This window comes from Micrasema longulum, unplaced genomic scaffold (assembly GCF_059751315.1).
Source record: "Micrasema longulum isolate JH-2025_06_02 unplaced genomic scaffold, ASM5975131v1 h1tg000811l, whole genome shotgun sequence".
Lineage (NCBI taxonomy): Eukaryota > Metazoa > Arthropoda > Insecta > Trichoptera > Brachycentridae > Micrasema > Micrasema longulum.
In genome coordinates, this window is record NW_028278003.1 from 236871 (window position 1) to 377611 (window position 140741).

General features: G+C 31.8%; 7 protein-coding genes and 1 long non-coding RNA gene across 9 annotated transcripts; 3 read left to right on the forward strand and 5 right to left on the reverse strand.

Moving 5' to 3' along the window:
• Positions 1-1690: 1690 nt before the first annotated feature.
• Obp73a (Odorant-binding protein 73a) lies at positions 1691-21780 on the reverse strand. The gene is made up of 6 exons (XM_088230725.1): positions 21409-21780; positions 15024-15117; positions 7816-7916; positions 7275-7310; positions 3448-3598; positions 1691-1961 (listed from the first exon to the last, which is right to left on the reverse strand). Exons 1-6 carry the CDS (start codon positions 21496-21498, stop codon positions 1873-1875), a joined length of 561 nt encoding a protein of 186 aa, XP_088086851.1. The 5' UTR covers positions 21499-21780; the 3' UTR covers positions 1691-1872.
• A 14942-nt stretch (positions 21781-36722) lies between these two features.
• Positions 36723-57687, forward strand: LOC148278900 (1-acyl-sn-glycerol-3-phosphate acyltransferase gamma-like). Its single transcript, XM_088230726.1, has 9 exons — positions 36723-36941; positions 42613-42854; positions 43127-43299; positions 44335-44496; positions 45299-45499; positions 47283-47420; positions 47500-47719; positions 49770-49862; positions 57332-57687. The coding sequence occupies exons 2-8, from the start codon at positions 42677-42679 to the stop codon at positions 49850-49852; spliced, it is 1155 nt and encodes a 384-aa protein (XP_088086852.1). The 5' UTR covers positions 36723-36941; positions 42613-42676; the 3' UTR covers positions 49853-49862; positions 57332-57687.
• Positions 54009-61009, reverse strand: gdl (gonadal protein gdl). 2 transcript variants are annotated; one of them, XM_088230727.1, is made up of 5 exons: positions 60875-61009; positions 60523-60696; positions 59872-60032; positions 58903-59036; positions 54487-54711 (listed from the first exon to the last, which is right to left on the reverse strand). In XM_088230727.1, exons 2-5 carry the CDS (start codon positions 60609-60611, stop codon positions 54577-54579), a joined length of 519 nt encoding a protein of 172 aa, XP_088086853.1. In that variant the 5' UTR covers positions 60612-60696; positions 60875-61009; the 3' UTR covers positions 54487-54576. The 2 variants fall into 2 exon arrangements, with proteins under 2 accessions (XP_088086855.1, XP_088086853.1); XM_088230729.1 differs by lacking the exon at positions 60875-61009 and having other exon boundaries at positions 54009-54711; positions 60523-60872.
• A 4175-nt stretch (positions 61010-65184) lies between these two features.
• LOC148278902 (osteopetrosis-associated transmembrane protein 1) lies at positions 65185-75455 on the forward strand. The gene is made up of 5 exons (XM_088230720.1): positions 65185-65639; positions 65761-66062; positions 68472-68713; positions 71042-71213; positions 74423-75455. Exons 1-5 carry the CDS (start codon positions 65557-65559, stop codon positions 74479-74481), a joined length of 858 nt encoding a protein of 285 aa, XP_088086846.1. The 5' UTR covers positions 65185-65556; the 3' UTR covers positions 74482-75455.
• A 2285-nt stretch (positions 75456-77740) lies between these two features.
• On the reverse strand, positions 77741-81170 carry Eaf6 (chromatin modification-related protein EAF6/MEAF6). The gene is made up of 4 exons (XM_088230721.1): positions 80815-81170; positions 79052-79255; positions 78916-78952; positions 77741-78588 (listed from the first exon to the last, which is right to left on the reverse strand). The coding sequence occupies exons 1-4, from the start codon at positions 80956-80958 to the stop codon at positions 78116-78118; spliced, it is 858 nt and encodes a 285-aa protein (XP_088086847.1). The 5' UTR covers positions 80959-81170; the 3' UTR covers positions 77741-78115.
• Positions 81171-81723: 553 nt separating this feature from the next.
• Pex2 (peroxisomal biogenesis factor 2) lies at positions 81724-86721 on the forward strand. The gene is made up of 5 exons (XM_088230716.1): positions 81724-82027; positions 83582-83659; positions 84289-84714; positions 84795-85025; positions 85638-86721. The coding sequence occupies exons 1-5, from the start codon at positions 81929-81931 to the stop codon at positions 85719-85721; spliced, it is 918 nt and encodes a 305-aa protein (XP_088086842.1). The 5' UTR covers positions 81724-81928; the 3' UTR covers positions 85722-86721.
• A 2960-nt stretch (positions 86722-89681) lies between these two features.
• Positions 89682-97040, reverse strand: LOC148278905 (uncharacterized). Its single transcript, XM_088230713.1, has 4 exons — positions 96936-97040; positions 94995-95894; positions 94760-94859; positions 89682-91181 (listed from the first exon to the last, which is right to left on the reverse strand). Exons 1-4 carry the CDS (start codon positions 96948-96950, stop codon positions 91045-91047), a joined length of 1152 nt encoding a protein of 383 aa, XP_088086839.1. The 5' UTR covers positions 96951-97040; the 3' UTR covers positions 89682-91044.
• A 2228-nt stretch (positions 97041-99268) lies between these two features.
• On the reverse strand, positions 99269-102362 carry LOC148278906 (uncharacterized). Its single transcript, XR_015823045.1, has 2 exons — positions 101774-102362; positions 99269-99565 (listed from the first exon to the last, which is right to left on the reverse strand). It is a non-coding gene; the product is annotated as an uncharacterized LOC148278906 (long non-coding RNA).
• Between the last annotated feature and the right edge of the window lie 38379 nt (positions 102363-140741).

Genomic DNA, 140741 nt, shown 5'->3' on the forward strand with positions numbered 1-140741 from the left:
TGTAAAATGTTAATATTTGCTGCTCCCTTGGGGGTTGAGTCCAGTTCTCACCTACAAAAATTTGGACAAACTCAAAACATTGTTTTAATTTATATTTCAGTAAATCCGCATTGAAAAAAAAACTGTATCATTTAAAATGGTCATTATTTATTGAAATGTAACACTAAAATATTTAAGTTTGTGGATAAGGTTTAAGTCTTGAAATTGAATATCACAGATGGTTCCTTCCGCCATTTGACTACCGAATTAATAAATATTACATATTATATGTAAATAAAAATGTTAGGTTGTAAAATAATAAATTATCTAATAACCTGAAATAACGTGCATTTTGCATGTACATATAATTAATACACACAATAAATAAAAAAAACGCTTGGAAAATAATTAGAATTTTTACATTTATTTTTCAAATACAGTTTTTTACATTTATCATAACTCAACGACGCACTAAGTTTTACAATTAATTTCATTTCGTTACTAGAAAGCCTTTTATTCTCTGTCACATTATACGAAAACATAAAGCACCCATTTAGTAGGAGTTTAACTTTAAAAAGTACTTATTGTAATGATAGGCTTGTTAAAGACCTCTTTATTAGTTTTATTTCATAAAGTTTTAAAGATTACACAATACATTAGCAGTTACATTTCATTACCGATAGGTAAAAACATCTATAGGTACAATAAAATATAGAAGATTGATTAAAAAGACTTTGAGAAAAATAAAAAAAACTAGATTGCTAATTCATTTTTAATCCTCTTTAAATATAATTAATCTAATAAATAGTATGGATGTTTAACATTTAGGTTTGTAAGTGAAAATTCTTCGTGGAAGTTCATTATAATTTATTATAGAAATAAAAGGCGAGTGGATATTTAAATCCACAAATTTCTAATATCCAGTGACCGGTTTCATCGCTTTCGCCACATCTTCGAGACTGGTATCTTTATTATGGAGTTCAATGTATTTATACAAAACAGAGGTAAGGATAGAGAATTCAAAATTATATGAAAGTAAATTGAATCAAATTATTTTTATATGACAAAAAAAAAAATTGTTACTATTCTTAAAATAAAAATTATTTTATTTTATTTACTTTCATATAGTTTTTAATTCTCTATCCTTACCTCTGTTTTGTATAAATACATTGAACTCCTTATTAAAGATCCCAGTCTCGAAGATGTGGCGAAAGCGATGAAACCGGTCACTGGATATTCCAAATTTGTGGATTAAAGTATCACTCGTCTTTTATTTCTATAATAATTGGATATACATAACCGTTGATTGGATATTGTTAACGAAAAACGAATTTCATTCAGTTTTGTGAATTGGGAAATATTTGAGAAAGGAATAGGAACATGGAATGGATACCTACCTTTAATATGGTCTGAATGTTCTTCAATTTCTGGCACTGGATGACAAAATGAACTATAAAATGAGACAATGTTTTCCACGACGCGCGATGATTCCAACCACTTTTTATCCAATTTTATGTCAAGTCAAAAATGTTTGGTTTTTGTTCTAAATCCCAATCTTCTAATTTTGAATATCTTCTATCTTGATGTTAGGTAGGTACCATAAGGATGTGTCAAAGGAAGGATGGGAACGAAAGGTAATCGGCCAGGAATAGTATCGATAAATGCTGTTATTTACTTAACAGATATAGGTTCAATAATTTATAATTCATTAGGATACTTAATAACAATTTTATTTGTACAAAGGGTAACAATGTTGGAGGAAGCAGAATATTAGTAGGTTAATTCTTTTTTCCGGCTTTTGTTTTTTACATCCGGAAATCGGTTTCAGGGCCCTGCGGACGATCTCCGGGGTTTTGTGACCGTTCTGAGCCGGCTCCCGGTACCTGGTCTCGATTAGAGTCCAGAGTTGCCACAATAGTCTCCAATCCGATCAGAAATGCACTCGAATACGTCAAAAGACACATCGCAGTTTCGGCCGTTATCTATAAATAAATAAAATATTATTAGCGAATACATATTTATCTTTTTTATTTTTTATTTTTTATAGGTACTGCAGTGTAACAAGTCCTGTAAATTCCTAGATACATTAAATGTTATTATTTAATAACTCTTCATCTTTGTTGATGTAATTCATGGATTAACTTCATTTAATTAAATTGGGAGAAAGGGCGTTAATAACTTAAGTAAGTTAAGTAACAATGTATAGTTTAAAATATGTAATTGCTAGATGAAAGTTATTAAAGCTTTACATTAAAAGTACTCTACGGTCCATGTGGTGTAAATGGTAAGCCTTACGCACACAGTGTTCCTGGTTTACTTTCCGATGATATCACAAACAGGAAATATGATTTTCTCAGAGTAATATGAAAATTACAACACCTAAAATAATCATAGCACTGGTAATATGATTTTTTATTTCAATTTTTGTTTAGTTTTGTACTCAAATAATAAAAAAAATTAAAAACACCACTGAACTTCCTCATTAAAAGCTCTAATTTTTACCGCATCTAAGAAATAATTTTTATATCCAATTTCCCGTAGCACTGAACTTCCTCGTTGTTTTGGCCAAGGCATTATCAATCATTACCAAACTTCATAGAGATATATTATAATATAATATTGTACGTTGGCGTTGTATCAAATATCTATGTATATACTTATATCAATTAGAAATTTTTTAATCTAAAAAAATAAGAATCGGGTTGTGGTCCTGTGGCTAGTGTCTCCCTTCCACAACTCGATTCCATTTTCTAATATTGAGTTATTTACAACTCGTTGAAAATGGCCCTCAAAATTAAATATTTGGGTAAATCATAAAAACGCAAATATTTCTTTAACTTAAAAAAAAAATTTACTGAAAACTCAACAAAAAAATATCAGTCCATCTAAATCAAGATCATACATTTTTAAAATAAATTGTTTCTACTAGCAGGTTACATGCTAGTTAACGATTTAAACAAGTGATTAATGCGGTTTGCTGAACACTAATTATCCTATACAATGACAGTCATTAGAAGAGATGCCCTTCTTAGCTACTTTTTAAATGAAAAACTTTAATAGTGATTCCTGAAAGACAACACAACGTTTTCTATAACACATTTTTTGAAAATACGAAATATTATGTTAGACATAAGTGTTGTGCAACAGAAATCTGTCAGGGGGGTCACAAGTCTGACTACTTCAGTTTTATTAGCGAATTTACCATGGTTGGACTGCAAGAATAAAGAGGTCTCCCATTTATCCGACTCCCGTCTGAAATCTACGGATCCTGCATTTCATGAGACAATCGAAAGAAGGAACCTTAACATCCCGAAAAACTTATCTTGCACTGCAGTAGGTATCCGGAAATCCATCGATACGCGTTGTCATGATATACTGTCACAATATATCTTGACATTTGCCACATAAAATGCATCATATATCTCTCTTACAATAAAAAAGATAAATTTAAAACGCGACTGTTCTTACCGATGGGTAAGGATCTGGAGAAGCGTGCGTGTGACTGCATCAGACACTCCCGACTGGCTTCCACCACCGCCATGAAGTATCCCTTCTCGTTTACTCCGTCGGAGTAAAGCATTACAAGTCCCTCTAGAGTCGGGAACCCAAAACTGTCAACCTGAAAACACAAGACCGAAATTATAGAATGCTGCCGGACTTGTTGGCCTTATTTCGTCACGCGTTGATATCGGCGTCGGCGTCGGCGTCGTTGGAGGAAATGTCTTGACAATAACGATATCGTAATGCGAGGTGAAGTCGATCAATAAATCTTTTTTTTTTTATTTACTCTGTTATATGATTTTTTTATTTTTCTTAAACATTCTTCATCTTTCGAATTTGTTGCTATTTTGCTGTTATCACTGAAACTATGAATATTGAAGTGTGATCGACTTTACCACACCCATTTAGACTGTAACGGTTTAGTAGGGTGTAAAAATAAAAGGTATTTAGTTTAAAATGTTCAAAGTTATTTAATTTTGGAAAGATCATTAAAAAATACACATTGGTCTCTCCTGACAGGTCCAAATGATATTTCATTAATTTCTGACATCTGAATGAATAAAACAGACGTATTTGACGCTTTATTCTTTCAGAAGAACGGTATTTTATATTGTTGTTTAATTTTTTTAAATTTGTTTTATTTTATTATTATTTAATTTTACAATACGCCTAAGGGGCATTTACAAAAATTATACAGGTGAGTACAAACATTGTAAGTAATAATTTTAAAAATAAACAGCACTTTCTTTTTGTATACATGTAGAAACAAAAAAACATACTGCAATGCAAAATAAAAGGTGAAAAATGGTATTAACAAATTAATGTTAAAACAAATAATAAAAATTAGTTTACAGTTAGTATATATGAGATATTAATATAATATATGGTACACAAAAGTATTTGATAAATTAATTTCAGAAAGAGATAAAATAATAATAATACACATCAAAAACAGAGAAAAAATTGCATGAAAAAGAAAGTTTTATTACGACTTTCATAATAAGTTTTAAACGATGCATTTAAGAACGTTTTAAAATTAATAATGTTTGTATTAAAAATGTCTACATCACAAGGAAATTTGTTGGCTAAGGAATGTAAACGCGGAATCGGAGAGTTTCGTGCATAGTTAGTACCTACGTATGTAGTTGCAAACAACTCCGTACTTCAAATGACTCGATTCAAATCGGCTGACAAATATTATATAAATGTAGAATTTAAAACACGGAATGAAATCAAATAAGTTTAACTTGTTGTAAAGATCGTTACGTGTAATTACACACATATAGTAAATCTTCAAACATGAATTATGTTTTGGGTAAAGGTTAATAAGAAGTATTGAACCACAATCATATTTTAGTGCAGTATGGTTACGAATCACGACCGACCGCAGGAGAAGTGTTAGCATCACTCAACTTGGTTACCATAATACCATTTACCTATGGGACGACCTCGAGTTCCACCTACTTTGAAATTTCTTTATTTATCCATGCTTCGTTGCTTCGGTGATTTATTCATATCAATGAGTTACATCTTTAATTATTTTCTAATTTAAAATTGAATATTAAATTTATTATGTAAGTTTATGTATTAAGAAACTTTGAAAAACTTAAATGTAGACACTTATCTATTGATTCTTTAAATGTGTACCAAAATTTTGTTGTTACGAAAATTTCAAACCCTCATTTACTTCATTTATACGTATTTCAAATTATGTAGGTATGTTTTTGTAGGATTCAATAAAATCACGATCACGATCATTTCTAGCGTCTTAACAAAAATAATATTTCTTAAATCTAAAACTCGAGACGATTTTTTTATAACCAATATTGTAGTTCGTTAATTGATAGTAAAAAATAACTATATAACTAGGCATAAAAATGCATTATTTTTCTTTCATGTTGTGGTCTCTTTGAGCCTCCTCTTAGCATAGGTCAAAAAAAGAAAAACGACGAAGACGTAAGACAATTTTTTGAAATTCCGGTCAAAGCGCATTGCATAGAGAACTTTCGCGTTCACTTTCCAACCAAATCACCAATATAGCAAACATCAGACAACCAGTTTACCATGCAAGGTCCAGTGAAAGGATTTCCAGAATTACTCTAGAATTCTACAGACGCAGACCAGTCGCCAGCGACCAACGGAACCGGTAACCACAAGAGTTGTACAAAAACTACATGCCAACAAAATATCAATTAGAAATAGAACTAAAATTATTCTTGTCATTGACTTATTCAATTCCAATCCCACCTTATTTGAACGACAGCAACGCCGATATCTCCAATAACATTTTTTTAATCTACCATAGATAGTCATAAATATGTCTCACGTGAAGAAATAATTACAATATAATAATTATTGAAAATATTTGAATCAGTTATTGTATACACTAAAAGAAAAAAACTTGCTACAATGTATGTAGGTATGAATATAATATATATATATATATATATATTAGTACAATTAATAATATTTTATCACAACATATATTTTTTTATTATATTTTTTCATTATTTAGGGGATAAACCATAAAATATAATAACATAAATGGATAATATATATTTTTTAATAAATTGCTTTATAACTGTATTTATACTAGACTCTAAGTATCACAACAATTAGGGACCGAACGAAACAAGATTTTCAGCCAAAACCAATCATATTTAAATATGTTTTTAGTCACTTCAAAACGCCAAAAATTAGGCGTTTTTATTGTTAAACCTTATGGGCTCATTAATATGTGTTAAAGAAAATACACACTGAAATAAGAGGTTTACATTTAATGAGAAAATTTGTATATTTTTAGCGCTTTTTGGTTCGTTGTTATTTTCGACTTATAATTTATATGTAACAGATCTTCAACGCCAGCCTTAAGCCGAAACAAACTAAAGGTCACAGGTCACGCGGCCGGGTCACGAGTCACGAGCCATAAGATGCACCTGAGTACTAGCGAACATAATCCGACCGCTGATTTCGGCTGAGCCGATGTTTTGGCTAATTTTTAGCCGAATCCGAATTTTGTTTTACCGAAACTGTCCGAAACCGAAACTTCGGTCGATCACTAACAATAATACTTATAAATATAATACAAATAAATAATGTATATAAGTATAATATTTAAATATATGTGCGTGTATATGTGCGTGTATATATTACATACGTTTATTTTATTTATTATTTATTTTTCAAATATATTTAAACAATTATCTTAAAATCAAAGTCCTGCTGAAATGTAAGCATACAATTTCTTCGATTGTTTCATACTTAAACTACATTAATGATAATTTTATTTGAATAACATTTCATATTATACCATTTTTCATATTTTATATATAAACATATAATAACTATCATTAATAAATATTTAATTTATATTATACCTAAATAAAAAATATAGTCAATCTGTTTTAAGTAAGAATTTCAGTTTTCACACCTTCAGAAAAATATTTAAAAATAATTTTGTAAATTTTGGATTTTATTGTACTTGTTTATATTTTTAATACTGTATGTTATTTTTATTTTTTTTACAATCGCTTCCGACCCTGTTCTTAATTTATTTGAGAATAAAATGTTTACTTATTGTTTTTATATAAAACGTGTTAAGTTGTTATTACTATTCATACGTATATATATTTTTATGAAGGTCATAAAATTACAACATGTAAATGTATAAACTTAAGATTGTTGTCTTATGAGATCTTATCTTATTTGTAATTCTTTTTGATAACTTGTCAAATCATTTGAAATATATATATTTAAAGGTCTAGATAAAATTTGATGTGTGACAAAACACTTACCGCCTTAACTTTTCTGTATACACACTGCAGTAGACACTGAAAAATAAAAATTAAACATTTCAATTCAGCTTTTTGGCACTAGCCTAAATACAGGCAAGAGTACATATTTCGAGACATCGTTTCTTGTATTATTTTATCAAATTTATATAAAGCCTCACCGGAAAAATTGTATTCAGTTATCTGCGATAAGAGAAAGCAAAATAATGAATGACCCAGATAAAATAATGATCTTACTAAGTACTCGTAATTGGGACAAGATAAATTAAGATATTAATATATCTTAATAGATATTCAAAAGATAGAATAAACGGAAACTGTAGTTTGATTTTTAAAGAAACTAGATATATATCTCGTTGATAAAATATAATAATTATCTTACATCTTCATCTAGGTATAATATTATTATCTACATACAAGAATTAATTGGTTCAGTTCATAAGTACCCTTTCGAGGAGGATGTCTAATTATTGTTAATTAGATAAATATTGATTGATTGGATACCGATAACTAAGTATTTTCAATCGCTTGTTGGAATACTTACACCGGCAATTCGTTTTTCATCTCGAGTAAATGGAACTTGTCTTTTATTTCTGGTTCTTTGTTCTGGCATCATTTGCTCCTGGTGAATAACATCAAGAGCCTCTGAAATCAATGAATGATGTATCATTTTTAATGCTTACGTTAAAATTTGAATCGAGTTGTGGTCCCGTGGCTCGTGTCTCGGACTTATGGCTCAAAGGTTCGTGGTTCGGATCCCACTCTACCCCAATTCGATTCCCATTTTCTAATAGTGAGTTATTTACAACTCGTTAAAAATGACTCTCAAAATTGAATATTTGGGAAAATCATAAGAACGCAATTATTTATTTTTTAATAAAAATAAATATATTAGGCGTAGGTGGTATTTTGGAAGGAGCAAAGAATTATTATTTATGTTTACATATATTTATTAACATACACGGCAAGCAGTATCTTTTACCTTACAAAAATACATATTCAATAAAATATACATGTTACACTTCAATATAATGTGAAAAAAGTACTATCATCATCACCATCATTTCCTTTCCGTACCTAATGGTGCATAGGGTACTGCATTGGTTTACCAATCGCAGCGTATCTTGATCGTTTTTTTTTTGTTTTATGAAGGTAAGATGATGTCTCACGCTTCAGGTGCCAGTCCAGGGACTATGAGATATTCTAGTGTGAAAACACCTTTTTAAATAAATATCAATCATGTCGGGAATCGAACCCGAGGCCTCTTGCATGGTAGACAAATGCACTGACCACTACACCACTAGGCCTACATAAAAATATTTTATTACATAAATACTATAACGCAGCAGTTTTATATAAATAACATGCTTTAGGTATAGACTTGAAAAAATATAAAAATTAAAACAATGTGTGCATATAATTTTTAATTTTTGAAAAAAAGACAATTTTTTTAATTGTAAGAGGTGCAAAATATAAGTATGTTAATAAGAAAAAAATAAAAAAACAGTAAAAATAATAACAATCAAAATAATAAAAAAAAACAAAGCATACACGTAAATATGGTACACAATAGTACCCATACAAAAGTAAATATAGAAAGCACTATAATCTAAGAAGCAATAAATTAATCCATTCCAAAAACAATCATCGTGATTGGTTCATCATACAAACGTGACAAAGAAAAGGTGCAAAAGAAACGTAATTAAACTTATTTGCAAAAAATGTGTTCTTTACTTTTTTGTTAAGCCAGTAACGGTATTCAATAATTCATAATCGGGGTTTACACAAGACATTTTAATACATAATAGGTAGGTTTATAACATAAACTAAGCCTACATTTTTTTACTAGATGTTCAGAAGAGGTAACATTTTTTTGACAAAAACGTAAAATACAATAGTTTTTCGTTCCGATAACGCGCTGAATAAACAGTCAGTAGAGTACAATGAAAGCGCCCACCCTTTTCGATAAACTGTTTATAAACCCCAGTGTCTTTATTATTTTTGTTTAGAATTCATTTTGCAGTTAAACATTTTAACTAATGTTGGTAAATATTAGTATATAACCACTAACTAGTGTCTTTCTTCAGTTTCACATATTTACTCTCAATAGTATTTATTAAACTTTAGCGTAAACGTAATATTCGTATTTCTTCACAATCAAGCTTAAAAAGCTTCCTTTGTACTCCTCACTGCAGTATTATCAATTTGTGATCAAACGATGTATGCAAGAAAAGCGATTTGCTTATGAATGTTGATAAATCGAAAGTGATGGTTTTTGAAAGGGATGAAAATATAACTAAATGTGAAATCAGCGTGAACGGAGATATTCTGAATCAGGTAGAAGAATTTGTGTACCTGGGAAGTATGTTTACTAGGGACGGAAAGGCCGAGAAAGATATTGAAAGGAGGGTGAGTGCCGGGAACAGGGTGAACGGTGCACTAAAATCTAAAATCGTTTACAACGGAGTTCTAGTGCCAACTCTAATGTATGGGAGCGAAGTATGGAATTGGAATAATAATGATGAAAGTAGGTTGAATGCTGTCAAAATACGATCCCTCAGGTGAATGTGTGGTAAAACGATGTATGATAGGTACACAAATGTCGAGATCCATGAAGTGTGTAAGGCTGAGACATGCATTATTGACAGAATCAAGAAAGGGGTGCTGCGTTGGTTTGGACATGTAGAGCAAATGGACAGCGAAAGAACAGCTAAAAGGATCTACGATGCAAATGTTGATGGATGCAGAAAACGAGGAAGACCGAGAAAGACATGGCACGATCAAGTCCATCCAGAAGTCCATCCAGAAGATGTATGAATGTAGAGGAAGCGAGGTCTGTATGCCAAGATAGAGTGTTATGGCGTTCTATCCTCTCTGCCTACCCCTACAGAAAACAAACACACGTGGTCCGTACATTTACGTTATTCTGGTTTCCTTGCATTACAGTGAAGGAACACGGTGTTATTTCCTAATTGACCGCGGCCATACTAGCCGGATCCGGCTTCGAAAGAAAGAAGAACTCAGTAATACGAACAAACTAAGCAACTGTATGAAACACCGATACATCTAGAAAACATTTTTTACAGATTTCGCTCAATACAACATGCACTCAAACAACGAAAGAAAAACTAAAAAATGAAATCAAAGCACATAAATACATAAAATTATCAAGACGATACTGGGTAAGTTCTAACACCGATCATAACATGACCCGATCGAACTCACGCGAAATTCCCATTCGTCATAACACCATTGATCCCTCACTGAACCGTACTTGTCCTAATATCAACAGTAGGTATAATATTTTGGAAAAATCCACTCGCCCTAACCTCCCAGACCTAACAGCGAACGAAGCGGGTTCCAAAGCACAATCAGTGCACGGTAATCTTCTTTCTTTCCTCGCGTTTTATTTTATATAAAAAAATATTTTTAAGTATTATACTGAGGAATGTATTCAGTATACAACCCCTTAAGAAAACTATTTTAATTGCTGCTCTGTGCAAAAAATGTGTTAGGAATCAATGTAACCGATAGGCCTAATTTTTCTTATAATAACTACCGAAATCATGCAAATTAGTTTATATCGTACGAATGTTAAATACGATATAATTTGAATGATTATTCGTATTTGTACCTGCATATTTAAAAAATCTGTTTTACGAAAATATCATATTAAACATTGTGAGTCTATCGTGAAACACATTATATATATATTTAATTATATTTTTCCATATATTTTTATAGTATACATAAGAGGTAAAACAGAGTATTAAAAAATAAAGGATAATTACATAGAAATGAAATACATATTAACAATAAAAATAGTTTTTAAAAAAATACGCTCTGATTTATTTATTTAATCTTAAACTAGCACATACCTACATACTTTTACGAATGTTACAATATTAACTTAAATTCAACTATCAGTTAACCATATATAAATTATTAATACACTATACAAAATATATTTCAAATTTTTAAAGAAACAACGCATTTTTACACGTGTTTTTAAACTTAAGATTTAATTATAATAATAATCACGGTTTTTGGACAAAAAATACAATTTCTTTATCTGCTAGATTTCTCTGGATTATATCTAGTCTGCCTAACTAGGTACAACCTTTTTTTAAGGCAGGCATTTTTTGTGAAAAATTAACAAAAGCATGACTATCTACTAGTTGATAGTTATTAGTTAATAATCTAATAGTTATATGGCAATAATATTTAATTCGACTATTTAATTAAACTTTTTTTAAATTGTAAATTTTCCGATTTTTCTCTACCTAAACCCAGTAACCAATTTTTACAAATTCATTTAATTGAATCCGGGTCATGGCTTTGCAATATTTGAGTAACGTATTGAATATTTTGGGGGCCAGAAACGTGAAATTTCTTTGCCCAAATTCAGAGTTTGTGGTAGACCCAGTGACCCATCCTCTAGTTTGAAGATTGGTAGCGTGGGACTGTTCCTTTTGGGATTTGATAGAACAATTTGCTTTCACAAACATTATTATTCTTAAGACATATAATATATTAGCTTTATATCTAAGATCCTGAATACTTTAAACAACTTGACTTTTAAAAAAATATTTTAATGATCGATTTTTGAACAGATTTTAATATAGATTTATTAGTGCCTCCCCATCCTATTATGCCACAAGTAATAATTAAATTACATAAAATATAATATTGGAGTTTAATTAGGGGTAAGATGTTACGTATCGATTTGAAGATATGGGAATTTTTTTAATTTTTCGTCCTATATATTCAATGTGTTCATCTATCTAAAATATTTATAAAAAAATATTCCTAAATAATTTGTATGGTTTATTGATTCAAGTATTTCAGAGCATCTTTTTAATTGAAGGTTTTGTTTAGGCTGTCCCGCTGTGGTTTTGATAAATGTCATGTATTTGGTTTTGTCAATAATTATTGTTAAGATATTGTTATCCAGTCACATTTTTATAATATTGACACCGTTTTGAGCCGCAAAATAAGTTTCATCCCATTTGTCACACGTAAAAATTAGAGCAGCGTCATCTGCAAATGCAATTATGTTAATTTTTTTTAGGTATGTCAGACATAGATCATTAACATATAAAATGAACAAAATTGGTCTCAAAATACTAGCTTGCCGTACACTAAAATCAATGTTTTTTTCTTCGCTAGTAATATTATCTATTTTAACTTGGTTCTACCACATAAATAGATTTTAAACCAATCTAGTAAATTACCTTGTAAACCTATATTTGACATATGTTTTATGATAATTTTATGTAATATCGTGTTGAAAGCCTTTGCCAAGTCTAAAATAAATTATAAACATTTCTTGCCGAAGTTTATATACTTAGAAATAAGATCTGTTATATCAGCGATGACGGTATCTGTACCTATTGTACGATTAATTTATATGTATTCTGAAATTCTTTTTTTTAAACTATCTTTTCTATGATATTAGAGATAGTGTTAAGTAATGATGTTGGTAAAAAATTGGCAACATCTATTATGTCTCCTGTTTTATGTATGGGAATTACAATAACTTTTTTTTAAAGAAGAAAATAATGTACCAGAACTAAAGCTTAGGTTAAAAATGTAAAAGAGAGACTGTGCTATAGTTCATTTTAAATGTTTAAGCAGAGCAAAACCATTACTATCAGGACCTGATGGATTCAATGTTTTTAGTAGATTAATAGTTTCAATGATTTCATTTAGGCAAGTAGTTATATTAAATAAGCTAAATGTAGTGTTTTATGGTTTTACATTTTCTGCCAACAATTATTAAGTTTCTTTTCTGTTTTGGAGAATATTTGTAGCCAATTTAGCGCCAATCGTAGAGAAATAGTCACTAGCATGGTTTGCAATTTCTTTACAATCTGTGAACGTTTTTTAAGAATCCCTATCTTTCATCTATTGCCAAAAACAAAATACTACTACAGCCATTTCTGTGGGACGTACAGCAATAGTATTTTATATTATTTTGCAGTAATCAGCATTTACAGGGTGCGTTTTATGTTCCAGGGCCGCGATAACAAACGCTATAATCATCAATACACGTCGAGACACTATAAAGCGAAATCAATATTTATGTACGAAAATGTTTAGATTTGTATGAAAATTTTAAGTATCCTCGTTGGAACCTGTAATTGAACACTTTTCAAATATTGTATGCGTATTTAATTTTTCATACAGAAAACTTAATTTTTTAAATGCTAACATCCCATTGTAATACGGGCCCAGGCCGGTGTTGTCTGGCCGCCATTTTGGTTTGGCTGTCATTTGCCGGCCCATATTCGACAGTTGTGGTCGTTGTGGAGAGTGGTCGATAACAATTTATAGAAGACCCATAGGCTTAAAACAAGTTAAATATTTAAAAATTATAATGAGATAGCAATATATGCACAAACATAAAAATAATGCAGATCGATCATTAGAATAAATGATCTAACGAAATTAATTTGTGTATGTTTTACTCGCACCTTATTACATTTAGTATTTATAATAAACTTTTGGGGTTTTGATGGTTTTTCTGTACTTAGATACCTAAAAAAATAAACAATGAAAATTGAAGAATTTATTTTCAGAGGTTGATACCGACATCGGTTATTAAAGAAATGGTGGAAGAGAACAATGAAAATAGGTATTTTATGATTACACTCACACGGCATATTATAATTCAGATGGGAATTACTTTCCATCAAATGAAATGGAAACCAATTTTCATTACACACCATCCAGTTACCAGTCAGATTAAAATGCCTATAAAATTAATTTCCGTAATAATGTACTATTATCAAAACACATGTTCTCGTAGTCTTCTGAATACATTAATAATGTGAATAGTGAAATAATAATAAAATTAACATACTTAATGCCAAGAAGATTATGCAAGCGAAACTTTAGTCAATATTCCGAAGGCTCAAAAAACAGATATTTTTCGCCATTAATACTATCAAAACAAATACATTGTATTAGAAACTCATTGGACAAATACACATTTTAGGGTATTAAAATTTAGCTCTCGAATATAAAAATGGCTGGCCTTGTGTATTATATTATAGAAAAGTAGTCCGGCAAACGAATTCATATGGAAATTTACCAAGGTTTAAGTTTCTTCATATGCCATCCGCCTTTGATGATATCCGAAGAAGCGGTAATAAATAGTACAATTTCGGACAAACTGATATGGTAGAAGAAACCTGATTATTTACCAACTTAAAACCAACAACAATCTTATACATTTTAATTCAGCTGAAATTCACGAGCAAAATGATGATAAATAAACACAATTCTATAAATAAACATTTAATTGGTACATACCAACATCAAGTAATAATTATAAAGCTAATATCGTCTTCTTTCTCATAACTCACAACTGGAAATTCTCTCGGGTAAAAATAAAATAGTATGTATGGTCGACATTTAAATAACACACTTTTTTTAGGAATAAGCCGCTAAGCCTCTATTTAGGGGCTTGTCAGCAAGTAGGAAAGAGGGGATATGGAAGAAGGAAATTAAATATACACTACAACACCCAGACCAATTGAGAAAAAAAAATGGATTTTTTTCTTGCAACAGGCGGGAATCGAACCCGCGACGCCTGTTTCACGGTTGGCCGTCGAACCAAATGCGCCACGGCGCCTTTCGTGTTTTTTTTGTTAGTGATCAGTGATCCTGTTTTGCTATTAAACGTTCTATATTTATGTTAAGTTTTAAAAGCATTGTATGAAATTTTACGCAAGAATAAAATATTACCTTTAAGAATTGAGAGTTTAATTTCTTCTTGACATTGTGTTATAACTCGTTCGATTTTCTGTGGAGCGGTGGGTGGATTTTGGCATCTTTTTTCCTGTAAGAAAAGTATTTTTTTAAATTATTATCAATTGATTTTATTAATTAAATAGTATTCCACCAGGCCTCTTACAATAAAGTTAAAAAATATCAAATGACTAAATTGCAATGTCATTTTATCATTCGTGGTTATAAACTACGTGTGTACTGATTTCTGTGTAAAAAGAATTAGAATGTAAGTACCTACAGATTAGATTTACGAAATATTTATAAAACATGGTAAAAAGTGTAAAACAACTAAAAATCGTGTGTCCTCATTTGAATGATTTTAACGATCAAATTTGGCCAACTTCGTTTACCTACAATACGAATACACAATAGACTTAGTAATATTTCGCTACCCGCTTATAGAGGTGCCCTTTTTCTTTATTACAAAGAACAAAAGGGTTCCGAAATTTTGGTTTGGTTTTTGGATTAACAACAAATGTGTAACGGACGGTTTCGGTTTGCGCTTGCAATTCTCGATCTGAGTACCGACGGCTCGTTGTATTGCTATAAACTGTTGCTAACTTTGTGATTGATAATTATATAATGATTTTTGTCCATATGGGCGACTCTATAAGTGGGTGGTGTATTATTACTCACAGCGTTTGGGCATACCGTGTCACTATGTGATTTGGAACGCAGACGCAGACGGCAGTAACTCGGACATTTGTATTTGTACAGACAATAATAATAATCGTTTGTCGGACACAATGGTTACTTTATAAATTCAATCATTTTGCATAATCTAAAGGCAGAGATCGTATATCGTCGGTTTTGGGTCGCTAAAATTTTTTGCAAATGGACAAAATCAAATTACCTGTCGAAATCTTCGAAGATGTCGTGAAAGCAATGAAACTGGTAAATTACAATGAACTTCCACCGAGAATGTTTGCTTACAAACTTGATTGTTTTACCTACAGATGTTTCATAAAACTTTTGTATATACATCACATATATTTTTCTAATTTTTCAGCGGTTTTTTCATAACCGAGGATCTTTACCGTCACCAAGTCCTTTGTTTCTTAACTCGATTAAATGGATTGCTACAATACTTAATTTATTAAAATCTGCTATTTGCATATCCAAAGAAATACACGAAAACCGTTTGGTAAAAAAGTCTACTTACTTCACTACATAGCGTAGACTTCATTAAAAGTTTAATTCCTTCTCTACAAACTGTAAATATTGACGAAAATTTTCTCCATAATTCGAACGAATTATAAAGTTAAAATATTTACAAATATAAGCATAAATCTGTTGGAAACAACCACCGGCTATACAAAATGACATTTTAATATTAACTTCAGCTTCCTGACCTTTACAATACTTTAAAGTCTTGTTTTCAGTCATTGATTTACATCAATATTATGTAGTTAATTAGAAAAAAAATGCCTATTGACAATATTGATAACACGATGAAAATTTATCAACGCACTTACATTTAGTACTACGAATTGACACGGATTTTTTTCAAAAGAAATCATGAAGTTAGCTACAGATTACAGCAATACAACGGGCATGCACCGTCCAACCATCTTCCAGTAACTATGGTACCTACAATCTACAAAAGTTACCCATCGGATATCTTTCTTATTGATATAATTTTAAGTTGCTGGAATTCCACCCGTACATGCGATTTGTAGCTGCAAGACGATTGGTAATTTTGCTTCAATATGTAAATATTATCAACCATAAAATAATTAAATTTTGTTAATGGGGTCTACCATGCGCTCAGTAACTGCAAGACTTGATATAATCTAACTCCTATTTGGAAAAATGAGTTTAAAAAAAAAAAAAAAATTGTTATCATATAAATACTAAACTTCATTGCCAAATTAAAACATTATGTAAATTGGGGCTAGATTACTAATCGTCAATGCGCTCTGTAGCTGCAAGACGTGATGTAATCTAGCTCCTATCAGTTACAATTGGAATATATCATAATTGGAAACGAGGATCTAGATTCTCAATCGTCCATGCTCTCTGTAGCTCTAAAACGTGCTGGCATATTTATTTATTTTACAGCGCCCTTGAAGTGATTTTCACAAAAATTGCTCTACGTAAATTATCCAACTATAATAAAAACGGGCCGTAGATACTTTGGCTGATAATTGCAAGCGTAAACCGAAACCGTCCATTACACGTTTGCTGTTAAACTAAAAACCAAACCAAAAATTTGGAACACTATTGTTCTATGCAATAGAGCTTAAGGGCTTTTTTAGAATACTCCGAGGTTTTACTTATACATATAAGCTATAAATTAACTATAAAGTAAACTTAAAACAGCTAAATACATATCGGTATCAGTCTTTAATTTTAAAGTAACAAACGTACCGGGGAGTGGGGAGGAGTATTTATTTTATAATATTATGATCAATTCATTCAATCGCACACGTTCCACCAATTGCAAACAGCAAGGCGCATTTGATATCATTGTAATTTACGTAGGTATGTAGTACGTAGGATATAAGTACCGCTTGTTTCAATTAGACCTTTCAGTTAGGTAATTCACAGTCGAAACGAGGTTTTTATTTTCTCCGGAGACTACCCAAATCTGCAATTTGTTTTCAAACAAATTGCTGTGAAAAATAAAACCTTGTTACGACTGAGAAATTACCTAACTAAAGAATCATAAGATAATTACTTTACTAAGGCCCGGTTGTTTGATCATTAGTAAAATTAAAGTTTTACTTTAGTTAAATTTACCAACGATTTAGGTTTTACTATCGTTCTACTATCGGTGCGTTGTTTCACCTGCTTTTTAAATGTAAACACTGGCTTTTTAATTCCATGGCTCGAAGATTGAATATTACACTTTATTCATTTTTTACACATGGTTAAACTGTGGAATGTGACTTTGCAAACGTTAAAAAAGCAAACAAATTAAACTGCGTAACAACATGGCATGGGTAAACGCAACAAAATAACATCAGTAAACAGAATCATAATTAAAATAAAACATTTGAAATTAAACCGAGTTACAATAACAATATTATAATATCTTATTTGAAAACTAAAATGGTAAGAAAAATTAAATAACAGCTAAAATACTGTCAATCCAACAAGTAAGCAAACGTCATGTGGGTAAATAATACTTTAATGTTTATTATATTCTTGTTTGTGCCATTATCTATAGTTTATAAAAATATTCAAAACATTATTTAAAACTTTGACCGATTTTTTTTAAAAAAGAAAACAAGATTTGTCTGCCACAAAATTGTCCCCCCAAAATTTGGTGGAATAATACGGCAAAATCATTTTCAAAATGTTTTCGTTTTCTTGACAATAAGTAAAAAAATTATCATTGAAAGAACCTTCCGATTTTTATTGATCATAATAAGCGTAACCTATTCCGTATTCGTAAATAAAAGCAATACCTTGAGAGACGTGAGCAAATAACGACACCCGATAAAAGTAAAAAAATGACACCATCTTGATTATTCTACCATAGTAGAACGTTTTACTCGCCAACATTGGCGGGTTAAATTTTTAACTAATTATTAAAGACTTTTACTATCCACCGTTAGTTTTTTTATTTTTTTTAAATATGTATTTGGACTTCTGTATTTAATAACCTTACGTGTCACGTACAAGGCTAAGGTACTCGGAAATAATCGTTTTTGTTTGTCTTGGAAATGGGATGTTCGATCACTGATGTTGGTTTATTACCTTTATGAGTCCAATCACCACTGTCGCAAAGTTCAAGAACAATGGCGCGTGATAACTACTTTTGACTACAGTGTGAATATCTGTTAAGGATCTATCATCTTTCTTGCATTCTGATTCAAGATTATGGCGTTGTAAACTAAAAAATGGGCACTAAAATAACAGATGTTCGATACTCTGTGAAGAAATATCATCGCATGGACAATAGTCCTCATTCCTTAATTTAAACCTATTTAGATAACTTCTCATAGCTCCATGAAAGTACTTTGGTGATGATGAAGGAAGTTTGCTGCATCATCCAGCGTTGGAAAAAACATTCTAGTGATTTTACCTGCAAAAGAAGCGCGGTAATGATCTTCCTAACGCTGCTGCGTATTTTGTTTTACACAGCGTTTAGCAAAGCCAAGGGGAAATTCTGAGAAGAATGGTGCCTTTCTTTTACAAGTTCTCTTGCTCGTTCATCCGCTCTCTCATTTCCCACGATACCAGCATGTCCTTTTATCCAGCATATTTTAATGATCATCCCTCTTATTTTTAGATGCTTAATTTTACTCTGAATATCTACAATTAATGGATTTACCGACCGAGTATCAGTTATAGCTTGAACGCCCAAACGACCACCGTTAGTTACTATATATGAAACAACCCATTTTGTCCATTTTTACTATTACTAACGATCAAACAACCGGGCCTCAAAGGTCTAATTCAAACCAATAGTACTTACATCCCACGTTATATACCTACGTAAATTACGATGGTGTCAAATGCGCCTTGTTGTTAGCAATTGGTGGAACGTGTGCGACTGACTGAATGGATAATACAAAATAAAAACTCCACTCTCCCGGTACATTCGTTGCTTTAAAATAAAGACTATACATTCATCATACCAATACGTAATTCACAAAATGAAACATATAGCATCCAAATTTATTGAAAACTCGTTGAATTAAAATACCCTGTTTTGGTATAGTTGATAATTTGAATGTTTAGGCTGTGTTTTCTTTTTTTATACATAATACATGCAGGTAAATGTGACAAATTGATTTTATTTGTAATATTAGTTATTTCAATACAAAAGTAAATTTTAAAACATTTTGAAATTGTGTAAATAGTTATTTAATTAAAGTGAATAATAATCAGTACATGCATTTGATCATAACGAACTTAGTAATTACCAATGAAAAGACAATTAAATCTATGGGTATCTTGTCCAAAATAACCAGTTAAAAATTAAGGGTTCGGTTTTTAATGTTGAGTTTTTAAATGTTTAAAATGTAGGCACACAAAAGTTTTATCTATAATGAGTTCTAGTACTTAACTAATAATAAGTTCTAGTTCTTAAAATAGAGACTATTGATTGCTGAAATGATTCACTTTTTAAAATTAAGTTACGCATCCAAATCCTTATTATACATTAGTTCGTATTCTGACACATCAAGGTGTGTTTACATACAACATTGTTAGATTCAATGACAAGCAAAATAATAATCGTTGTAGCCGTTTTTTTAAAACTATTTGAGTGTATACTATTTTTTTTAAATTACCATAAAAAATATTTTCTAAAACGGAAATTTTTTACTATGGAAACGAAGATTAAAAGTATTCATTTATGTTTGTTGATCAAGAATATACAAGTAAAACTAATTTACCAGTTATCCTTAAACAATATTTCTTAGTAGAAACTTATGTATTTTCATCGGGGTAATATTTATCGACTATCATAACATTTTAACCTAGTAAGTACCTAATACCTCACGATAAGGCTCAAACGCTTGACAGAATAAAAATGAATGTATTGTAGTCAACCTTGCTCATTTCTCGGTTCATTTATTTAGTATAGTAAATACCTGACTACGTTAGTATACTAAATAACGATTAGTCAGTTGTCCTTCAACGTTTTAGAAACAACGGATAAGTCATTTGTGACAAATATTTAATTAGTGACACTTAAAACATATTCCGCATATAAGATGGCATATGTTAAGGTACGAATAATGTACATAGATACAAGGCACCTACGTAAAACTGTTCATTATGCAAATTATTAACATTCAATTTTGATGAAATATATATCACTAATGTTCCTTTCCGGCAGAAACACTTTGCGTCGTATAATATTATATATTATAACTTCTTTTAACCCTCCCACACGCTCGACTGATTCATCACTCGCTTGTTGTGTTACCATTTTTAGTATGCGACCTTTGCAAGTAAAATCAAAGGAATATATTATTTTGCTCTTTATATTTATGCCAAAAAATCTGTGTGTGGGTATAAAAGAACACTTTTAACATTAGAACGTTGTTAAATATAATGGTATACATTATATATTTTTATTTAATCCATCAATTCATCCTAAGAAGGGTGATTTATTTAATCTATTTAAACGACTGGTTTTTTTGTTAGAATATATGAAATTTCGAGTGACAATAAGCCCACGATTTAACAGTGCATATACCTTTGATTTATTATTCTGTAAGAAGATATCACAATGTATATTGTGATTGAGAGAGATTATGATTAAGGGAGGTCTATTGTTATAATTATCATTATTCAACTAATCCAAATTTGTGATATAAAAAAGGTTGTTTTTTATTAAAAATAATGTTTCTATTAATGAAGGAATTATACGACATACCCCTTCGGAAACAACTTCACTGGATGTCGCCGAAATTCCTAATAGTACACAAAAGAGCACACAAAACAACGCACTATTTCTTCCCACCATTTTCACAATTGATCCACAAAGTTTAAAGGAAAATGACCAGATGCGCTTCCCGCGCGAACCGTTTCAAATTAGCAATGCGCGCGGAAAATGCCCAACTTATATCAGCGCTTATTGAGTAAGTGATCTGTCAACGGGCAACGGGCAACGGGCAACGCCGACGGTAACGAGGCGCGAGGTTCGAGTTCGCGCGTCACCGAGTGCCGGTCTAGCGCTAGTGGTCCGGTGTCTGGCAGTCTGCAGTACGTCTTACGGAGTGCCCGCGAGGAATGATAAAACATTATTGAGAAAGGCCCCGCCGCGCACCATGAGAGAAGTCGCTCGCGAAAAATAAAAGTGGGCGACACGAAAACTAATGTGTAATTCAGTGTGTGCGGCGCGGCTACGCGCTCTGATTGCGCCCAGGATGCAACAATTCGCTCTCATGAAGGGTTCTCGGCCTTAGGTCCTGGGTCCAACTATATAGCCCAGTGGGATACAAATGTATGTACATATACGTAGAAATTTAGAGTTATTATTATCTATCTACATACATTAAGTTCATATTAGTCGAATCTTTTGTCCGAAAATTATTATTTGCTTACTTATTCGGTTGCGATTTGAGATGGGTTGTGGTCCGTGGGTAGTGTCGTGGACTCCAAATCGGGAGACCCGAGGTGCGAATCCCACTCTTCCACAATGCGGTTCTCATTTTCCAACACAGTTTTAGAACACTTAAAGAAAATGTTTCCTAAATAAAAATTTATGAGTAAAAAATCATAAGAACCCAAATATTTATTTTTGAAAAATAAAAATAAATTCCTTTCTCGGAACCATTATTTACAGTCAGTGAATACTAGGACGATGCGACATGTTGTAATACTTACTTGTAACACACGACATAATCGTTGCACTATTTGCTAACACACAATCACAAGAAATAATCGCAATTTCAATAGATTTTATACAACAAAAGATTTCACCATAAAAACAAACTCATTTTACTCGAAGCATTTAAAAAAACAAAAAATAATGCCCTTTTATTCTTTTTTATTTGAAAAAGTAGAATAAACCTTCTTTTTTATTATTATTATATTATGTTTTCCCTTTTTACCTAATGAAGCACGCATCTTGCACTGAAATGCACGCATTTCAGCATGTATGACAATCTAACTGCATTCACTCACCTCCTGTGAACTCTTCTAAACTCGGATTGAGGTCACTCCTTTACATTGCTTCTACTCAATATATAATATAACCTTCTGCCTATTCATTCGTAGTTAACTTTAGTCCAGTCTATAAATAAATAATAATCATGTCCCACTGAAAAATCATTTTGGATCTTGGTATGCCTCAACGACTTGTCTATATCCAACTATTTCGTTACTAGACAAATTTTATTATATAAAATAATATATAGGCTTAATCGTGGTTTTACTCGTAATGTAATCAACCGTACAAGAAATTAGTAATCGGGTAGGTACATTCCTAACTACATAATTTCATGTGACGTAATATTAGCAAGCAACACTAGCCACTCTGTACCTACTATCGAAGTGAAAGTTTTGTCCATAGGTACTGGTTACAGAAGTGCAACGTTATATTATTGCAAATATTATTGTCGATAACTAATGATAATTTTATTTATTGATTGATTTGGTGTTTATTTTGTAGAACTCCATATTTAAACTTATAATATTAGAAATCAAACACTGATTTGAGTCTACTGAACACTTTATTTTATTTTTACAAATATAAACATATAAAAATAAAAACTTCGTGACAATTGTTTCATCTTGTTAGGGCATTTTCAAACGAATGTGAAGATTATATGGATTGAATGTCCTTAAATAGTTATATAATTCAAGGTATTTAAGTAGAAAATAAAAATAATCGTATGAACTATAGCATGTACATTAATCATAATTGAGGGAAAAACCAATGGTCAAGGGCGAGGCTAAGTGTTTAATAGGTAATGGGGAATTTAGGTATTTATATTTGAATTTCGGGAAAAATAAAACAAAGTAAGTATTTATTGACATACAAGTATGTATTGTGAGATAATCAATGAAGCTTTATAGTTTTTTAAATTTAGGTAATTGCTGTCGAAAAAATATCAATAATATTATAATAGGTTGGTGTTCATTTTAATTTTAAAACATGATTGAAATATTATGAGGAAATTTATATAAACATAAATGTATTATTATACAATATTTCTTTTTTTAAGAATTTCTTATCAAAATATATAAATGCAATTGTAACATGATTCATCTATTAATTACGCGTCATATAAGCGTGTACAAAGAGGAACAAAGTGAAGAACAACAGTATATTTAAATATGTTTAATAGTGGTGAAGATATTAGGTTGGTTTGTTCATTTATTATTATAAAATTAGGATTATTTAGATATTTATTAATTTCCAATTGTTCAAGTATATTAGGTTTACGCCCTTTGCTTTCAACGTGTAATGGAATTGTTTTATTTGAGATATGAATTTTATGATTATTTTCAATTAAGTGATTGGCAAATGGAGAATCTTGTTTTTTATTTTTAAAGGATCTTATGTGTTCTGAATATCTAGTTAAGAAAGAGCGCCCAGTTTGCCCCACGTAAACTGCATTACAGTCGTTACATTAAAATATTATTGATATTTTTTCGACAGCAATTATCTAAATTTACAAAACTATAAAGCTTCATTAATTATCTCACAATACATACTTGCATGTCAATAAATACTTATTTTGTTATATTTTTCCCGAAATTCAAATATAAATACCTAAATTCCCCATTACCTATTAAACACTTAGCCTCGCCCTTAACCATTGTTGTTTCCCTCAATTATGATTAATGTAATGCCATAGTTCATAAGATATTTTTATTTTCTACTTAAGTACCTTGAATTATATAACTATATAAGGACATTCAATCCATATAATCTTCACATTCGTTTGAAAATGCCCTAACAAGGCGAAACAATTGTCACGAAGTTTTTATTTTTATATTTGTAAAAATAAAATAAAGTGTTCAGTAGACTCAAATCAGTGTTTGATTTCTAATATTATAAGATAATTTTATTACCTGCGATAAAAAGAAAATCGTGTAAGCCTTGCTCATCGTGAGCTTGCTCTATCCTCTTCTACGAGAAAGTTCGATAAAATTTTATCGAAGAACTTAATTTGGCTAGCACTTACATTCAAATTTGAATGATTATTTTGGTTTTTATTAATATGTTCGAAGTTTAACATGGTTGTTGCAGACACTAAAATATTCATTTTATTTATGATGGTAGATCTGGTATATATTTTTATATAAAGGAGTTATAGTGGGTGCAACTATTTATTGACCTCGCTCATAATGCACAAGGTTTATTTTTACTACTCAAATGGATTTTTTCCTAGGCTATCTACTTATTCTTATTAATGAAAACGGCTATCTACATATATATGAGATGTATATATGAATAGTGTAGGAAAGAGAGGGAATTTCAGCTGTGATCCTTAATAGCCACACTTTATTATTACTAATAAAGATCTGGAACTGCATTAAACGCTTTTAGTTTTATGTTTCTTAAGTATTCTTTGTAATTTTTAATTAGGTAGGTACTTAGAAATAATGCCTTTTTAATACAATATTGTTACCACGTTCGTTTATCTATAAATAAATGTGGGCCTGTACCTACAACCAACATTTAATGGGTTAGAATCAGTAGAAGAGATCCGCAATGAAACAGACAGTTTTATACAAACTTTAATGTCTATCTGATTTACATATTACATACAAACTACTGTAACTAGAACATAATATAAAAATAATTATTTTGACACAACAATGATCAAGGTGGAGTTGTTGCGGGTTGTCAGCTCGTACAGAGGGGAACATATGTAAATAAAACTGAAGCGTCGATTACCCCCCCTATTATTGCGAATTAAACCCAATTGAATTGGTGTGGTGGATGGTAAAACACCAGGAGTTAACAATATCACTTTTAATATATGTAAGTGATGTGAGAACACTTATGCAAGAAGGTATTGAAAGAGTTACACCAGACCATTGGAATAATTGCGTTAAACATATTATTGGTATTGAGCAAAATTTTTGGAATACCGATCACATTGTTAATGAACTCGAGGACCACAATGATAATTCATTGTCTTCCGATGCTTTAAGTGGGTCGTTTGAGGAAGATTAGTTTTTTTTAATAGCAATGATGATATTTTCAATTATATCAAATCGGTTAAGAAACTTTTGATAAATCTAATGCCACATAAAATGCAATATTTATATCCTAATCCTATAACCATCTTTATTATCGCCATTATTAAATGAATAAATTGCTATAATTTTATTTATTGTGAGTAGGTTTTAAAAATTAAAATAATCGAATTCAATCAATTAATCGGGATTAAATGTGTTAAGTTAGTAGTGGGGAGGAGGCGGACACGCGCGGACGCAGGTCGTTCTTATGTTGGATTGAGAATAGTTTGCAAATCATATTGACAAAAATACTTGTAAAAGATTTTATAGAAAAATACGGCTAATTGTGATTATTTCTTCAATAACACGTAAATACAATAATATAACACAAAAATACTATATTACAAGTAACATAACTTTGAAAGTGTTGAGAAAACTTGATTGGTTTCACTTTTTCCTAACAAAATCGAGAATTGCTTGACGCTCCCGCTTGTCCCGCTTAAATAAATTGTCAGTGCGAGGGTATTGTCCATTGCGTTCAGTGGTGCCTATATTAAAATTTGAAATCATTGGCGCGAATACTTAAGGAATAATGGTTTTAGGGCGTTTCATTGCGGATCTCCCCTACTAAACATAAATATATATTTCGAAGTATAAAAACTGTGCGGAAAATATACATTTAGATTATAGATTTAACTTAGATGTTTTTCAACCCACGTGTAAATGCCTGAAACCTGCGTTGCAAGTGCGATAGTTAAAATATTTTTACTCGAATGGCAATAAAAATAAGTAGGTAGGTAATCTAACATCAAAATACCATCACAATATTACGTGTGGCTGAAAATCTATATATCAATGAAGAATACAGCTGTGTATGCGAAATAGAATCAGAACCCTCGACTAGTTTTTCCGACTCCATATCTTCTCTCTGGTGAAACGAATCCTCTTCATGGTCTACTGGTTACAACGTTTACGTACCATGAGATCTCGGGTTCGATTTCCGGTGTATAGTTTTTTTTTTACATGGGTGATTTTGGCAGCAATATTTTACAGTCCCTGGTCAAGATCTAAAGCGTAAGACTGATCATATGTATCAAATGGTTAAGATAAGCGACAATAGGAGTACCGGTTTAGTGCTCTATGCACTGCTTGTTACGGATTGCGAAATGATGATAATAAAAAATAAAAATATTTTCTGTTTATTACAGAGAAGCTAATGCGGAAGCTCAGTGCTACGGGATGCTTGATACAAAAAATGTTATCCTACGGTGAAGTTTCTCGAAAATGTATAAAAATATATAAAAATACGTTTTGACAAAAATGAACTACATAAAAACGTCATAGGTTTGGGTCAACGGCTGTTTAGAATAGCCAATTAATTATGTGTTGTGATAGATTTTCGGTTTTCGGGAAGCCATGTTTAGCGTGTTTTTATACGTACGAGGTTCTCTTTTTAAATGTCCGCTAAACTCACCGACGACAACTTATGACCTCACGTGCGGAGTAATTTCAAAATTACAAAATTTATTAAAATCATAGCGATGATAATACGATACAAAAAAAATATTAAAAAATATTTAAAAAAATAAAAAAAACATTTAACTTCCTCATTAGGAAGATTCAGATAAATCGATAGTTTTGGATTAAATTGATTTTAATATTGTGGCATTGAACATAATTTAAATAAAATCACAAATCAAACCAATATTAATAATATATAATTACAGTGCGTATAAATATGTTGCTTTAGAACAGGAATTTTTGTATCTATTGAAGCTGCTAGGAATATTTTTACATGTCAAACACTTATTTTGTATTGCAAGTATGTACTTTATTTTTTTGACAACGAACGCCGTATTTTGGCACTGAACTGAACTGAAATAGTCCAATCTCGACTTCGCAATGATGTGCGATGGTTTTAGATTTTTTTATAACCTGCCGTACAAACTGAATTTGAAAAATAAGTTGGTGCTCAAAACTTTCAAACAGATTTAAGTAAAATATGAATGTAATGTCGCTGTTGCGAAAGCGATTAAACCGGTTATTGGTCTAACAAACTAGGTGAATTAATGTGTCACCTGTGGTTAGTTAAAAATAATAATAATTTTATAAAACTGCAATAAACTTTCGCTCAAGCATTTTAACAAATCCGAATATTGTGTTATGTATAATTTACGATAAATACCTATAAACCTGTAATAGCTTTTTTAAATCATTTTTATTTTAAGAGTTCCTTTGTAAGAGTGATTTGTCCACTTTCTCGAGCACGGTACCTGCGTGCGTCTATAACCCATAACAAACAACTAAACTGGCTCGTCTCTCGACTCTCGACACAGTGCAGTGCCTGCGGCCAGTGTTGCCATTATCAGCTGGCGGCTGGTCGCCTCGTAAAGCGATGCCACCGTTTAATGCGAATCGTAGATGTTACTAGAAGAACTAGAGTGTGGCCACTTTCACAAGCTTGTCCTCCATGATCTATGATCGTAGTTAGTAACGAAATAATGACTAAACAACAACAATGCGAGTATGCATACTCGTATGACATGTAAACATTAAGATGATGCGGTAGGTAAGAATTTTGACAAATGGGTATTTTGTAGTATTTTTGTAAGTATTCTGACAAATAGCTTTTGAAAATTGTCTTTCTGTCAGTTTCTCGCAAATGCCTCCCTGATAAAGTGCTTAAAAGGCAACTGCACGACGGACTGATTTTTCGTAAATAAAATCGACAAACTCGACGTTTCGCTCTCCCGTTTTCCGCTCCTCAAAACAGAACCGATTTTTATGTTTTTTTTTTTGGAAGAGTATCAGAATTTAATTTTTTCATTTTGGTAACCTTCCCGTTGTTCAAAATTATTATAAATTTGTATACTGTAGGTGCGTCGAAGACGGCAGATAACACTGGGCGCTTTTTTGGGTTTTTGGATGATTCTTCCCATACGACATAGTTTTTCAAAACAGAACAACGATAAAGATGGTCACATATTTATAGCGTGTTACAAAATCATTATGTAGGGTTGCCATTCCTCCCGATATATCGGGACTGTCACCGTTATTGAGCCCTCTGCCCCGACGTCCTAATAAAACCTATAATGTCCCGATTTAGACAGTACAACGCTGTTAAACTAGGGTTTCCTAGGACAGCGGTGCCCGTATTTTAACGGCCGTAGTGAACGGTGATGCGGTAGACAGCCGTCGTAACGTCGACTAGAGAGTGGTTTCCTAGGGAAACGGTGTTAAATGGTGTTGATAACACCGTTTTCCTAGAAAACCACACTCTAGTCACCGTTACGACGGTTATCCACCGCATCACCGTTCACTACGGCCGTTAAAATACGGGCACCGCTGTCCTAGGAAACCCTAGCTTAAATCAACATAAATCTTCTACGGCCGTACTGACTATGAATATGTAAATATGGTTGCAAATGCTTCCAACAATTGATGTATCAAAAGAAATTCATTGAAGCTCATCTTGTCTCGATAGAGCAGAAGTTGATGGGCTCTGTAAAATATATTTTTTTTCATTTTTTAAAATTTAGCGAGTATTTAATTTCCATTCCTAATCATAAAACCACATTGAAAAAAGTAATATAATTGATGTTGGAGAATTGGCCCAGTAAAAATGTCGTCTGCTGCCAGGGACTGTAGAATCAATATTGCAGTATTACGTCAATATCAAGTTAGAAAAAAATATAAAATATAAATATAAATTGAAGCACCACATAAAATGTAAGAAAAAAATATTTATTATATTTCTGAAAAACCATTAAAAAAATTATTTTTTTGTTGCTATATATCCCCATACCAGAACGTCACGACGAGACCCTAGCGAAATATGGCAACCCTACTCTAGTGTTATAATCCACGAAAAAATACGGGACTACGGTTGTATGAAGACAAGCAAGACCGCGTATCGTCTTAATTTATCGAAGACTATGACGGATTTTAAGATCTTTAGATCCTTGAGAATGTATCACTATGATTATTTGTGCCAGCGTTGGTCTTTCATGGAGCAGAAGAAATATCAAATACAAACTAAAAAATACACAGCATTTATTTGTTAAAATGATATCTAGACGAAAAAAAAAAATACAGGTTTTTTACTATAATAATGTAGAAACTACTAGTACCATAAGTACGAGTATTTCGATAAAAAATATTTGAAATAGAAATGTTTTCGTCAAGCGGAGGATTTCATTTTTTTTCCATGTCTTAGAGACATTCAGCGCATTAAAAATTTTTTTATTAAAAAAAATTAATATTTGAATTATTTTTTCTGAAACTTTTATTTTTCAAGATTTTTAAATGTGAAAATGAATCCTTTTTTAATAAAACGGGTAAATACTTACAAATTGAAAAAGTTTTTCTTTCTGTCAAAAATAATATGCATTAGTGTTTGACAGAGCGTTTTTACGTTTAATTATAATAACTTAACTATAACTTAGTTATAACTTTATATTATTATCTCTGCTTAACGCTAATAGAAAACTGCGAAACTTTTTGTTTTAAAATGAGAACCATTTACAGATAAAATGTAATGTTTCGAAATAAAAATTATTTTCTTTCTGCTCTCAGGTAATGAGTTTAGTAATAATTTGGTATTTCGTTCTAAGATAACTTCGTAACAATCGGCTGACTGTAAAATGCGAAGTGATTGTCTCTTTATATAATAATTAATTAGACTTTTGTGTAATCATCGGGAAACTGGGTTAGTGAGTAACTTATTTTGCTAATTTCTCACTGATAGTAAATTTTCACACGAAAACATTCAAAATTCAGTGTCTACATTCACAAACAAAATATCGTAAAACTGCATAGAAATCTAAAAAAAACAATAACAACTTAGGTAAATATAAAGTATTTTTCAATATATTTATAGAATTATACATATTTAAGAATTTCGTTTATAAAAATATACATGATTTGGTTATAATGTATTCCTTACTGGGAAATCCCGTGCCGAGAAATACATTTTACTAGTTTTTTAAATTGTATTTTCATGTAGGAGTATGTATATGTAGGTAGGTACAATGGAATTCATTACCATTTTTTTTTTTCAATTTACATACTTTTAGGCAAATAACCACAGATTTAGTTTTAAATAACTATGTAATACAATAAAGTTCAGCAAACAATATATAAGTACTAACTTCGTGCATTTTACATGCTTTTTGGGTTATAACATTTAAAAATTAAATTCAGTTATGTGTACGGGAGTTCTGAGAAAGGTTTTATTAATAAAATTTTAATGAAAAAAGCATTTTTTTTAATGATTAAGAGATTTTTTAATGAATTTAATTTTAAATTGTAGTCATTATTTATGCCTATTTCGTAAAATAAAACATTAAAGCTCTATTTTTGCAGATTTGCGTTTTGGTATGTTAGACAAAAACGAATTGAAGCGGCGATATGCAGATATATTTTTAATGTTTTTAGACTAAAAACTGTTTTTTTTAATGTTTTAATTTAATAAATATACAACAAAAATAAAACAGACAGGTACATAACATTTCTTTATACAATTTACTTGTTCAGTAATAAAGAACTTTTTTTTAATTTGATAAATATACATACTATAAATTTAGTAAAATAAAATATATTACATAGATTTTACTTGTTCTTTTTCTAATCCTTTCGAAATTCAGTAAATTAAATATATTATACATACATTATACATTTGACACGTTCCTTGACAAAAACTGTTTATTGTTTGATAAATATAGTAAAATTCAGTAAATAACATGTACTATGGATGCAATTTTTGACAAATAATAGTTTATTTTTAATTCCATTAATATAACATAGAATTTATGAGAGTTGGATCACTTTTTTCCGATAGAGCATAATATCGCTATCATGAAAAATAAAATATCGGTATTATTTTAGTACCAAAACTGCATTTGTTATCAGACTTATAGACATAAAATTTTAGTGAAATGACGAAGAGAAGCGAAAATATAAAATACATTTGAAAAACTTCCTTTGATCCATTTATCCCGAGGAGGCAGGTGAGATAGACCCCCTAATAAAGAGGGAAGACAGTCTCAGTTGTGTGTGCTGTGAATGCTACTGGAGTGTACGTCTCTTCAATGCTAATTTATCCACACCAAAGACATCCAATTGCATTAGAAGCAAATGGGCCGCGTGGAGCTAAAAAAATTGTTGGATCTATGGTCGATGAGCTGAAACATTTTGCAGATTTCACCAAACAACAAACAAATCAAGAGACAAGAAAAAATGTCAGAATGCAACAGTCCTAACAGGTACTCCCGACAAAGAAGCTCTGATCGATAAAGAAAATAGGAGAATGCCAGAAAAAAACGTAACTTTGGATATCAAATCTTAAAAAAAAAAACAACAAGAAAAAAAGACTAATCGATTAATGTAAAAAAGACTAAGATAATGACAAAAGTTATGGGTGGTACGTCGGACTCAGAAATAGAAATGACAGACTTGCGAAAAGATGAAGATACTGATGCTGATGAGGACTTAGCTAATAAATGCATAATCTGTGACAATTATGAACAAAATAACAAACTTTGGTATAGGTGTGTGCTATGTGGTTTCTGAGCTCGCGCTGATTACTCCAGGACCTCCGGTATAACTCTCCAGAGGGCTATATCTGCGACTTATGCCTAAACGAAGCTTGACCGGTATTATCAACCGAGTGATTGGTATTACCTGCCATGGTGTTTAATACCGGTCAAAACCGTATTTTGAAAAACTATTGATTGCGCTAAAATTGTATTACTTATTCATCTCAATGATTGTGAATAATACTGAGAGTTTAAATAGTAAAAAGTTTAATAAATAAATATTGATTAATAGCTAATTTGTGATTATTTCTCCTCAAGTGACCGGTAATACCCATTCTTACCCTATACTCCTTGTTAGTATTAAATATAATAAACGAATTATACGAAGTAATAATCTGAAATATTTTTAAAAGTCGAGAAAAGTCCACCGGGAATTCAAAAACGGTATTCAGAATAAATTATTTATACATTTTACCTCTTCCGCCAACCATCCTAACGGTCTTCACGAGGACCAATTTGAAATACATCCTTATGATCCAGTTTATGCTAAAAGGAAATACGAGTACGCCTACCAGATTATTAAATTCATCTGCAAAATGAATTTCACTTCTAATCCTCGCCAACACAGTTAGGACCTTACTCATAAACTCGACGTAAAGTTACGCCTAAGTATGGTGGTATAATTCGGAAGGGAATACCATCCGTATTATAGTGGTAGAATTCGTATTATACAATTATACCACTATACTTATAGTCCTTAAAATGTAATATGATTAGAATGACAGTTGTCAGAAAAAGTGACGACATAACTCTGTAGTAACGTCAATGGAGTTATTTATATTGACACACGAAAAATCATTTGTATCTGGCGTGTTAATTTATTTTTTTAATACACTGCTTGAAACATTAATCAACATTAATATATAAAATCAGCTTTAAAACTAAAATAAACCTAATTATTAACGACGTTCTTACAAGGTTACATCATTTTTCAAAAACGTTAGAGATGGGACAAATTGATTAATGTAAATTGATCGAATAAAAAAATAATTAATTTGATGTTGTTCATGAAAAAAGTATAAATGTCTCATTTTTTTATGAATAATTGTGTTAAACACACTGTAATAGCCTTGTTTTTGAGTTTTTTATATCAATTTTTGGGAACAAAGTTTCATGATTGCATGAAATAACTGATAAAAATCGATTTCCCATCACTAATGAAATTAGTTTGACAGCTGTCATTCTAATCAAGGACTATAAGTATAAATTTATTCTAAGTTTATGAGTACCTAAGGCCCTAAGAGTAATTTTTAATCAGTAGGTATAATATACTTTTCTAGATTTCATTCATTCATTTTTTTTATCTTAATAAAAAACATAATTTATGCAATTCCTACAAACCCACACGACATGGTTTAATTTTAATTAGGGTGGACTGATTTTTACCATACTATTTTTATTTATTTAATGGCTACTCTCAGGTAAAAACCCCGCATAAAGAAATTGAGCATACCTAGTCATACCATATATTAGTCGGCCACGTGGTTTAATTGGTAATGCGTTTGACTGCCATTTTTTATTTTTTATTAAAATTTTTCATTGATAAACCCTTATGGGTTACAAACATTTAACAAAATATTTTTACTTTTAAAATTCACATTCTACTGTTAATAATAATATTTTCAACATCTTTTGTAAAGGTTGTCTGAGTCTTTTGTTTAGTTTTGTCTGGTAGTTTATTGTATAATTTCAGTCCATGGTTTATTAGTCTCGATTGTCCTTTTCCCGTTTTAGAAGGTTGTGCATGATATTTTTCTGATATTCTTGTATTGTGTTCATGTTTACGACAGTTTTTTTCAAGTTTTAATTCTTCGTCTACAATTACATCAGTGGCTAATTTATGAATAAATTTTAAGGATTCTAGTTTAAAGAGTTCAGTTACATTTAATTGTTTAGTTTGTTTAAAAAGTTATTTAGTTGCTGTTAGATAGGGTAGGTCATTTACTAACTTTAATATTTTATTTTGCTGTCTTTGTAGTCTGTTTATGTCATTTTGATTTCCTGTTCCCCATAGTAGTTGCATATAACATATTTTAGTTTTTACATAGGCTTCGTACATTATTTTTTTTTTCTTTTTTGGAACAAAGTATATATAAAAAGAGTCGATCCACCCTATGTGATTTTACCGTGCCGCATGCCGTGTGGATTTGTACGACACGTCCGAAATGGGACATATATGCTGACATTCTCCGAACGGGTTTTGAAAGTTCGGTGCACTCCCTCCTGTTAAATGAATTTTGTAAATTTATAATCATTTTCCTTTTTACGGGTAGTTTATTTAAGAATTTTTCGGGCAATTTTAATTTTTGTACAAATAAATATTTTTTCAATCTTTCCACGCGAATCGAAATGCGCTGGAAGCCGATTTATTTACATACTTTGCATATATTTTTGTTTAATTGATTTATAATATTAAATCCACGAAGACTGATGGTCTTAGCAATGAAATCGACCCTTCGAGACACTCAATACCTATCGTGTTTTGAAAAGTCTGCAAACCGGACAAAAAGCGCGAACTTTTGAATCCGGTTTTCATGATTCCGAAAGGACGATAGGAGGAGATTAGATTCCACTGCGATCGATCTTCACTGATCATCTCGTCTCCGCGGTATCTAGACATAGGCATAAAATAATACACACTTTTTCACATATTCATTTTCCATACATTTTCAATGAAACTCTATCAAATTCCTTTGATTCCAAATGTCTCCACTCAATTGATCAAACCTCGTACCAAAGACGCTGTAAAAGGTGTCTACCTGCAATTTGCACTATGCGATCGAAACAAGCGAATTCTAATTTACCTGAATTTTTAATTTACCTGATTTAACATAAATTTATTATGCTAATTTTATAACTTTAATTTTGAAAATACCAAAACAAATATTAGTCAAATTGTTTTACAAGCATCCACCTCTACTCTACCTATCTCCACCCTTTCCACTCTCCACTTTCCAGGCTCCAAGGATCGCATACCACTTGCATACCGCTGTGTAAGTCAGGCTCTAGACGTAATTATTTTAGGGGCTAAGCGAAGAGGTTCCGCGCAGCAGGCCTCCGAGTTGAAGTAAGGTACGGGTGATCGGCCTCCAAAGGGAACGGCCGCGTCTACGCGACGGCACCTGATTACGGGAGTTCCTCTCTTGTAGGGCTAAAACAGCGAAAGGAAATATCGTAACCTGGCGTACGGTCGCTGTATTCGTTTCACCATGAATCACAGGGTTCCGGTGTCGCTAGTAACACGTCGTTCAGGTCCCGGATTTACGATCAGAAACTGGAGCGGTAGTCGGACCGACGGTTTTTCGTTCGCCAAGTGGCCGCCCAAGACCCTTCCTGGGGGGAGTGGGCGCGCGCGTCGGCAACAGGTTGGTTGGAAGAAATTGCCATATGGTAATAAGTCCACCAATGTACAATTAATATTACGTACAAAAAGTTAAGTGAATAAAAATAACAAATGTAATAATATATCATATTATACTTAAATGCGAATGCATGTTTGTTTGCGTTTCCTTCACGTCACAACGGAGCGATTGATTGGTGTGATTTTTTGCATAGGGATAGCCGGAGAGCTCTCCGGCTATCCCTATGCAGAAGTAAAAAAGGTTTCTTTTCATACTAAAATAATATCACTTCTTCGGAAAAATTCCAAGTGGAAATATAATCTAAGTGGAAAGTGGATTAATATTAAAACAGAATAATGATGCTACGTCGTCAAAGACTAAAGCTCGGGTTTCCTAGGACAGCGGTGCCCGTATTTTAACGGCCGTAGTGAACATTAATGCGATTGACAGCCGTCGTAACGGTGACTAGAGAGTGGTTTCCTATAAAAATGGTGTTGATAACACCGTTAAAAAATAAAACCACTCTCTAGTCACCACTACGACGGCTGTCCACCGCATCACCGTTCACTACGGCCGTTAAAACACGGGCACCGCTGTCCTAGGAAACCCTAGCTTTACGGATCGTTGTTTTTCTTGCATAGCGACAGTTGATGACCGGCAATTGATCAGGCTACTTTTTATCCTGAAAAAATATGTCTTTCCATCGGGGGAAAATTTTTATTGTTAAACAACAAAAATTATTTCTTTCCAATACCACCCGAGCGAAGCCGCTAAAAGCACATTAATAAAAATTTGATTCGATTCTTGGACGATTTTAGTTCATCGTGTATCTGAGCAGATGTCAGTGCAAACAAAAAAAAATTTTGGTACGTCCGCCGACAGGTTATTTTCTCTCAATCCCTGCGTCTATGGTCCGTAAATACGTTTTTTTTATTCGAATTCATTGAATTCGGATTATTAATATGAATAAATAATTTTTGCATCATCAGATTGGTGTAATTACGTACCTAAATTAGACTGGGTAATATTTATTGTCTCTGATTATTATCAGCTGAATTTATTGTTTATTCTGTTATTCAGTACATAACATCATAATCTATGCATTATTCACTTATTCCGTGTAATTTCAAGGACAACTCAGGACAACTTGTTTGACTTTGGTCGTTCATATCGCGTATCGCGCCCTATTATACTCACAAAAGTTACGATTTACGTATCACCAGCTTATATTTACCGTTTTGCTTTAATTACTATTCATCTTCTCGTGTTCGTTTGGAGTACAGTGCTAGCTGAATACCATTTTTGACAGGAATGAACTGAAAATAGGAACGGTACGTCTAAAATTAATATAACCTTAAGTACTATGTGCAGTTGTTCAAGAAATGTGAAAACATTAAATAATACAATACAAAAAACGTATAATACATACCTAAATTAATATCAGTTGACCAGTATTGCTCTTACTGTTGTTAAACAAAAAAGAAATGGAGGAAATGGAAAAAAAAAACAAAATGTTCTGGCAGTGCCTACTATTTTCTTGACCTCAAAGTTTTTGTACCTTTTTACGCTTTTTATTACTTAAATACCACTAAAAAAAAATTCAGACATGTAGTTTTCACCGAGTAGTATGTAATATACACATGGTTAATTAGTAAATTATTACTGTACAAGTATCACCGAATTGTTTATATTAAGTATATTTATGATTTATTTATTGGCTTTTATTTATTCAGTTTTTAATCTTCCAGTCGAAGTTGGTGATTGAAAATAAATTGTATGCAAATACATAATGGGAGTAGTTGAATATTGTTTCCTTTTACATGCAATTTGTTGTTCTTTTTACTATAATTTGTCAATTTTGAGAAAATGTGTATTGTTTTACAAAAATGCAACTATATAAGTTATCCGTAATAATAACTAGTTAGTATTATTCAATGTCATAGTTATATAAAAGCTGACAATATGATCCAAAATTTAGATATTTATGTACATGTTGAAGTGCATAAGATTATTTTTAAAAAGCGTTGCGCTCGTTCTATATAAAAACTACTTTCTTGTTCAATTTCATTATGTTATTATTATTAATTATTATTCTTATTATTTTCTTTTTATCATTAGGAAGATTATGATTGATTGATCTGATTATACTATAGGATATTAAGGTTTCAAGTCCAATGTATTATTTATTGTAATCATTTAATGTTATCTTTTATTTCCGTTAATTTATCTTACTTTTACCTACAGGATGTGTATTATATGTGTTTTGAATAAAAGCGTTTTAGAGTTTTATTCTTGATACTTGTAAACACACAGTAATTGAAAGTGGTAAATAGATGAAAATATAATGAACGCAATTGAAATATAATCCTTTAAAATAAGGTGACACAATGATAAAATAAAAAGAGAATATACATCAGCCGTGTATAATTGATAAGATTAACAAGGGACAACAACATTTAATCAAACCAAATGTGCTCAAATACTTCAATATCCCAATTCAACAAAATCACTAATTTTAAATAAGTATGAAATTCAATAGTTTATTTAAACAAATCTCATGCGGGCTATTAATAGCCATTTTTTGGGAACATTAATCCTTTTGTCACTTTCATCTCTAAAACATGTTCCATTATTATTGTCCATCTATTTGAGTCAGCAAATTGTTAGTCAATCTATATTACACCACTTTTATCAGTAGGGTGCGATATTGTTTTTTTTTGCGCCACAACAGGCCAGGAGGCCCAATTACAGTGGTGAATTACATCACAGAATACCCAGACTTGAGAAAAATCACATTTTAATTTTTGTGTTCTCACCGGGAATCGAACCCGGAACCTTCCGTGCGTGAGTCAAGCGTCTTGACCACTACACCGGCCGCCATTGTTCATATACCCTTTCTTATACAATTTAATTCAAGATACTTTTTGTACTTTTAAAAGATTATTGTGTATTTTCAATCTCACTTTGACTCGATACACAGGTTAAAATGTTTATTATTGATTAACTTGAATTTTCAAATTGCCCTTAATTTTCATTCACTAGAATAAATATGATTAATAATATTTATCTAGTTTGCAATCTAAATTACTTATGCTTTTGATAATATATTATTTTATATCTATAATTACCATTTTTAAATCGATCAGTATCACTTATAAAATCAGCCAATATAATACAGGTAACCCTTTTAACACGGTCTCCAACAACACAGTCTCACTTTAACACCACTAAAATTTTGCGGAAACCTTTCCACAACATGGTTGTGCATAAAATATATCTGGCGATCATTAATTGAAGCAGAAAACAGTCGCGAATCATCAGAAAATGTCATTGTTGGCATATTTGAACTAGTGAAATCCATCTGAGGCGATGGTTTTGACGATCTAAGCATTCAGGAAGTTTAAGATTAAGTGTTGGAAGATGAAAATGGCGAAGCAGATTTGCTATGTCTTTACCCGTTCAAATGAAAATAGTGAAATAAAATAATTGTCTTAAAAAAATTACAAGAATGCCTAAACCAAGCAAAATAATATTTTTTTTAATGCATACCAAAGAAGCCGAAATTTCAAAATAGTGATGGAAAATTGCCTGTTTCGTATAAAAAAACCTACAATGACCGTTTCTAAAATAGCAAGCATAATCACAGACTTTTTAAAGAGGGCAGAAATCGCAAATTATGCTATATTATTTTCTGTTGTAATATATCTCAATATACCGATGGTGTAAAGTCAATAAATTAGAACTAAATATTAAAAAATGCAAAATAATGTCATTTCATTGAACAAAACAACCAATTTCCTTCGAGTACCTATTAGAAAACTCCAAAATTGATGTAGTCAAGTCCATCAGAGATTTAGGAGTTGTTTTGGACTATAAACTGACATACAACAGCATATAGATAATACAGTAAATAAATCACTGAAATTACTTGGCTTCATTAACAGAATATCCTCTGATTTTACTAATGTCTGTACAATCAAAACTCTTTATTGCTCAACTGTTCGCCCTCTTCTAGAATATGCCTCAGTGGTCTGGTCTCCATTCTATGTCAATCGCATAAATCACATTGAATCAGTCCAACATCGCTTGCTTCGAAAAATAGCGTGGATGCTTGGACTAGAGAGAGATAATTATTCTTATGCTGAAATAGAGTCAATGTTAAATATTTCTAGTCTACAAAAACGTAGAACTAATATTGACTCCATATATATGTTCGGCATACTAAATGGTATAATCGATGTTCCATCATTACTGGGACAAGTAAAATTCAATATTCCGACTCGTAGATTGAGAAACAATGAAGTACTGTTCATCGATCAGCATAGAACAAACTATGGCCTAAATTCTCCAATGACCCGCCTTTGTCGTATTGTTATCGTATTGGACTTTTTTGGTTTAAGTTTACAACGATTTAAACGAGCACTAAATAAATAGTCCAGATCTTGTCTCGATGTCCCTTATGTTTGTCAATGCTTCTTTCTTTTTTTAAAAATGTTTTAAACTATTCTTTTATTGTAATATTTAAACCTTATAAATTGTATACATGGACAATGTCCGTTAATAAATAAATAAATAAATATATTACATTGTCAACTAATTTAATCTGCCTAAGGCTGCCACAGACTAAGTAAACAATTAATACAGCTGAAAATTTTAGCATACATCAAGGGCATGTATAACAACATAATAAAAAAAAAGACAATCGAACTCTCCAAACCCGTAAAATTTAAACATTCCCGTTATTTTCTGAACACACCTCGTTTAACCTTAAGTATTAATTTTAAACTTTAGTCAAACTTATTTATTAACTTAAATCCATTTCACCGTATATAATGTATATGTACATAATATGTATGTATATGTGGGGTTCATAGTCCATGATCGATGACACACGTGCTAAATAATTTCACCTAAAATATAGAGTCATGACTCCAAGAAGCAAGTCAGCCTTTTCTATCGAATTTAATTTATTACATTCTGCGAAACACGAGATCAATATCCTGCAGTACATTAATATCATCCATACCATGGAGATATAAAAAATAAAAAAACGTGGCCTATAAAAAAAAAAACAGTGCGTAGTCAACGCCCAGTTCAGTTCAGCATCAGTCAGCTTAGCCAGTACGAAGACTCAGCTCAACGCAGTCACTAAGTTCCAGCACATAGTTCAAGTGCAGTCTCTTCAACCCATTATCGCCGCCACGCTCGCGCTACACAACTAAGTGCTGTATCTTATTCGCCATCTAATAAATACGCATTAAACGCAACCTCGTGTCTTCTGTTAATCTCTAACTGGGGTAGGAGCTCCAACCCCCAACCATCAAATCCTAAATATGTATTTATGTGTGTGTATGTATATGTTGTGTTATTTAGATACTCCTATAACTAGGAGCATAAAATAAATATGTCTCGACACGGGTTATGCCCAGTGAGGTGTTCGTATAGTGAAAAATATTTTCTAAAATATGTAAATACACATAAAAATTATTCAATCATTTTATGTACCTCGAAGTAAATTTGTGCAGTTTTTATTATTTCACAACTGTATTTAAAAAAATGTACATTTGTAAATAGCTTTACCTGATAAAATAACTAGATAAAATTACTATTACTGTATGTTTTGAAATACCTGGATTATGATTATATTCTATTACACGTATAAGTTTACATAAATACACAATGATTGGACCTTTGAACACCTTTCAAGGTTTAAGAGGATTTTCGCCTTATCCAAATGTCATTATTACATTTTAATCATTTTTAAATTAAAAAAAAAAATTACGTGTTGATTGTTGAGCTATTATTTATGAATAAGAATCACGAATGTTTATTTATTTATTATTTGGAACAGTAACAAATTACTTGTAACACTAACATAAACACAAATAAAACAAAACAAACTTGGGCAGTTTATAATTGTCCACAGCATGTGAGATTATTTAACTCACTTTAAAAAAAAATGGGCGTGCTTAAAGAACGCATGACCAAAGTGTATTTTCAACCATTGTAAAATATATTTTTAAGTAAAATCACAGAATGAAACAAACAAAAATGTCTACTTTAATTTTTTTTTTAAGCACCTTTGAACAGATAAAAACGAGCTTAATGCAGCAATAGTCAAATTATTGACAGTTTTTTTGCCAACCGTGACCCCATATTTTTTCATATTGTAAAACAAAGAGCCACATTTTGATAGCTTATAATATTTCATTTTATTGAACATATGCAACATTCTATTGCACACGGGAAAAAAAAGGCATTAATATCTCAAAAGTGGAAAAATATTCAATGATCCCATTTTTGCCATTTACGTCACCTTTATTTGTGTATTACTTAAAATTATCAGGTTTCGGTATGCTTTTATTTTCAATACCACTTCTGTAGGTAGAAAAATAGTCATTTTCCTTTTGTAGGCAAAATGCTCGTACCACTCTTGGCCACGCTTAGCGCAGGCGGTCAACCGAGCGGGTATTGTGGTCGTAAAATCGAACAGTCGTAAGTTGACGACTGGCTGTACTTATGTATCAATTATCTGTTGAATTTTGCTGTTGATTTTGTAAATCAACATCAATTGTACACATCAAAGTTAATCTCGCATTATAAACACTATTAATGTTATTATGTTCTAAAACATATTTATAATTACTATTCCTAATATAATATAATCATTTAAAAGTATTAAAAACATTAGGTTACTAAACTTAACACAGCAGTCTCACGTGTTCGGTTTAACTCGGCTCCATTCACCCGAATTAACATTTTAGCTGCAAGCGCGATGGATCAAACTCATTTGAAGTATTTATCAAAAAGTGCATACACAGTACGGCCAAAGAAGTTTTCACTTCTAAAGATTCAGTCACCTTCGTTTAGTAAATTATCAGAATGCCATGCTATTCTTTCAGATTTTTATAAACATTCATCAAATTTTAATTAATGTGAAGTCGTTTATCGCATTTAAAAAAACATTATCTTATTTTATCATTGGTGTCTTTTTTGTTTCAGGTGGATTAGTAAAGAGATTGAGCGGGGTTTTATTTTGGTGAAGATATCTCCTAGTTGAAACAAAATGGATTTTACATTTATCAAACAATTAACTGTTTTGCATTTATTTTTTGCAATATCATTTGTAACATCTGGTTTCTTTATTTCAATAATTCAAGGGATTTTATATGTAACACTTAGAAATATCAATAAATATGCATATAGAAAAATAAATTACTATCTATGTTATTCGTTTTTCTGTCGTAAGTATACAGTTTATCATATTAACATATATTATTATAACAATTTATTATAAAGCGAGACAATGACAACTGCAATAAATATGAATTCTTGATAAGTTCACTAGCAACAATAACAATATTGAATACTGGTATTCCAAATTAAAATGGTGTGAACTGAATTATCTTAACTTGTATTTTATTTTGAGCCATGTACTCTCCTTAAAATGTCAAAATTTTATTATGTATTTTTTTTATATTTATGATTACAGAGCATTACTTTTCTTTTTTTTCAGAGTTAGTATTTATGATAGAGTGGTGGTCAGGAAGCGAATTAAAAGTGTATATCGATAAAGAAGAATATGAAAAATATTATGGCAAAGAACATGCATATTTAATCATGAATCACAGCTATGAAATTGATTGGCTCGCTGGGTGGCAATTTTGTGACAGTATACAAGTTCTAGGAGTATGTATTTTCAACTACAGATTTTTTTATTTTTAACCGTATATACCTATATTGTGATCGTCTAGAACAGTGTTTTTCAACTTTTTTTAATACCCGACCCCGAAAAATAATCAATCTATGGGCTGAGTTATACAAGTGACAGATGCTGAACCATTAATTTTTCTATATTGCATTTCAACTCGGATAAACTTTGATATTGTTTTACAAAAATTAATACATTTGTTACAAATTTTAGAATATATTTAATTTAGTTTAAGTGGTATTGATTTATTCACATTTTCATAATTTGATAAATACATTATAAAAAAAATTAAAACAATATTTTATCTAAGCCTATTCCGCCCTAAACAACTCTTACAGAATAGTTTGATATTTAAGCCAGATGCTAGGTATTTTAACGTAGCAAACCAATTATCATTAGACGTACCTGTAGAAATTATAACGGACTAAGTATTGATGTAGACATTTTTAACTGCACGTTGCATTTGTACAGAAAATTTCTTCATGGGGTCGATTATTTGGGATAGTTACTGAATGCGCATCTTGAGTGGTTTATGCTATGTATATGTGCTGCATGTAATGTATATGTTTGTGTATGTTTTATATGTGCGTTCGTGTGTGTGCGTGGATGGCTCGGAGTGTACATTTGGTATTTTAATTTATTACCTCCATGGAAAACGCAAATGTCAACAATTATTCTTTTCTCACTTAAAATTCTTATTTATTTTTTAATTTTTTTGTCACATTGAATGTTTATATCTTTTTAATTTATGAAAACTTAATTGGTCTTTTTATGTTAAAAAATTGTTGTTTTCAATACTTATTTTGTATGACTATATTTTCTGAATAAAATAAAATAAATAAATAAATAACTAGTTTTTTAATACAATAGAGTATATAAATAAGAATATAGAGTTATATAGTTCAATTGACAATTACAAATACATTGAAAACATTTACTGTCTCTGATAGTTGCAATCTTGATTTAAGATGTCCAGTTTCTGTTCACTTGTATTAATGATATTTTATTTCTAGAATTGCAAAGCCTATGCAAAGAAGTCCATTCAGTATATGCCACCTATCGGGTGGATATGGAAGTTTGGTGAATTTGTATTTTTGGAGAGATCATTTGATAAAGATAAAGAAACAATCCTTAATCAAGTTTCTATTCTTGGTGATTATCCAGATCCTATTTGGGTAAATATATATGTTTCTATTTTATATGTTGTTTTAAATTACTGAATTAAATTTACCTCGGTATATATGTATGTATATCATCATCATCGTTCCATTTCCATAGGGCACTGCATCGGTGCACCGATCGCAGCGTATCTTGACCATTTTTGTTACATGAAGGTAAGATGATCAGTCTTACGCTTCAGGTGCCAGACCAGGGACTATGAAATATTCTAGTGGGAAAACACCCTTTTAAATAAATATTTCATATCAACCATGTCGGGAATCGAACCCGAGGCCTCTTGCATGGTAGGCAAATGCTCTGATCATTACACCGCGAGGCTGACAAGGCTATATATGTACGTATATACCCTGGTCATTTCTATTTTACCAATGTCAAGAATTTGAACTACAGATAATCTATGGTTTACGTTAAATGGCTACTTGAATATAGCTTGTGCCGATAACACGAGAACGTAAATATTTATCTAATAAAATTGATGAGAGTTTTTAAAAACGAATAATCTGATTTATACCAAGCTCAGAGTAAAGAACCAGTTCATAAAACAGTTGCAAAAGTCATCTTGCCCTTGTCATATATTTAAATAATTGAAAAATTATCCATCATATTTAAGAAATGTTGTGTTTTTCTTTAACGCTATATTTAATTCAATTTAATAAGGTTTAATATGTGCGTTTTTTTTGTGAATATTTTAAATAAAAACAAGATGGTTGGGATAAACTTTGGAAATGGGCAATTCACGTATACTATTTTAAAATTTGATAAATCAAATGAAATAAATAATTTGCACTATTATTCCAGCTTCTTCTGTTTCCCGAGGGAACAAGATTCTCCAATAAGAAGCATGCTGCTTCTGTGAAGTTTGCTGAAGAAAAGGGTCTTCCTATTTTACAGCATCACCTAACCCCTCGAACTAAAGGTTTTACTACCAGTCTCCAGGGTATGAGGGGCAAGTTCAAAGCGGTATACGATATACAGATAGCATTCGATAGTTATGATAAGGTAATAATTGCTAATAACAATATATATACAGTGACGGTCGCTGGCAAACACTTCAGGGTGTGACGGCCTCCGCAGTGCAACAAAACCACAGGTTGTGGGTTTAATCCTCACCCTGGACAAAGAAGAAGAGAGTTTTCCATCTTCGTATTTGTAGTTAATTAGTTATTTAAAAGAAAAACAAACAAAACACCGAATTGACAATATGTACATATACATTTTGAAACTACATAAAAATTAATTGTTTAACAAGTCCATTCTACGATCTTTTGAAATAAAATAAACAATAAAGGTCCAAACTCCAACCTAAGCCCTCGATACTCAAAAAAATAACAGGATATTCTTTGTTCTTCCAAAATAACATACCAAAATCTGAATAATTCAGATCTTCTTACTCTTTTAACATATAAACCATATTATTCTAGTAAAAAGAGATGAGTGACGTCTTGTGATTAGCGTAAAAAGGTATTATAAAGAATGTAATAAACATTCGAAACGCAAACAGGCGGCATACACTTGATATTATAGTATGCGATAAATAAGATGATAAACAAAAGAGTGCAGATTGATTTATTAAATTATTAGATACATTATTTCTGAAAGGCACGTTTTTCCGCTCACACTGGTCAGAGTTTTCTCAATAAAGGACTAATTTTATAAATTGCTTGCATATTAAACAGTGTTTTTAAGTTGGTTTAAATCATGGATATCACTCCGAGGAAAAGGGAAAAGATTATAACCTTAAGTGAACATACATCAATGACTCAGAAGGAGATTGCAAATTAATGTTTTGTGAGTCAGGGAGCAGTCAGCAAGGTTATTAAGCAGAAAAGAGAAACGGTCAGTTGAAGCAAAGATAATTGGGAAATGTGGATGAAACCGGAAAACTAGTGTCCGAGATTAAATATATTTAATCAGAAATAGTAAGTTAAACCCCAGAAAAACAAGTTACGAACTTCAACGAGATTTGGCAGCCACTGGAGTGATGATACATGACTCGACAGTATGAAGAAGACTCATTGAACCTGGAATAAAAGCAATTCGACCACAGAAGAAAACTCCTGACGGCACGTATGATGAAGCAAAGGCTCATTTGGGCTAGAAAATATACCAAATGGACTGTAGAAGACTGGAAGAAGGTGCTGTTTTCAGATGAGACCCACTTTCTCATGCAGGGATATCGCACTAAATTTGTTAGAAAAAGTGGGGACAAAAAACTTACTGTGGCTCATATTGACCAAATAGTGAAATATCCTGTGAAGGAGATGTTTTGGGGCTGCTTTTCATAAATGGGGACCGGATCTTTGATACCAATAGAAGGAATGATGAATAGCCTAAAGTATAAAGCTCTATTGGAGTAGCACTTGAGTACAGAACTAAGTAAATGTTGTCCTAATACTGTACATATATTGCAAAATTAATAATAATTGCGGTGCGACTTGATTGGATAGATTATTGGTAATAATCTTCTGTTGTCAACAGCTGAAGCAGAGAGACAATAATCTGCCGGGATAATGTTCACAGAACTATTGACATAGAATATTGCTAGACCCGTTACCCTTTATAATTTTTCACTGGATCTGGACGTTCTGCGAATCTAGAATAAATAATTATGATAACAATAATTTGGGTAGCCATTTAGCTCGATGTTTCTTTTTGTTAAATATCCATTTCTCATAATCTCTTTGCTCTCAAATGGCATAGTGTAAGTTAAAGTTAATGTCAATAATTTTAGTATTCATTTAGTATAATTTACAATATGTATCTATTTTGTGTTTTTTTTTAGGTGCCACCAACAATGACAAGCCTGTTATTTGGTAAAAAAGTTCAATCCCATTTGTATATTAATAGAATTCCACTGGAGAATATTCCACACGATGAAGAAGAATGCTCCAAATGGTTGCACAATATTTATGTTGTCAAGGTAATGAGTTTTTTTTTTCCAAATGTTGCCCTTAATTTTCCATGTTTAAAATTTCACTGTGATGCAATCAATTTTTTAGGATAAAATGATGGATTCTTTCCATAAGACTGGTGACTTTTTTGCTGAATCTGGAGTTTCACGTGTACAACCTTTCATACTGTCGCGCAGGTCTTACTCGCTTATCAATACTGTTGCTTGGAATATTGTTATTCTGATACCCGTGCTGAAGTGGCTCTTGACACTCCTGTTCAGTGGAGAATTGTTATATTTCTCTATTGCCTGTACCATATTTGGAATATGTAAGTATTCTTATTTATTATTTCAAATCCTACCAGAAAATAGTTAGATATGTAGATTCGGATGATTGACATGAAATATTTATTTTAAAATGTGTTTTACACTAGAATATTTCAGTCTCTGGACTAGCAACCGAATCGTAGATTGATCATCTTACCTTTATGAAATAAAAATGTTCCAGATACACTGCAGTTAGTTTACCAATGCAGTACCCTTTGCACCTTTAGGTGTGGAAAGGGAATTATGCTGATTTACATTAAATATGGTTAATAATGGTTCACCTAATAACCTCTACTGGCATAAAAAAAGCTGCAGTAAAAGTAAATGACAAATTGTGGAGTCTAGGATGCATTCTGTCTCCTCTCCTTTTTAATAATATGTACTCAAAAACCGTTTTTAGAGATGTACTAAGTGAACTAGCCGACACTGACGGCGGGGCGGTATTAGCATAAAAGGACAAATTATAAATAATATCCAATATGCGGATGATACTGTCCTAGCAGATAATATGGAGAGCCTGCAACTATTATTGGACAAAGTACTTTTGGCTAGCTCGAATAAAGAGCTAGAAACGAATATTGCTAAAACCAAATGTATGGTTATTCGGAAAAAGTCACAAACTTTAATTTATTGAGTTATTGAGCAAGTCCATCAATATAAATATTTAGGATGCTTGCTGAATGATAAATGGGATCACTCATAATATATTTAAGTCAGAAAAGAGATGGCGCGAGACTGCCTTTTCAGGATGCATGTCCTTTTTTGTAGTAGAAACTTCAATTTAGATCTACGAATGCGCATTGTAGGATGTTATTAAAATACACATTTGCTGTTTCTTATGATAAAACTATGTCCATTTGCATACCCATTTCTAGGTTAATCATACTTGGATGCCCAATTTAAGAAAATGCCAAAGTCCATTTTTGTAGTTGAGATATTTAAATTTAAGTATTTATTTTGCTCCTGAAATATTTCGTGATAGAATTTTTGAAAACTGAAAACACATTTTGTAATTTTTTTTACTCTTTTTTTCAATATGAAGAGTGCAAAATTGTTAAATATTTTATAACAAATTACAGGTTTTAAAAAAGTGAACTTAAGCCTGAGGTCAGGACTTGGGGATTTATTAAAAGTATGTAAAGGACTAAGGGATTTATTCAAAGTATATAAAGAACTAGGGGATTTTTTTAAAGATGAATCAAAATTTGACTCGACAAAACTATCTTCATCCATTAATCTGAAAATAAAAAATATAACAATTACAAACATTAGAATGTGTTGTTGTATGAAACATTATTTATAGCTTAAATAGAAATATTTCCGAAGTTAGCGTATATGTATTACAATATGTATATACTAATATTTACACTTTAGTTACATTTATATTTATATAATTTTATAAAAAAAAAACATTTTTTTCTCAATTCATTCAAACTCTTTCACTTTGAAGAATGATTGAATTCAGGGATCTCATGATACATTACACCAAAATGTGCCAAATAATTGGCTTCAAGTTTTAAAATAATGGCATACCTCTTTTTTCCTCCGGACTAAAAACTTATGTTCTCTTTCATAATGTTGAAAATATATTTAAGTTTAGTAATAAATGCAATACTTATTGTAATATCTTGGCAGCAAATTTATCTGTGTTTTTTTATCACTAACGATGAAATATAACAGCATATTTAAAATAAACTCCCCAGACTTAGATATGTTTTAGGAGAAAACAAGTGGATTTAAGGATTTTTAAAAATTGAAATAATAAATTTATTACAACTTTTCACATGCAAAATTTTACATTGTTATTTTTTATCGAAAAACTCAATAGGCAACTATACAGTGCAAAAAGTTCTCTACACGGTAGTGTTGCTAACTCAAAACTGATAAAACTGGACTTCAGCATTTTTTTTAATTGGGCATCTACTTGTTTAAATCGTGTATTTTTTATAACGAGAATTTTTAAAATCAACAAGTCAAAATCAATTTAATTATACACCAAAACAGATAACCAAAAACATGTAAGTATACTGATTCATCTTTAATTTTTTTCAGTCTATTTTACGCTACAGTATCTGATTGGAATGTCTAAAATAAGCAAACAATCTTCGTATGGCGCAGAAAAAAAATCAAAGTGATTACTTTTCGGTAAACATAAGTTATATTTTATAATAAACCTTACATGCCTGTAAAAATGAATATTATTTTATTATAGCATTCTTATATTTTCTAAGGGCCAAGTAAAAATATGACATAAATGGCAGATATGCGAGGATTTTAACAATGATGTCTGGTCGAATTTCTTTATAATGAAATAAATCTCTGTTTTCTTTTATTATGGAAACCAGAAATCTAAATAATCTGAAATAAAATAAATAAAGGACGTCCGCACCTCTTGAGTTTTGCGTTCATTATTTAATATTTTTTAACTTTCATATTTTTATTTGACCAGTAATATAGGCAGCCTAAAAATAATACTATAAGTACAGTTTTGAAATTGAAAAATATGTTAAAAAGGGTTAAGATCGTGTAGAAAAACCCTATAGTAAATAATAAATAATGCCCTACTCTAAAATGCATAATTGTGAATCTTGTTTATAATGCTACTTGAAAGTGAGATAATCATTAAATTAAATGTAAACTATCAAATCTGTGCCAAAAACTGAGTATATTTTGGGGAACTATAGAGCAAGAAGCTTTAAAACAATGCGTTTATTTACAATATGTGCAAGCCGTTATTTCTTAAATTGTAATGTAATGAGGAAGTTCAGTTGTTTTTTTTAAAATTTTTATGTATCTTATTATCAGTGCTATGATTTTTTTAAAGTGTTGTATTTCTGAAATTACTTCACGTGTGATGTCTCAAGTTCTCTTCCGCTTCTTCTCGGTCAGTTCTTCCGATTGGTCCGTAGGTGTGCCGTAGACCGGAAATCCTTCACAACTCTTATCATTGGTTGATTCATATGAACTAGTGATATTCTAAGTAATTTGTTTTTATAAATATATTGTTAATTATTTTTTCATACATTTTTAAGAAACTTTGCCTTACAATTTAATGCTGTAATTTTTACCGCATGTAAGAAAACATTTTTTATATGCAATTTTCCGTAGGCTTTCCTCATTGACAGCATTTTCTATAAATATGTCCAACATTGACTTAATTACTTATATAAGAAAATTAATACTATAGTGATATCTTAATGTTTCATTATATTGAATGATAAATGAGATATTTTATTAATATGTATAAGAATTTTTGTTGTTTTTATTATGTTATATTGAATATGTGTAGATATCATGCGCGGTCCGTCCATATATTGGATGGAACCAATGCTTCCCTCAAAATTTGACCTCTAAATAATCAGTATCTATGTTCTTTTTTTTTTTAATGAATTCAGCTATAAGTTAACCAATCCTTTAAATAACTACATGGTTTGTTGTTTCAATCAAAGCTATCTGAAAAGGGTTCGATGTTCATTCATAATTAACTTCCAAAAAATTGCAATATCCTCACACACAACCTTTCGACTGCGCAGTTATGCGCAAACTAGTATAAAATACACTGCGCTTTGTCTGATTCTGGATTATGGAACTACGTAAGTGCTTTAGTTCCTTTAAGGCGGGCCCTCAGTACAGAATTTTACAAGTCTGCGCATGCGCAAATAGAGATCTTTTATGTCTGTGGAACTAATTCTAATAAACACATCCACGTTCATTTTCTATGTATTGTGACAGTTTTATAACAAACTTAGCACTTAAATCGGTTTACACGACGGCATAAAATATAAAACTATAATATATATCTCTTTGATGCTGAAATTACGGCATAAAATTGCTTTATAGTTGATTTGAAAGCACTTAATTTGAATTTCTATATTATTTAAGTAGGCACAAATTTGACCTATGTATATGTACCTCGTACAAAATTACTACTTCCCTAATCGAAAACTTCGCCGCACGCTCCTGGTAGAATGGTGTACATACTACATACAAATAATTAATAATAGTTGTAATATGAACATTTCTTTTGGATATAAATTCTCAGAACAAACACATGCAAATTCTATTGTATTTATACAAGTTGTGATCATAAATCCATTAAAAGTTATTATTGTAACAACTGCGATTTCTGTAATTATCACCAGACCAGAATCTTAATCTTACCAATATATTATTTGCTTTCTCATATTAAATATTTGTATTTTTAAATACATATTCATATTATTTATCAATATAATGAACCAGTTTCACTTCTTCGGGGACAGGTGCCGGTCTCCATAAAAATAGCCCGATAGTTAGAATGGTGGCAATGGCCAAGATGTATGCCGTTTAATATATTAATATAAAAACTCTGAAATTCCAACTTTAAAAACAACAAAAAAATTCAACATGTTTCAATAGTTCGAAACCATCCATACATTCTGATTGAAAAGTTAAATGACTAAATTTTCTTATATAAACACCTGGGCTGGTATTCCAAATGCTCTTGCAGCCGTATTATCTCGTGTATTTTGTATGTAAAAATCTCGTGTATTTACATACAAAATACACGAGAAAAACTGTTTTCTCGTGCTGCGACAGTGGATCAGAATAGCACCCCAGCAGTAAAAAAATTATAAATGGCATAGTTTTATCATTCATTTGAGAAAAATAAATGAAACGAGAAATAAACATTTTCTCAAAACTGTCTATAGTAATAATTATATTTTTTTCCCAGCAATAATGCAATTTTTAGCAGTCCTGTTTGCAAATGAATATATTATTCCTAAATAATATTAGATTATATAATAATCATTCTTATTGCCCTTTTAGAAAATTTTGTTGTGAAAATGAAACAGATTGAAGAAATTAAATAAGTGACTATATTTTTTGTAAATATTATGTCAATCACGCTAAAAAGGCCTTTCAATAATGTATACAACACTATTTTAAAATGTTAGTGCAGTTTTTAAACATTTACCACAATATTTCTACATTTTAATAAATTTTCTACAATTTTGAAAAATAAAATTCAAGGCATCAATTCATATACTCCGGCCAATTTTATTTCGATATATTTTTTTAACATATTCCAATATTAATTTGAGGTTTGTTTTCATTTTGAAATTGAGTAAGACAAAGTATTTTACCCGTATTATTATTTTTTTACTAGCATGTATGGCAAAATTGCCTTTTGCAAAATTTATAATGTAAACATATTTGGTTTAGTTATTTTTTTAAAAAAACATGCATTACTTTATACTCAAGTTTTAGAACAAAAATTAAACCTAAAAATTATAGTACTGTTTCATATAGCAATTATACTCAAGGTTTAATTAATTATTATTATTATGTTATGTGTGTATTTATGATACATGTGAACACAATATAATTTATATTAAAAATGCATAAAGCTAAAAGATATTTGACTAAGTTTTAATTTTGATTGTTAAAATTTCAAATAATCTAATGAATAATATTTTACTTCAAAGCACAAACACAATTTATTAAATTAAATAATATTCAGATATTCTCGTATTTTATGATTAAATACAGAGTAAATATGTACATACTTAACAAATTATAAATAATAACAAATAATAGCTGCAGCTAATATCTATCTCATGTATTACAATATTATATTATATACAAATATAATTTATCATATGCACAATGTTATTTATTTAGCATAACCAGAGTAAAGAGAAAAAAACTACATAGTTTTTATATGATTATTTTTAACTTGACTCTCCTACAAAATATTATGATACTTACATAGTATAATTTGGCAAGTAATGTTGCTATTATAGTGCCCTACAAGGAAAGTGGAAAAGATGTTATGATAACATATGGTGTGGATGAGAACCAATAAGAATGGGAACGATGTTATGTTATGGAGACCATTGAACATTGTTATTTGTTTGCCTTTAATTTATATTGTTGATTTAAATGTTGCATTATATTTTTACGAGTTATTTCGGAAGTAAATTTGAGATTGTAATTATTGAATTGGTGAAAAAATAAGTAAACCAAAGTTTTACACACACTTATATTTGTGTATAAAATGTTTTTTTACACATATTAAAGGACATTTGCACCCTTCTGATAGTGCATTTAAAGTGGTAAATAATTTGTGCTAGAAAAATGTGAACCAAGTTGTGGTAGAGCGGGGTTCAAACCTCGGATTTTTGATTTGTGATTCCATAACACTACCACAGGACCACAACCTGATTCAAAATATGAAAAAAAAAATGTGTACCTTGACAAAAAATAGATAGTAAATTTTATAAGTACATAGAAGGAAAAAGAACATACAATTTCAAAATATTTTTTATTTTTCAATTTTCTTAAACAATAACGTAGAATATGTAAAAAAAACTGAATACAAAAAAGTGAACCTATTTGTAAAACGAAAATGAATAACAAAATTATTTGTTACTTAATGAGTATTAGGAATCTCCTGTAGTGTCTGTATGTTATTATGTGTATAACACACATATTATACTATATTTTAATGTACTGTACTGGAAGAACCCTTTTTGACATGTTTAATTTTATATATATTTTAATGTGGGTATGTGAAATATTTAGTGTTCATATGGAAAATCCAATATACATATTTTTATATATATATTTTTTATTCAAAATTTTTTTGTGATATAAAAAAAAAACAAAATTAAAATTATTAATGCATTGATTGTACTGATGAGGAGAATTTTATAATAATGATTATTTATTATTATTTTAAGACAATTATTTACTACAAGATACATTGAATAATCCTTTTTAATTAGGAATGTAATAATAATAGTTAAGTAATGTTGATGTTTTAATTGTTGGTCAGAAAATAAAGCCAATATTAAATAAAACAAAATGTTTCTTATTATGAAATCTGCATGTTACTTAGTCGAAGAATGAAATCTAGTAAGTGCATTTGTACTTTAACTTCTAGAGGTTTGTTTGTCACATAAAATCCTGGAACTCCAGCTTTTTCCAGTATGACCTGTTGATCACTCACCTGGAAAAGTATTTGGAATCTTCTTAAAATAGAGATACGAACATGATAGCAATAAGTATGGAATGGTACACAATAGAAGAAAATCTTTCATAGCTGGCCCACCACATAGTGCACACAGCATCTAAGTACAAAAGTTTCTTTCGCTGTACCTACATGCAAAGAAATATTGCTTGTAACCGAACGAGAAAAGCTATCTGAAGGAGCTCTCTGTAAACAAGCAATACTTGTGTATAGTAAAAAATTCCATATAAAAATGACAAATAATTTTAAAATATGTAGCAAGAAATATTCACAGAGAATTTAGTATAGAAACAATGCTTTTTCAAACACATTTTACTAAAAAAAAACAACATGCTTAATTTGCAAAGTGTCATAATTTTATTCAGATTTTGAACTATGATGAACTGATGAAAGATATTTTTAAGACTGTTCTTTTAAGAATATACCAGTAATACATAATCATGGATTTAATTTTCCAACAAATCATTCACTGTCGCTACTTTTGAGTTAATACTTATTTATTTTTACATTTGAAGGGTACAGGATATAAAGGATGGATGTCATGTTCAAATTTTCTTCTTGCCAGCCTTACATCTGAAGTAATCTTGTTACTAATTGTTCTGTTTAACGAGTATGCATTGTCGGATTTACTGAGTTGATATATTTTCCAAATTTTGTTCTTTTTTCTCGAACCATAGTCAGTAGTTTACTAATCCAAGGTTTATTTTTACATTTCTTGATTTATACAAGTGTCCAGCGGCAGATTTCCGATTTTGAAAATTTATTACAAAAAATGAAAACATATAGATCGAAACTATTTATACGAATATTACTACGAATAGAAGACAAAACACGGATTTAATTTATTTTTTTAATCACATTTTCTAAATGTCGACCATTGTTTTGTACACACTCCTCCAACCATATTTTCAAAAACAAGCTTACACAGTGCACTGGAAATTACATTTATTTCAGATTGGATATTGTCTTTTAACTGTGCGATACTGGCAGGCTGATTTTTGTAAACAAGACTTGAGATAGTCCCACAAAAAAAATCACATGGACTGAGGTCGGGAGATCTTGCGGGCCTGGTGATGTTGCCAAATCTGGAGATAATTTTTCCTGGAAATAAGACCCTAGCTGCATTTATTGATGGCCGGACTATGTGGGCAGTTGCACCATCTTGCAACCGCGTGTTTCGATTGAAGAAAGAACCACCTTTAACGTGTTGTCTAATATCGTGACAATCATTTTTCAGTATCTTTCAGAATTGACGGTTACGGCTTTGCCTCACTTGTTTTCAAAAATGTAAGGCTCTAAAATGCATCTTGCTGAAACGGTACACCAAATAGTGACTTTTTGAATGTGCAGTGGCATCCCATGCATTTCTCTCGGATTGTCTGGACCCCAGTAGTGACAGTTTTGTTTATTGACAACCATCAAGATGCTAAAAATGATCCCCATTCGATAATCAGTCAAAAATCTCTCCAAAATCCATTTGGCATATAATTTTCTTGATTCATTATCATTACCTTGTAACTTCTGCACAATTTGAATGTTGCAAGAGTGGAACTTTAATTTATTCTTTAGAATCGTTTGCAAAGTCGACCTGGGGATGCCCAAAACCGTAGAGCTTTTGCAGATCAAAAGTTGGGGATTTTCGAGTACAGAATCACTGACGCATTGCACGTTTTCTTCGGTTGATATCGTCGGCCATGGGCCAGGGCCCCGGTTCGTTTATTGCTGAAACTGAAGCTCTAAACCGTGCTACCCAGTTCTCAATTAATTTAGTCAATGGCGTATCACGAATGCGGCGTATGTTGAAGCGAGCACAAAACTTACTGCGTGCAGTAATGGGCGAAAATCGATTGGTTAGGTTAGGTTACGCTGCTCTCCTGTCCTATGCTCTATAGTGCCGTACAAATCCCCAATGCTCATGATACCAAAACACCCCCCTCGTCTTTCCCGCACTTTCCAATTGAAAATTATTTAAATTCATAATCAGAAATTTGCCACTGGACACCTTGTATATTAATGGGATATGACTAATAGCTTTCTTGGTAGTGATTTAGAAATCCCTCCACGCACTTACTATTTCAATTTGATAGAGATTAGAATTTGTATAGATTTTAATAAATTTTCATAAAGGGTAATTTATATTATTTTATTGAAATATATATTGTTGATATTACATCGCATGCACTGCATTTTGTAGTTACCTACCGTATTATATAGAACTCGTTGCACATTTTTCATTCAATATGTACCGATTTAATTTTAAAATAAAATGGTTTTTTCAGAATAAAGTTTTGAAATTTACCATACTTTTCAAAAATACAATCATGGAATCATAACATTACTTAGCAAACTATTTTTTTTTTAAATAATCAAACCTCTTACCAAGCTCTCTCCTATACTCTTATTGATATGTATGCACATTTTAAATTATATATTTTTTATTTATGCACCCACACACATGCACCCTCACACACTCATTCGCACACGCACATACACACACATGAATACAAATGTTGCACACATACAATTATGCAAACGCTTTTCTTATATATGTTACCAAAAACACGTACGAATTTAACTCAGAGAGATTTCTCTTTTGTAGCCCCAAGAGTGTTCAATGTTCTGGATGAACATATTCAGTTTTCCAAAATGAAAGACATTTTCAGGAGAAGTGTACAAGTTTGGATTCTGTCTAAGGAAAGAGACCATTGCAGGAGATTGCTGCGAGATATTGCATAGATTTATATACTTTTAAGCGTGTTGTCCAGTTGTTTATTAAAATGTGTGTTTATTTAATAATTTTTTATTTTCATTTTGGCTATTGTTTTGTAATGTGCGTGCTTCCACTTTCCATTACGTTGTATCCAAACTCAACACAGGGCTCTTGGCCTCATAGAGTTAGGAATATGTTATTATTTTTTTTGTAACGTATTTGTATGAATAAAATAAATATTATATTAACAGTGATTTTTTTTATTGACCCTAGAATTGTTAATATATTTCTATTTATTTTCATGTAATAGCCGTAAAAATCTCAAATAAAAATAAATAAATATCCATGGAGTTTTCCCAAAGACCACTTTATGTCTGGCTAATTAAAATTAGTAGCATTTTGAATAGCGTTAAATACTTCAGTATCAGATTCCTCTAATGAATAATGGGTGTGGCATTATATAACGGCTAATTCATTTTAAAAAAAATGACAGATGTAAGATTGGAATATGGATGTTCAAAAATAGGCAAAATGGTGAATCTTACATAGTGTGTAAAATGGCCACTTAAACCAGCCAATGACAGGTCATAAGCCCTGTAAATACCTAGACTTCCATATTCCCTTCTCAAAAATGTCCTCTATTTCTGTAATGTGTTAATCTTGATAACTCCCTAGTGGGTGAAATCCAGTCCTTGTCTATAAACATTTGGAGCGAACACAAAATATTATTGATTTTCTAAATATGTTGTGAATGTTGAAATAAGGAGTGATGTGGAACAATATTTTATTATTCTTCTGAAGACTACATTTTTGTAAAATATGTCGCTGTTTATAATGGCATGGCTGGTTGGCTAGAGACCTTTGCAATTATTTCTTGCCATTTCCAAACAGAATCTGACTTAAAGTTTTTCTTACGGGTAAGGAGTATTGACATTACTCTTATCATCAGTGGTAGCATTGGATATGGATACTTTTTAACCTTTTAATGGATGTTTAATCGTTATTTTCACTCTCCTTTTTTTTAAAGAAATTTTTGCATTCTTATAATTTACCAAAATATTTCAATTTTCAGGGCCTTTTTAAATGAGTTGTAAATAACTCACTATTAGAAATCAGTTAAAGTGCAAAGCGTAACAAAGCTGCCTAAAGTTGTGCACATGGCCAGATTAAAGTGCAACTTTTAACTGTTGCATATAGCCAATTTTATAGGCACAATACAATTCACACACCACGTAGCAGTTTTTACTTAAGTTGATTTGTGACAAAACGGTATTAAAGTATATATAGCCAGATTAGCAGAATGGTTTGTTGAATTTTTAGGTGTAAAAAACATACTGAGTAAAATGAATGCGTAAAGCCGGTTTCCAATTTTAAAAAAATCAATTTTACTACGGTGTACACCATGTACCTATATATTTTTATAATTTTTTTTGAACCAGTATGTTCAAAAACAGACTTACCTTTTGATCTAACTGCAATACTAGTTTCATATCAGTTTGTTTCATTTCCTCTTTGTGTTTCCTTAATAACAAAATATTTTGCTTAGATTGTTCTTCGACTGATGGTGTTTTACTTTTCATTTCTTGTATTTCCACTTAAAAATAATTATTAGAATCGTTAAAAAATATATTTATATCATGGGTAGAAATCAGAAGTGCTATTAAGGCTAATCTGGTAAAATGCACGCAAAATGAGGAAATCGTACGATTTTGCCATTTTAAAACGAATGTTTTTTTTAATTTTTTAAATAAGAAAACATAAATTAAATGAAAACAATAGTTTTTTAAGGTATTTCTGTAAAAAAATATACTTAAAAGTTTTATGTAACTAAAATATAATTACTTTTAGACTGGCATATTACGCCATTTGAAATTTAGACTAAAATTAGGTATCTGGGATCTCAATAAAGACTAAGCATTAAAATTTGTCTTAATAATTTGAATATAATAAATTGAACATGAACGTGGCCGAAGCAAAATTTAAATTTTTTGTTTTTGAAAAGAAAATACAAGCATTTTAATCACATACATTTTTGTGACTTTTTCCTTTATTTCTACATAAAATTATGCCTTTGGTAATACTTTAAAAAAAATATATTTATTGAAATATTTTAGTTGAAACCTTTGTTTTTGAAAAGACGAAAATTCTGGTTGTAATATTCAATTAACAACAATATCTTATTAACGTTTTTATGACCTTCATACCTGCCCTAATCGGTACCGGTAAAGGTCCTCTACAGCAAGCATGGCAAACTAGCAGACCACGTGTGGCTTTTGAAGATTATTTGTGCGGCAGAAAAAGTCATCTTAAACCTTAAAATTTGACCCATGTCAGCCTTTGAGTTTGACACGCTTGCTTTACAACAGTATAATTTTTTGTCGGTAAGGACTTTTGTATGTAATAATAATCTGTAAATCATTTAAACTTACATCTTTGATCATTGATTATTTTTAATCGTTGCTGAAGAATGTGTTTTTCTGTAACATGTTGTATTTCCATCAATCCTTTAACTATTTCAAAGACAGTATCATTTAGAAGTGAATTAGCCAGCCCAGAAAGTAGTTCAATGGGTACCCGCATTTGATATTTTCTAAAAGTATACTAATATCATTATCACACTGCTGGGGTCCAATGGGAAAACCGGGACAGAGGGGAGGTAAATAAGAGAGACCTGTGTCCTATAATAAATAGGTGTGGGCTAACAATGTTTTTGTTGATGATATTCAAATAAACTTGTTTAAAATCAGAGCCAGAAACAATTCTTTATTGATTCCTACATGTCATAGATAATCATTTATTGTGCACATGGTCCTGCTAACCTGGACTAGACATTAGTTGGAGTAATAAAAGAAATGGCACAGTTTATATTAGTAGAGTAGAAGGTTTCCTTCATTGCTACTTAAAGTACTGACACTGATGGAAATGTACATTGCTGCCAACAGTTTTAGAAATTTACTTCAATAAAAATAATAAAACAATTGCATCTATATATGTTGACAAATGTAAATATCATGTGCCATGTCTTCGCGAAATAACAATCTTAAAATAATTTAGTTGAGTTTTAAAAGATAGGTACTCACGGCGGAAGTTCTCTAGCCATTATTTGTAACTGGTCCAATAAAAAATACAGTTTACGTTGCAAATCTTCGGGAGTGGGTTCCGTTTCCATAATAAAATATTGTTTTTCAATATTTATTTAAAATTTCATCAAGTTGTTTTTAAATATTTAATCTGGAGTTACTAAACAAATAACCCTATAATATGTTTTGTCTTTTTACAATAAACTGATTTTTATTACATAGGTTTATCTAATAATTTGAAAATACAGTATGAGATTAAAGTTATTGTCACTAGGCGGCTTGCAACTGCAACAAAAATATTTACAGCATAACACAATCAAATAACCTAAAATATTATACACAGATTACTCACAGATTATATAGTTGAGATTACTAACACTAATATTATCTTAGAATGCAGTGAAAACTGACAGCAATTTGGATGGTGTTGCAATAATTATAAAGTACTTGGTACTCTTTTCAGAACGTAGCCTAAGCTCCGGACGAATCAAAGACAACAATTGTTTATTGGTATCTTGCAGCTCAGTGACCTACGGAGAATCATCTAAGCAAATGAACGAAGTTATGCAGAAAGCAGCCAGTCCACAATTAAAAATAAATAAATAATAAATAAAAGAGATGTCTAGGCTGCCGTCATAAGAAAGAAGGATGCATCTAACATTTTTTTCGAGAACGAATTAAATACATATTCGGAATCAAGAAGAAAATACGCATCTACTAAAAATAATACATTTACATTTTTTTTTTTTGCACCACAACAGGCCAGGAGGCCTAATTACAGTGGTGAATTACATCACAGAGCACCCAGGCTTGAGGAAAATCACATTTTAATTTTTGTGTTCTCACCGGGAATCGAACCCGGAACCTTCCGTGCGTGAGTCAAGCGTCTTGACCACTACACCACGGAGGCCGCCGAATACATCTATCTTCATAAAATTATAACAACCCTTTTTTTTCACTAATAAATGAGACTAAACTGCTAAAAGTCTTCAAGATTACTTAATATAAAAGGCTGTTCTGACTTATATAATTATTAAAGACTGATTAAAATACTTATTTTTTCTTCTATTCCGTTTTTAAAAACATTTAAAATAAATGTACCCACTCGTTTCAAATTAAATTTAAGATCTGCTGGTAATTTCGAAGTTAATCGATTATATTAGGTCAGCGTTACTAGTTTGAAAAACAGTAAATGGCCAGTAACGTCTATTTTATTTAGTTGAGTAGAATCAATTAGCATATTAACAAGATATTAACACTAAAACAGAAAGACATTTACTTAATTACTAAATAAAAATGGCGTTTCTAGCTAGAAACGTCTTTGAAGTAAAACATATTTTATTGTATTTTTTTTTTTTTACAAAAAAGATGTTATTTTTTAAATTTATACCGTAAAATTTATTAAAATAAACATATATATTCCGTTGGGGCAAACCATAATACATACTGTCGCATAATAATATCCTTAATTTTCTAAGTATTTTCACATAGAAAATTTTTCAATCTCCGAGTTAAAAATATTTATTTTCTTCGTTTTTTGTTTTGTGTAGAAACGTCCTTCTTTCTTATGATGGCAGTATTGATGTGATCGGGTGCAGTAATGTCAATTCTATGTTCTCCTAAAAACAGCTAGGCCGCGTGATAGAAAAAAATGTAATAATCACCTTCTGAAATAGTGTTGATTACAAAAACTGCATTTTTACAGAAAACACCTACAGCCATAGAATTAAGAATAGTTCAGAAACTGCATACGCGCATCAAACAGAAGGTGACTCAACTGCTTTACTCATTAGTTTCTTTGTAGACGTCGCTCAGTACGCAACTTCCGATTTGAATTCAAATATGCCGTGTTGTGTCGTTTTAAAGTGTAGAAATATTGCTGGGATCTTAAAGAAACAGGATGGGATCACATTTCATGTGTAATTAGCAAATGCATGTGTAAGTAGCAAATGCAATATTTAAAAATTTATTTATTTTTCCATCTGTCAGATTGTCGAAGAAAACAAAATGGATATTGGCGGTAAAAGTACTGCGGTATTTTACGGAAATTTTACAGTATTTGTAAAATTTGGTATTTTACGGTAGTTTTTTGTAAAAAAACGAATATGACGTACTAATTTTTATTTTTCGAAGATTACAACAAATGCGAGAAACTTTGTTTTAGGACACATGACATGAAAATCAAGTTTACATCCGTCGGGTGGTCGTCAAGATTTTTTATAATTATGGGACGTTCAAGGTCATTCAGTAAGCAATTTTTCAACTTTAAAAAAATATAAAACGGTTATGATGTTTTGAAACTTGACAAGATTAGTAGACATAGGGCCTTTAATAAATAAAACCTTAAGCTTGTGACCTTAAACGACCACTGCTCATGCCACGGTTTTTATTTTATTTTTTTTCTTTTAATTACGTCCCTTTAGAATTTGTAAAAATATATAAAAGTCTGAGCTAGTAAAATTTACTAAAATATCGTCATATTTTTTTTTTCTTTTGGCCAATATTTTCCAAAATGTATTTTGAACGTGTACGTTTGAACATCAAAATAGCGGAAAAGCGGTATTTGCACTAACTCTTTACTAATTATTTTATAGTTGACCAACCTGAAGCCATCACCATCATTATCATTCAATGCCCACTACCTATTTGGAGCATATCGTCTGACTAACTTGCAAAACTACAATCTCCAAAATAAAAAAAAATTACAGGAGGGTGAAAAAACAGTATGATTTCAAAAATATATTGTTTTTTCACCCTCCTTTAAAATTTTCATTTTGGGAGATTGAAGTTTTGCAAATTAGTCAGACAATATGGTGTTCACCAAGATTTTCCGGGCATCTCGGTCGGCTGCAATCTCCTGTGTATCCTCATAAGTCAGGTTCGTATCTCTCAGTTCAGGCATGAACCTCCAACTAAATTAGCAGCGGACGTTTAGGACGTCGAGAACTTGATAATCAGGGAAACCTAAAGTAGCATTATGTGATATAAAAATATTTTTATATTATAATGTAAACTGTTTTATTTTATTTAGACAGGTAGGCACAAAACCAATTGAAAAACGCTCCACGAAATCCAAATGAAGTATTTGTAATACCTATCACCTGTATATTTGTAAATTTAAATTTTTTTATCAGGACACGCGACTGCAAGCAAAAAAACTCATTTTAAAAATCACCGGTAGAACATTTTTTTAGATGCACTCGAAGTATTGAAAAAGTCACGATGACAAAGATCATAGATTGAAATTTGAGCTAGCTATTCGCTTCATTATACCCACTATCACTTTTATTTAATGATGTGTGATCGTGCCACTTGCCCGTTAGCAGATGAACGCTCGAAATTGCTGGTTTGTGGAATGCGTTATCCTTTATTTTCTTTGTCACATAACCCTAAATACAATGACTGCAATTACTTACCTTATCCTGGGTTCTGGTACCTTTTTTGTCTGGAACTTCTGTCATGGCAGTCAGGATCAGATCTAATCTTGTGGTCAGAAAGGAGGAGCACTTGACGAATTACACAGTGGATTAATAGTTATTGATTGCAAAATGTGTTCTTTGCGATCGCGGTGAGAATATAAAAATCGCATGAACACATGATCAGTTCAGTTGTTATTCTGGCGCCGGGACAATATCGGTACCCACAGTAGGCAAATACAACATCTTAACCAGGGCCCTGTAGGCAGCAAATAAATTCGAAGGCCTCATCCTAGTGAATGTGCTATTTATGTGAGTGTGTACACATAGAGTTAATGTGGCGTAACAAATGAAAAATTACACAAAGAAAACAGATTTTAAGCGATATTTTTTAAGGATGGTGACGCCAGTGACGATAGTTCAAGGTCACAAACTTACTATCTTACTTTTAGGTCTCACAATTACTTATCTTAAGCGTAATACTGATCACATCAAGTTCCCGTAACAGACGATCGAGATTGGCTGCAGTTTATTTAATAATATAGTGCCCTATGTGTAACTGGGTGCGGATATGGGTTTGACCTTGATGATGAAGGGCCACTAAATCGACTAACACTGCCAAATTTAAAATCTCAACTTTTTCACATCGAAACATATTTTTTTATGTATTAGCTATGTTTGTGGCCGCCACTGCTCCGCTGTCATAATATTGTAACTTTTTCGAGGGAATCAATCGTATGACACAAAATGTCATCAAAATCTTAAAATATAATTATAAAAAGCCAATAACTTTTAAAAAAGCACAAAAAACTAATTTTTAAGACGCCATCTTAATGTCAGTAAACAGTTTTTACACTTCAACTAACATAGGTATTTGTTCGAATACAGCTAAAACTGTGCGTCTAGGTAAGATAAACTAATTAAAAAAACTAATAAAAAGTCGCCATGTTCCACGATAAAATTACCGAAAATTATCGCAAAATTACGGCGCCTTTTGTTAAAATTACGTAATTTTACATTCATAAGTCAGACAGACTTTAAAAAACATTTTAACTGTTAAAACGCGCATAATTAAAGTATTTTTGGCATTATAAAAAAAACGAATGATGAATTATTTGTCACTTGTCAAAGTAAAAATCTTTTCGACTGTTGTGAAGAGTTAATTACCTATTCAGTCTTTTCACACAAGTGCTTTTATCTCAGTTTTACTATTCTATGACTGTCTGCTTTCTGCATAACTAAGTTTAATCGTGTGTTGGCTGTGACAGTGTGACGTCACGTCATATCTCTGAGCCCCGATTACAATGGGAAGTTAACAGAGTTATCTTCGACTGTGTCTATAAAAAAAAATCGATATTTGTGTACGAAAATTACCATATTTGCATGAACATTTCAAGTATGTTCATTGGTCACCTATAATTAAACATGTTTAAAAGAAAAAAAGTATGCATATTCTGCTTTTCATTCAGCTTAATTTTACTTTGTAGATAAAATTGAAGATAGATGTTAACTTCCCATTGTAGTCGAAGCCCTGGGCAGATGTCAACGATGACTGATATCAGTCGTCAGCTGTCATTATGTTTTGACTTAATATTTTGAATGCAATAGAATAATAAAAATGAATCGTGTTTTTAAAAGTCTGTTATTCCTTGGATGTAGTCTTCTAACGTTTTCAAATTCAATTCAACTACCGGAAATATAGTTAGTTTAACCTTATAAATTCCGTAAACTGCTATTTTACCTGACACATTATAATTATGCAAATGGACATCATAATATTATACACAAGTGCACATTTAGTATAAAGTATTCTTTTTTTTAGCTCATATTATAATATTCGAACACCGCAGGAAAATATGACCGACTGTGAAATTGCGCTGGAGTTGTTTGCCAAAAGTTCTTCGAATTTTACGCTTTGTACTATCCGGAATTCCCAACCAATTCGGGCATGCCAGAGTTGTATAGATTCATATATGGATGTTGTCGTGTCTCATAATAATATTTTGACCTCTGAGGTAAATGGTACAAAATGTAAAGAAAAACTAATTAATTTGGATCGTCTAGAAATAATTGAAACTACGTTTTCTAATATAAAAGAACTTTGGCACAGAGGTTATTGTGATAGTGAGTATTTATTTTTCTGTTGACTCAATAAATTAGTACTTAGTATTTTTTAACAAAAACACCAGTGTCAGTCACAATATGTATATCGATACCTGAGTTCAAGGCACGTTCAAGGGGACAACATTTACAAAAACCTAGTTCAGGGATATTGACGTTTTTATGTTTTTTTTTCACAAGATAGGTATTTATCTATAATTTATTTCATGATTACTTTCAATATGTATGTTAAGTATTATTATATTACAATCTATCTAGTTTTAACAAACCCTTTTTTATTTTTTTGCATCCTTAACTCCAAACTATAAAATATCGATTTGTTGCCCTCTAGAACTCAGGTATCGATATGATTATGTATAAGGAATAATATATTTACAATAGTGTATTCTCAGCTTAACTTAACTCTCAATAATCTGACACCCTAAAAATCAGAGTGTCCAATTAGCAAAATGGCGGATTATATCACACACACCCAAAATATGGTAAAATGTATAACAAGTGTTTTGTAAAAAATACTTTTTATTGAGTAATCCGTGTGAAAATTTGGCTTTATGAGCTGCAGTCTGTTGACAATTATTGTCTTTATCCTCAGAATCCAAGTCTCGTCTTCAGTAAGGAATAGCACTTATTCCTTGGAACTTTCTGTTATTCATTTGTTAAACATTTGCGTTAGTTCTGAGTTTTCAGTAGCCCTCTGAATCAAAAGTCCTAATTGGACCTAATTTTATGCTTTTAACTAGTAAAAGTATCGGCGGATTATAGTAGTTGTTGGATAACCGAGCGGCGGATTACTGAGAGAGTGCTGTATTTGTTTATTTATTCCAGTATGACTTCAATGTTTAAACTAAACATCATTTTGTAGAATAATTACTACAACTAAGGTTACTTAAGCTAGGGTTTCCTAGGACAGCGGTGCCCGTATTTTAACGGCCGTAGTGAACGGTGATGCGGTGGACAGCCGTCGTAACGGTGACTAGAGTGTGGTTTCCTAGGAAAACGGTATTATCAACACCATTTAACACCGTTTCCCTAGGAAACCACTCTCTAGTCGACATTACGACGGCTGTCCACCGCATCACCATTCACTACGGCCGTTAAGATGCGGGCACCGCTGTCCTAGGAAACCCTAGCTTTAGTTGCTTCAAAATCAGCATTTTTGTGCTAACCACTAAAAACACTTTTGTATCCTACTCTATGAATGCTATAAAAAGACAAGTTGCTTATTCAGTTGTGGTTGAAATAAATAGATCATACACGTCATGCAATAAACTTGAGCATTTGTCAACATAACCTCATAGAAAAATTAGTTGATCTGTGTCTGTAGCATAAAGTTATTCTCAATTGAAAATATCAGTTTATGAGCCAAATTTTGGTTTCAATTTTCTGCTTCAACATGCAGAAATCTGCGGCTGAGGCACATAAAATGCTCTCAAATACATATGGTGAGGCAGCTATTAGTAAAATAACGTGTCTTGAATGGTTGATTTTCACGTCGAAGACCGCCATATCAGTGGAAGAGAGAAGATTTTCAAAGATGCAGAATTAGAGGCATTACTTGATAAAGACTCGTGTCAAAGTCAAGAAGAATTCACACGATTATTGGGAGTGACTCAACAAGCAATTTTAACTTGCCTCAAAACCATGGGAATGAGCATTGAAAGACAAACGACCGCAATAAAACGAGAGATATGATAAAATGGTTTTGCAGCATGACAATTTTCGACCCCATGTTGCAAAAGTGGTCAAGGCATACTTGAAAATGTTAAAATTGAAAGTCATACCCCACCTGCTGTATTCTTCAGACGTTGCTTCCTCTGACTATCACTTGTTTCGATCAATGGCACATTGCCTGGCTGACGATGAAAAATGAAAAATGGATTGATTCGTGGATTGCTTCAAAAGATGACCAGGTTTTTCAATGCGGGATTTGTACGCTGCACCAAAGATAGGAGAAAGAAGTGGCCAGCGACGGAAAATACTTTGAATCATAAATGTACCAGTTTTTTACAATAGGGCCTCTAATTTCGGGAAAAAAAGAGCGGAAGCAAAGTTGTAAACCTAATATTAAAATGAAAAGTTTATCCATAAATGTCTCCTATTGGAAACAATAAGTCTGATTCATCTTTAATTCAATGAAATAATCTGTTTTTATCGTCGTCCTGTAAAAATAATAAAAATGGCTTATGCGGTATTGTTACTTAAGGGATGATATGTAAAAATAAAACACTACCAACATCAAATCAAATTAATTATAAAATTTCATGTTTAGGTAGTAACATTTCTTTTTTTGACTCTATACAAATATACTTTACTTCTATGGCTATAAATATTTTTGAATATGTACTTAAAAATACATAAAAGTAAAATGAGTTTCATAAAAGATAATATGTAACAATTATTGTTTGTTTTCAGAATGTTTTGTTTTGGCAGAAGGAAATGCAACGCTTTCTAATGAGACTAAAACATTTTTTACTTACTTTGAAATTGCACATAAGTGTATCAGTGATCATATTAAAGAAGATGATTATGTCAGCAACAAAACTGAACAAATATGCAAAGATTGTATGGACAAATATCTACAGTTAAATTCATTTTATGAGTCATTAAAAGGTACAAGTGAAACTATGGGTATATGTATGGATATTGTTGATTCAGTAAGTATTGTCATTATTATTCATTTAAAATTATTATTTACATATTATGCATGTTATTAAGTATATCTCGAGATATATATTTTTTTTAAAAATTGTCAATTAGCAAGTTTATGTAATAATATTGAATTTTAATTTTTGCTATTATTTAATTATGTACGTGCTTCTACTTTCCATTATGTTGTATCCTAACTCAACACAGGGCTCCTGGCCTCATAGAGTTTGAAATACATTATTATTGTATTTTTTTGTTAGGTGTAACTGTTGGAATATAGATAATTGATTTATTTTAAGAACTGCAGATTACTTTGTAGCAACTTTTACAAAAAGTTGTTACAGGTAGCACAACCTACTCGTAAGTTGAGGCGAACACGTACTCGCACAGATATATTGCTCATACGGGTGTTTCTCTGTAAACTGGGCAAGTCATTCTATGAAAGTTGTCTAGGCCACTTTTTTGATTGAATATTGAATAAATCTGATTAAAAGAATATATATCCACCTTATTTATGGACAGGGGACTGATTATTTAAATGAAAAACATCATATTAGTAGCAAAATGACATCTTTTTCTTATTTACTTAAACATTAGAGTTTAGGAATTATGTAATTGAACAATAACGTAACAAATTAATCAACAGTTTTCATACGGTATTTAAGACGTTCTTTCTCTTTAAGTTCTTCCCTTTTTTAGTAGGTGATTTGGTTCAGCCGAATGAATCTCACCCACGTGATAAAGGTTTCAGCTATTTTACTTAACAAAAGTCAACAGATGGAAGAGTTGAGGAAATGTGGATGTTCAAACATGGGCAGAATGGTGAATTTTACACAGTGTGTAAAGTGGCCACTTAAACCAGCCAATGACAGGTCATAAGCCCTGTAAATGCCTAGACTTCCATATTCCCTTCTCAAAAATGTTATCCCTCTCTGTTGAAATAAATTTAAATATGATTCCTAAAGTAATTGTTTTCATTATTTTAATCTGAAGCAACTATATTGCTCTGGTGACACGCCAGAGAGCTGTTTTTTTATCATTATAAAAACGTTTTTGAAATAATAAAATTAATTTAAATCGATACTGTAACTAAGTACATGTAGATTAAGTAATTATCTTTTAAAATTGACAATGATATAAATAATAGTCTATACTTTTTTATATAATATTGGCCTTAATTAATATTGACAATGAGTTGCCCAGTTTACAGAGAAACACCCATACACATGGTGTTACTTTTCTGTCCATATTATATTTTATTTACAATTGAAAAATAATTATAAGTAAAGAGTTCAAGGGGAAGAGAAAACCTTACTAATTCAGCTCATGAACCCCACAAAAATCATGAATGTGAAAAGTTTTTACTGACAATTTTACAATAGTACTAACATACATAGGTTGAACAGTAAGAATTGGTATCTATGTTTTATGAATATTCTATCTCTCTACTTTGTGGTTAGCGCGTTTAGGTATCAAGTGCGATACTCGACTAGATTCAATGTGATTTTTACCGCAATATTTCAATGAACAAAGTTAATCATATTAAGAATGATAATTATATTATTTAAAAAGTTTCGGAAAATGTTTAAAATATAACAGTGGTAACTGTTTGCTATTTTTATCGTTATCTTCAGGTAAATGAAACAAGAAAGCATTGAAAAAAATCTAGGTACTTATAATAAAGAAAAATATCAACCTTTAAGTGTGTAAGGAGTATTCTAATATTATTAATTATGTTAATGTCCAATGAAAGCACTCGCTATGACTCACACCATTGTATCCTTCGGAAGCCTATACAAATTGTACATTAATAAGCACATTCACCTCAACTTATGTTGTGCTACCTATAATAGCTACTTGAAGCAGTCTGTATATGACTAGGCCTAATCAGAATGAAAATTAATTAATCTATAACTTTTTTTGCAAACTGATTTATGGATATTTTCCTTATACTTTGTACTCCAAAATTCACCATGAATTTTAAAGCGATTAAGTAAATTAGATATTATTTATATTTAAAGCGTTAACTTTGTGGTCAAGCATTTCAATCATTATTTGCAAATTAGAGTTAAAATACAAAGTGGTTTTATTTAATTAGCTATTATCGATTCTGGGTCAGAAAATTCACATTGTAGCGGATTATTATCAAAATTGCTCACTGCAAATATGTTTTAAAACAATATTTTGAGTATCCAATCTTTGCAGAAACGAATATGGAATTTAATTTTTTTTATTTATTCATAGGCGAATGAATTAGTAAATTGGAAGGATTTCACCTCCATTAATAAATCCACTCTACTTCGATGTTTCAATTATGATGTTAATTTTGTTTATAGATGAATGCTACAAGATCCTTCTGGAGTGATGTTTTAAATTGTTGCAAGTTACGCAGAACCCCAGAGTTCACATTTCTATGTTGTACAGGGATAATAACGGCACTGCCAGTAATATTTTATTTATCTGCCAAGTTGTTCTGTGATGCTGCTCCCAGAATAAATGTACGACCACGTAAGTTAGATATCCAAGTAATTTCATTCTTTAAAATTATAAAACAAACAAGTCACTAAATATCAAAATGATTTAAATATATTGAAAATATTATGAATTTTATGAGATTGTTAGCTTTGTAAAAATTGACTTGCGTAAACATTAAAATTTTAAAAAGGTGCGGAGGTTTTTACGGTCACTGTTATCAATATGTTTCTTTTTTGGGGATACTGTGTGTGTTGGATTTGTTCCGACGTTTCGGCTACCATTGCAGGAGCCATCTTCAGGGTAAACTGTGTGTTTTGTAGAAAAAGTATGTGTTTATGTACTAGTAATTTGTTCCGTATCGCAGTCGGCAGTATGCACATTTAAAGTCACAAATAAACTATGCACAGCAGGCAATAGGCGTTGGGTCACACCACATAGACAATGTCAACTCTTTTAAATATTTAGGTACTGAAACAACTAATGATAACAATTATAGTACCGAGATTAGAGCACAGCTATCGACAGCAAACAGATGTTATTATGGCTTGTTTAAACATCTGGGATCCAAATTGCTCACTAGAAAAACTAAGACCATTATTTACAAAACTCTCCTCAGATCGCTCATTGTATATGGTGCCGAATGCTGAGTTATGACCAAGAGATGAAAACATGGTCTTAGTATTTGAAAGAAAAATATTAAGGAAGATATTTGGTGCTGTCAACCAAAACGGAGTGTGGAGGAGACGGTTTAATCATGAACTAGAGGCACTGTGTAAATAATAAAATAAGATTACAATGGTTGGGCCATGTGCACAGAATGAATGATAACCGTACCTCAAAAAAGATTCTTTATACCACTCCGGAAGGCAGACGAAGTAGAGGCAGACCTAAATTAAGATGGCTGGATAATATGGAAAGTGACATTAGAGCAATTGGCCTGATAAACTGGGGAAGAGCCACAGGGTGCAGGGAGGAATGGAGACAGATTCTGGAGGAGGCCAGGGCCCACAGTGGGCTGTAGCGCCACTGATGATGATGACAGGAATAAATTGTAATAACGAATCAACTTGCTTCAATAGATACCACTCACTATAAATTACCGCAAAGTATTTTGTGGGGTAATATTATATTTTATCGAAATGTAAAACAAAAATAAGGTAATATCTTGTTAAAAAAAATATTGTTTTTTGACAAAAATTAATTGGTAATTTTTTGAACGCGAAAAGCAGTAACAATAATAAATGTATGAGGTTGTAAACTTGTTTCTTGCATCAAATAATAAACATTATATTTTAGTAATGTAATTTTTGAAACAATTTCTGCACCTGATGGTGCATAGGCATTGTAATGGTAAAAAAAAACATGCAGTCTACATTTATTTTTGTACTCTTACTTCATCTCAAAATAATTATTATAATATGGTTAGTGTCAAAATACCACCATCGGGCGTCACGTCGTAATTAGATAAAAATACAGCCACAAATCACTATGCAATGTATGAAGAATAATGAATTGTGCTGCATAAATCGTTTCCACAATCTAGTAAGGATGTCAGTTTGCTCATGTGCAGATTTCGAATGTCGTATGGTGCTCCATGCCCCGCGGCAAGTAAAATCTCAGGAGAGTTCCTTCTTCTTTGCTTGATCAGCCAGTAGTCAGTACGCACATGTCTACGCTGACAAATTGATGCATGCGGGGAGTGCTTCACCATACTTAGATTTTTTGTATGGTAATTGTAAAACTTCTCCGCAGTTTATCGCGATTATTACCAAAATTGTAATGATATTACTTGTCAGTAGTCATTTATATGTTAGGTATTATGACTGATAATTAATTTTTAAATGTTTTAGAAACATTAATAATTGGCTAAATTTATTTTATGGACGGACTGTGCCTGCTATGTATGTATATTATAGTAATTTAAAATGCTGTGAAATAGGTATCTGAAAAAATATTTCCATTAAGAATTAGTAAATTTACTATTTTATTGTTAAATCAATTAAAATAAAAATGGTGCTTGTAAAAAGTGTTTCAAAAGATCAATGTACTGCCATGCCGACGCTAAACCGCCATAACTGAAATTTGGAAAATTTCAATTTACTTATTGATTTGTGATCAGTACACGAGCATATCTGACTCGTTTTTGGAAAATTGAAATTGGCAGTAAAATCAAAGTATCAGCCGAATATTGTGCAGTGATTGGTCTTAATTTTCTAGGTAAAATGCAGTGAATTATTTAGGTGAAAAAATTACTATTACTGCATTATGATTCCTTCTGTTTTTGATTGACATTTATTATGGAACATGCACTATTGTATTCATGTTGTATTTTAAGTAGCAAAATATAACTTCCTAATCCTTTAATATTGACATTTAAAATGCAGTAAAATGATAGTTACTGCTTAATAATTATAAAAAGTTACTTTTCAATGCAGTATCACGTTTTGATACCACAATTTAATCTGTTTTTGTGCATTTTCTGATAAATATTAACTGTCATAACTGTAACTGGTGCGTAAATAAACTTCCTTCAATACAGCGTGTATAGTAAACTCCGTCACATCCGAAATCGCGATGATCGGTATTAAAACTATAAAAATCTATTTAAAAAACCGAGTAGTTGCTTACTTCTACAGGGGGGAAAACAGGAGTGCAGTTTTTGTTTTTAAATTTTGAAACGTTTCTAATTTTTAAAAAAAATATTCACCGTGGTTTCAGATATGACAGGGTTTACCATACACGCTGTATTTTAAATAATAAATTACTTATAAGGTATATATTTTTCCTAACGATTAATTTTCGTCTACATACCTTTTGATAGAATGCAAAAATCTAATAATGAATAATGTCAATATCATAGACTCCTTTAGAGATTTTCTGCATTTTTATCAAAACTTTCTTTTTGCATTTATAGCGGTTTAGGGATTGCATGGCTATATATTAAATGTTTTGTCAGCCTCGTGGTGTAATGGTCAGCATGTTTGCCTACCATGCAAGGTCTTGGGTTCGATTCCAGACATGGTTGATATGAAATGTTTATTTTTTAAAAGGGTGTTTTCACACTAGAATATTTCATAGTCCCTGGACTGGTACCTGAAGCGTAAGACTGATCATCTTACCTTCATGTAACACAAATGACCAAGATATGCTGCGATTGGTGTACCAATACAGTGCCTGCACCATTAGGTGCTGAAAGGGTATGATGATGATGATGATATCAAATGATGATTCTTTCTTTTTAGAAAACCAACATAGTCAGCCAATTAATTGCATAGCAACTACATCTTCAGAAGAAAGCTAAAATTAACACATTACAAGGGAGATGAAGAAACTGAACAAACTCAAAATATTGTTGATGAAGGCTAACTGACGATTCACAGCGATTTGGACTTGGATACAACATAATAAACTTATTTATGTATTTAGTTATTAATTGAAGAAACCACAATAGAATATTCTGGGTTATTATGCCATGTGTCATTCATACTCTTTACCAATGTTTCAGATCGCATTACAGTGTGACATCAACCCTGATGATGGACGCTGTAATGCGATCCGAAATGTCGCTAAAAAGTACGATCGACACACGGCATAATAACCCAGAAAAACTTGTGCATCTGAACGGACGTGAAAATCTAAGAAGTTTAATTGAAGAAAGTGTTGGCTGGATGGAGAACTATTTTAACTCATTTTACTAAAATTTTCTGAGTGCAATTTAAAGTTAAATCCTGGAAAAATGTATACATTTTTCACATAAAATATTTCTGCACAAAAAAGAATAACCGATTAAGTTTTGTGAATACACTTACAAAACTTCCGCAGTGAAAATAGTATGTTGGCAGAGATAAATACAGCAAAAACTGATTTTTGTTTAAAATACGTCTTATGCATCATCTGCATTCAGTCAAGCAAATAATAGTTGCTTCTGAATATTTATTGACTGTGACTAAATATTATTTTAGAACATATAAGAAATGTTGTGCCCAAAGAAATAAGGTGATACTTTGTAAGTCAACTAACATTGGATCGGTAAAATCTGGTTCAAAAAAAAAATATGTACATTTTATACAAGACTGAAATTGATTTTAGGAATTCATATTTTTTTGTAAGTTATAAAAGAAATCCTTTTTACTTTTGTTCTGCTTGTGCTCACGACCCCTCTGGGAAGGCTTCACAACACCCCAGGGGGTCGTGACCCACAGGTTGAAAAATACTGCTCTAAAATTACATAATGGAAAATTAGTTTGCTAAATATAACAATTTAGTTTATGAAAATCGTGTTTCATTGGGGCTTAAAATAATGTTAACCCTCGTCACATATTGCTGCCTCCAAGGAAAATGTTATTTGGCGGTTTTCTTATTTTACAGAAGATTTTTTAGGACTCCTGGTTCTTTATATGACCACCAGAGAAAAGTTTATCACTTTGATTGCCCACAGTATAATATGATAGAGGATCATTATGGTGTATGGTGTCTTCAGGCGTGGGAAAACTCTTTGTGTGCGAGGGACAGATGAATTCCAACACCTATCAATATTTTTATTAAATATATTATCAACAATATTTTGAGTATGTCCAAATTTTTGTAGACAAGGACTGGATTCAACTCCCTGGGGAGCTGTTTATATTAACATTTTACAACAGAGATGAAGAACATTTAAGAGAAGGTAATATAGAAGTCTAGGCATCTACAGGGCTTATGACCTGTCAATGGCTGGTTTAAGTGGCCACTTTACACACTGTGTAACATTCACCATTCTGCCTATATTTGAACATCTATATTCCTTCAATTCTTTCATCTGTTGATGTTTGTGAAATTAAAGAGCTGAAACCTTTATTTATACGGGTGAGATTCATCTAATTGAATTATTTCACCTACATACTAGGCAACGCCTGAAAATATTTTTTTTTCGAAGTTTGCCCATCACTGTTCTAAACTGTCCTCTTTAAGTATTATGAGATAAACAAATTTCAACAGGGGTGGAGAATACCTTAAAGAAGGGAATATAGAAGTCTAGGCATTTACAGGGCTTATGATCTGTGGCCACTTTACACTGTAACATTCACTATTTTGCCTGTTTGAACATCCATATTTCTTCAACGCCTGAATTTTATGCAGTGTTATATTCAAGAATTATAAAAATAAAAAAAAACATGCTTACAGAAACATAAAGCAAGTCAAGTCAAGCAAGTTTAAGAAAAAAATAAGTAAAGTTGCATGTATGTATAATCAACATGATTATAAATACATCCAAATGAACTAACTTTAATAAGATTTGTACATATAAAACATATTTCTTAAATACTTTTGAGATTATTTATGATTAATGTGTTTAAAAAAATGTTTTTTTTTCCGAGATAAAAAATAAAATTAAAAAAAAAATTATTACAATAAATCTTCTACCGTACATTCACGGAGACATGCAAACCACGAGCCCACTGCATGATAAAACACAATGCGGTGAATCGGTATTTATTGTTTTACAATTATTTATTTATTTATTGCCAGGAAAACGCAATAACCAGTACACCACGAGACTGACTAATCTACAGTCAATTTTCTATTGCAGGATTTTTACCTAGTACTCACGAAATTTAAATAATGATTTTGATACAATTATTACTAAAATCTCTTTTGTCAAGTTTTACTATATTATTTGAATCGGTTTGTGGTACCGTGGCTAGTGTTGCGGACTCGTAGATCAGAGGTCCGAGGTTCAAACCCCACTCTACCCGAACTTGATTTCCATTGAGTTATTTACAACTCGTTGAAAATGGTCCTCAAAATTGAAATATTTCAGTAAATTAAACAAATACTAAAATTAAAAAAAAAAATACATATAACCGAGGCGTTTTTGTCATTTTTTAAAAAATCATTAACTTTGCAGTTGTATATAAAAAAAGAAAAATATTGATATTACCAGATTTAAATAGGTACAAATGAATCTAATAAATATCCACTAAAATTTCACTGTGCCGTTTAGATTAAGATGATATTTGTGAAATAGGCTATTTTCCGTCTGATTTCACGCGGCTGGTTTGTTTATTTGTAAATTCTTGAAATAATGAACAGACTTTAGAATCACACCAAATAATATTTGGCTGCTTTATATAGCGCAATTTTCATGAAAAAATTACGCTCATTGTTACGCAAGCACATAAAAATTATATAAATACATAAATATTACATCACTCGACAGCAAATATATTTTTTGTGAAATTTGACAATTTTATAAAATAAACGCAATGAACATTATCCATGAAATAACTGAATATAGTCATTTTATGTATTTAAATATATATTATGAAACTTAGCAGTTTTAAAATGAATAATAAATAAAATATTTTCATTTCATCTTGCCATGATCCCAATCTCTTACTATTATCTTACCAAACTGCTGATTTAAAGTTTTTGCTCGAGGGATTTTTTGATTATAATTTAATTTGAATGGTATTTTGAGCATAATTTTTTCACACAATATAAAATTGCAAACCTTTTAGCATATTTAATTATCTCTGTAAAAAAAGAAACGGTTATTGTTAAAATAAAAGAACAACAGATCTGTAAAATAAACAATGAAAATTTTCAGTCTTTATTAATTGTATTACATGAGAAGTGTAACAAGCTAATGACAAGTCACCAGCTTTATGAATTTCTCGATAAACTCTTCAATATAGATATACACATTTATATTCATTTTTTTTTGTGGGTTTATTCCAATATTTGCCCTGGACATACTTTAAACACTGTCAGACAATAAATTTACTCGAGGACTGAACAGAGAAGTTATTAGCCAATGCAAAATGAAGGTTAACCGAATTACTGATAGAGGGGTATATATATATATATATAGTGATAGAATTACGGGGGTTCGCTTTACTAACAATACCTACGAGTGCTTTATTTCTTATGATTTTTAAAAATAAATTCTCAGATTACCTATGTCTGGCTTTTTTGTTATTATTTTTTTTGGCGCTTGATCCCGAACTTGGTGTTTTTAATTTATTACTGGATGTATCTTGTTTGCTTAATAAACCTAAACCTAATGCCTGTTCTTTTTCTTTGGGAGTTCCAGGCCTGCCATCTACTACAGAGAGCAACTTTTCATTGCCGGGTGACTTCGGCAGATTCATGCTCGCTGATGGTGTCTTGGGTGTAGAATTATACTTCGAAGCAGACGTATTCTGATTAATGATACCTTTGTCTATACTAGGAGTTCCATTATGTGTATGATGTTTTCCAGTATTTTTGTGCGGTGTTGATAAATGCACGTCAGTAGTGTTATGAGCAACAGTAGTGTGATTATTGCTTGATATTGTATTATGTGTCAAGTGATTAGATGCGGATCCAATTTGAGTGTCTGATGAGTCTTCGTTAGTTTGCGATTCAGTTTCACTGTTTCGTTCAACTGGAAAAAATAAATAACACCTAAATTTGTGTTTTGCACTCAGGGACAGCATTAGAAGTGTATTAAATGGTGCCATTTATAAACATCAAATATAAATTTTACATAATTGTGAAACAAAATATTTTATATCTAATATAAACAGAGTATAAAATAACAGTAAAAAAAAAAAATTGTCTAATGTCTTCAAAATAGAGCATTCTCAATTTTTTATTTATTTTGAAAACAAAAGATAATAAATAAACACTTTTTAAGGGACCACCAAAAACGGTAATTAATCAAATATAATATTGAGGATATTTCATTTATGTATGAAGTATGCATACTCACTTTTTGCTTCCGCTGTATCAACCAGTCCGCTGACAGCCTAGAAAATGAAAAAAAACCTTAAAAATTTCACTAACAAAAAATAAAATAGTATTAATGACAGCGGGTGATTCTAGAAATATATAATTTTCTTATATACCGCCATAGATGTGATGGATGATTTAGAGAAGAGCCTTTCTGCTTCTTTGAATTTTCTATTCCTTTTGTCAGCCTTGGGGTTAGCACTCTTATTGGTTGTGAGATATCTGTCCCATCCTCGGATAATGTTTCCATATAGTTGGGTATCTTCTAAATATGATCCTTCGAAGGCGTATATCTGTCTCTCCAAGTTAGCAAGCGTCTCCTAAACAGAGGACTAATATATTAAACACATAATGAAAAAGGTTCATTTTTGTTAGGACAGCCAGTGCGTATTATCCTAATCAAGTTTCCAATCCAAAAAAAGTTTTTTAGTCACGACCTAAAAAAAATTATGACATGTATGTTGCTTGCATTTTATATTACAAAAACAGAGGCAACAGGACTTCAATTTCCTATAAAACATGGGTACCTTAGTTTTGTATAATATACTCTACACCCAAAATCTTGTCTGCCCCATTGTTTCGTCTTTTTGGTTGTGGAACTCGCCAGACGTCTAAGTTGAAAAATCACTTGATTCAATTTTACTTTATTTTTCTGACAGATTTAGTAGTACAACAGTCTTTTTTTCGGGCGGGCATAACAAACATGGCGTAGATGTTAAGAATAATGTAACTGGAAGTGAACTGCGAAGATAAGACGTATGAAAGTAAAGGAAGTGAGGTCCGTATTCTGCGAGTGATACGGCGTTCTATCCTTTCCGTCTACCCCTGCGGGGCAACGGCGGGAGTAACACTCTTCACTGTTCTAACTGACTGTTTGATCCATCTAACTGAGATTTCAATGTGTTCCCCTTTTAAACAGGAGAACAATTAGTTTGTTATGAATCAAATGGCCGGCGCTAAGATGCGCCTGTTTAAAATTTAAGCCGCCGAAACAAACGACATATTTCAAGAACATGAAATAAGTATTTCTTTTAAAAGAAATTTTACTGCGCAGCAAATCTAAATATTTAAAAGCTTTCTTATTCGTTACACAACAGTCTAAAAATAATAATTAGACAAAAGTACATCTTTGCAGCTTCAAAACTAAAATACAAGTACAAAGAAAATGTTAGTACTAATTATATAATACAAAAAATATCCATGTGCATACGCGATAAGGCATCATCAGAATACTCTGGTAGGCCAAACACAAAGTTACAATACCTCTAGAAATCTGCTCATAAAAGGTCTGAACACCCGTAACGGATGTGATACCAAAATATTTCGTTATTACATAACCGTAATATATGCAGTTTATAGTTTGCCCTGAAGATGGCCCCTGCAACGGCAGATAAAACGTCGGAGCAGGTCCAACATATGTGGGTCACTTTGAAGAGACTAGACAAATCACAATGCCCTCAATGAGACCCATCGCAATTGGTGTACTGAGATATTGCCCTATGCGCTATTGGATACAGGTAAGGGTTGTATGAAAAATATGAAGAGTAGATTGGTGACAATATCAGATTTTATCTCGGGACTTTTTTACATTGGAATGGCAAAACGACTTGACATGACATTTCCATTTGTGTATTCGAAGTGTCGCTAAATATCAAGTTTTGAAAGCGTAGACGTGTTAGGTTGACCGGTTGCAGCAGAACGGCTGAATTTAAAACCTAAGTGAGATAATAACGATATAAGGAACCACTAAACAGAACAGCAGCCACTGTCAAATGATAGTATTTTCGGGCATTATTGGGTCATGACGATAGAGCAGAAGAATGATGAAGATTCGGACCCGTAACAAATCGTTAATACGATTAACATAAAAAGCATTTACCGCTATTTCAGCTTTTCTTTTAACTAATTCGGCTAATTCTGCCCTCGTATCGACGACGGATGTAGGCTGCGAGGACGCCATTTTAGCTTTCGACGTTTTACCACTTTTCGCGTCAGAAGCTCCAATTTGCGGGGAATGAACCATGGTTTTAGAATTTAATACTATTTTTAAGATGCAAATGGTCTGGGTTTTAAAAGTACGTAAAGCTAATTAATTTCTTTACATTTAAACAAGATTTTATTGTGATATAAATACATAAAACAATTTGGCGCGACAGCCAGCCTTTTCAAGAACGTTTGTTTTTTAAAACCTATTAAGTTGGTGTACATTGTACATTTACAGTGGACATTGTAGACAACATAAGAGGTTAGCGACATAGTCATAGTTCTACATTGTCTCTGTAGTTCTACATTGTCTCTGGGCGACATGTTCGCGATTTGGGCCTCAGATAAAAGATTAAAGATGTATTGACAGGGATGTATAGAAAATAATATAATCACATTACTACGCAGGGAACTTTAAAAAATTCATTGAAATAATATGTTTAGATATTTTTTACTGCAAATTTCTCTTATATTTCTACATGTTTTTTTTACCATGAAGTACCACGAAACCGTCCAATTTTGCCCACTTTTTTGCATTTATGTTGATTTTCTTCAAAAAAATGTAAATTGTGCTTTACTTTTTAATTACTAGAAATGTAGAAATGACCTTGGTAATCATTGAATTGGGTTACAATTGTAAATTTAGTCATATTAAAATGGGATTTCCCATTCCTTGATATTCACGGATCACTATGTGTATCGGAACGAGTCTCGAGTATTAATTATGTTTATGTGAGACTTCAGACCTCTATAATCTCTGCTCGGACCGAACACACAGATTACATACCGTTTTATAGTATAAGACACAATAAAATCGAACTGTCAAAACTAACGTCAAACTGAGTGAAAATAAGAGTATAATTTGTAGTCAAACCCTTGTCAAATGTCAAACCTGCCTTTGTTAAATGTAAAATCACAAATTTCATACGTAACGTAAATCAAATTAATATTTGGAATATGCGTACTTTATTTTGAAACATTGACAATTGTATACACTGAATGTCCAGTGCATGATTTATCTGGCACTATTTCCAAAAAACGTGTATCAATATATTTCGGTGTTTATAAGAAATATGTTTTCTAGTAATTATGTTCCGCGTGTAACCCAGGTAAAACATGTTTATTTACACTTCCACCGTAAATGTTTACTAAAACCTGCAACTGTGTTTGTGGTTCATTCAGCATCGTAAATGAATATCAGACCATAACACGTTCAAATTCAGATGTTTTGAGATGGGTGACTCGTTGACCAATAATATAGAAAAATTTAAATTTATTACACAATTTTGTACATTCATTGAACAGAAAATTTGATCTCATGTCAAAATATTATTTTTGAAATATCATTATTTTTAAACAGGGGCATGATAGGTATGATAATGAGTGGTATGTACCTATACAAGGGGCTACTTCAACCAGCCAATGACAGGTCATAAGCCCTGTATGTGCCTAGATTTCTATATTCCCTTCTCTAAAATGTTCTTCATCTCTGTTGTAATATGTTTAAAAAAAGAAAATTATTTCGTGAGTGATACTTACTCAAAATATTTTTTGTTCGACCAACTAGTCCAAAAAGAAATATAAAATTAAAAAGTATATTCTGGCTTAGTAGGTAAAATAATCCAGATGAATCTCACACAAAAGGCTTCAGCTCTTTCCCTTCACAAAAATTAACAGATTGATGAGTTGAAAAGTTGTTCAGTGAAGGCAGAATGGTGAATGTTAAACAGTGTGTAAAGTGATCACTTATACCAGCCAACGACAGTTCATAAGCCCTGTAAATGCCCAGACGAACATAAATAATTTCCCCAAGGAAATATTCTCCATCTCTGTTTTAACAAGTATTTCGCACTTTTGATAAAATAGTGTCATAACTAAATAATAAAAAAACGGGCTTGCCTAAAATCTAAAATAATTTTAATTAAGAGTTGCAATTTTTCTACTAAATATTAAATTGAACTACTTAAGTAACATCTTCCCCCTTCCACACCCAGTAGTGCATAGGGTACTGCATTTGTAAACCTATCGTTTTTTAGCATCTGTTACATAAAGGTAAAGGTTATTAGTCCTACGTTTCAGGTGTCTGTTCAGAAACAATGAAATACTGCAGTTTAAACAACCTTTATTTAAACTAATCAATATTTCTAGTCCCCCTTGCCTGGAGTCGAACCTAGGACCTCAAGAATGGTAGGCAAATGCGCTAACCACTTCAAAACGTGGCAGGCTTATCTCCACTCGATTTCCTTATTTAGTATTTTTGCCTGAGAGCAGCTATCTAGTCGAAAATACTCGTCCAGATTCTGGTTCCATTTCACACATAACTGTAGTCTTCATCCGCCTGGACAGATAGTATACTATATTAGTATTATAAAAGTTGTTATTTGTGTTTGTAAATTATACACATACATCCGCCTCGTGATGTACTTTATTATTTTTTTGGCTGATGTCCTGGGTACGATTTCGTTAAGTATTTATTCAATAGATTATATATTATAATAGTCCATGGACGCTTGAAGCGTCTGACTGATCACCTTGCCTTCATGAATATTACGAATGCTCGATGATACTCTGCAATTAGAGTACTAATGCAGTGTGGATAAGAGAATGATGATGAAATTATGTGATCTTTTAACAATTAATAATTATAATACCTACTGTTTCAGCTTGATGCTCTACAGCTTGATTATGAAGTAATTGATCTTCTTAAAGGCCAACTGTTGGAAACTTCTAAGTATTTTTCGGTTTGTTATTTATTATTTTTATTATGGATAACCTATACTGATATTTTCTTAATCAAAGTTGCTTTATAACAATGAATGTCTATAGAATTGAATGAATTTTTATTTAAATTTACATGCATTTATTTTTGCAACGCCATAATCTTGAAGCAGAATGCAGGAAAGATGGAATATCCTTAACAGATATCCACACTGTAGTTAAAAGTAGCTATCACGCGCCATTGTTCTTGAACTTTGCAACAATGGTGATTGGACTCATAAAGGTTATAAACCAAAATCAGTGATCGAACATCCCATTTCCAAGACAAACAAAAACGTTTTTTTCCGAGTACCTTAGCCTTGTACATGACACGTAAGGCTACTAAATACAGGGGTCCAAATATATATATATAAAAAAATGCGTTTAAGTAAAATAATTTATTTTGTCATTACATGCTAAGGATTTGTGCAAATGATTTTGAGAACAGGAGGGTTCTAAGTTTTAAACAAAATATCACTTCACTCATATTGTTGGCACTTCTGTTGGGAGTGCATTTCATGCCATAGGACTTGTTTTTATATAATATGCATTTTAATTGATGAAAACTGTATTATTTTGACCCTTTAAGCATTAAAATAATATTTTCTTTCAGCCTGGACTTCTGACACCAGTAGTACCTGAATTGGATCTTTTGCTCAAAACATTAATTTTCAAGTATTCTGTTTATAAAAATTGCAGTACATTTGGACAACAGATGCTCTCTTTGAAGTATGATAAGAATCTTGTCTCTAAAGCAAAATTACGTTGGTTTTACTGCTACACAATTTTACTGAAGTATGTTAAAGATCGCATGCAATTAAGCTACACAACTAGTAGGAATGTGCAAAGTTTTCTGGATGCACTTGAGAAATTCCAAATAATCGGAGATTTCATGAATCTGCTGAGGTTCCTTCAAACCGGAAAGTGTCCAGCATTGATAGACTACATTTTGAATTTAGAAGTAGCAACTGAAAAAAGTATAAGTAATAGATTCACAGATTACGCTTGGACAAGGGAATTACTTTGGCATAGTTTCATTGTAAGTTGCATCCAAATTTCATTTACATAATATATACACACATATTGAAGACACATTTTTGATTAATCTTATGATTTTAGGAAATGTTAGGATTTGCAGCACCGTTATTAAATACATCAATTGTACGTAGAGTACTTAAAGAGAGGTCTTTAAATATATTCAGAAGAAGGAATACTTTTACTTCTTCAAATTTGAACAGTATAATTGTACCCGTTTTGAAACATACTACGAAATGTGCTGAATGTGGTAATAATCCTATCATTCCACATTACATGGGCTGTGAACACATCTTTTGTCATTTTTGTATACAGGTAATTTATTATATTTTATTATGTAGGGTCAGGTGGAGAACAGTGTAACACGGGGTACACCATAACAGTAATAATGTTTCCTTTATTTTTCTTCATTGCAATACAATTTTACAGCCAATGAGAGTTCAATAGCCGCCATATCAATACAGCATTAATTTGAAAACAGTATTTATGGTTTTTGTAGCAATCAAAAAGTGATCATTTTGTAGTCGGCCTTGTGGTGTAATGGTCAGCGTGTGTGCCTACCATGCAAGAGGTCTCTGGTTCAATTCCCAATATGGTGATATAAAATATTTATTTAAAAGGGTGTTTTTACACTAGAATATTTCATAGTCTCTGGACTGGTATCTGAAGCGTAAGACTGATTATCTTACCTTCATGTAACAAAAATGATCAAGATATGCTGCGATTGGAGTACCGATGCAGTGCCCTATGCACCATTAGGTACTGAAAGGGAATGATTATGATGATGAAATTGAAATATTTGGACATTATTCAGACATTGACTAAAATATTTTGTCTATTTTATTGAATAATTTATGGATAGTTATTTTGTATATTTTTTGCTGGTTCTTTATAATACAATTTTCATACTTACCTTGTTTTTTTCAGGCTAACAAACTTGATAATCCAAATTATAAGTGTCCAAGCTGCAAGTTTTCTGGAGCTAATGTGTTATTAGTTCCTTCTGGTTAATTTCCCCCGGACAGAACAGGGTTGAAACGTCCCCTGCTTGAATGAGTTAATAACGTATTTATGTATATTGAATCTTATCTATAATCTGTTTTTTTTCAAAACGTAAAGCTGCCAAGCTGAGCTTTTCATTTGGTCCAATAGACTAAATTAAACAAAAATCCAACATAAGCTCAGGGTACAAAAAATGTTGATTGGAATGCATCACTTCTGATGATCTATGATTCAAATTAAGTTTGGAAATTGAGTTGAATTGAATACATTACCTGCCTAATATGCATTTGTGACATGCATCAAGTTGCAAGTTGAAATGTGCAGCAGTCTGCTGCAAACCGTCGCAAGATGTGACTCACCATTGTTTAAAATAGCATTTTTTAACAATATTTTGAGTTTGTCCAAATGTTGGTAGAAAATTACTGGATTTCTGGAATGGAAAAAGTTAACCATTCTACAATAGATATACAAAACATTAAACCACCCGATGACAGGATTTTGACTAGACTTCCATATTTTCTTCTCTAAAATGTTCTCCTTCTCTGTTGTTGCAATATATCAAATGTTTTTTGTTCTCCTGAACTCAAATTTATTTCAATTTACATTTAATTTGTGTGGTCCCGTGGCTAGTGTCTCGGACTCACAGACCAAAGGTCCGTGGTTCGAATCCCACTCTACCCCAACTTGATTCCATTTTCTAATAATGAGTTATTTACAACTCGTTGAAAATGGCCCTCAAAATTAAATATTTGGGTAAATCATAAGAACGCAAATATTTCTTTTTAAAAAAAAAAAAAAAAAAAATTTGCAATATCATTATCACATAGTTTAAAGGTGGTGTCATCTTTTAACCAACAAGAAACTCACGGCTTTATAACGAGAATGAAATACATGAATATCAGAAATGAATACTTCTTTTTACTTAGTTTTGATAAATTTTAGCAATGTAAGTTTGTTCTTTTTGTGCACTGTGTAGGTATATTATAAATAATGTAAAATTAATCTTGAACATATTGTGTTTATTATTGAATCTACCCATTGCCTACTATTTTGTAAGATATTTCCAAAATTCGACTCAGTACGTGTCAGGTGCCTGCGTGCGATTTAAGGTCTGACACGTGGTTTACAGGGAAGTCAAACCAGTAGTCGATCTTGACGCGCGCGACACAACGTTTTGGGATACTTGCGTAGATTTGCAAACAAAAGGTGTTGTATAAGTATGTAAAGTCTAAGTAAGAAGAAAGTCAACCATAGGAAAAATGGACTCCATTCAAAGAAAAATAGCTATCAGGTCATGTAAGGGATACAGAGCAATCTCCCTGGTATCAGCTTAGGTTTTGAGTGGATTTCCTGATTAGGAAGTTCCTGACTGGCTCACAAAGAGTATATAATATCCCTCCTGATCCCAACACTTTAAAGATACAATAAAGGTTTAAATGTGTGTAGTGTTTATGAAATTTGTTCTATTGGTCTATATAAATTGGTTATGTTTTTTATGATTATTTTAGTTTTTTATTGTTTTTTATGTTCATGATAATTAGGTTAATTAGATTAATTACGTTTTTTTTGTTGTTATTATTATGTTAACTTTGTTAAATAGCTAATTTAAGGCATTTTTCACATTTTGTAAAATATTTCCCTCGGCACGGGGAATTTATTATTTTTTTCACATTATTATGTATAAAAAATAAAAAAAACAATGTAAAATAAATAAATGAATATGAAAGCAGAAAAATCCACTTTTATGAAATACGAGCTGAACCCGGCAATGCTTTGCTATTGCTAGATTTGAGTTTATACTCATATATAGATTAAATAAACACAATCGAAAGTTTAATTTTTGTGTTTTGGTTTACATAAATTGTGAGGATATGCAGTGACAGGGAATTTTAATAAATAGGTATTTGAATATTGTTTTTCTGTCACTGTCTTACAGATGCCTCCCTGATACGGTGCAAAAGAGACAACTGCATGTCGGATCTTCTATGCCTAACTAAAATACATCATATTTGTACTCCGCGCGTCCAATGATACCAGATAAAACTGGGCTTTTTTTTACGGGTTTTTGGATGGTTCTAGTTCCCATAGTAAATAATTTTTCAAAAAACAAAACAAAATAAGGACACGGTAATGGTAAATATCTAGTGTGTAAAAATCACTGCTCTACTACCATACCACTGTGTTTAATATGTACATGTAAACTTTTTACAATAGGGACATGCCAATTTCCAAATACCTTTGTGTAAAAAATCACTGCTCTAGTGCCATAATCCAGGGAGGAAATATGGGAATACGTTTGTGTGAAGAAAAGTCAGACCGTGTTTCTTCTTAAGATTAAACATTATTAAGTAAACCTACTTACAAAACTTTACTTAATAATGCTTTTATGTAACCATAGAAGCAGATTCGGTGTTCTTAAATAAAACCATCGACCTGTTAATACACATAGACGCACCCTGAGCCTTCTCAAATTATGACACTCAACTCTTGCCCAAACGCTGTCATACCCAACACGTATTAAGTCGTTCTTCAACTGCCAGCCGGGTTTTGACGTGATCTTGACATTTAATTCGAAACCAAAATGCCTCATTGTGTCTTGAAATGGTACATACCTTAAGCTAGGGTTTCCTAGGACAGCGGTGCCCGTATCTTTACGGCCGTAGTGAACGGTGATGCGGTGGACAGCCGTCGTAGAGGTTGCTAGAGAGTGGTTTTATTTTTGAACGGTGTTATCAACACCGTTTTCCTAGGAAACAACTCTCTAGTCACCGTTACGACGGCTGTCCACCGCATCACCGTTCACTACGGCCGTAAAGATACGGGCACCGCTGTCCTAGGAAACCCTAGCTTTAGGAGAAGGTACAAAATTGGAATATTTGGATTGGGAACAAAATATGAAATGACATTACATCACATTAATAAGAATTCTTGGAATCGTCACGCGTCCATGTTAACGTTGTTATCGTAAATCGATAAATAATTCATAGTGGACTTTCATCATCCAGTGCACCAATATTAAAGAACATCCTCATCGATCAAAGGTAGGTCCATTTCCGTGCTTCTTTCCTTTATTCAAATACTTCAACTTTGTACAAAATTGAACGATATTCGTTTTTACATTATACAGTCTGGTAATTGATATTTGCAATTGCAATGACTCGATTTTTCAATATAATATACCATATGATAAAAAATAAACAGAAAATTCTAATTTGAAATGCCCGCGCTCCAACAATCGGTATTTTTTTGTACATTCAGTACAATTTGTCAAAGTTTGACGGCGATCGGATGTTCGGTATTCTGTCAGCGTCTGTTTGAGTGAGTCAAAAAACTGTTGTGTGGGGATTTTTACAATGGGTAAAAAAATGTAACAACGAGGGTGCCTCAAATTTTGTGTTGCTAATGAAATTTCAAGTGCCGAATCATTGAAAATGTTGAATAAAGCCTTTGGAGAATCAATGGTATAAGAGGTTCTAAGACGTTCGTGAACGATGATGAACATACTGGACGCCCAACGTCAGTTACCGAAGAAAACATCGAATCGGCAAAGCAAATCGTGTTGAAAAATCGATGTGTACCAAGCCGAGAGCTTGCTATGCTATTGAGCATTTCGTATGGATCGGCAGATCATATTTTGACCAGTAAATTGTAACAAAAAACAGTATTTTTTTTATCCTTCCTCGATATTTAAGGTAAGTAAATTTAGGGACATTAAAAACGTACCTAAAGATCTTCCAGTCTTAAAATGTTAACAGGTACTTGACATTAATTTGAACCTATTTCGTGCTCCATTTAAACCATGCTTATAGTATTTTGATAGAGTGGGGTCATTCATATTTTTTTTTCGTAGATTTGATTTTCAAACACATCTCATGGAAAAGTAAATGTTAAACATGATTTAATTTTGTGTATTTTTTTATTGTATGTAAATATATAATTGTATGGTTTATATACAAATAAAACAATAAATACGCTCAAATCACAATTATATATTAACCTAAAATGGATTGTAAACAGAAAATACATTAGAAAAATCGAATTTCATTAAAATTATTAACAAAAATATTATATTTTAACCCATCGCATAATTATTCCACTTGAATATACGAGTAGCTGTCGTTTGGTTAGTATGTTGAGAAATTCTTAAATGAGAGTATAACTCCATGACCTGTACAATATTGTATTATTACATGTATTTATAACTAATGGTAACTTTGAAGTGACTAATAAATTAATAATAAAAAACACGAAAGTAAAGACTCAATTATATAACACCAAGTTTTAATAAAATCAATTTACTCAATTTAAATAAATAAATGTTACCTTTTGAAGGATTTTATTAATTACTTGATAAATTTATAATGAGTTCTGGTAACACGTAATTTGTGGAACTTTTTCGAAGGTTATTGCGTTTCTTGTTTTGATGTGTTTTACGTGTACAATAAAAATATAGCTAACTGGAGCATAAATTTTATTAAGATCACATTATTTGTTTGTGTTGCAACGATTGCCTGTTTTTTATTGGTAGGCGTTTTGAGTTAATGAGTAATGAAATTTAAGAGCAGTTTTTGCTGTATGAAAGTTTGAAAATTTGACTTATAGTAGATACTAGCTATAAAAGGTAAAATACTGCAGATTGTAGCTTTAGAAGTGTTAAACAGAAAATAAAAATCAAATTAGATTATGTTATAATCTTTTTCTGACCTATAAGTTTATTTTACGCATTATCCTACGGTTTACAAAATATTTTTCAAATACTTAAAAAAGACGCACGGTAAAAATAATTCAATTTTTCGAAAATCGTATCGAATTAACTTTCGTTTCTGACATTTCATTTTATTCTCTAAAATAAATTCACTATTCAGCAAATAAAAAAAATAAATGACTTAACTTGAAATATTTCGTTGAAGGATTGCGGAATTACAAAAAAAAAGTAAATGTTAGTCTAACGTCTGATGTTTTATTTCCAATTCTCTCAGGTTTTAATTTTTATAAATGTGTAATGAGAAGGTACGCATAATAAAATTTAGCAGCTGTTTTGACAAATTAATTATTATAATAATGACTCTACAAGTCGAAAATATAACTAAAAAATGTGTTACCAGTAATACGACATAATATCTTTTTCTTATCTCTATTAGAGAGATTGTATTTGTAATTTTATATTAGTTTTTAGGTTTGTGCATGACAATCCTGCGAGTATTGGAGGTACAGCATAATAACACGCATTAATTAAAGCTCTTTGTCAATGGACGAAGATAATGAATGATAACGAATGGAGATAATGAAGATGGTGATAATATGGCATGGCTGCTAGTCTCTTCACTCTAGCTCAGTGAAGGATCGCTGCGGGCTGCCGGTGAGCTGAATCCTTACTGTTGGATACAGTAGCATGGAATCCACTTTGCCAATCTGCATAGTAGTCCACGGTGCGTACGTTGCCATCAGGCTCCACCAAAGAATATTGTCCTAAAAAGTTAGGCAGTATTTTACATAATAAAAAAATAATAGTTTTATGTTCTTAAATGATATGAGTTTATTTTATTACCATATGTATAGCATGTACTATGTAACTGTTCTGAATTAACCCTTTATAGAACACCTAGAAATAAGTCATAAATAAATACCATCAGAATTGAGGTTTTTATTTTCTAATATTTCGTGTAAGTCTCGTAATATGTCGAAAGTATCGTAATAACATACTTTGGTAGATCAGTTTTCTACTCAGATCTTTCAGATGCAATAGTTTTACTATCTTAAAAAATAAATTTTTTTATTAGGTTTTTAAGACGCAAATCAAGACAAAATATGTGTGCCATAAAGGGTTAATGGATAGCTATCAAGATATCTTTTTAAAAAGTGTTTATCGATTAATTTTTTCGTGTTGTGCAGTGTAATATCTTTATTTAAGCACTTTTAATGCGATACGTTCATTCCATATTACCTATTTACAATACTAGGATCTATTTTGGCTAACGCATTTGAGATAAATTATCAACTGGGAGATGAATACAGCAATGTGGCTTAAATATCGGAAGTACCTATGTAAATAAAGCAACTCAAGAACCTCGATTGTTTAATTTTTAATTTTAATTCTAGTGGCATAAGAATATTGATTTATTTTATTAATAATACATCATAATATAATATCTACCACCGCCTTACAGGACAAACAATGTTATATGGAGTAGGAATAAATGCGCCATGAAAAATTTCTCGAAACTAAAAACAATATTTTTCTGCGATATGAAAAAAAAAACGAATTCGTATTTGTGGTGGATGCAGATAACCGATGTTTAAATATGTAGATCGATATACCAAATTGAAAGGAATATTTAAACTTAGATAATATTATGATTGTTGTGTTAACCAAGAAGAAAGTTTGTAGGTACTTACGTTAAGATTTCACATAGTAGAAATAAACGTTAGCCTGAATTTGCTCACAAATCTTTCCTTTGTTCTATAAAATGCTTTTGAGAACCACATAACGCGGTCCAAAATAAAACAATAGTTGAAATTCAATAATATTCATACTGTCTATAAAAGGAAAAGATGAAACATTGTTATGATCGATACTTTTACTTTGGATACATTTTGTGGCATTTAGAGTTTTTGGCACGATGAGTTTATTTATTTCACTCGTCAGTCATGCATTCATAAACCTAAAAACTCCAACAAAATTAATCAATACTTTGATCTTACAATATTTTAAAAATAAACATATAATAAGGATTTGTTTAATTGTATTTTTTATGATAAATCAGTAGCTGCAAACACTTAGCCAATAACTTTAAAAAAAGTGATCAACGTAATGATGTTTTTGCACGTGTAAGTTGTTCAATTGTTGTTTTGATATTTTGTACTTTTATTTTGAAATAAATTTCAAATAAAAGTCAATAATTCTCATATTATATTCATAAATATGTAACATCTTGCATATTACGACTGCAATAGGAAAAAATCACTTCTGTCTGTTTTATCAAGTATTTTATCTTTTTTAATTAGAAAGATTTAATTTTTCTCCAATAAACGGTAGTAAAAGTATTATTTTATGGGAAAAATGAAGAAAGTTGCCGCGTTATTTACATTACAATTCGCTCGGGCGGATGACTCCCGTCATAGAAGCTGTCGCGTACTTTTATTTCGTGGGGGTGGCTCCCGCCAAAGGAGTTCTAAGGGTTAAAACGACAAGGTTTTCGGAGCCTTGTTAGTTAACTCACAATTCAATTCTTCAATTATATTTAACACATAAATAATAATATTTATAAACAATTGTTTTATATTCGATTCAAACCACCGGTAATGCAAAATGCTCAAACTTTAATTGATTTTTCAAATATTTTCAAGAAACTTAATGTTCATTAATTATGTCGCATTAGGTGATTAGTTAGGTTTTTGTTGCGCGGTTGTGTTATAATCTTCAGATTAAAAGCCTGAGGTTCGATCTCTACTTCATTTCCGAGAACAATTGTTTGGGATTGAAAAGTTTACAAAATATATAAATACTTATTTCAGTGTATCACAATGAAATAAAATAGAAAAATATTGAGAAAAAAAGGGTTTAAAATTTTGAATAGGTATGGAGCTATTATTCATAGTTCATGTTTTTTTTTGTATTCACTTACAAAATTTATTTGAATTAACGGTTGTTAAATATTCCCATGTAATCCATTTTTCGTTTGCGTATAAACAATGTCATAATAAGTATTATCGAACGAGTGGGTGATTTGTTGATTTTGTTTAATTTAACTCGACGAATTTTTAAAAATGTGTTTGCCCATATACTTTTTGTACTAACACTAGCAGACTTTTTTATTTTATTTTTTATACGCCTCCACTCGTTTGCGAGTGATTTTGGCCCTTAGAAACAAGAATAAGAAATTTAAAGAATATACGCTTCAGTGAACGACAAAAAAAACCCATACCCACGAAAAAATATAAAATAATGTGAGGTAGTTAAAATCAGTATGAAAAAGTTATGTGACAATAAAATATTATTACCGTCTAAATTAAACGTAAACATAACATGAAATTTTGGGCCAACAGTAAAGAGGGACATTCAATTAGTCTTATTATTTAAATTTGGCAAATAATATTTAACAAATTCAAATATTTGTATTATTTGTCCTTAAGAATTTAGTCAGAAGTAAATAAGTATCCAAATCATTCTGGGCGAGTAAAAAATTTACGTTAAGAGGGAACGTATTATATTCTTCACAAATATTTTGAAGGAATTCGCTTCTTTCGTAGAGGGGACAGTCAAAAAACAGATGATCTAATGTCTCATTGTCATTTTCACAAAGACACATTGCCGAAGTAAAGACACCTATTCTCGATAGATGCGAGGCAACGAGACAATGTCCTATTCTCATTCTTGATATTAAAGAGATGTTCAATTTCGATTGCTTTTCGATTTCAAACCATGGTGTAATGGGGATGGAGCATTGAATACTCTTATAAAACAACCCAGTCGAGGAATTCTGCCAGAAAATTGTCCACTCAGATCTGATTTTATTAATTATAGTTGGTACATAATCATCAATAGGACGACTGAAGGAGTGAGGGATGCTTCCATGAAGGCATGCTTCCTTTGCTAGGTGATCCAACTCTTTCATTTCCAGAAATTCCGATATGCGAAGGGATCCAACATAAGGTCACCTTGAAATTTCTCTCGAACGCAAAAAATATAAGATATTTCATTTCACAAATTAGTCCATCATTACTACCATAAATTCCAGATTTCAACTTTTTGATCAGACTTAGGGAATCAGTAAATATTATTGACATAGGAATCTCAAGGTGTATAACTTCCATTAAAGCCTCTTTTAGTGCAATGCATTCGGCAGTAACTGGCAGACTTAGAATTAAGTATTTTTTCCCAATAATTAAATATGATATTATGTTATCGCCAAATTGCATTTTTTATGAAATGACGATTGTATTTTCAAATGTAAATCCAGAAATACATCACAAAGTTGATTATGTGATTAGAAATATACTCATTTACCAAATTATTTCTATGCATTCAAAAATATCTTTGGACTTACCCTTTACGACATCTCCATCTCTTTCCTCCTTCTGGTGTTTAATATCGCCGGTGTGTGGGTCATTCACTCCGTACTCGAATGCGTACCTCGGGTGATCATCCTGAAATATATTATTATGCTAACTCGAATTATCCAGGCAAATCATATACGTATGTATTTATATAAGTATAGGGAAAAGACTAAAGCTGGTGTTACAATACCGAAGTAGCGTTACATAATATCACAAGAGCCTTACGTAATAGTCCGGTTGCTTGGTGTGAATATTGTTCACGATGAGTGGAGATTTAGCTACGGGGGCGGAGATGTATTGGGTGACCAGGGCGGGGGCGGGGGCTGCTACGATTTGCTTGACTTGCGCCGGAGCTTGCACATACTGCTGGACGGGGGCTATATACTTAGCCACTGGAGCTGCGTACTGCTGCACCGGAGCCGCGTAGCTCTGTACTAAAGAAGATGCGTACTGATGTACAGGAGCCGCGTACTGGTGGACCGGAGCGGCGTACTGTTGGACGGGAGCCACGTATTTGGTTACCGGCGCAATGTACTGTTGGACAGGAGCGATGTACTTGGCTTCCGGCGCAATGTACTGTTGGACAGGCGCGATGTACTTGGCTACCGGCGCAATGTACTGTTGGACAGGCGCGATGTACTTGGCTACCGGCGCAATGTACTGTCGTACGGGAGCCACATACTTAGGCGCCGGGGCGGAGTACACCGGGGCTGCGTAGCTCTTATACACGGGAGTGGAGTAGGCGGGGGCGATGTAAGACGGAGCGGCGTACTTGGCGACCACGGGTGCGACGTAGGACTTCTGCAGCACCGGTGCCACGTACTTGGCGAGGGCTGGAGGCCGGGCGTACGACGCTTCTGGATTCGATACATAGTTCAAGGGGGACTGGTACGCGGAGTAGCTGGACAGGCCGGCGGAGGTGGCGTAGCCGTGGCCGGGCTGCGCCAGGGCGAGCTCGGGGAGGGCGGGGGCGGCGTACTCGCGGCCCTCGTGGAACTTTAGGGCGGGGGTGGGGTAAGAGTACCCCTCGGAGTGCCCTTTGCACGGAGGCAGGACCACGTCAGGGTCCCAGTGGGCGGAGCTCTGGGCGACCAGTGCCAATACCACGATACTCACTTTCCATAACTGTGGAAAAAATATCAATATTTTATTGAAAAGATACCAAAACTACGTAGGCATATGGAGCAGCGAGTACCCCTAAACCATATACGTTTAGTAGGTAGTTTCGCATGTGGAAGTATTGTAATAATTGATTGTAGGAAGTATACAACGAACTGCACAGAAACACCCAAATTAAAAATAGTTGATATCGTTTTTTCACCCGACAATTATGTACATAATACAATATATTATAAGATAATAATATTTTATAATTTATCTAACTTTTTGTACATATTTTTAATTGTGCATTGGCGGGCATATTGCCAAATGGCAATTTCTTCCAACCAACCAATAAAATCAATGTGTTAGTTTTATAATTCAAGTTACAAAACATATTCAATAGAAAATAAAAATAAAAAAGCTTAAGATATATAAAAGTGGAAATAACTGTATTTGCATATAAATTACCTTAAATCAATATTATGCTGGTTTAAAAAAAAAAAATATTGCCGTATAACAAAAAGTACAAATGATTTTAATTAGTATTTCATTTAAATTTAACTTTTAAAAGTTAGATTTCAATTAGCACTGGCGTTTGTCATAATATAATTAATACAGTCAATGATGCGCATAAGAGAGGGTTGTTTTCCCACTACGTACCGCAATCGGTTTTCCAAGTGTGCCTAATTTAAAGAAAATTAATGAAATATGGACTTAATGTTAATAAAGATATTTTTGTCATACTATTAATTATTGTTTTAAAGTAACGTACAAACAATTACATTTTTAAATAGAGCCTATTAATTATTTAAAAAAAACCTTTATAATTATAATTATGCGATCAAAAATTAGAGCAAAGGTTTATGTAAAAATGAGGTCCGTATTTTTCACACGGACAGTATTTAAAAAAAATGTTTTTTAAATCACTTTAAATATTGCACTTTCTAATACGTACACCTCTTTTCACTAAATATAATAAATTAATGTAAAACCACGTAAAAAAACACTGACAATCGAATGACTTGTCTAGGATAATAAGGACACTCGCACATTCCAGTATCTCACCTCAAAGCGAGCCATGGTTCGCGTGCAGTATGAGTGGATGAGTCCTTGATGTAATGTGTTATACGAGTAACTAATGTTATTAACCCTGCGGAGATATTCACCGCCGCGAACTAAACCAGACTGTTGACAGTCAAATACTTACCGGTCATTTATACTGATCCAGTTACACGATATACATACACGGTAAGTCCGGTAAGGCCTCTGGCCTCTGTCACGCGGGCGGGTCCTTTGGTTGTCCACCAAAGAGGTAGTCTAATAAAATAGTTAGCATTAGCACCCTGAATTCACAATATTGCTACATGTGCTGCTAATTGCAGCGAATTCGAAATATCCCGAGACGCGACGTTTCGTTTTTGTTATAATCACAGATAATAAAAGATACCTATCTATGCAGTGGTTATAACCAATGTTTTAAATAAATGTGAAATTAGAATTAATTGAAATGAATAATTTCCACATTATGTACTTGAAAATAGTGTAATCTGAATACCGGAAAACAGAGACATCTTTACTTACTCCAGTTAATTTTACATACGTGTACCGAGTGTTAGGAAATCGTAAATTTAAAGAAATTCGTTAGCGTTACCCAGTATCATGACTCGTTAGGAGTTTTTAATGAACCAAGCAACCCCAAAAACTGTTTATACTGACAGCATTGCTTAATGTAGCAATGTAATTAAATGTACTAATTTAGACGCTTGTAGTTGTACTAACAAAATTTGAACGACTCTTAATTCCGTTACTAAAAATATTGTATGATTATTTAGTTTTTTTAAATTATTTTATGCTTTCGAAAGATTAACCCGATTTTTTTGTAGTAGCCCCACAGAAAGAAATGCATTTGTATGGAAATGAATGTGAAATATCAGGTATTCTAACATACAAATTATGATAAATTTATATTTATTATTATAAACATATCGAATCGACCAGTTAACGTAAAAAGGAACGCCGACTTAACTGATTTAATTTTTTAATAAAATCTGTGAAGAATAGAAATATTATTTACCTATCCAGAGCCATAGATTATTCAAACGGAAATTTTTTTTCGACTTATTAACTGTTTTCTGTAAAAATTAGGTAAATATGCCATAGTTGACGTTTAATTTATGCTTTCATATTATTAAATTAAGTAAGGGCAAAACGCGAGGAAAAATGTTTGCCGGCTATCGCATATCGTTAGATGGATATCGAATGAATGGATATCGAATGTAGTCTACTAGCGTGAAGCGTGATAATATTATAATAATATTATTATGACAATGTAACTGTTGATAATAACAGCAATTATAAGTGAAAATAGCAATACTGAGCTATAAAGCAAGAGTTTGAAAAACACAGCAACTATAGCAATAGCATTTAACGTGCTAAACTAATATGCTTAGCGTGATATTGAAATGAAATGTTTTCACTACTAGAAGAGATGGAATTTACTGGCGCTAGGCCGCGCTGACCGACACTCGGTGGACAATATGGAATGTAACAACAACTTAAGTTTTCTCTTACTTCGCGTTGGTCCAGACTCTGGACTGTAGCAATAACATAAGATTATATTTTAGCGAGGAAATACTGACATAATGCATTAAGTCAACACTCTTTATATATTTCAAATATTTTTTTAAATAGGTGCAAGATGCTTATTTCAAATTTTATGCTATGCCTAGAATGAAAATTATTATTTCGAAGCTTTAAAAAAAAAAAATAAAAATTGTCGAAGAAATAATAATGCAATAAAAAATAAAAAAGCTTTAAATGCAGAGTGTGTGCGGACCAACTACTGCTTTACAAAATTGTGACAGGAATGGTTGACTGTACAGAGCTGCTTGGTTTAATAACAATACATGTGCCAGCCAGGATTTGTAGACGGTACCACCTGTTTCATGTACCAACAAGTAAAACATCGTATGTTAAAAATGCTTTTTTTCGTAGGACTTTTTCAATGTACAATACAAAATTTAAAAATATAGATTATACAAACATCACTCTGTCAGATTTAAAATTTAAACTAAAAATGTATTATGTAACTTAGTAGACATTATAATAATATCCCCTCCTTATCCCATCTTCAAGCATTTTTGTCCTTATCCCGCCCAATTTACAGTAACTTAATGTTCTTAAAATTAATATTTAAAAAATATTTGATTATTGAGTACTTGAAAATAACATTTTTATATGTATAAATTGTATGTATTTATTTGATATGTAATATATATATTCTTTACTAACTTTGTATACTATGTGGAAATCTGTTATTGGTTCTGAGTTTATACACTATATCTGTTTGTTTACTAAAAATATGTATGCAGTTTATTATATAAATAAAACACGAGTGATACTTTAATCCACAAATTTGGAATATCCAGTGACCGGTTTCATCGCTTTCGCGACATCTTCGAGACTGGTATATTTATTAAAAAGTTAAATGTATTTATACAGAACAGAGGTAAGGATACATAATTCAAAGTTATATGTAAGTAAATTAAATAAAGTTATTTTTATCTTAAGGATCATTATCGACAAATTTTCTATGGGTTAACAAATGAATGGATATAATGTTATTTTAATGAGTTTAAGTATTTTATTTTATTGTTGGTGTCCCATCCTTCGTGAGTGTGGTTTTGTAATGATTTCTGAAAAACAAGGGGTAAAAAGTCATTAGTAAAATTATATTACAATGGGTAAAGTAATGGAGAATGCACATGTGTTATCTGTTCATTAAGTAATTCTACGTCGGGTTTATTTTTTAATCTATTAATTTCGAGAATTTCTAATTTGTCAAGTTTATGGCCTTTGGGTGCAATATGAATTATTTTTTAATTCGAAGGAATGTTTGTTTTCTATTAAATGATTGGCAAAATTTGAATTATCTTTATTATTAGACCATGATTGTATGTGCTCTTTTATGCGTGTTTTAAAGGCTCTACCCGTTTGGCCTACGTAGCATGTATTTTTACAATCGTTACAATCAAGAAGGTAAGTTCCTGAGTTGGAAAACTTATCTTTTTTGTCTTTAGTATTTACTAACAAATTAGCTAAGGAATTATTATTATAAAAGGCTGCAGTGCATTTATTTTTATTTATTATTTGTCCAATTTTATCACTAGTTTTTCCAATATACGAAAGTTTTGCCCACCGCTTTCGGTCTTTATTATTATTGTTTTTTGGTGTCAAACTTTGGGTTAATTTATTGTTTACGAGACGCTTTTGTTTCTTTCTTATTAAGTTATCAACTAGTGTATTGTTATATCCGTTATTTATCGCGATAGATTTAATTATGTTTAACTCATTGTTATAATTATGTTTGTTAAGCGGTACGAATAACAGTCTATGAATTAAGGAGTGAAATACAGACAATTTATGTGAAATATGATGTCGCGAATTATTATGTATAATGTTATCACTATACGTTGGTTTCCTAAAAATATTGTAATGCATTTTGTTTGATTCTATATTTAACGTTAAGTCTAAGAAGTTGAGTTTTTCCCCTCCTAACTCCATTGTAAATTGGATTGACTTATTAACTGAGTTTAATTCTAAAAGGAACATATCAAGCTGGCGTTTCGTTCCGACCCACAAAATAATGATATCGTCGACATATCGACGATAGAATTTAACATATTGAAATAATTTTAGGTTTATTATTTTATTTTCAATAAAATCCATAAAAAAATTCGGCAAGTACAGGTGAGATCGGACTCCCCATCGATAATCCACATGGTTGTATATAAAATTTATCATTGAATTTGAAAAAGTTTTGGTCAATGCAAAGTTCTAAAATATTTTTTATTTCTAATTTCTCTACGGGATTAATGTTTTTGGTGTCCATGTGATTATCTAAGGCTATTTTTAATTCTTGTGTTGGAATATTTGTAAATAAGCTAACTACATCAAATGACACTAAAATAGCGTTATTTGGCACTACAATATCTTTTATTTCGTCAATTAACTGCATTGAGTTTTTTATTCCGAATTTCGGTTTAAATTTAAGTTTATTTTTAATAATATTGTTTCCGAATTTCGCTAAATTGTATGCTGGAGCTGAATTATATGAAACTACTGGTCGGATTGGCATTTCTTGTTTATGAATTTTTGGCTGTCCATATAAACGTGGGCATTGAGGGTTCATTATACTAAGGTTTCGAATTTGATATTCATTTTTTATAAGGGTTTTACAGGATTTTAGCAAAGATTTTACTTCGATATTAAATTTTGGTGTCGGGTCTTTTTTAAGTAAAACTACTTGACTTGAAGTTAAAAAGTTTTCTACTTTTTCAATGTAATCTTTTTTATTGAGAATGACCGTGCTATTACCTTTATCTGCTTTTGAAATTATAAGTTGATTGTCTTTAATTTTATTTTTGATGGATTTAATTACGCGCGTTTCTATTAAGTCGGTTTTATTTTGTTTTGAAAAATCTTGTTTTATTATTTTGGAACACATGTATTTCGTTTCCATATTAGAGGTTATTGCAATATCTGTATCAATAGCTAGGTTTTCGTAATCTTTTTTGTTTAGTTGTGTATTGGGGCAATATTTTAATCCCTTTTCGAGGACATTTATTTCATTTTTATCAAATACGACATCAGTTGTATTAATTATTCTTTCATAGAAATTTACCACGTCTTTTGAAATGACTTGAATATTTTTAATAGCTTTTTGTTTTAAAGTAAGTTGGTTTATTTTCTTTAACTGCGTTTTATAAGTTTGATGTATTTTTATATCTACTAGCTGAACAGTGTCATAATATAAGCAATCAAATTCTACTGGATGTAATTTAGAGGTAAGGAGATTATGGACATAAAATAAGTAATTGCTAGTGCAATCACGGATACTATACCACTTTTTGGTTTCTGCCATAAGCCACGTTTTCCGGGCTACGGCAATGGCTTTGTTGGCAGCCGGGGTGTTGGTTTTCGTCTGTACGCTGACATAATTCGGGACGATGTTCCGCTTCTTACACTCTCGGTTGAACCACAGGTGCTGGGATGCCATTCTCAGCTTAAGGTTTAATTTTTTATACAGTCGTTTCAGGGTTGCTGTGTTTGCGTTATCTAAAACATTTAAGTTTGTAAGTGAAAATTCTTGATGGAAGTTCATTGTAATTTATTATATAAATAAAACACGAGTGATACTTTAATCCACAAATTTGGAATATCCAGTGACCGGTTTCATCGCTTTCGCGACATCTTCGAGACTGGTATATTTATTAAAAAGTTAAATGTATTTATACAGAACAGAGGTAAGGATACATAATTCAAAGTTATATGTAAGTAAATTAAATAAAGTTATTTTTATCTTAAGGATCATTATCGACAAATTTTCTATGGGTTAACAAATGAATGGATATAATGTTATTTTAATGAGTTTAAGTATTTTATTTTATTGTTGGTGTCCCATCCTTCGTGAGTGTGGTTTTGTAATGATTTCTGAAAAACAAGGGGTAAAAAGTCATTAGTAAAATTATATTACAATGGGTAAAGTAATGGAGAATGCACATGTGTTATCTGTTCATTAAGTAATTCTACGTCGGGTTTATTTTTTAATCTATTAATTTCGAGAATTTCTAATTTGTCAAGTTTATGGCCTTTGGGTGCAATATGAATTATTTTTACATTATTTTTTAATTCGAAGGAATGTTTGTTTTCTATTAAATGATTGGCAAAATTTGAATTATCTTTATTATTAGACCATGATTGTATGTGCAAGAGCACTAGTGCACTGGAAAAACTAGTGATAAAATTGGACAAATAATAAATAAAAATAAATGCACTGCAGCCTTTTATAATAATAATTCCTTAGCTAATTTGTTAGTAAATACTAAAGACAAAAAAGATAAGTTTTCCAACTCAGGAACTTACCTTCTTAATTGTAACGATTGTAAAAATACATGCTACGTAGGCCAAACGGGTAGAGCCTTTAAAACACGCATAAAAGAGCACATACAATCATGGTCTAATAATAAAGATAATTCAAATTTTGCCAATCATTTAATAGAAAACAAACATTCCTTCGAATTAAAAAATAATGTAAAAATAATTCATATTGCACCCAAAGGCCATAAACTTGACAAATTAGAAATTCTCGAAATTAATAGATTAAAAAATAAACCCGACGTAGAATTACTTAATGAACAGATAACACATGTGCATTCTCCATTACTTTACCCATTGTAATATAATTTTACTAATGACTTTTTACCCCTTGTTTTTCAGAAATCATTACAAAACCACACTCACGAAGGATGGGACACCAACAATAAAATAAAATACTTAAACTCATTAAAATAACATTATATCCATTCATTTGTTAACCCATAGAAAATTTGTCGATAATGATCCTTAAGATAAAAATAACTTTATTTAATTTACTTACATATAACTTTGAATTATGTATCCTTACCTCTGTTCTGTATAAATACATTTAACTTTTTAATAAATATACCAGTCTCGAAGATGTCGCGAAAGCGATGAAACCGGTCACTGGATATTCCAAATTTGTGGATTAAAGTATCACTCGTGTTTTATTTATATAATAAATTACAATGAACTTCCATCAAGAATTTTCACTTACAAACTTAAATGTTTTATATGTATGTAGAACTGTTGATTTCCCTAATAAAATAAAAATAAAATAAAATAAAATAAATGCGATTATCTCGGAACTTGTTTTAATGACTTAATACATTCTGTCAGTAAAGCCTCGATATATTGTATGCAAGCGGCAGATATCACTACCAATAAACAAAATGCTTTATTATCCAATAGAGCATTTCAGTTTAGCGGCTAAAATTAAGCACAAGTGAACCCTTAGGGTCATAGTTAACCACACTGTAGGTAATTAGGATTCTTTATGAAATAGATTTTAACAAATATATCAAAGCTTTGAGTTTAGCTTAATTTTTGTTGACAAGAACTGGATTCAATATCCTAGGGAGCTGTTCATATTAACATATTACGACAGATACGGAGAACATTTTAGAGAAAGGAATATAGAAGTCTAAGCATCTACAGAGCTTATGACCTGTTATTGGATGGTTAAAGTGGCCACTTTACGCACTGTGTAACATTCACTATTCTGCCTATATTTGAACATCCATGTTCCTTCAATTCTTCAGTCTGTTGATGTTTGTAAAGTTAAAGAGCTGAAACCTTTATTGATGTGTGTGAATTATTTCGCCCACATAGTAGGCAACGCCTGAAAATATTTTTAATTTTATTTTACCAAGTTTTTTTATTTTATGGACAAGAAAGAGGGGAATTGTTTAAAACGATATTTTCGAACAGTGAGAAAAATTACATTTTTTGCAATCAATTTGTTTGAGACTCGAACTAAAAATGCAAGTTTTTAAATAATAATTTAAAATAAGGTATGTTTAGTTTATACTGAAAGTCGGAAGAAAAATATCTGCATTATGCTACGGCCGTTGCACCCTTAGACAGATTTGAGAGCGATTTATTTTTATTTTTGGCTTATTTTAATTTTTTAGTTATTTTATTTTAAATGGTAATTAAACAAAGACAGATACTAAAATACATACAATTTGAAGTTATTCGTCGATACGATTTCACATGCATATATATCTTCAATTATAGAACTATACGAAATAGATTGAATTGCATTTTTTGTTTTTCAAAATATATTTTTAAATTTTTTATACAGTATACGATACAAAGAAAAATAAGAAATATATGTGAACTTATAACCTAAGATTTATTCGCAAAAGTTGGGAGAGATAATGAAAAATGACAATATTGTTTCAGCTGTATGTATTATATTCCCGACACATGCGGGCCATATGTGTGTAGTATGTTGTAGCATTGCTTGAAAACAATGGCAGTCTAAATGTCTCCCTCTGAAGCTCCCGATATCGAATATTTTTTATTTCACACAGATTGACTAATTATTCAAAATTTGGTCTCTAGTAAAGCCAAAAAAGAAATTATATTATAATTAATTATATCAATTGCAAGATAATGGTTTCCCAGCATCTACCGTACAGCTGAGCCGTGTACCGCCAATCGGCGTCGCGTCGGCGTCGTGCGTTTGTATAGCGTCGATTTCTCCGTAGATCGTTCGGGCATAGAATTTTCTCCATGTCCTGCCCCAAGAAAAAGAACATTCCTTTATAAAATCAATCGCATCATAGGAAATTGTACGTTATATGAATGACCCATTGAATATTTATATCTTAACACATGCTTATCTAAATTAAAATCAGTAAAGGTATAATACGTATTTAATTATTAGGCAGCAAGATTAAGTTACTTTAAATTTGACAATGATAAAGTATGTCCAAATGCTTGCAGACTGGCTGGATTTCCTCCTAGGGAGTTATTCATATTAAAATTCATTTCAACGAAGAGGAAAAACATTTTTGAGAAGGGAATATGGAAGTCTAGGCATTTACAGGGCCTATGACCTGTCATTGGCTGGTTTAAGTGACCACTTCACACACTGTGTAACATTCACCATTCTGCCCAAGTTTAATCATCCACATTTACTCAACTCTTCTATCTGTTTACATTTGTGGAGTAAAAGAGTTGAAACCTTTATCACGGGGGTAAGATTAATCCGGCTGAACCAAATCACCGACTAGGCAACGCCTGAAAACAATTTTCCAATTTTTATACTTCTTCTTTTACCAGGTAGTTAATTCAACAATGTTTTAGTATGTCCAAATGCTTGCAGACTGGCTGAATTTCCTCCCTTGGAAGTTTTCATATTTAAATTAATTTCAACAGAAAGGAAAAACATTTTTGAGAAGGGAATATGGAAGTCTAGGTATTTGAAATCCAGCCAGTCTGCAAGCATTTGGACATACTGAAACATTGTTGAATTAATTACCTGGTAAAAAAAGGAGTATAAAAATTGGAAAATTGATTTCAGGCGTTGATGCCTAGTAGGTTATTTGGTTCAGCCGGATAAATCTCACCCACGTGATAAAGGTTTCAGTTCTTTTACTTCACAAAAGTCAACAGATGGAAGAGTTGAAGAAATGTGGATGCTCAAACATGGGCAGAACTCTGAATTTTATACAGTGTGTAAAATGGCCACTTAAACCAGCCAATGACAGGTCATAAGCCCTGTAAATGCCTAAACTTCGATATTCCCTTCTCAAAAATATTAAACCCTTCTGTTAAAATGAATTTAAATACTTTAAATTCTATAAAAAACCTTTGAACAGATAAAACTGTTTGTTGGCATCCCACTAAAAGTCGTAGTCGTAGAATTATCCACCAATTTAATTTCACGCACGATATTTGTTTTGTATTTTACAATGTCGATGCATTGTAATAATAAAATGCTTACCATTGTGTAAAATACACAAGAGTAGTACAAAAAATAATTTTGTCTTTCAATCTGTCTGTCAACCACAACATCGCCAGATCGATAGGATCTTTCAAAATAGTAAAACTGAAAAGCAGCGTAATCCAGGTAATTATGTAAGTAATGAATAAAAATAAGTTTTTACGGAAATACTTATTTTTTACGTCATCGAAAGAACAGCATCGGGATTAAAATCACAGTCGTGATACTTTTAAATTTAAAAAATTCATAAAATGAACTAACCAACGATAATATTACGAGTATATTGACTGATAATAATCGCTTTGATTTACCTGTAATATTTGAAATCTGCCCACGATCAATGTACTAGTTTTAACGAAAACAAAAATGCTGTTATGGCGCCTTGACACATTATTGTTGTTTATACTCGTAAAAACGTATTAACTACGCCAAATAAATTGTTTTGGTTGAAATGACATTGAGAAAACAACTTTTGATAAGAATGATCACCAAATACTCCAGACTATTCCATTTTTGATTAACTGGTTACTCGCCTATTACCGAGGTGAGGTATGCTGCTGAAGAAAGTGGTTCAATCTACGTTCCTAATCATATCGAGGTACTTACTCTGAACTCTTTAATATAATATACACATATACGTTATGTGCTCTAGATACATACATTACCGTGTATTATGCAATGTCACTTATCGATTATTACTTTGAAAATACACAATTATAATCGTTTTAAAATCTGTTTTAAAATCACAAATCAGGTAGATATTTTATTTTATATTCCAGATTGGTATTCATTTAATTTTCCATCTCTGCACACGTAGAGAGTTATTTATAGAAATGGAAGATATTCAAGGAGGTTATGAAGAATGCACCTCAACACCCAGGCCAATTGATAAAAATCTTTCTTGGATTTTTATCTTGCGACCGGAGTCAGTCTCGCCAGTTTCACAATTGGTCACACTTTTAATTGTTTGCGGTTGCTATTATAAAATTGTCAAACATGATTTTTTAACGTAGTTGTAGTATGTACATTTGCGATAAAACATTACTTAAAAAAAATGTATGGACAAGTCATCATTATTATCATATTATATTATATTCCCTATCTAAGAAGGGTGAAACTTTTGTCGTTAAAACTGACTAAAAATATTAGTTGCGCGAGTGGTTAATGGGATTGAGTGGTTTGCGGATGGATGGACTGTCAGTTGATAAAATTCCACCTATCCTACACCCTATCCTGTGATTTCCGAACTTTTTAAAAAATATTTATTAATTCTTCTCGTCGCTATGGCCATAAGTAGCTACGGTTGCTATAGGAAAAAAATATTTATATCCATAGCAACCAACAATAACATTCTCGTATTTTTTACTCTTCAATTCGCCTGCCTGCATCCGCGTAAGTCTTCAAATCGTATGTCCGCATCCACACCGCACACCTTACCATCTTCTGCTCGCATTAATCGAGATGTATTCATTCCAGAAGCACTACCCGGAAGAGAAGACTTGGAGATTCTCGCATCCTGATTCCAGTTCTTGATTCCCTTTCCCGACTTCCTGAAGGTAGGATTTTTTGCTGTAGTTTGTTTAGCCGCAGACTGTTTTTATCCGCATTTTTTATCTCCGAGCACTGCATTTATTTTTCCTCGCAAAACAAACACAGATCAACATTTTTGACAAATAATCCAACCAAATTATAAATCGCCACCCCAAATGTAACGCTCGATTTTACAGATATTGCTCGGTGCCGATTACTCGTCTAGAGATGAGACGTGTTCTATGTCTAAATATTAAAGAAATTCTTTTGTAAACAATAATAATTATATAGACTTCGCAATTCCCTCGTCTGTTTTTATATCCGTTTATGTATACAAATGTTACGAATAAATGCAACAGTAATCTGCAATAATTTAATTAGTGGGTGACCAGTTTTGGATAATCCTCGAGGTTCTCCCCTCTCTAAGGCACCCAGTTCTCAATTTGTCTTATTTTTGTAAACGTTTCGCAAACTAAGAAAAAAACATCTCAAGATTTTATGGGCGTATCCAGTATGCATAAAATAATAACATACCAGGGTTGGTATTCTGAATGGAAGCGGCGCTCGAAGAAAAATACGCGTTAAAAATGCGTTTTCTACTCGCGCTTTTGCGTTCAGAATACCACCCCAAAAGACGCTTTGTGCCATAACTAGAGAGTTTGCGTATAATTACGTCCTAATAGATTTCATTCAAGAAATTACAAAAGTCTCTGAAAATTTTTTTTTGCTTAAAAACTGTAAATATTTTATTTTTCTTTGGACCAATACTTTCCAAGATACACGTTTAAACATCCAATAGATTTTATCAAAATAGCAGAAAAGCGGTATTTGCACTAACTTTTTACTAATTATCCGATAGTTGACCAACCTAAAGTCATTATCATCGTCATTATTCCATGTCCCTTCCCTAGTTGAATCATATTATGGTGTTCACCAAGATCCCCAAGACATCTCTGTCGGCTGCCAGCTCCTGCGCATCCCCACAAGTCAGGTTCGCATCTCGTAGTTCTGACATGAACTGCCAACGAAGTTAGCAACGGACGTCCAGACCTGCTATTCCAAACGCTTTCGCGGCCGTAGAAAAAGCTTTTTTGTACGTAAATACGTGAGATAAAAGTATTTTCTACGGCTGCGAGAGCGGTTCAGAATAGTACCCCTGGTCTCCGAGTCTCGTCTCAGTCTCAAGACTCAAATTTGTGTCGAGACTGGAAGCCCTACATGGAACCTACATACTCGCCATGTTACGTCATTATTTGCGGTAGAGAAATTAGAACTTTTAATTTGAAATAACTTGTTTTCCGATCACATGCCGATACGGTAAATACAAAACAGATTTTATGACGAAATCTTGCACGAAATATTTATTTCGATATGTCATAGGATCATATCCAAAGGTTTGATTAAAATACTCGCTTAAATCAAGTATGGGCGAATACAATCCAGTTTGATTTTCACTATAACGATGGCTTCATTGTGATCTAATGTATGTACGTACGTACATTACGTATCATATCAAAATCCACACATCTACTGACAAAGTTATATGCAGGTAGGTAAGTGGTTTCAATTGAGTTTCACTCCACTTTTTGAAAATAAGTTTTACATATTTGCAACGTTTTATTGTGGAATTTAGTACTTACCTCATTAGATTTGTTAATAACAACCTTATAAATGAATGATATTAAGCGGTTCTTGGTAGGACCGTGATAATTTGAAAGCATCTCACCCACAACTTTTTTACTTTACAAAAATTAACTGATAGAAGAATTTAAGAATTATGGATAACGGCATGGTGGTGGATAAACACAATACACGGTGGGCCTTACTTATAAACCTGGTATAAAGTTACGCAAAGACATAGTGGTAAAATAAGGATGGTAATTCTAGCCTTATTCTACCACTTTAATATAGATAGGATTCTAATTATATATAATTCTTATTATAGTGGTAGAATAAGAATAGAATTCCACTACCACTTCCAATACCATTATGCGTCGGCGTAACTTTATACTTAGTTTATAAGTATGGCCCACTGTGTAATTAAACTAGTCAGGGACATGTTGTAAGTCCTGTACACGTCTAGACTTCCTATTTCTTAGATTTTTGTGTGTCTTTATATCTTGATAACTCTATAGAAGCATATGTCCAGTAAAGTACAGCACCCAGATTTCGTATATATTTCGTGTCTTATTTTTAGGCAACGTGATAATTCTTAACCATTACCTAAATGGCACTGTTAACCACTGTCGATGTCGGTTAGAGCTGTATGCGCTATATTGCATCTGTGTTGTCGCCATGAGCAATGAAACTGCGCGTTAAGGACGAAAAACATGATAAAAATCTAGTTCTTGACCATTTCGGTATCGAGTCGAGTTGGACAGCAAGTAGTAGCATCAGCAGTGGTGGCTGAAGGAGTTAAAATAGGGGGGTCATTTTTTTTTCACAAAATAGGTATATGAATTTCACAATAATTTTTAGGCTATTTTTTTTTTGTAATAATAAATAAATATATCTACGTCTACATAGATTTTTCTAATATGTTACACAAATTTACAAAATACCTAACATAGCGAGTTCACTTTTTCTTGGCTCATAGAGTTTCTTCTTTCATAATGTATTTTCGTATAATTTAATTTAGTACGTACCTACTATTATTTGGCATATGATTTATTGCTCCAATTTCTTATATTTCTTTAGTTTTGAGTGAGTTTCTAGAAAACATATCTTAATTATCATTTAAATTATATTTTTTTATATATATTCTTTTTCTGTTGATTTCAATGATACTCTTATTTTGTTTTTTTTAATACTACTATATTTTACTATTATTCTGTTGATTTTAATGATACCATTATTTTGTATATTTGATTATGTGTGATTCTTAATTTGTATAATTTATATTTTAAAAATAATTTCTGATTATCTTTTTTGCATTGCATTCTTTGGAATTTTATTATTTATTACATTTACCTTTTTTTTCTAGATTGTTATTCTATGGCATTATAATTTGATCTAATTAATTTTACTATGTATTTTTATTGTTATTTATTGTGGCTTGACACGGGCATAGCCTAAAAAAAAGCCTTAATAAGTTTATTAATATTTAAACTTGTGTAATTTTGAATGAATAAATAAATTGAAAAAAAATAAATAATAAAAAAAAAAAAAGGGTCCATATTCGCTTCAGTGTCGACAAATATATTTCACTCTCAACTATCGCCATCGTAATTCCACAAATAAAAATTACTAGTACCTACATTTAACTTTAAAAACACAAACAAATTACTAAAAACGGATCGGATTTAAATTTCACCAGTCAATATGAATTGAGTGCATACGAAACAGGACCCTAACAAACACCAGGTAATTAGACACATGCAAGAAGCAATATATTATGAAAATAAATTATTCACAAAGCTCATTTCAATTTTGTAAAAAGAGACGAAAAAATATAAACTTATGTTAATCCTTTCCATTAGGAATTCGTCCTTTTTAAGTGTAGGTATGTAAAGTACATGGAAATTCATCAATCATCGTATTTCTTCCAGTCTAGACCAATGCCAATATTATTACTATCAATCTTATTTTCATCTTCCTTGTTCCATATTGTTATCTCACCGGGACAATGCCCGCGATCAAATATTTTTAAGGCAAAATTTTCCAATGTTCATGTACGCCCAGGACGTTTCTACTCTTTCTTTCTCATTGGAAAATCTAGAGATAAGACATAAGCTTTGGGACAGTTACAGAAATGACCCGTGCATTCGACATAACACGAATATTTGACGGCGCACATGCTTAATAGTATTCTAGATAACATCTATAAAAACATAAAGATAAATAGGTCCTAATATATTAGAGTCAGTAATTTTTAAGGAAATGTTATAAAACCTAATTGCATTATTATATACTTTTTTTTATAATGTATTTTAAATGAATAAGTTTAATTGGTGGCAAATTTTGGGGGGTCATTGACCCAATGCACATAAGGGAAACCGCCACTAAGCATAAGTACTTTATCATATGGTTTAATATGAAGGTGTCTAAGTTTATTTGCGATGCCAAATCTTATCATCTTATAATCTTTGCATCTTAGTTAATAAGATTATGTTGATACGCAAGTTGTAAAATATTTTTGGTAACGTCTTATTTTCGGATTTACAACCATTCCCAATTTCGGATACCCGAAATCAGTCGCCGCCAGGAAAACGATGGAAATAAAGCAAGCTCTTCAAGTTCTTCAGACGAAGATCCCTTTCTATCTAACGAATCAAAATGGGATTTTGAAGATCCTGAAGATGCTGAGTGTATTGTGTGCATAGAATTAAAACTTTTAAATTTGATTTTTTAAATTGAAATATTATGTGCCTATACAATGCCCGCATACCACGTCCTATTCTCCTCTACAGATGCAAATTATGGCACCCCAGTAGTGCCCAAAACAGTCAACTATTGAGTTTTGAGAATAGGTGCCTCAACAGAACATCGGGTGTGCGATGGTTTGACTTCGCCAGGAATGCAGAAATAATACAACGGATGCCGGAACTTCCGGTGACAACAGCCATCATACGAAAGCGATACTGCCGGCTGGGCCATATATTACGAGTACCTTTCGAAAATCTTAACCACACTTGCCTACTTTAGAAGGCATCAGGTTCTCGCAAGTCTGGACGTCCACGGCTGACGGAACGTCTATATAACCACCTGGACGCGTGCTGACTTATGAGAAACACGGAAATTGGATGCAGACATAGAATCCTGGAGAGTATTTTAATGAGTAATTTTTATTTTTAAGTCATGTCCTCAGATGCGGTGGGCAAGCTGTGGTTGGTTATAATGATTTTGATTTATTAATTGAGAGTCTAATAAAATTGAATGATATCAATTAAAAAAAATATTTGTGATTTCTGTTTATTTTCGTGTCCGGGCGGATGAAGAATTCAGTTATACAGTGCGAAGTAGAGATCCTGGACCAATGTTTTTGACTCGATGGTTAACTCTTAGGCAAAACTTTTGAAAAAGAAAATCGAGTTGATATAATTTTTCCTCAAAGTGTAGTAGTTGGCATGTTCGTCACCGTGCTTGAGGTCCCGGGCTTGATTGCCGGGAAGTTCAACATGAAAAATGGATTAGAATCGTGTTTTTAAACTGCATTTGTACGCCTGAAGCGTAAGACTGATCAATTGTTTATCTTACCTTCACATAACAAAAAAAATCAAGATACGCAAACAGTTAGTGTACCGATGCAGTGTCCAATGCACCCTTAGGTATGAAAAGGCAATGATGAATAAATAATGGAACACGAATCTGTCTTGGAAGAAAGCACAGGAGCTGGCAACCAGTAGTAAGGCTAGAGTAGTTAGCACAAGAGTCATAGAGTGTTCGTTCATGTGTAGTGGAAGCTAGAGCTTAATACGATTTTGATAGTATTAAAGTGAGACAGATGTACCTGTGGGATACGAACGAGCTCACGACACGGTCGTCGACGGCATGATATGCTAAGGGGCTGTAAGATCTTTGTGTATATAATATGCTCCAACTAGGGAGCGTTCATCGAATGATGATGATGATGATTATGATGCGTTTGAGAAATTTATTTTGCTTCAGTTTATGTATGTTTACCCTCTCCATTAAATTGATCATCATCAATTGGAGGGTTAAACTGTAATATTGAAGTAATAACTTGTCATCAAAGGTGATCGCGAATGTATAGTGCGATACTTATGTTTATGACAAAAATACGAAAAAAATCCACAATAATATCTGGTCGTGTTACCGTACTTATGTTTAAAAAATATGTTATGATTTCGTAGTAGTGTCGTGAAATTCCAATGAAAAGGTCCAAAGCTCGAACCCTGCTCTCCTGTTTGTGGTCCAGTGTTAGTGTAGTGGACTCCTGATGAAGAGGTCCAAGTTTGTACCACGCTTTACCGATTTTGATCGCGTGGTGGCGTAATGGTCTTCTGGTGACGAGATCCAATGTTCGAACCTTGCTCTACCGGTTGTGGTCCTATGGTAGTGTAGTTGACTCCTGATGAGCAAGACCAAAATTTAAACCACGCTCTATCAGTTGTGATCGCGTGGTGGACCCCTGATAAGGACGTCCAAAGTTCGCTCCCCACATCGGTTGAGGTCCTGTATTAGTGTAGTGGACTTTTGATGAAAAGGTCCAACGCTCCCGTCTCGATGGTAGAGTAGTGGATTCCTAATGAGAATGCTAAATGCTCGAACCATACTTTACCGATTATGGTCCCGGAATAGGGTTCGGGATTCTTTATCACTGTATAATGAAATATCTTATATCTCGCAGGTAGAAAGTTCAGAAATTGTTTTACCAATGCACTTAGTAATTAAATTATTTTTTAAACGCGGAAATTTTTCATTTCAATAACTCATATGCTCTGTATTTCTGAAATTATTCTGTCATTTTAAAGAACCCACGTGACTCTACGTCATGTCTCTACTGATGCAGTAAGTTAATAGCAATGTTCGTGCGGGCGCAAAAGATCGGAGGGTTGTTAAGCAAAATTTCTAGAATGTATTCAATTTTTGAACAATTTTTGGAACCATTAGATTTGATGCACTATGTTGTTGCACTCTAAGAAGAGAATCAATAAAACTATACTTCCTATATACCTTTAAGTCAAACACGCTTACGAAATTGCTATTGAAAACGCCAAAATAGAGTCTTGGAAAGCATACTGCGGTTCACAAATAGAGAAACCACTTGGTTTACAATTAATAAAACGTCAACCAGAGAAGAATTATCCCTGTTGCAACGCTAAAGGATGGCACCGAACATCTAGGTTTGGCTGAAGAAATTGCCTGATGTTTGCTGAAAAGATTTTTTCCAGAAGATGATTCACAAAATGAATCCTGCAAGCAAGTGAAAATCAAGCGAATGACGAATGTCATACCTTTCACCAAAAACGAACCATCAATCATGAAAGAATAGATTGAAGATATATCATATCTAAATTCAATCCAGGTAAGGCGCTCGGTGAAGATCACTTCACCGCTGACATTTTTTTTCAATTTTTCAATGTTGATAACTTTCTAGTCAAAGGTATGTACAACGCGTGTTTTAGGATAAGTAATTTTCCAACTCAATGGAAAAAAGCCAGTCATCGTCATTCCAAAACCAGGCAAAGATGACATAGAATATATTAAATCATATTGACCGATTGAAGAACGAAATTGATCAATTGATTCAATTTGGATAAACTGGTACATTAATCAAATAGGAAAGTCAAGTAATAAGCAATTTGGATTTAAGAAGAAGAATATTACAAATCACGGTCCTAACGCTTCAGTCACGATGACAAAGACAGCACTTCATGACAAGAAATTGATCGTAGTGATTTCGTTCGATATACGACGAGCCTTTGATGACGATTGGTGGTCATTTTTAATGCACCAGCTGACCGTTAAGAACTTGTTTTTGTTGGTAAAAAGCTGTCATCAGCAGAAAAGGTATTGTTATCACATCTCTGAGGAAGTTTTTCGTTACAAGATTCTCTTACTTTTTAACATATTATTCTCTGGATATTATGCATACTTATGTGTTATTTTTGTATATACCAAATTTTACCTTAGTATTTTAATTATTTCTATATGTATGAATTAAGATATTTCATTTTGTAATGTGTGAATATATGAATAATATATAAATAAATAAAATTGAAATTAAAAAAATGAAATTGAATCGCACTTTAACACTAAACTAGAGAATATCACAACTAAAGACTGCGTTCAAAGATCCTCCTGTGGACCGACCTTTTGGAATTCCATCCTTGATGATGTTCTCCAGAAGGATCTTGGCATAGTAGAATTAAAGACGTTCGCTTACAATCATTTCATGATTGTTGTAGCCGTTTCCATGCTAGAATTAGAAACGACGACCAGCAAGGCGCTTGAAGTCATTATCAAATGGGGTAACAAAACCAAATTGCGTTCTGTTGAGGAGGCACAAAGGACGCCAACCCACAATCCTCATGAATGGTAATCAACTAGCCTATGTATTAGGGCTTCCATTTGAGACTTGAGTCAAGAGACTAATTCGATGTTTTCAAACAAATTGATTTGAATAATTGCGGTTTTCATAAAAATACTGGATTCTTAACAATAAATTTGAGGGACAAAACTGTTGATTATAAATATTTGGAAAGAACAAATGTACGGAATAATTTAAAAACAGAAAACGTTAATAAAAAAAAAAAACGCTAAGACTCTATTTTAAAGGTTTGTTAGCAGGTGGAAAATAGAGGATATGGAGGAAAGATATGAAAAATACACCATAATACCCGAACCTACCTGGGAAGCAAGACACGAGGTTATGCAGCAAATATATCAAAGCTGTAGAGCCTCTGATTACGTACGCCTCGACCGTATGGGCGGAAGCGATCTGAAAAATGGTATATAGTAGAAAATTTAATTCCATTCAACGACAAATTGCCATTCAATCTTGGAAGGAATACAGAACCATTTTACTGGTATTTGCTCAAACCTTGAGAGGTTTTGTGCCACTTGAGAGCTCGTCGAAGTGTATGCGATGAAAAAAAGCTTCACTTTCGAAGACGTCAGAGAGTCGGGGACATCTCCCTTCCGCATCCTACGGAAAAATATCAAATGGATCACGGCTACAATGATCAGACTCTACCTGGCATATTTTTAAATAATTTATTTTTTTGCAGATCAAACAGAATCTAAACTAATATCGATATAAACATGTAAAATAGATTTAGAAAATCAATATGAATACCATAGAAAATGTTACCATACACGGTTTTATTAAATAAAATTACTAAAAAATATCCCTTTATAAAATCGCGACATGTTTGGCCTTAACAATTGTGAGGTAGATTCATGAAGATTTTCTATTTAAATTTAAGCGGTCATTACCAAAAGTTTAAAATTTAACCTAATCGTGACGTATTACGGGCGTGGCAAATGCAGTGAACTGTTTTCGCGGGCATTCAAAATTGTAAATTTAATAATATTTTTTATGCTACAAATAAGTGAGAATATTTTTTTTAATCGACAGTATTTCATAAACGAATTGCGTTAAATTAGTGTTTTTTTTATACAGACCTCTAGGATGGTATTCTGAACGCAAAAGCGCACGTAGAAAACGCGTTTTTAACTCGTATTTACGTACTAAATATACGCTAACACAGCGATCTCTTTTGGCAATTCCGTTCAGAATACCAGCCCAAGAAGAAAATAAATTCCAGGTAGAGAAATGTCGTCCGCTGCAAGTGTATAAAGAGTCAGAAAACCGTCAATTACAACAGATTCTGTAAGAATTTGGAAGTACGTGAGGTACGAGAAAATGTAAATGCGCGTGTTCAGTTGCGAGTCCGTTTATTGATTGATAATGACTCCTTCTCTCTGACATCATTAGAAATGCGTATAAATTTTAAAAATCGTCATTGTCAGTTCGCCATTCCATTATTAAGTCAACCAAACGCTTTTTTGTAATTATACGTATTGTTTCTTCGCTGATCTCTTCTTTCCTTGTTTTGTTTTGGTCACTTTGTTACATGTTTTGTTTTCGTTACTTTCTTATATGTTTTGTTTTCGTTATTTTTCTGCTTAGTGCTAAAATGACTTGCTTCGAGAACACATACCAGATATGCATTTTGCACACGGTTGTTGTGATTGTAATGCTCGAGCCGCCGGGGAAGAATACAGACGCTGATTTCCGAGAATATCTCTTCCTGGGTATTTTAATAAATATTTATAACAAGGCCGGCTTCATGATGCAGGGGTCAGCGCGTTTGCCTACTATGCGAGAGGTCTCGGGCTCGATTCCCGATATGATTGACATTAAATACTTTTTAATATTTTATTCACCCAACACGATGTAACTTCTATGCAAAAAAATAAAATAACCCAGTGGCTTATTAAGTTAGGAAGAAAATAAACCGAAACCTTATTAAACTACATTGCAAGGTAAATTATATTAATATTAATATTATCCACGACCATTTAAACATTATACAATACAATGACAATAAGGATAAAATTCATAAATATAAATATAAATATATGTGTGTATGTGTATGTAAGGGTGTTTATGTATGTGTGTGTGTATATATGTATGAATATTTATGTGAGTATGTGTATATGTATGTGTATGTGTACATATATGTATGTATATATATATATATATACATGTATATGTGTGTATGTGCGTCTCTTTTCTCTTCCTTAATCTCTCCTCCTTTCCTTTTTCCTCTTTCCGCTTTTTTCCTTTTTCCCATTATGTAATAGTTTTGATTTAAGGTAATTTATAAACAAATACGTTTATTTCTATTTTTATATATTTTTCACTTTTTAATCTTTTTTTTTTCTATTGAATATGTTCTGTAACTTGAATTATAAAAATAAAACTTTTATTTTATTGGTTGGTTGGAAGAAATTGCCATTTGGCAATAAGCCCGCCAATGTACAAATAACATTATGTACAAAAAGTTAAATAAATAAATATGTATGTGTGTATGTGTATGAATGTTTATAAGGGTGCACACGTGTGTGTGTATGTATATGGCAATATATAAATAAATATATATGTTAGTCTGCCTTAGCACGGGTCTTCTCCTACAAGGCATTACTTTATAATATATGTTTTTAAAATAATAAAAAAATAATAATAAAATGGTGTTTTTCCACTAGAATATTTCATAATCCCTGGACTAGTACCCGAAGCGTAAGACATATCATCTTACCTTCACGTGACAAAAGCGATAAAGACACTGCCATTGGTGTACGAATGAAGTGCCCTATGCATCATTCGGTGCGGAAAGGGAATGATGATGAGCGCGGTATCGCTTGGACGGCAGCTTCCAGCTGCGGCGTGTTTGCTAGCGCGGGTCGCTTGGGCGGCAACATCCAGCTGCGGCGAGGAGCGCAGTTCACGCGTAGGCGGCGACGTGCGTCGGCGCCACGCAGGCGGGCGTCTGAGAACGGCGCGTGGGGCGCGCCATTGCGATGTGCGCGGATGGAGCGGCGGAAGGTGGCAGGGCGTTTTGGCCAACGGCGATGACGGTAGGCGGAGGCCTCGAAGATGGCGGTGGAGGGTTGGCCTAGGGACTTCGGAGGCAAGTCTGGAGATAGAAGGCTGTGGGACAAGTCCGAGCGCTTGTCCCGTGGAGAGCTACTTCTCTGACGACTCCTTCTATCGCATCGCGTCTATACACCCGTTGTTATTGACTCACCTTCCGACTTACTGACGTTTTACTAACTAACCCGATTGTCTCTCGTATTACTAACCTTTTACTAACCAAACTAGACCGCCCGGGCGAGTCCTTTTTTCTCTCACTCACATATAATTCACAAATAGTTTGTTTTCTGTTTTCAAAACTAAATCACTACTAAAAAACTGCAATAAAAAAACAGTATTGAGGTAAGCTTATTTCTATAATAACAAAACTAATAGTAGGTATAATTGGCTTTCGCTAGAAATTATATAACTAAAATACAAAACTAAATTATTAAAGTTATATATAATTAAGATTTGGATATAAATTCGTCTCCTGATGTAGTCGTCGGCGCGTTCGCTTACCATTCTTGGGGTCCTAGGTTCGATTCATGGCGAGGTTGATAAAAAAATATTGATTTAAAATGTCGCGCAATGTTTCATAGCTCGTGGACTGGACCCTGAAGCGTAAGACTGATTGCCCTACCTTCTAGGTAACAGAGAGTTTCAAGGTATGCTGCAATTGGTGGACTTATTCGGTGCCATATGCACCACTTAGTGCAGATAGGGAAATTATAAAGATTGTGAATAATTGTATTTTTTTTTTATCGATACATATTAGGCTATGGAAAAGGTATCGGGTTTAATTCCCGGCATGTCGATGTTAAATATAAGGTTTGGCGCTTGAAGCGTAAGCCACATGGTGTTATTTAGAAAAAACTCCCATGATTCGTGGGAGACCGCTTTACTGTGGAAATTTTTGAAATGTCCGGCCGCGCCGGACCCAAAGTTTCTCTCGGGAGATTTTGTGATGTACTATTTTTGGGAAACAATATAATTTCGCTTTGGCTCGTTACAGTGGATTATTTTGAATCACAGATATTTGATTTTGAGAACGGTCGACATGTCTTTATTTAAAAGCATTTTTTTTCGGAAAAGTAATTATTTGTAATAAGCAGCGTCTGTGTTTTATATACATCAAACTTTTTACTTATAAGAGATAGACATCCTTCGTTTTTAAGTTTTTTGTTGATATTTTTTTATTTGTTATCGTATGGCAACGGCCGGTCACTGAGCCCGGGAAATATTGTATTTACATTTTATTTTTTGTAAACAATTATTTCTTTTGCATTGATTTTCAATCGATATGATAAATTTGTAAATTAAGGTATAATTGCACAGAGAGGAAAAAAGTATTTAAAAAGGTCCAGGAATTTTATTATTATTCATTAACTTTCACCCTCAATTGGAATTATACTAATTACTAGAAGTGATTATTTCAGACTGAACTTGAAAAATATTTTCGATTACGGTGAAACATAATTTTCTTTAGAATAAACTATACACATGAACCACCCTGTGGCGTCTGATGAGGTACATTATTTCTATGATCTATTTGTTCATTCTTCTCCACCGTAGCAATAATATATAAGGCAACAGTTTGAAGATAGAAAACCATACTGAAAATTTGATCGTCATGCGAAGGATACAGACGTTTTTCACGTTAATATGTTTAATTCACATAACTACTTGTGACTATAGTGAGTCATCCACTGCCCTTTATAATGAGTACCAGGCAGAAAATTTACTACTGGAACAACTAATCCGAACTCACGCAAAGATGAAACAGTTGATTGTCGTGAGATGCAGTAAGGAAAACCTAAGGTTAGAATCGTCATTTACAAAACCAGGTTTTCTAACTGATATAGAAATCCCCAAATACAAACAAATATATAACCTGGACATAAAAACCTTCATGCATATGTATACATCTAACGCCTTTTCTGGCGATGTATTTCGCCGCTCGGACGTTCTTTTGTTGGTTGATTCACTTTCTAATGAAAACATATTTCCCGAATTGACGAGGGACGTCAAACAGCTGATCATTGTTATGGCGAAAAATCAGAACTACAAATTAATATTTTCGGAATCACCGAGAACAATCCTAATTAACACGGATATAAAACAAGGCGTAGTTTATTCGGTAAATACAAAATGCACACATATTATAAAAAGACTTCAGTTCAAATACGAGCTAGATGAAAGTGAAAATGTTCGTTTGTACACTATAAAAAATAATAATAACATAGCAGCTATTTGCAAATACGTAGGGGTAACTTTTCTTTTGTATAATCAGCTATATGACACTTCGACGGAGCAAAGCGAATTCATCAGAAATCATTTCGTATACGAACTCTTATCAGTAGTTCTGAAAGAAATGGGTTTAAGAGTTCGAATAATAACCTACAACGTTGAATTACACGAATATTGCATCGACAAGAAAGGGGCGATAATACCTAAAGACGCTTATCCACGAATGATTTTCAACGATAGACACTGGTTGGCGGGAAAGAGATTGATGACTGCTCAACAGCCGGTAGAATCGTTCATTTTCTTAAATACAGAGAGCGTCGTTTGGCTGGTATTCAATCACGGACAGGAAACAACAAACGCAATGCTAATATTAAAGACGGGATTTATTATATTAGCCGTGATAATGACTGCTTTAGCAGTGGAAAGAGCATTCTGTTACAGGTATCAGCGATCCCGACAATCAATGCTAGAAAAAATCCTACTAGATTCATGGTCTATTTTACTTTCAGTTTCCGTTACGCGACAGCCTCGTCATTATTTTAATCGAACCATCTTCATATCGTGGACCGTCGCATCTTCAGTCTTCACTTTATGCTCTTATTGCAGAATTCTCGAGACGCTAACCGTGCCAACCAACGAAAAGTTCGAGATGCAGGCTGAATTGGTTCAATCTAATTTACCGTTGTATGTATTTTCCGAAGATTATGCAGATATTGCCTTCCGTTCTGGAAATAAATCGACTTCTGCAAAGTACACATCGTATTATGGACACCACGGAGATGATGTTGAACAACGCATCTCATTCACTAAATACGTCGAAGATTTGATAGCCGAAGATAAACCATTCGCAGTTATGTTAGACTACCAAGTATCCAGAATAATTTTGAAAAGGCAAAATAATCATCCATTTTATTTTCTAAAAGAGCCAGTTTTACAATATCCAGTTCACATTTACTCACTGTTCATAGACAGTTTTTTTAGAAAAATGAAGAAGAATGTTGAGAAACTCGTTGTTGGTGGAATTGTCGATAAAATGATTAAAAAATCATCAGGATCAGATAAACCCGTTTGGGTTGAGCCTCCTGTGGTCACCGATATTAATTTCTTTATGAAGATCTACTGCGTCATGGGCGTAATGTATTGTGTGAGTTTAATGGTATTTATTATTGAGGTGCTACATTTCAAGATAGTGACACGATTAAGAGGATAGAAACAATGAATTGGAAGCAGCAATTTGTGGTCTCTCAAAAATATTACCAATATAGGTATCCCAATTTTATGCGCCAATCGGGACTGCAATAGATTTTACTTATGCACAACCCATGTTAGGGACTCGCGGGTCATATGCAAATATAATAATATCGTGTTTATCCCAAATTAATTTTAATCACGTTTTCTTTTGGTATAAAATAAATTTTATAATCATCGTAAGTTTTTTTACCTATTTTTCTAGTTATATTTATATTATTCTATCTACCACCAAATAAAATTATTTTTAATTTGTTAATTATATCGATCGTTTTTAAATGTTAGCACTCTAATACTTTCACTATCCATAGTAACTATAGATACACTAAACCTAAGTTATAAAATGTGCACAACTTCAATATTAATGAATTACTAGAAAAATAGAGTTTGTCGTTTATCATCGTAATGGTTACTGTCTGTATTTATAAACAAAATGTGATTGTTATAAGTAATTAAATAAATGTTCAAGTGCAAAGAGTAGTTTCTTGTTTTAATTTATGTTAAACAAATCATATCTCGGTAAATGTTTGAGTTTACTGTTTACCATATTGATGTGGCATATATATATATATTTTTAAGTTTCTGATCCTATATAATATTAGTGATGATATACTCAGGTGTTTGTGTCAACTAATTGCTCGTCCCAACTCAACACAGGACTTTTTGTCCCATGGATTTAAGACTTATGTCTCAAATAATGTGTAATAAACAACCTATAAGTAAATAAATAAATTAATAAATAAGTAAAATACCTAGAATTCCGTATTCCTTTTTTGAAAGAGATTCGTTATCTCTGTTGAGATTTCTGTAAGGAAGAATTTTTCTGAACTTTTTATTTTGGTAAGGCAAAAATAAAATACCAGGTGCTTTTTAAATAAGCATTGCACTCCCATCGAAATATGCTTAGGGTGGCTTTATTGACGTTTCAGTATTTTCTTTGTTATTTATTATACGTCTAGTAGTTAGTCTGTTTCCCTAACAGTCATTAGGTTTTGGATTTGATTCGTAAAAAAAAATCATAAAAGTTTATTATTTTTTAAGAAAGGTATTTTTACATGGCAATATTTTATATCCTGACTGGTGCCCAAAACGCAAGACTGCTCACCTTGCCTTTAAAATAAATGATCGAGCTGTATTTCGATTGGTGAACAAATGCTGTGCCCTAAGTACAATTGAGTTGATAAATATCAAACGCGGGTATATCCACAAAGATCCACCACAGTGTCCATGTGGACCTACTAGCTTCTGAATTAAAACAGAGTTTGTTGACGGTGTTTTACTGTAAAAATTAGGACATGTTTTAATTTTAGCAGTACTGAAATTATCACACTGTTTTTTTCTATATTTTGTAGAACAGAATTTTTTTTCTCAAATTCGCCAATTTGAAAAAAATATTATCAATTGACCAAAAATATATTTCAAAAAGATAAAATGGAAAATCTCTTAAATCACTGGTATAATGCATAGGTTTAGGGGAGTTCTTCCGATCTCACTACGCCGTGTAGTGTACTTTTCAATGATACACTCTCATTTGGTATACTTGCGTCTGGGGATTTGCCACAAAAAAGTGTACATCAGAAATACAAGTAATACAAAATAGCGCTATAAGAAACATATACGGTATACCAATGGAAACGCATGTCAAAGACCTTTACAAACTTACTGACACTCTCCCATTTTTGGTCAAACCGTATTATGAGATTGCAAAAACGGTGCGTCAAGGTTTAAATAAAGACTCTCTTTCTCTTACTAATATTGGCTAAACTTTTAATCGTGACGTCCACCAGTATAATACGCGACAGAATCTAAATATTCACGTACCTGGATCACGCACGACAAGGTATGGTCTAAGTCTCTGCTGTACCTTGCTTGTATTGAGTACAACAGGCTACCGGAGTCCTATAGAACGCCAAAGAATTACTATATTAATTTTAAAAATTACTATTTGAGGAGGGACGTGGAAGGTGAAATTTAGTTTGAAGTTCTTCTTTTTCCTCGGATATTTCTTTTTTACTATATGCAAATGTTTAATATTAACTTTTATTATGAATTGTTTTAATTTCTTTTGTATTATATATTTGCTTGCTATCTTATTTAAGTTTTATGTACATATTATTACTTGTTACTATATTATTTTTATTACCATACCTTTATGTAAATATTATTCTGTCCCAAAACGAGTTTGTTGTAACTCCTGGGAGTACAACAAAAATATTGTATGATTTGATAAAAGAATAAAAAAATGTTTAGGTATAAAACAAAATCAATTTTTAAACACATATTTTTATTGTCGGTATTCGAATAAAGTTTGTTTATATCCGCCTTGGCTTGTATTTCGAACGCATTTATAGCACGGTATAGCCCGTATTCAGTATGTAAAAATGCGCTATACCGCCCTATAAATGCGTTAGGAATACCAGTCCTGGTGGTCATAAGGCCAGCGCGTTTGCCTATTAAACAAGAGGATTAGGGCTCGATGCCCGACATGGTTAACGCCAAAAATTAAAAAAAAAGTTATTTATTTAAAAATTTTATAGTCCCTGTACTGGCACCTGAAGCCTTAGATTTATAAGCTTACCTTCATGTAACAAAACAAATTATCAAGATACGCTGCATTGATGTACTAATACAATACCATATGCACCATTACGTGTGGAAAGGGAATAATGAATGAAAATTATAGGCATGATTGCACTGCATGGTTTGTTTGCCCATTCGCTCTCATTTTTATTACTGTCGCATTTATATTATTTGTAGTCATTTGGGTTTGCAACCTTAATGCTTGCTTTTCTGAATGCTTGCCGGTAACGTGTTTGCTTATGGCAACTTTGATGAGTTGTGGTCATTTTGTAGTTATGCCTTCTGTTTGAAATACAAAAATGAATAAGTGCGTAAATGAAAATTTTCACTACAGATCGAAAATTAATATTAGGGTAAATCCTTGTGCCGGAGTGATTTACTTTACAACTGTTTAGTAAATAACAGCATTTCTCAAAGTCAAAATCTCTAATAGTTTGCAACAGAAATTCCAGAGTTTTCATGCTTTTATTTATTATGCTCTGTATATGTTTAACTTTTCATCAAATACAATACCAAGTTCGGTCATTTTGGTCTATTACTTTAAATTCATAGAATTCAAAGTGTAGTTGAAATCAATTGGGTTCTTATTTCAACAAAAAGTAAAAACTTTGCATTTGTCAACATTGATGAATAAATTGTTCTTTTCATACCATACATTCAAACAATTTAAGTAAGATTGCAGAGATACGCAATGACCTATGTTTATAACCTCACTTCATATTTTTATATCATCAGCCAACAGCAATGCTTCAGCATATAGGAAACATGATGTTATGTCTTTTACAAAAAATTAAAAACAATATAGGACCCAGATGACTGCCTTGCGGAAGACCGCTGGTTGCAAAGAAGCAATTAGATAAAGATTTTTCGTTTTAACATACAACAATCTGTCTGACAGGTAGGCCAATAACCATTCGAGAAACACTCCAAGGAATCTCAAAACAAATAATTTGCTTAGTATTACCTTATGTGAAACCTTGTCAAACGCCTTGCTAAAGTCAGTATAATATATACTGTCAACCTACATGCCTACGTACAAGCACTGGATTCAACCGTTTACAAAATTTATTAAGATTGACAAGATGGAGAGTCTTTTTAAGAAAGGTTTTTAGTCTGGTTAATTAAATATAGGCATTTAAAGAGATTTTGAACTTTTATAGTATGGTTTTAGTGATGAGTTTACGTACTGTGTAATAATGTCCATTGTGTTTAAGTTAAAACATTAGTTTATTTGTTTTGATAAATAAATGTGCAATCAAATATAAAGATACATCTATTCATTTTTTAAATCTGTTTCATGCATCAATTGCAGGTTTTTTTCGTTTTAATTGTTGATTTTTGTGTTTTGACTAAGTAAAAAAAACTTTTCAATAACAAATAAATATAAATTATTCGCTCAGTTGTAGTTGTGAGAAAGTTGGTGAGAGTGAGTCAGCAGGGGGATGTTTTGGTGAGGCCATGCTAGTGAGATGATTATGTGAGGTATGTGTGTGTACATTTATAATTATGTTTTTGATTGTATTTTTTGAATCCATAAATAAATCTACCACGTAATTGAAGCGATCGATGCTAACATGTCTATAATATATTTATAATAAACAAAATAATGATTTTTTGTGCATAGTTTTTGATTTATGAAATAGAGAAATCTGCCGAGTTCTTCATTATAAATATTTATTCGTTCCTCTGTTGGTTGATCTGGATTAGCTGTCAATCTCTATGGCCTGTATTTTTTTCAATTCTATAAAAACTTAAGTGAATTTCAAATAACACAGTTATTCTTAGATACGTAAGAAAACATTCATTTAATCCTAGATCACTAAATATTGTCTGACAGACTACATAATATATTATTTCGACCCACTCAGTACCTTCATTATAAGCGTAATTAAAATTAGTATAATTTATGTATCTAGCATGATGAGACAGCGACAAAAGCCTTTAAAACGTAGAATGTTTGTGAAAAAATAAGCTGTTTCTCTCATAAGTCATAGCTGCAGGAACGTTTTAATACTGTAATTTTGAGGAGGAATATCAATTATCATCAAAATTGAAAGTGTTATGGCGAGTATGTCTCAAGTACGGTCAAACGAATTTTCGTATTCTGTCGATACCAGAATGACCAAGTCCTCGTGTCACTCCTGCAGCAAGACAATTTGTGGTGAACGCTCTGTTTCAGTTTGCAATAAGTGCATATAATTATTTTAGATTCGTTCGAATAGTTTTGGGGAAATTTAATTGCATGTCTAATGCAAGACACTTTTCCAGTAATAAATATTTCGTTACCTTAAAAAAACATCGAAATTTAACGTCCTTAATGAGCCAGACTAATGTTTAGTGACAATGTCATTTGAAGATATGTTTGGTGATGTACAATGAATATTGTTCTAAATACTTTCGCTATTAGGGCTTACTGAGTTCTTGTTAATACATTACATATTATAATGGATATGTGGGGATTGCAAAGTATTCGCTAATACTGAAATAATTTTGCCTATGGATACAAAATCTTGTTTACATCCTGCCAGTAATGAAGCTTGTATTTTTAAGTTGTCAAGTAATAATACGTACCTACAATATTGGTCATAATGCTTTTATAGCTCTCTGGGAACACGACTTTCTCTATTTGAGATTATATAAAATGTACACGTACCAATCACAATTCAACGTTCAAATTATTTTTCTTCTGTGACTGAATAAAACGGAAAATTGATGTGTCAAATGTATACATAAAAAGTTATGGCTAGTTCAGTTCATTTAAATCTATAATAACCTTCGCTTAATGTGCGCGTAACAATAAGTTTTCATATAAGTCATTCAAATGTACTTAGTTATTGTATATTTACTTGGTTCACCGAAAAGCACTAACGGGGGCTTATTAAACATTCGAGCGCACTCAACTTATTTATTTATTTGGTCTTAAGACAGTATGAACATAATATATGAATGTTCTAATATTCATTTGTTTTAATTATCACTTAACTATACACTTATCATCAATATTTACAAACTATACACATTTCAAACCTACACTTCATCATAACACTATTATGATCGTTTAGAGTACTTTCATATCTTTAGTTTAGAATTCAGAAGGATTTTGCTCAGATAAACCTTAATGTACCTCGGCGTAACTTGCGTACTAATCCTGTCTTTGCTGTGGGAAATTATAAAACTAACATCGGATTCTTTTCCCCTCTGCCAAAGATCCTCAGAACAGTGAACGAAATCTCACTAAACGGTACTGTCGATGTGTTCCTACAGCAAGGGCAGGCATTTAAGAAGCAAGCGGTGTTGTCTCTCCTGACTCGCGATGTCACACTTGCCATTTCCGCCTAGATTATGCTATATACATACCTTTTGTTAATATTTAGATTAAGTACTACTCATTAATGCCAATCTATTAGGGCTTACTGAAGCCTGTTGATTGGCTTAAAAAAAATAGAGAAGATCGAAAAGATCTAAGGATTCATGCAAAATCATAAATATGTACATTGTACATTAAAGGAAGATCAAAAAGATCTAAGGATTCATGCAAAATCATAAATATGTACATTGTACATTATCGTACATATCAGTAAACTTATCATTTCAACTGGAATGTTTACAATGTTCCTGTTTACAAGGAACCTGCAATGTTTTAACATTGGAGGTTATAACGATATTATTTTATACTATACAAAGAGTCTTTATTGACACGGCATGAAAAGATAATTATTTATCTCAACAAAATACACACGCAAAATTAAAGGAATTACTTGAATACCTGCATGAAATATGAAAATGTAGCGACCCGTTAATTTTAATAATCGAGCTAAGTGTAACAATTACAAGAAAATGTACATTTCTTTCCAACCATATTTATTTTTGATGTTAGGGATTCAATTGAAATGAAATTACAAAGCATATTAAGATATTTAGTTCTTGTATTAAGATAATATCGTGACCAGTCAGTGTAAGTATAAAATGAATAATTTATGTAAGTCACTTGTACGCGTATGTAGAGAAGCAGGTGATGACGTAATTAATACTTGTTGACACTTGATTGTCAGTATTCTTAAGTAAATACATGTATTAAATCAAATACGTTGCTATAGAAATTAACAAAATATTACATGGCCATATTTAATTTGATCTTTGATTCTAACAACTGGTGAACAAAATAAAATATTGTATAATTTAAACATTGCTGAGTAAAACCGTGGACAATAATCAAGACCAGTGTCTGAGTTCTTATTTACAGTTATAACATTTAACAGAAAAAAGGGGCATCTAAGAGAAATGTAATGTATATAAAAGTAATCTAAATCGGAATAATCGGCGCGTGTGCATGAGAAGATGTATGAAGACAGAGTGAAATGCCATTATATCCTCTCTGCCTACCTCTGTTTGTTTTGTTTTGTTTGTAATCAGAAATTTTCGACTTATAAAATATCTCTGAGAAAAGTTTTCGATGCAACTCTTTATCTTTTAATATTTGGTCATATAGTGATATACGTTCAACATTTGTTAATTAATACACGGTGTTTCAAGGTCAAACCGCGAGACTTCAGAGGAATATTCTTCATGGTAAACTTTAGTAAACATCTTAACAAAATTTTTGAACACATTTTTTAATGAAAAAATAAAATATTATAGTTTTAAAATGAGTGATATGGCGTTCAATCCTCTTTGCCAGCTCCTACGAGAAAACGGTGGGATGGTTTGTATGTTTTTAGAAATGGAGATAATCCTTAATGTCTCGGACTAGCGTCCCTTACACAAATCCCTACCACTCCCCAGGGGCCATAATCATGCGTAGCTTACCATTATATTTGACTTTCAAAAATATTTATTTATAGTTATTTGAATTATGCGAAAATAAATAAATTTACATTAATTATAAATTGACGTCACCGTTTATATCTTCCTCAATAAATAAATGTCACCTGTAAGTGCACCAAGTGCATAGCTCGTTCTCAGTGGGAGAAAGAAACTAACGATTAATTTAGCTTATTTCTTCTTATTAACTGTATCATTATCATCATTTCCTTACCGCTCCTAATGGTGCATGGGGCACCGCATTGGTACATCAATCACAGCGTATCTTGATCGTTTTTGTTACATGAAGGTAAGATGATCAGCCTTTCGCTTGAGGTACCAGTCCAGGGACATTGAAATATTCTGAGTGAAAACACCCCTTTAAATAAATATTTCATATCAAGTATGTCCGGAATCGAACTCGAGACCTCTTGCATGGTAGGCTAACGCGCTGACTATTACACCACGAGGCCGAAAAAATATATACTGTATTTTAACATCTCAAAATCCAGTCGGTGTTTTTTCCTCTTTGAGTAAGCTCGCAGATTACATATATTATTTGAAACTTCTCTATTTGAAGAATAGCATTTCGAACATTTTTTCCTAAGGACCATTTTCGCACTAAAATAGCATACACATTAATTTGAAAGTTCCACTCTCGTTAGACATTCTGATTCCTTCCGTTATTATTTACATTATTTAAGAACAAATAACAACTGATATGTGACCTAATATCCGTAAATTGATATATTTTTTTATACATGTTTTCATTTTAATAATTATTTTTTATTTAATAAAATGGAATTTAGCAACTGGTGATTATTTCTCATTCTAATAAAAAACACACCTTAAAACATAATGTATGTTTAAACCATAAAATAAAGAATAGTCCAGAAAAAGCATACGCACATCAAACAGAAGGCGACTCAACTACTCATAAATGAGTAGGTTTACGTTTTGACCCATTAGTTTCTTTGTAGACGTCGCTCAGTACGCAACTCCTGATTTGAATTCTACTATGGCGAGTTGTGTCTATACTGCTAGGATCTTTAAGAAACAGGATGATTTCACATCTCATGTGTTATTAGCAAACGAATGTTTAAGTAGCAAATGCATTAATTAAAATTGAATTCTTTTTCCATCTGTTAGATTGTCGAAGAAACAAAATATAAATTTCGTTAGTTTTTGCCCGGGTAGTAAATTTGTTTACCCTACTTTGCTCATCCAATGAGAGAATTAATGAAAATTGGATCTCAGATTAAAAAACTCTGTGGTAGATATTCGACCGACATTATCTTCAAAACATATTATTGAACATGGTATAAAAATATCCGCTTTATGTAAAATAAAATTTGTTTTACATTTTAAGTTTAAATTTCATTCATTCAATTACTCTTATTAAATGACCCTTTTCTTATTTACTCTGTTGTGTCAATCAATATTTCCGCTTGCACAATACAATTTTAGAGAAATTAACAGATTGAGTTTTTTACGTTACATTTGTGTTATGATTTTTTTTCTCCCACCAAGCAACATTACGCTACGACCTGACAAATGCGCGCAGCGAAAGTAGGGCGTAGTGGGGAAATTAATGGACACAGTCCGATGTATTCAAATATGATTCTACGCTCCTTCTGGACTATTCTTAATTCTATGGGATCAGATAAATTTATTTGGATTGGCAACTGAATCGTCAAAATGATATTTTGATATGTAAATACATACATTTGTACATATATTTTGATAATTTATATAGCGCCATTTTTGTGAAAATCACCTCAAGGGCGCTGTACAGTAAATAAATATCCCAGAACGTCTTGCAGTTACAGAGCGCATGGACGGTTGGGATTCTAGTTCCTCGTCTCCACTGATGATATGTTACAATAAATTATGATATATAGGAGCTAGATTACAGCACGTCTTGCAGCTTCTGTGCGCATGGACTTTAATAAATCAAGTCCCTTTTTACATTTTTTTTGTCTTATTTTATTTGACAATAAAGTTTAAGTGATTTTGAGAGGGTTCAAACTAATATAGTAACAAGGTAAAAAACAGCAATTTTTTTTAAACGATTCTCTTGTATAAAATATTTTTTAAAACAGCCAGATTTAATTTAGGTTTCAGAGGGTTAAGAAAGATCTATAAATGTTTGTTTAGTGGTTTAATAACACAAATTTCATTCGCTAAATATTTCGGTTATTAAATTCCTGTCACTAAAAAAATCCGAATACTTTTGCTACTGAAAATTTATCACGAGCTGATTAATCACCTAATACCTCCTAAGGCTGTACTTTTTCTACAAATTACAGTACTTTTTATCGTGGCCAGTAATCAAAAATGTTGTTCGTGTTAATTTATGACATGTTTTATTAGCCTGACACTATTAACTATAGGATTATCGAATTTCGCCCGAGGCTAGTCGAGATTCGGCCTTGCACGCAAAAATTCTCGCTTTCACCTGAAAAGCGTTGCAAAATATTTTCTTTACGCTGTGAGTTCAATGATTAAACGTCATTTATAATGTAAGGTCAATGATCAAAACAAACCGGTGCAGTGTTTAAAATATTGGACGAAGTAAGCTAACGGTAAGAATGAATTTACAGGATATACGGTGTCAGAGAAATTTGATGAATAGGTATTTGAACAGACTTTTTCTATTGGACTTATTATGCCTATTCGTTGTCCCGTTTTCCGCACCCCAAGACTGAACTGATTTTTTTTGAGAAAGAGTGTCTATGTTAGCACCTTATACCATAATATTTGGGTTTAAAAATAGATAAGTTCATGAGATGTGGAACCTACACACTGAAGAAATTTATAATAAAATAAAAGTTTTGATTAATTTTTTCATACTTTTGAGAAATAAACTAAGGATAAAAGAACTAAAACAATTGTATTATGGATTGGTAAATTCAATACTGACGTATGGTCTGATTGGCTGGGGAAGCTGTACTAAAACGGCTATGGCTTCAGCAGCTATAGCTCAAAAATCAGTGATAAGAGTTATATTTGAAAAAACCATACCGATATCCAAGTGATTCGCTCTTCAACGAATTTCAAGTGCTGGATATTCGTCAACAGTATATGCTGGGGACAGTAGCGGTCACGCATCTCAACAGGGAAAAATACGCAACGGTTTGTCATGTTCATAATACTAGACACTCCAATAAGGATCTGATTCTACAGAGAGGAGTTAGTACTTTTTTGGCTCAAAGGCAGCAATACTATATAGGCCCGAGGATATATAACCTCATCCCAGATTTATGGAAGTGTGGTGGGATTGCCAGGCTGAGAAAGGTGTTGACTGCCTTTTTTATCTGTATTGGTCGAAGGGAGTCACAGAAGTTGTTGTCCGATATAGAAGGAAGTAAGCTTATTTCTGGTTTTACTGGCAATGACTTAGGATTTAGGGATTTAGGTATTATTTAGATGTTCATGGAATATTTGTTATTTAAAATTATTTTTTATATTATATTATAAAATATATTTACTGCTTTAGAACGGGGAAGCTATCCCTAATTAGGCAGTTTAGATGACTCACCAGCAAAAAAATAATATGTATGCATACTTTTATTATTTAAGTAATCTATTGTATAAATAATTGTGTGTAAATTGCTGTAATAAATTAATATGTGAAAAAAATATTAATTAAATTAATATATAAAATTAATTGTAGAATTAAGAAAGACATTTGCTTCTCCGCCAACAATATTAGAGGAAAAGAAAAAATATCTTGAGATTTGTGTAATCCGTATGCATATTGACATCGATATTTGCATTTTTGTAAGAACTTGAAATCATCCAGGGAAAAATCCAAGTGATCAATTTTAACTTTTTTTTTTCTCAGATTAATTGTACATTTGTACTAATAATTAATTAAAATAAAGCATTTTTGTTGTATTTTTGGCATTAGTAAAATGCTATTACCAAAAACAAGAAGTCTCGGGTTTAATTCCCGGCATAGTTAAAATGAAATATTTATTTGAAAATATGTTTTCACAATAGAATATTTAATAGTCCCTAGGCTGGCACCTGAAGCCTAAGACGGATCATCTTACCTTCATCTGACAGAAATGATCAAGAAATGCTACGATTGGTGTACCAATGCAGTGATCTATGCACCATTAGATGCGGAAAGGGAATGATCCTGACGATGATGATTTTTTAAAATTAAACGATTTCGGTCAACACAGGTTTTTACTTAAAGAACAGAAATATGTTAAACCTAATGACACCGTATTTTTGTATTTAAATAAATAAATAACATACTCATTAATTACAAAAATAACTGCGCTAGTAATTCAGACAACTTTGTGTTAGGGAAGTTCTAACAAATTTTTGGTCTTTAATAAAAAATAAAACACAACAAAATATTAAAACAAGATTTGCAATGAGCATAAACTTTGGTGTACCTTAAAGTAGAACTGCCTTTTTTCAGAGCCATTTTGCAGTATTGGGCCCCAGGGTTTTTAACGAGGTATAAAGACGTCTGTCAGTTACAATGTTTATAAGAAAAAGGTGAGCAAGTGAATAAAAGGTAGACCTTTTTATATCCCGTAAAGTATTTTTATGACTAAAAATTGTGTTGCTTTTAATTGTCACATATCTCCTTATTCCTTTTATTTATATGTTATTTTTCCTTTTCATGTTTAGTTATTTACATTTGTTTTAATTTTATTTTTATTAATAATTTTTACACGTAAGTTTTTTAATTATAAATGGTATATTCTCTAATTTATATTTGTGCTTAAAGTTTTTTAACTATCGGTATATTTTTAAACTTGTATTTATGTTTCATTTCTTTATTACTAATGGTATATTTTATAATTTATATTTATGCTTCAGTTTTTATTACTATCGATATGTTTCTAATCTATAATAATTATATCTCATTTCTTAACTATTGATGGTATATTTTCAAATTTATATTTATGCTACAATTTTTATTATTACCTGCATGTTTTCTAATTTACATTTATTTTGAATTTTTTTGATATTATTTTTTGAATTTTTTAAGCATCATTTAATGCAATGAAAAAATCACATCCATAAAGAAGGTCCTTTCTAAACACAGGAACTTTCTAGCTAATCGGGACCTGAAACAAAAAAACTCTGCAAATTTTAAAACTGCAAAATACATAAATAAATTAGTGATCAATTTCAAGTAGAGCAGGGAGCGATCCTTCGACTGATGATAAGAGAGTCCGTGTCATTATTACGGGACCATGAGACGGAATTATTTTAATTTATTTAATATCTGAAGATGGATCGGTCGAACCGAAACCGGTAGACGGAAGATGGAACAAATCACTCACAGTGTAAAACGAACAAAAATGAGATTTTTAATGTGTATTTAAGAAGTAGTTTGAATCACGAACAATTTGAATAATTGAACGATTATTTACGACGTAAAACTGCAGGTGATATATTATTTGATTAAAAACGAAACAGTGTTTGCCTTCACCCACTGGAATTTATAATACATACGTGAGATTTAAATGAGTATCGGATTGCTCTAAATAACATTTTTATGGCAATATGCTTAGGGCAAAAATATTATCAAATACGTCTTTAAGGTACTTAAAAGTTGATGTATAAATCACGAATGTAACATGTACCTTAATAATTGAACCTATACTAACGTATCTCGTAGGCCTGACACTAATTTCTAACCTTGGATAGGTCTAGTTAATAATAAATCAATGATATTTTGAGCATATCCAAATGTTTGTAGACAATTACAAAGGTGAATGCTAGATAATATGTAATGTGATCACTTAAACAAGCCAAAGACAAGTAGGCTCTGAGATTTAGTTTAGATCCTTATATTTCCTTCTCAAAAATTGACCCAGTTTCACCACAAAAGGGTATTTTTAGAAATCGGGAATTAGGTTAAAAATATAACATGTGTTACATTTAAAGCAGATTTTTACGATTCTAATGACACAACTATCAATGTATTCAAAAGGAGTTTTAGTTTATGATAATTTGGATTTAAAAATGAGTATTTTATACAAAACGGCCGTCAGTTGGCATCACGTCATTTTGACGTCACGCGTTACGACCGCCGACTAGGCTTCTAAAAAACGTTGCGTACAAGCTTGGCGCCAAAACGTTAAACGTGCCGATTGACCCACGGGGCGCATAACGTCTCGTTTTTGGGTAATTCAAAACATGCATGTTTTAAACCCTTGTTTAAATTTATCCGACGACGCACGAAAAAGAATTAATGCCGTTACCATAGTAATTCTTTGGGTATTTGAAAAGAAAAATAATAAAAACAGTGAAAAGACCCTACTGGAGTACCAATGCAGTGCCCTTTGCACCACTGGATGCGGATAGTAAAAAAATAACGAGGTTAAAAAGAATGGTCTTTAATAAAAAATAATACATATTAAGAATATATATATATATATATATATTTTTATGTTTCCTTGAACAAACGTTTATTTTTTATCTTTTGAATAATTTATGCACATTCTCTTATAGAGTTTAAACTGAAAAAGTGTTACAGCTAAAATTAAGAACCTACGTTTTTGTGGAATATGAAAGTATTGATATTTTTAGGGCATTTGAACCACGCTGGTTTAAGTAACTACTCTAATATCTTTTTATATTTAAATACGTCAAAATATGTAAAACAGTATGCTGTCGAACTATAGATTTCCAAGCTTAGATGTTTTATAGGTACTTGATCTGATTACTTTTAGTACTTATAAATTACAATTTATTTACTAATTTTTAATTAATGTACAAATGAAAAAACATGAATTTCTGAAAATATCCCCCGAAAAGTTTCTTCGCTTTTTAATGTTTATCGCTTAGTAATCGAACTTTTTTCGTAGAAATTTAATATATTATATCTGTAAATTGTGTGTGGAGTTAGAGATTATTCTTTATTAAATTTAGATTGTATCGAACGGCAAAAAATAAATTGTGAGGCTCAAAGGGGCAAAATTTTACAGTGCCCGAGATTCTAATCAATCCACTGAGGCCCACAGGGCCGATAAAATGAAACCCGAGCTACCGAATTCCCTAGCATGGAACAGTCGGCAATAGTCGATAGTTAAACAAGTTAAACATGAAAAGTCAAAGGTGTTTTAAGTAAAAAATAAAAGGAAGTGAAACTGGATTTGCGATTCTATTAGTATAATCTGGTTTAATTTCCTGTAAATTGTGATATTATATAATAAATACAATTAAGAGAAACATAACAAACTCGTTGTACGATGTTCTCAATCTCAGTAAAAACCAAAAAATAAATTTAATAATAGTATTAATGAAATAATATAATTTGTATAATAACAGTCATTGATAGATTTCGTAACGAATACGAATCATCGTCATCATTCCATGTCCGCTCCCCAGCTGGAGCATATGGTATCCACAAAGAGCTTCCATGCATCTCTGTCAGCCGCCAACTCCTCTGCGTCCTCCCAAGTCAGGTTCTCGTCTCGAAGTTCTGACATAAACTGCCGGCGAACTATCAGCAGTGGACGTCCAGGACGTCGACAACCCGATGCCTTGTAAAGTAGGTAAACGAATACGAAAGGACGTTTAAATTGCTAAAGTACCAAAAAAAGTTTAAAAGTTGCACTGCTGTACATTAATGGGACGGGGTTGCTAAGCTGTTCAAGGTTCAGGAATAGTGAATATTCTCTGGCACGCACTAATTTATTAAATACAATTATTTATTGTATCCCTTGTTTCTTTCCCCTCTTATCTTTATACTTATTCCATCTTAATATATTTTGATGTTTCGTTTTATTTTTTAATATCGTTTAAACCGATATTTTGTTGCATTATTTATTACTTCAATTAACACTTTATGTACCATATTAAAATAACTATATAATAAAAGTAATGTTTTAATAATCTATTATTTTATTAATTTAAATGAACAGTTTTGTCCCAACTCAACACCGGACTTTCGGTGCCATGGAATTAGGACTTATGTCTCGAGAAATGTGTAATAAACGGTTTAAAAGTAAATAAAATTGATATTATTATTTTGTTTACTGGTTTATGTTTGTACAATTCATATTTATAATTAATATTTATTTATTTATATCTTCAAGTACAATGAATAAGTAAATAAACGGACTTAATGCTAAAAACAATATCTTCCAGCCAACCAAAAAAATAGACTTGTCAAAAGTAATGAATTTGTACTAAAATCGTTAAAATAAAAACAAGTAAAATATTAGTTTATAAATCTTCTTAGTTTAATTGAATTTATTATAATTTACTATATATTTAAGTGTCGTTAGTCATATTTATAGTCAAAGAGAATTAATACACTATGAATTATTTTAACCGCAATAAAGTCCTAAATTTTTTACCATTAATTTGATTGTGCAACCGATTCAAAAAAATAAGTTTGTATTTACAAGTTTTAACAGGTATTTCCCTATAATTTAACATAATAGGCCTTACACTGTGGTCAACTTAGTATGGGTAACCTAATTTGGTTAAAGGCACGTTATGAGTATGTGCATACTAAAGCGGTAAAGCACTTAATAATGACTAGTATACACTTTCCCCCGGGGGTTAGTTGCTTCAGTAAAGCACACGAATATGTTATCTCACAACATATTATGCACATTTACATAAGAAGAATTATAAATGTACCTATACCATTATTGGCAACTGAGTTGTAAACTGTATTCTGTTACAAGTATTAAATACTGTTTAATTCTAGCAATGATTTAGGTGCATATAACACGTGTAAGATTAAAGATTTAAAACAATAAAAATAGGTTAAACATTTTTACAAAATGCTCTCTGAGATTGATAAATATTTGAAATAATACGACAAATACAGTTTTTTTTCAAAGAACATTGTTGGGTAAGTAAAATGTATTTATGATTTTCGTGATAAATAAATCACGATTTAATGTCATCTATCAGCCGATATTCATAACATTAATAATATGTTATAAACAACGCTTACATTGCTTACAATATCCGAATCCATAAGCTCAAGATTCATATCAATAATGTAGGTACCTAATCAAATAACATATCTGCCAGATTCGAATTTAGCTGTATTAAAAACTGCCATTCGTTATGTGGGTAAATAACTAAATCATTGTAATCCGCATAATAGCATACTGCGGGTAATTTCTGAGGAGAACTGATTTATTATCAATTAATTCATTAAAAATGTGTCTGTCATAACATAATATATAATTTTCGTTTAGGTGTTTGTCAGAATAAAATGATAAGTGATTAAAATACACAGACGTACTCGGGCGAGTAATTTCACATGGCGGTTGCCTCGGGCCGAGAGTTTATTATGACATTACGTAATGCCTAGTAACTGCCACTGCCGCATACTCGACTTTTATTCGGGCTCCGATGCTTTTCTTGTGGTTGACACGATTTAGATTCACATTTGTTTATCTGGGTCACATTTTCGCTACTTTTTATTTACTCTTTGCGTAACATTGACAACCTCTGAAGTACAACATGCATTTTAGATTGCATGTTTGTGGGGAGTCCGGCACATTTGTGTAAGTAGCGGAACAAGCCATTTCCAATATTTTATTTATAAATCGGAAATTAGATAAACTCGGATATTTTTTAATTGTGTTCGAGGACCTGAATTTCGAGGGTCGCGTGAGGATCTGAAGGGATAGTCGGCCGTGGCTATATTGAGAAATGCTATGAATTTGTTTTATTTATTTATATACGGAATTTCTGCCATATAGTGCTTAAAAATAAAAGTATAAAAATCTAGTATGATATGTTAATATACTTGTACTATAAATATAAAAAATAATTGAAATACATACATATTTTAAAATAAATTAACCAATCAAATTTATTTATTATTTCACGTTTTATATAAAACTTTTTTTTAAAATATGAATACCTCACTGGGCACAACCTGTGTCGAGGCATTCATTTACACGAGTTAATATATAATACTTAGAGTGTCTAAAAAATATATATAAAACACATATAAAATTTTACATATTCACATTCAAATCCACACTTATACATATATACATATATAGTAGTAAGAGAAAAAAAAATAAAAAAGAAAGAAAAAGAAAACAACATTATATTATTAGTACAGCTCAAACATTCAACTACTGCGCAGACATTAGGTCAAGTAGCAAGCTACTGTCAGCTCCCAGTGGCCTTACATCCGCACAAATGCCAAATTATAACTATTCTAACCCAATATCCTGAAGTTGATTTGCTCTTTTTGATAAAAATATGTTAGTCACTTTATTATTTAAGTTAGGCAGAGATAAAATAAATATATCGAAATATGATGCATCTTCATTCCCGGTATTCTGTAATCTAAAAATAGGTGAGTTATATTGAGCTACCGTTTGAGAATTTTGACAGTAAATTATTGTAAATGTTCTGCTTAACCTAGGTGGTACATAGAATGAAATCAACTTCAGTAGATCAGGGAAATTAACATTGGTTTTATTATTTTATATAAAGTCGTAAAATCGGTCAATGTTCTTCATTCTTGCAATTCGGTTAATTTAAGAGAGTCTAAAATTTTGTTATAATTTAATTGATTACTAGAAAAACCCATCTTAAAATCAATATATCTAAGAAACTTATTCTGAATTCTCTTAATAGAATCTGAGAAAGTAATTTGATAAGGTAACCATATTGGAGAATTATAATCCAGTTGGCTCCTAACTATGTGTAATGAATGAAATGAATTGATGTGTATGAAAAGGAAACCGATAGACAATGAGGAACTTCAGCCTTACGGGAAATTGGATATAAAAAAGGTTTTTTTCGCGCGGTAAAAATTAGAGCATTAAATTACATCGAAGTTTCTTAAAAAATTACGAAAAAAAAACGTACTACTTTGATCGACGTCACTAGTTCATATGAACCAATCAATGGTATGTGAGCTGTGAAGGATATCTAGTTTGCTTACCGTAAACGAAACAATCGGAAAAACTAATAGAGAACGACCTCTGACGTCACATGCAGAGTTATTTTAGAAATAAAAAACTTTAAAAAATCATAGCATAATGCGATATATATGGTTGGGAAAAAGTAA

Coding starts and splice junctions, on each gene's coding strand:
- Obp73a (XM_088230725.1), bottom strand. CDS start 21,498: ATGGTGGGAAGAAATAGTGCGTTGTTTTGTGTGCTCTTTTGTGTACTA. Junction 7,917..15,023: donor TAAACTCTCAATTCTTAAAG/GTAATATTTTAT, acceptor CATTGATTTCAG/AGGCTCTTGATGTTATTCAC. Junction 1,962..3,447: donor CTCCAGATCCTTACCCATCG/GTAAGAACAGTC, acceptor ATTTATTTATAG/ATAACGGCCGAAACTGCGAT.
- LOC148278900 (XM_088230726.1), top strand. CDS start 42,677: ATGGATTTTACATTTATCAAACAATTAACTGTTTTGCATTTATTTTTT. Junction 44,497..45,298: donor ATTATCCAGATCCTATTTGG/GTAAATATATAT, acceptor CTATTATTCCAG/CTTCTTCTGTTTCCCGAGGG. Junction 47,720..49,769: donor CTGTACCATATTTGGAATAT/GTAAGTATTCTT, acceptor AATTTTTTTCAG/TCTATTTTACGCTACAGTAT.
- gdl (XM_088230729.1), bottom strand. CDS start 60,611: ATGGAAACGGAACCCACTCCCGAAGATTTGCAACGTAAACTGTATTTT. Junction 59,037..59,871: donor AATAATCAATGATCAAAGAT/GTAAGTTTAAAT, acceptor ATTATTTTTAAG/TGGAAATACAAGAAATGAAA. Junction 54,712..58,902: donor TATTGCAGTTAGATCAAAAG/GTAAGTCTGTTT, acceptor ATACTTTTCCAG/GTGAGTGATCAACAGGTCAT.
- LOC148278902 (XM_088230720.1), top strand. CDS start 65,557: ATGAATCGTGTTTTTAAAAGTCTGTTATTCCTTGGATGTAGTCTTCTA. Junction 65,640..65,760: donor ATTCAACTACCGGAAATATA/GTTAGTTTAACC, acceptor TCTTTTTTTTAG/CTCATATTATAATATTCGAA. Junction 66,063..68,471: donor GCACAGAGGTTATTGTGATA/GTGAGTATTTAT, acceptor GTTTGTTTTCAG/AATGTTTTGTTTTGGCAGAA.
- Eaf6 (XM_088230721.1), bottom strand. CDS start 80,958: ATGGTTCATTCCCCGCAAATTGGAGCTTCTGACGCGAAAAGTGGTAAA. Junction 79,256..80,814: donor AAAGAAAAGCTGAAATAGCG/GTAAATGCTTTT, acceptor TCCTCTGTTTAG/GAGACGCTTGCTAACTTGGA. Junction 78,589..78,915: donor TGATACAGCGGAAGCAAAAA/GTGAGTATGCAT, acceptor TATTTTTTCCAG/TTGAACGAAACAGTGAAACT.
- Pex2 (XM_088230716.1), top strand. CDS start 81,929: ATGATTTATCTGGCACTATTTCCAAAAAACGTGTATCAATATATTTCG. Junction 83,660..84,288: donor AAACTTCTAAGTATTTTTCG/GTTTGTTATTTA, acceptor ATTTTCTTTCAG/CCTGGACTTCTGACACCAGT. Junction 84,715..84,794: donor TACTTTGGCATAGTTTCATT/GTAAGTTGCATC, acceptor TTATGATTTTAG/GAAATGTTAGGATTTGCAGC.
- LOC148278905 (XM_088230713.1), bottom strand. Junction 94,860..94,994: donor CCAAGCAACCGGACTATTAC/GTAAGGCTCTTG, acceptor AATATATTTCAG/GATGATCACCCGAGGTACGC. Junction 91,182..94,759: donor AGATGGAGATGTCGTAAAGG/GTAAGTCCAAAG, acceptor CTAACTTTTTAG/GACAATATTCTTTGGTGGAG.